Below are 101,202 nucleotides of genomic sequence, written 5' to 3' on the forward strand. Positions count from 1 at the left end.
ACTATAGTACTATAGTGTTGTGACCACGTGTATACTGTTTACTATACTACTATAGTGTTGTGACCACGTGTATACTGTTTGATACAGTACTATACTGTTGTAACCACGTGTATACTGTTTATTACCGTACTATAGTGTTGTGACCACGTGTATACTGTTTCCTACAGTACTATAGTGTTGTGACCACGTATATACTGTTTGATACAGTACTATAGTGTTGTAACCACGTGTGTACTGTTTACTACAGTAGTGTTGTGACCACGTGTGTGTGCGCGTAAAGCATTTTTATTGTGTCCAAGTGTAGTGACTGTTCTTTAGAAAAGCACCGCCCAAATAAGGCTGTAGCAGTGCGAGCGATGAATCTGTTTAACGACAATGCAATGTCACATTTCCGCGAAACCCTCAAAAGGAGGCAAAAGCGAGCGTCAATAAAATAGGTTCCTTGTTAAAGTCGCACAAAAAGAAAAAGATTCCAGTGAGCCAACAGATGGCAGTGATTCCGTTAGTGACAGTGAAAGTCGTCCTACACAAACAGGTCCCTGCAGGGTGGGCTGGTAGGAACATTGGAATTTTGCGTAATTTCATTTTTACACCCCAACAGCACGAGATTTCACTTCGTTAAAGTATTGAAAGGGGACGGACGGACACATTAATCTATTGCAGGCTGGTACACTCAGTTTACAACTTCGTTGCTACCAGTATAACCCTCCTCTCTCCTCCACACCAGCCACGATTCAATTTAATTAATACATTTGATTACTTCATATTAAATTTAAATACAAATATACAAAGGTACAGTATTTTCTATTAATCATTTTTTTAATATATATTTTTGGGTTGTGGAACCAATCATCCGAGTTTCCATTATTTCTTATGGGGAAATTCGCTTTGATATACGAGTGCTTTGGATTACGAGCACGTTTCCGGAACGAATTATGCTCGCAATCCAAGGTTCCACTGTAATTGTTATTTATCCGAACAGCCCAACGTTCCGAAACACCGGCTGAGGGCCCCCTTGGTGACGCCACTGGGACGGGACCACTGCCTCGCGCGATCGGCTCCAGGCTGGGCCCCACTCGTGCGGCACTCAGCGAGTGCCCTCAACAGCCAAGCCATCCGTGGGGCGCCACGGTGGCTAGATGTTAACTACCTCGCGCGATACGCAGGAGGTCGTGGGTTCGGTCCCGACCCTGACGCCCGCCGTATATTTGGAGTTTGCGTGCCTCCCTTAACCCGTGGTGGCGTGGATTTTTCCCCGGGTCCATCCGGGTTTTTCCCTCCACGTTGAGAAACGTGCGTTTAAGAGTATTTCGCTCATGTGCATTTCCACGCGATAAGCCACTTCGTTGAGCAATCATTTGTGGCCAGGTCGCTTCTGAAAACTAACTATACAGCTCAGTGGGCTTTACCTGGTAAAATATTTGTTTTTTACTCGACTGCAACTCGAGAAAGGCATTTTTTGACCGTTAATTTTACATAGGAACTGCAATTGTAACCTCACGCCGTGTTAAATGCCATTTTAATTGCCAAAGGCGTGTTCCACTCACGAGTGGCGTGCGCCTAATGTGGTTATTGTGGATTGCTGGCAAGATTCCCACTGCACAGCGTTCTGGCTGTGTATCCGCCATGCGTCGAGACAACGTCCTCGTGTGTGTTCCATGCCACTGCTGAGCCCACCCTCCCTTGCCAGGTCACTCGCTCCCCGCCGTGCCGGCCGCTTAGGCCACCACCACCACCACCGTACGTAGCCAACCGTGCTAATCGGAGGTGCGGGGGAAGGACAATGAACTAAACACAAAGAGCAGTTCTCACCCCAAACCAACCGGGCAGACGGAAGAAATGAACACGATAAACAACGCCCTCTTGCCACATTTACAAACGCAGTTTAACACGTAGGCTTTCGCGACCAATATTCATAATAAAGGTTTTTGGGTTAGATCGCGTTTATTTATAAATGTGTCGTAACCCTCCACCACCCGAGGCCGAGACCGCGAACGCTGTACGTGACACTTTTTTTGCTGATTGGCCGTGTCGGGTGGTGGAGGGTTACGACACATTTATAAATAAACGCGATCTAACCCAAAAACCTTTATTATTTACAAACGCGTTAACTTTTCTCACTAATCGAGCATCAAACTATTTCGACGTTTGCCCGAAATGTTCTATGAATTGGCCCATTACCCGAAAAGCCGCCGACTCTCCAGCGCTGCTACTGAGGAGCGCGCCGATTTATTTCTGTTGGTAGTGCTTGTGCACCGCCACGATTATTAACCACGCGGAGGGCGGCTCGCGTCCCACAGCCGAGCTAGGCGCACGCACACACACACACACACAACGGAGTTGTTGCTCGATTTTCTTTTTTATTAAAATTATTCCTGTCGTCATTCTTTTGACGTTTGTTTACCCGCGCCGCAGGGAGGTTCAAGAGAGTCTTCGTCGGCAGGGTCCTGTCACGTGTTTTTCACGGCAAATGGGTGCCCGCTTGCTGCCGCGTGCGACCCCCGATCGAGCCACTTTGCAGCTACATTCTCAGCATTGGGATTGTGTGGCCGAGACCGCGAATGCTGTACGTGCGTGGCTCTGTTAAAAGGAGAAATCCTCACGCGCGTTGCAAGTGGCAACAGGGAGCGGCCGCAACGCGGGAGCTGTGGAGACCGGCCCAGTGGGCGCCAGCTGTGCCTGCGACCGCGTCAAGCAGCGCTAACGCTTCTTCCACGTGAACTTGCGACGAGCGCCCTCCTGTCCCGGCTTCTTCCTCTCCTTCGTTCTCTGGTCCTTGGTCAACAGTCCGGCTGAGTGCGGAGAGACGGGGGGTCAGACCCAGGCTTGGAATGCAAAGAACATTGAACCAACAGACCCAGCGTTCAGCCTCTTGCAGGGGCTACACAGACGCGTAAGCGTGCACGCGTAGCCTTTAAAAGGCTGTTGGGGAAAGTGCTGTTAGTGAGCAGCACCTATAAAGGCCGGCACGGCAAAAAAGGGGGTATCTGGCCAGCACCACACATGGCTGCCTTTGTCTCTCCAGTGGCGAAGTTTACACATCGCACCAGGTGCTAATTTGAGGCCGAGTCCAGGAGCGGTTCAGATAATCGTCACTGGTGTTGGCCGTGAGCAGGAATCGAACTGGGGTCGCTGGGTTTGCAGCTCAGCGTGCGAACTGCTACACTACTGCTCCCCACACACACTCGCACACACTCACTCGCTCAAACAAAGATCCCCCGTATAGCCTTCGCAGACTGTTGCGGGGCAAGTGCTGTGAGCGAGCACCTATTAAGGCCGGCACGGCAGACACAAAGACGCACGCACTTACACACACTCGCACGCTCGCTCACACTCACCCCTGCGCATGCCCTCGATGAGGTGCGGCTCCAGGAAGGTGGTGAGCGCGAGGGCGAGGGCGTGGCGCACGGCACCGGCCTGCGCCGAGCTGCCCACGCCGCTCACCTCGCACTCCGCGTCGTGCGCGCCCAGACGCCCCGCAAATTGTAGCGGGAACATGAGCTGCATTCTGCGTCACGCACACAGAAAGACAAAGGTCCCCCGCGTAGCCTTCGCAACCGTCCGGGCGAGTGCTGTTAGAACGCAAGCCGGCATGGCACACGAGGCGTTTTTGTCTCCCCGGTGCTGATGCGTATTCATGTTCCCGTGTGAACTTTGCTCATCGATTCCTCCACCCGTGGACGAGGACTCAGTGTGCCTGGCTGTCTTATCTACACCATGTTCATTCACCACACTGCAGACCACAACAACACTCACCCACTCACTCATCCACTGACTGACCCAACCACCCACCACACTGCAGACCACAACAACACTCACCCACTCACTCATCCACTGACTGACCCAACCACTCACCACACTGCAGGTGACAACACTTCTCTGCTCCTTCTCTCCCACTGCTTCGCTTGGGAATTCCTTCCCCTCGTTCTCTTTTCCAAACTTCTCATTATAATATTGCTCACTTCAACAAACGCATTATGCCCTTATCGACTATAACTCGGCGAGTACTGTCTGTGCTGTTTGTTGCTGGCCACTTGGCACACTGGGGCTGTGGGCCGGTTGCAAGCAACCGCTCTTTTAAGTTCCCAAGCCGCGTGCCACGCGTGGAGACGTGGGTCGAGTCCCCACCTGTCCTGCAGCTGGGGGAAGTAGTCGACGTGTCCGAGTCCGTTGACCGTGATTTTCCCCGACCCGCTCTCCCACAGCGTCACCTTGGCCCGGGCCTTCTTCCGGAAGCCTGCGGAGGCCCGAAGACACTCGCGAGCTCAATCGCACGCGCGGCCAAGGCGGCGAGAGTCGACGGAACCAAGAGGCGGGTCCGGTCGCTCAACACCCGTGCCGAGCGCCGTGGCAGTTCGTTGTCCTTCCCCCCGCGCATGTGATGAGCACAGTTGCTTACGTGTGTAAACGCGTGCAAGTATGCGTGGCTACGTAGGTGCGTGGCTCGAATTGTCCGCACGTGCCGCCACGTGTACGTAGAGCGCGTGTACGTGCGGCGGTGTGCGCGCACAAGGTGACAAAGGAGGCGCGCCTTAATAGTGTGCTCGATGACGACACTTTCCCCATCAATCTATTAAAGGCTATGCGGGGGAACTTTGCCCGTGCGTGCGTGCGTGCATGCGGTTACCGTTGGCCTCGCTGTACGCGCGCCCCTCCTCGTCCACGCGTCGCTCCGGGATCTCCTGCTGCTGCGACTGCACCTGCAGCGCGACGCGGAAGCGCGACAGCTGCTCGCGCGCAGCCTCTGTGGGGAACGGCTGCGACGCGATTCGCTCGCCCAGCCGCACGAAGCGCGCGTACTGCACGCGCGCAACACAACACGGACAAAACTTCCGCGTGTGGCACTCGACGGACCGTTCAACACACCGGTGGGCCAAAGTAGTGAACCATTTGTCCTTTGTAAACGTGACACACTTGTTACTGTTTGGCCGTGTCGGGCGGTGGAGGGTTGCGACACATTTATAAATAACGCTATCTAACACAAAAACCTTTATTATGAATAATATTGGTCGCGAAAGCCTACGTGTTAAAACTCGACAGACCGTTGGGGCAAGTGCCGTTAGCGAGTAGCGCCTATGAAGGCCGGCATAGTGCACATGGGGGCGGTGCGAGTTATTCAGAAAAGCTCCTACGAGTCTCAAGACTTGTTTTCAGGAGAAACTCACAGTTTGGTGTTGGCCGATTCTATTATAATAAGCATTCTCCCACAAATTAAACAAACTCGCACAAAACTCGCACGTGGACAACACAAATGGCAAAGATCCCTTCGATAGCAGATACCTCGCCACCTTTGTCTTCCCAGTGCCGATTATCATACACCGAAGCAGGTACTCATTAAAGGTCGAGTAGACCTAGGGTAGGCCCCAGACCAGTTCAAATGTTAGCTGCCGGCCACAGCTAGCTGTGGCCGGCAACTAAACTCCGGTTGCCCGGTTCCCAACGCAGAGCGCGAAACATTATACCACCACTCCATGAGCACACACACACGCGCATATCCACACAAAGGCACACACACGCGCATATATGCAGAGGTATGTCCACACCAACCTCATTCTACAAGCTTGCCTACCCTGTACCCCACACCACCGCCCTCCAACTCAAGATCGCCGCTTCACCCAAACTTCCAGGCGTCTCACGAGAGGCGGCTGCCTCTGGGAGGGACTGTGACCCCACAATGCACGGCGAGAGAGCAAGGGGGAGGGACTGTGAACCCACAATGCACGGCGAGAGAGCAAGGGGGAGGGACTGTGAACCCACAATGCACGGCGAGAGCGCAAGGGGGAGGGACTGTGAACCCAGAATGCACGGCGAGAGAGCAAGGGGGAGGGACTGTGAACCCACAATGCACGGCGAGAGCGCAAGGGGGGGAGGGACTGTGAACCCACAATGCACGGCGAGAGAGCAAGGGGGAGGGACTGTGAACCCACAATGCACGGCGAGAGAGCAAGGAGGAGGGACTGTGAACCCACAATGCACGGCGAGAGAGCAAGGGGGGGAGGGGTAGGAACACGCACGTCGTGCTCGCTGAGCTGCTCGTTCAGCGACTGCTCCAGCTCCTCTTGCGTCACCCAGCGGCTGCTCGGCAGGGCCCTGCGCACGGCAGTAGGCAGACACGCGGTGAGACTCGCCGTGGTACGCAGCGTGCCGCGTATCACAGGGTACACAGAGTTCAACATACACGCACACAACAGGGGGACGATAACGTACAAACTCCACGCAGAACGGCGCCCGAGTCGGGAATCGAACCCAGGGACTTCTTGCTCTCGAGGTGCGAGCGTTACCACTGCGCCACCACCCAGCCTCTGCTGCTCTTGGTGTTGTTGTTGTTGTGGTGCGACTCTTACACAGGCTTAGCGTCACCGGACGTGTAACCTTTACTCCTCATCTTGTCTTCCTCAGCCTCAACCTGCAGCAGCTGGGAGTACAAGTCCTGCAAACAAAGACAAAGATCCCCCGTATAGCGTTAACAGGGTGTTGGGACAAGTGCTGTTTACGAGCACCTATGAATGCTGAAACGCCACACGAGTGGGTGGGTTTCCAACACCATGCCCGTCAGCCTTTATCTTGCCAGTGCTGGTGTCTACACGTGGTAACAGGTATTCATTTAAGGCTGAGTCGACCTAGGGGATGCCCAGAACCTGTTCAGATCACCATCAACGGTATTAACCGTGAGCGAGACTCGAAATCGGGTTGCCTGGTTCGTAGTGCAGCGTGCTATCCGCTGACACACGTACGTACGAGCACACACGTACGTACGTACGTGCATGAGGGAGTAGTAATTGGGCTTCCCCGTGTAGAAGAGGTAGTGGAATGGACGTCCATCTTCTCCCCACTGGATGACTGTGAACGCGCATGCAGACACACGCAGACACACGCACAACCGCACACGGACAGACACACACGCAGACACACGCAGACACACACGCACAACCGCACACGGACAGACACACATGAACAAAAAACACAAGTAACTTTTGACTTAAAACTTTCGTGACTGCAGAAATTAATATTCTTTGGTTCTTTCGGTCAAGTCACGTAGATAGAAAAATAATAATACAAAATAAAGTTAATAAAAATAAAAAAACACTCGTGCAGACTGTAGCCTGGTTATTAGCCATTGCTAGTCTACATTATAGACTGCCAGTACACTCACCAAACTTAATAACCAGGCTACAGTCTACATTATAGACTGCCAGTACACTCACCAAACTTAATAACCAGGCTACAGTCTACATTATAGACTGTCAGTACACTCACCGAACATAATAACCAGGCTACAGTCTACATTACAGACTGCCAGTACACTCACCAAACTTAATAACCAGGCTACAGTCTACATTACAGACTGCCAGTACACTCACTCGGTTAGGAAACAGGCTACAGTCTACATTAGTGGATTTTTGTTTTTTAGTATTTTTTTTTCACTTTATTTTGTATTACTATTTTTCTATCTACGCGACTTTACCGAAAGAACCAAAGAATATAAACACCAAAAACTCAGTCTTTCACAGTCAGGCCGAGTGATGTTAGTGAACACCTAGTCAAGCTTGCGTTGCACACAAGAGGATGCTGATGTTCACACAATAAAACCAGGTACTCATTTAAGGCAGACTCAACCTAGAGGATATCACTGACAACTGACGTTAACCAAGGCCACGAGTCTAACTCAAGTTGCCGTGTTCATAGCGCAGTGCTACAACCGCTAGGCAACCACTCACCACACACATGCACACTTGACACTCACATCCACACCAACGCAGTCATATCTCAAGAGCATTGATGATTATTGACTGGGGTTCGAACTCACAATTTGCTGATTGCGAGTCAAGTGCTCTAACCACTCGGCCGGATATACTTGGAGGTCCTGTCTAGACACGTGGACCCTGCTGCAGACTGAATAGCGAATTAGCGGAGGTGTTTAGCCTATTATCTGTATTTTACAAAACCCTTTTAATGACTTATTAACAATCTAACGGCTAACAGGGTGAGCTGCACGCATGGTGAACTTTTTTTGCACCGCACGTTGCCAACCGATTAGCTCATTGCTCAATATCTCTTTTTCCTTATCCACTAATAAAAAGACAATGGAAACAGCTTCCCTTTATTCATTCCTTCCTCCTATGAGCGTATAAATGCTCAACGCTCGTTAATCGATTGGCCTAAAATCTCAAGATAGGACCACAGAGCTTGGGGCAATTATTGGTTAGCGGCTGTTCCGTTGCCCGCTTTCTCGCTTGCCCGCGTGTGCGTGCGGAATCTGTGCGAGTCACAAATCCTACGGCTGCGATCCGACATGCAAATTGCATGATGAATGACACAGCTATCTAAAAACATAAAAACACTCTCATTATTATAACTGTGGGAGAAATAGCCTGCCAGTTGGAACAATTCACAGATCGGCCAAGCCCCCCGCAAGAAACAGGAATTGGGGAGAAGAGGGCTCTTGAGCGCATGAGGAGTGCTGCTGCGTTGTTGTTCAGGTGACTCCGCCTCTGTACCTTTTTGCTTGGGGAATATCTGCTCTGGATGCTGCAAAACAAATGGAACGTAAATGAGCGTAACATTCACTCGGATGCGATTATTCGTGTACAGGTTGTCCTCGCTTAACACGGTGGTAGATCCATGAGGTTTTTTTCGGGGTGAAATCGCGTAAATATAAACGTGTCGTTAAAGCCCGCCACCACCCGACACAGCCAATTAGTAAGGTTTGTCACGTAAACAAAACATGCCAATTCGTTACTCGTACAGCACACCACACCGGTGTATTGGAGAGTAAACCCACAACATTTACAATTCGAGTATGACGTTTCATCATCAGTGGTAGATGCGTTCCTGAAAAGTGCCGAGTTAAGCGAAATTAACGTTAAGCGAACACAATTTCCCCATGACTAAAGAAACTATAATATTTTCCGAGATTCACGTATGCCCGCATAGTAAGTTGGGGGGAAAATAACCGAGGGAACGCCGCCGCATAACTGTATCATTCTGCGTACTGTATCGTACCGCCCAGCCACGCAGCTAGTTCGTGGTCGACCGCTCAGAAATCGCGTTGCGATGCGCGTTCCGCGGTCTGTGAAAAGTGTTCCCCAACGGAATGCGCTATAGCAAAAATGCGTTGTGTGAACATGCATTAAGCGAGGACTAACCGTATTCCGATTCGTAATTTATTTTTTGGGTGAGGTGACGTAGTCTGGGCTCATAATGCCTCTCAGGCTCACCCAAGGGTTTTCCATTTCTCTCCTGGTGCCGCGTGTATAACAGAGACAACGATTCCTTGTACCGTGCTCACAGGCTATTCTGTTGGGTGCAAGTTAACGAGTGCCTATTAATGCCAGCACTCCAAACGAGGGGACGGTGTGGCTACCACCACCATACACGGCCACCTCTCTCTCCCCAGTGCTGATGACTACACATTGCACAAGGTACTCACTTTAAGGCTGAGTCGACCTAGGGGAGGCCCAGAACCGGTTCAGATATAAACCACTAGTGTTAGCTCTGGATGGGAATCGAACTAGGGATATCTACTTTTTAGTGTAGTGTGCCGACTGCTACGATACCACTCCTCATTGATACAATATAAACACAATACACATACAGAAACAGACCTCTGTAGCTATAAAAATCATTCGGGTCAGCTGAGAGTATAGCTCTTGCTTGTTTCTATGGAGAAGGCCCGTCTCTGCATGGGAAAGTCACCGATTTTCATTGCTGGAATAATTTGCTGAAATGGCCAAAAAAACCCATCTTGAGTTAACCTCTCTACACCAAACAGGTCACGACGCACCAGAGACCGTGCTTACAACCCAATAAGATATCCGTTCAGACCATCATCCCTCTGGGGTTGATAAAATAAGCATTAACTTGTGGGACGTAAACACAGGTATACCTATGAAGAGGCTGGGCAACACCACGGGAAGGTGGAATTTCCACTCCTGCCTCAGAACCACCAATAGAAATGAGCGCTGTTCCAGTTCATTTGAGCAGAAACACTTTTGACCTTTGACATCAACACACAGTTACTTATACGCATACACACACAGTGCGGAATAAAAAAACAACGAGATTTTTGATACACGTTACAATACCTTCATTATGGGACGGGCCCTCTTCTCGAACAGCCCCGAGGGGAAGAGATATTCAATCGCTTTCTGAAAGAGAAACAAACAGCATCAGTCTTTGTACTGTATCCCTCAAATGCACACATTGGCACTGCTCTGGGAGATCAGTTTGAAAGAGGTGGTTCATCACGGCCGTGTCAGTCACATGGACCATGAACTCACAAGACATGGGTTCAAACCCCGGGTTTGTGGGTACCTCTTTCACTGGCATCATAATGGCTGTCAGAACACTTGGCCGGCATAGCTCAGGTGCTTACACGGTGTATATGGGACGAGGGTGGGTGCGATGTATGCCTGTAGAGGTAGTGGATCAGACACATGCTGAGACTCCCAGACTCACTGTGTTGCAATTTGGCCCGGAGACGGCAGGAGAACGAGTGGGACCATAAAGCTGTCTCTAGGGACAATTTGTGTTTTACTCCTTTAAATTATCTTGTCCAAACATCCTCACGCAAGCACCTCCTTAAACCGAGTCTTGAGCATCAATGAGGTTTTTCTAAATAGATGTTATACCACGTGTTTTCCCGTTGGGAATATCCATCAGCTGTGGAGGGTGGGCACAATCCAGTCCCAGAACCTGAACAGTGACTCTCAGTGGCAACATCATCACCCCTGAGATATGAAGGACCAGGCCGAGGTATTGACACTAAATAGTCAACGGTGCATGCTCAGGAGAACTCTCAACGAAACCCCGCCCTGTGCTTGAACCGAGGATCGCCGGGGGTCCTCGCTCAGCGACGTTGACCCGGCCCGTATGAACCTCCCCGAGACGGGACTGAGACCGAGCGAGACTCCCGGCCCGGGCCCTCAGCAGTGCCGGCACGGCGTCTCGGCAGCAGAGCGGCGCTCATTGGGACTCGCAGCGTGGTGCGTGCGTTGTTCCTCACGTCGATGTGCTCCTGCGTGAAGGATTCCTCATCCTCGCCCATCATGTTGGCGAGGTGGCGCCGTCCCAGCTCGTAGTCTCGCAGCTGCTGGGCCAGGAACTCCTCCGAGAGGCGGTCGGCGGCGCCGCCACCGCCACTCACGGTGGAGCCGGGACGGGCAGCCACGTACGGGCGCCGGGAGCTCAGCCAGGCGCCTGTTCCGCGCGCGCACGCCTGCACGCTCACGCGCAGTAGCAGCAGCATTATCTTAATCGGCAGACGTCGTAAAATTACCATCAGCAGCAGCATCTTTTTTATTCCAAGTGGGGTGACAGTGACAGATGCAGAAACGGTGGCAATGTCACCAATATCATCAACACGGACTAAATTAATCATGAGTTACATAAAACAAAAGCAGGATCATCATCACTCGCACCATGAACACGAGCAGTGACATTTTTTACCAGCTTCGTCATCATTACCACCAGTGACTTCACCAATAGCAATAACATCATCTTCAAATGTAACAACATCCCACCAGCAGCAACATTACCGTCGGCATTATCTTCCCCAGCACCGTCACCAGCAAAAAAAAAACTTCATAAGCATCACCACCAGCAGCATCATCAACATGACAGCATCATCACCAGCAGCACCATCATCATGGCAGGATCACCACCAGCAGCAGCGTCATCAACATGACAGGTTCATCATCAGCACCATCATCATGGCAGGATCACCACCAGCAGCGTCATCAACAGTACAGCATCATCACCAGCAGCATCATCACCAGCAGCATCATCATCACCAGCATCATCATCAACATGACAGCATCATCACAGCAGCCATCATCATCAACATGACAGCATCATCGCCAGCAGGAGCATCACCTGCAGCATCATCAACAGAACAGCATCATCACCATAACGACGGCATCATCACCATAACGACAGCATCATCAACGGGAAAGCATCATCGCCAGCAGCATCAATACCAAGCACCGGCACCGCGAGCAACATCGCCCCCGCGCTGTGCGCTGAGGGGCACCGTGAGGTCACGGGGCAGGTGACAAGAGCCAGCGACGCGACCTTCTGAAATTATTTAAACAAAATGCTTGAGAGCTATAACTGGAAACTCCACCTTACGAGGGTGGGGATATGCCTGCTGTCTCCCTTCGTTGAACAAAATCCACAATTGACTCCACACACGCTTGTACCCGTTATACTGAGCCCGGGGCCGTGAATGATCATCGGGCTGAGTTAACCCGAACCCGGAATATTAACTCGCGACCTTCTATACCGATAGCGGGGGCGCATCAAACAGCAGCAGGGCCCCGTGAAACCCGCGCCACACCGCGCCACACCGCGTCTCCCCCGCTCAAGGCGAACACGGGGACGGCGCTTATCTCCCGCGGTGACAATTCCCCATTCCCGTGGCGGGACCAATGACATTCACGGCAACAGCAGCAGTGCGCCGCAACGAGAGGAGCGGACGGACGCTCTCTCACGGGTGCCATAAATACAAAACTCACGTCGACCAGGGAGCGGCCGCGTCTCCCCGAAGCGGGGATCGAACCGCGAACCCTGAGCAGAGAGGCCGAGGCGCGGAACCACGCCGCTGCGGGCGCGGACATCTTGCTACTCCCGCAGCGCCTGCACGGCGACCGCAGTGCGCATGCGCGCCGAGCCGCCATCTTACTTCCCGTGAGGCGCGAAAGCCGCCATCTTACTACTCCCCACAGTGCGCCTCAGCGCGCATGCGCGACGAGTTGCCATCTTGCTACTCCCATTAGGCGCGGGCAGCCATCTAGCTACTCCCTACAGTGGGCCGCCACGCGCATGCGCATCGTGCTGCCATCTTACTACTCCCATGCGGCGCGCGAGCCGCCATCTTACTACTCCCCCCACAGTGCGCCTCAACGCGCATGCGAGACGAACCGCCATCTTACTATTGCCTTGCAGCGCGCGAGCCGCCATCTTACTACTCCCCACAGTGCGCCTCAACGCGCATGCGCGCCGAGTCGCCATCACAATCGGAATCTGTATAACAATAGGGTTTAGCCTTGCTGGCGATGAAACAGGTGTGTTAAGATGCTAAATCCACACGTACTTGTGGTGAACATGCAAACAATAACATGCTCTGGTAGTATGCGACGCATTGTCTTTTAAACCAATTAGTTCCACACCAGAGACAGCTTTCTTGAGAGCCGCAGTCTCAAACAGGCGAACAGCACCAATACAATGGACTGTCAACATCTGATTCACACGGATTCAGATTGTAAATGTCGTGGCTTGGATCTCCAACACACGGCGGTGTTGCTCTATTAGTGACGAATTACGAGTTTGTCTGTGTCGGGTGGTGGCGGGTTTAACGACACAGCATTTATATATACACGATCTAACCCCAAAAACAACCCTGATTATGAATGAGAATCTGGGACTGCACAAGGCACCCACGGCCGTGTCAACAACCCGCTCGGTTTAGCCGCAGTCTTGTACAGGGACATTTGCCGTTTCAATACAAACAAATCTCACGTGTTTGTTTTTCCCTCTCGTGATGGGGCTTTGCAGAATGAACGTTGAGATGTTCAAGGGCACGGGGCAACCGATAAGGTCTCAATTGGCCTGCAATAAGCTAGGCACTGATAAATGGTTGACAGGTATGGGAATCCGATGAGCTATGAAGCTCTTTGATCACAGATATCCAGTGGCGGGCGCGTGTCAAGAAGGTTACATCAAACAATACGAAACACACAACAGGTTTATTAAAGTTCGGCTAAACACAGTTTTGGTTCACGGCACACAAACAAACACATGTTAACGAGTACACAAATCAATATGTATCGATCTGCGAGGGTGACCCGACCGGCTTTGTCATTGGACGACGGTGACGATGACCTTTTGACTTCGCTGCAGTTTCTCCTCCTCGGCTGCCGACAGCAGCAGCTCGATTTTTGCACGAGGTCTGGGCAGGGAGAATGATTAAATAATAACATGTGTTAACATGATAACTGTTAATATACTAAGTGTTAACATACTAAGTGTTAACATACTAAGTGTTAACATACTAAGTGTTAACATACTAAGTGTTAACATGATAAGTGTTTAACCAACACATACTTCACCTAGAATGGAACTTTCTACAAACTGAGGGCACCCCAATGGGCTCCCCCCTATCTCCGGTTGTAGCCAACGTTTTCACTGAGAAATTTCAGACTGACGCCATCCAGACTGCCACTCTACGCCCGACCTTATGGAAGAGGTACGTGGATGAGACTTTTGTCATCTGGCCACATGGCCGGCCTGCTCTAGACCAATTCCTCGACCACATCAATTCCATACACCCAGCCATCAGATTTACTATGGAAGTAGAAAAAGATGGCAAGCTACCCTTTTTGGATGTCCTAATTAAAAGGAGACCTGATGGTTCAATGAGCCACTCTGTCTACAGGAAAGCTACCCATACGGGTGCTTACTTAAAACCGGATTCCCACCACCATCCATCACAGAAGAATTCCCACAACAAGACTCTATACCATAGAGCCCAATGCATTTCCGACCAGGAACACATTGCCAGTGAACTCAAGCACGTACACCAAGCTCTCAAGGCTAATGGTTACTCCGACTACACAATCCACAAAGCCATCACTCCAACCATGAAGAAGGGTCCTCTTGAGGAGCCATTCAAAACCATCAACTGACCCTACATTGCGGGGGTCACAAAAAAGATCTTCAAAATCCTAAATAAACACAAGATCCAGGTCCGATTCAACACAGTACATAAAATCCGTGATCTGGTTCCGTCTGTAAAAGATGTGGTTCCAGACATACAGTACCTGGGCGTCTACAAACTAAGTTGCCTCTGTGGTAGCAGCTACATTGGAGAAACCAAACGTAATATCTCGGACCGCATCCGCGAACATAAAGCAGACTTGAAACACGGTAGGACGAACACCTCAGCCGTGGCAGATCACTGTTATAATTCAGTGGGCTCACATGACATTGACTTCTCCAAGACGGAGGTTCTCTGCAAGCCATCCGGCTACCATGAGAGATTCGTTCATGAGGCCATCCACATATACAAACACAGAGACAATTTCAACCGAGAAGATGGATTCTGGCTATACGCCTTTTGGCGTCATCTGCTCGAGCACCAATTGGGTCGAGGCTCAAAAGAAAGCCGTCCCTTGGTGTGGACCAATCAGTTTCAAGGACAATGCATATATCATAGTATGTTTTTTTTTGCATTTTGACTGCAAGTATTGTGGTTAATGCAGACATGAATCCTTGTAAAAAGGTTTAAGTTTTGTTGCCAGAAAAAAGGGGAAAAACCCTATTATTACATTTTGGAACTGGCAAAGGAGGTCTAATGACATTGGAAAGACGTTATAAACCATTTCGGTTCTTGATTGATTGTATTTTACGGTGACTTTCAGACCGCAGTCCATTCGCTGGCACTGCCTCTTAATACCTTTCACACGACGGTCAATGGTATGGTTTATAGCATGTTGTATAATAATAGTATAACAGTGTAATGTTTAACATAATTCATAAGGCAATATATAGTATCGTAATTGTATAGTGATTATACAGCAGTGTGGTATACAGTAGGGTTGATAGAATAATACATAATGTAATATTACAAGTCTAATATTTTATAGTCTTAAGTATAGGGTAGTGTATAGTGACGTATTGTATAATTCAAGGGTGGGGTTTGTCTATGGCAGTGTATATTACGGTGTATAGTCGTGTAATGTAGAAAAAAGTTTAGTTGGAGACATATCAATATAATGCATGTTAGAGCTTACATTGGGCTGTGTAAACGATATTATACAATGTAGTTTAGATTGGAAGGTATAACATTGTAATGTATAGTAGTCTAGTTTATAGCATAGTTGTAACGCAACACAGGACAGAGCAGCGCATCGTGGCTGCTTCTCTCTCTCCCCCCCTCCTCCGTTCCGAGCATAGATGGACTCGTCCGTCTGAACAAAGCTCGTCGCTTTCCGTGGTGCTAACGTTGAAAAGAAAAAAAAAACGAAACCGCCACTTTTTTCAACATAGAATTGTAATGTATAACAACTTATTGTTAGTAGCTCAGCTGATTGAAGAGCATATTGAGTTTATTGATAACATTGATGTAGTTTATATTTTAGTTGTTTATCAGTTTACTATATGGTATTCATTATATAGTTGTAGTATATACCCAGTTACTTTATGTTAATAGCTCAACTTATTGAAGAATATATTGAGTACATTTATTATATTGATGAAGTTTATACTTAGTTCTTTCACATCGGCTTATTGTATGATAGTTGGGTAGTTGCAGTTCTTTAGTGTCAATATACTAAATGCCTATGTTGATATGTCAACTCTGACTTTAACATAGCTACTTCCGTGACCAGTTACATGCTAATCCCTCACACTAACATCATGCTAATCTCCCAGTTACATGCTAATTTCTGACTTTAACACCCTGCTAATACAACACATTAACACAGCTACTTCAATGCTAAATTCTTCTATTGATATGTAAACTCCTTTGTCAAGGCGCTCTGCTCCTCCCACCCAGCTTAAAAGACGCTGCGAAGCTTAGCAGTGTTCATTGAAGCGCTGTCGTCCCGACAGTTCTGTTCCTTCACCTGAAGAAGGCTACTTGTGTTGTGGCCGAAACGTCGTGAGAATTTTATTTTATTATGTTTCATTTTTATTATTTTATTTCCATTCTACGTGACTTTACCAAAAGAACCAAGAAGATGAATCCCTGCAGTCACGAAAGCTTTAAATCGAAATTTAAGTGTTAACATACTAAGTGTTAACATGATAAGTGTTAACATGATAAGTGTTAACACAATAAGTGTTAACACAATAAGTGTTAACACAATAAGTATTAACAGTTTTCAGTTTATTTATTTGGTATAGCCCTGTGAGCCATTCGGCTCTTGAATCGGGTGCAACCACAACAAACAAAAAAACAAAAACAACAAAACATCTTAAAGTGACTGTGTGACTGTGCAAACAGAAAATCCATGAAAAGAACAGCAAAATATTCCTGAAAAAGCACCGTACACCAACGCTGTGTGCAAAAATCCCAGTGGAATGCAAGTCAAAACAACAACAACCACAAGACAACTTAGATTTAAGGCCATCAGTCTAACTCCGTACTACAACAAAACAAATATCTCCAAACCAAAAAAACTTTTCGAAATCACCAAAAAATAAAGCCATAATTGCAATGTAACAGTGATCATAGGGACTGTGACCGAATTTTTTACAATAAACTACATAAATAACATGTAACACCAAAACCTACAGCCATAGCTGGCTGCATGAGTTACTCCACAACAACAGAAGCATCAGTCGGAGTATCACATTTTTTAATGCACCTTTAAGATCAGCACTCCGGAGCAAAACATTTTATTTTCTTTTACGCCAATGAATGGCAGTGGCAGCTAGGGGTGTACAACTTCTCGAGAGCAGTTTTGAGAGAAGATCTCATTGGTAGCGATTCAAGTTGCAGTTTATTGGCAATAACATTCCAGACCCTGGGGGCATCAATAGCAAAGGCCCTTCCTCTAGTTTTCGTACGACAATAGGGAATGTGAAGCTGGTAAATGAGCGAAGACCTGAGGTCAAATTTGTTCTTTGAAACAGAGAGGAGATCCAGCAGGTAGTCTGCGGATTTTTTGTAAGTATATCGTGAATAAATAAGAACTGGTGCACAAGCCGTCGAACATTAAGATATGTTAAGTTTGACCCAATGTAGAGATCACAGTGGTGAGTCCTATATGGGCAGTTCAATGTAAATCTTAAGGCCGAGTGATAGATGGAATCAAGCTTCTTCAGTACAGTACTTGGGGCTGATTTATACACGATGTCAGAGTAGTCAAGTAGAGGCAGTATGGTAGATTTTATCAATTCCAAACGGAACATGGGGGGAAGCAGTGCTTGTGTCGATACAGAAAACCAATTTTTATTTTTGTCTTTTTACCAATATAATCAATGCCATCTTCAAAATTCAGTTTTGAATCCAGGATGACCCCAAGATACTTATAGATCTTGACTTGCTCTATTTGATAATTATTTAAGGAATGTAATTGGGGGAAAATAACTTCCTGCTTTAGTCCTGGTGAGAAGCATAGCACCTTTGTTTTGCAGGTATGCAGGACTAGTTTAAGAGCAACTAGATGATGTTGTAGTTTGTTGAAATCACCCTGTAGCTTAGCAATCACGTCATCCGGAGAGCGGCCAGCAGTAATCAGTATCGTGTCATCTGCAAAAAGATTTACCCTGGAATGATCCAGGTCAGTGCCCAAGTCATTGACATAAAGAGAGAACAAAAGAGGGCCGAGGATGGAACCCTGTGGAACCCCTTTTGTCATCTTAACACTGTTTGACCTCCAACCATCTGTGAATACAGTTTGGGTGCGAGAAAAGAGGTAATTTTGTAACCATTTTACTGCGTTTTCAGAAAAACCGAGGCAACTTAGTTTACTAAGCAGGGTGTTGTGGTCTACTGTATCAAAAGCTTTGGACAGGTCTAGAAAAAGACAGGCAGAGTACTGCTTATTATCAAAGCTACTGTAAATGTGATTCAGAGAGTCTAATGCAACATGATGTGTTAACATAAGTGTTAACACAATAAGTGTTAACATTATTGGCATTCGTGGACGTGGTTGGAACGTACAGACAATGCGAGAGAAACTGAACAGTTTAACCACAATTATCACAAGTGGGCTATGTACGCTGCGATTTTTTTTACGTTTCTATATAATTGCCATCAGGTATGCCTCACTTAGCTGAAGTATCTCTCTCTTCAGAAGTCACCTGCCTATCACAAATGACAAGCTCCACAAAGTGGCTTATCGTGCGCGAAATAAATAGCAGCCAAAGATTTCCCACGCGTGTTTTTTTGTATACGTGGAGTGAAAAAAACTGGATGAAAATGTAACCAAAAAAAACTCCATTGCGACCACGTGGGAGATTTATAAGAGACACGCAAGACTCCAAACATTCTACGGCAGGTTCCAGAGTCCGAATCGAACCCACGACCTCGTGCGTACCAGGGGGCGAGGGAGTTAACGTCTCAACGCCACCGCACAGCCCAACATAAGTTCAACATGCGTAGAACAAAGTGGCGGCGTTCGATTGCGGCGACGATCGTGGGGGGTAGCCTTACTCGGCTGCTTGTCTCTCGAGGAAGTCCCGCATGGAGTGGACCATGGCCAGGAGCAGCACGAAGACGAAGAACGCCACCAGCGCCGCCTCCAGCGCCGCCTCCGGCTGGGCGGAGGTCGCGCGCGGGGCTCTCACCACGGCGGCCGGGCTCTCAACAGCTGGGGCTGTGCACACAGCGCACATACAGTACACATACAGCACACATACAGCACACACACAACACATACACAACACTCACAGCACACACACAGCACACATACAGTACACACACACAGCACACACACACAGCACACACACAGCACATACACAACACACACAGCACACATACAGTACACACACACAGCACACACACAGCACATACACAACACATAAACAGCGCACATACAGCGCACACACAGCACACACACAGCACACATACAACACATACACAGCACACATACAGCACACACACAGCACACATACAGCACACATACAGTACACACACACAGCACACACACAGCATACACAGCACACACAGCACACACACAGCACATGCACACATACAACACACATACACAGCACACACAGCACACATACAGCACACATACAGCACACATACAGCACATACACAACACACACACAGCACACATACACAGTACACACAGCACACATACAGCACATACACAGTACACACACAGCACACATACAGCACAGGCACAGCACACATACAGCACATACACAGAACACACATACAACATACAGCACACATACAGCACACATACACAGCACATACACAGCACACACACAGCACACATACACAGTACACACACAGCACATACAGCACACATACACAGCACACACAGCACGCACACAGCGCACACACAGCACACATACAGCACATACACAGCACACATACAGCACATACACAGCACACACATACAACATACAGCACACATACAGCACACATACACAGCACATACACAGCACACACACAACACATACACAACACACACAGCACACATACAGCACACATACATAGCACATACACAGCACACACACAGCACACATACAGCACATACACAGCACACACACATACAGCACACATATAGCACACACATACAGCACACATACAACACATACACAGCACACACATACAACACACAGCACACGAATACAACACAGCACACATCACACACACAGCACACACAAACAGCACGCACACCACACAGTACACACACAGCGCACACACACACCACAGCGCACACACCACACACACATACAGCACACACACAACACATACACAGCACACACAGCGCACACAACACATACAACACACACAGCACACACACCACAGCACACACACCACAGCACACACACCACAGCACACACACAGCGCACACACACACACCACAGCGCAAACACAACACACACACAACACACACACCACATCACACACACCACAGCACTGTTACAGCAACAAACATCGTCACCTAACCTCCTGCGTGTTAAACACTGTTACACCAACAAACATCGTCACCTAACCTCCTGCGTGTTAAACACTGTTACACCAACAAACATCGTCACCTAACCTCCTACGTGTTAAACACTGTTACACCAACAAACACCGTCACCTAACCTCCTCCGTGTTAAACACTGTTACAACAACAAACATCGTCACCTAACCTCCTACGTGTTAAACACTGTTACAACCACAAACATCGTCACCTAACCTCCTACGTGTTAAACACTGTTACACCAACAAACATCGTCACCTAACCTCCTACGTGTTAAACACTGTTACACCAACAAACATCGTCACCTAACCTCCTCCGTGTTAAACACTGTTACACCAACAAACATCGTCACCTAACCTCCTACGTGTTAAACACTGTTACACCAACAAACATCGTCACCTAACCTCTTACGTGTTAAACACTGTTACACCAACAAACACCATCACCTAACCTCCTACGTGTTAAACACTGTTACAACAACAAACACCATCACCTAACCTCCTCCGTGTTAAACACTGTTACAACAACAAACATCGTCACCTAACCTCCTCCGTGTTAAACACACGCAGCACTGTTACACCAACAAACATCGTCACCTAACCTCTTACGTGTTAAACACTGTTACAACAACAAACATCGTCACCTAACCTCCTCCGTGTTAAACACACGCAGCACTGTTACACCAACAAACATCGTCACCTAACCTCCTCCGTGTTAAACACTGTTACACCAACAAACATCGTCACCTAACCTCCTACGTGTTAAACACTGTTACACCAACAAACATCGTCACCTAACCTCCTACGTGTTAAAACACTGTTACACCAACAAACATCGTCACCTAACCTCCTACGTGTTAAACACTGTTACAACAACAAACATCGTCACCTAACCTCCTACGTGTTAAACACTGTTACAACAACAAACATCGTCACCTAACCTCCTCCGTGTTAAACACTGTTACAGCAAACACCGTCACCTAACCTCCTCCGTGTTAAACACTATTACACCAACAAACATCGTCACCTAACCTCCTACGTGTTAAACACACGCAGTACTGTTACAACAACAAACATCGTCACCTAACCTCCTCCGTGTTAAACACACGCAGCACTGTTACACCAACAAACATCGTCACCTAACCTCCTGCGTGTTAAACACTGTTACACCAACAAACATCGTCACCTAACCTCCTCCGTGTTAAACACTGTTACAACAACAAACATCGTCACCTAACCTCCTACGTGTTAAACACTGTTACAACAACAAACATCGTCACCTAACCTCCTCCGTGTTAAACACACGCAGCACTGTTACACCAACAAACATCGTCACCTAACCTCCTGCGTGTTAAACACTGTTACACCAACAAACATCGTCACCTAACCTCCTACGTGTTAAACACTGTTACAACAACAAACATCGTCACCTAACCTCCTCCGTGTTAAACACTGTTACACCAACAAACATCGTCACCTAACCTCCTACGTGTTAAACACTGTTACAACAACAAACATCGTCACCTAACCTCCTACGTGTTAAACACTGTTACAACAACAAACATCGTCACCTAACCTCCTCCGTGTTAAACACTGTTACAGCAAACACCGTCACCTAACCTCCTCCGTGTTAAACACTATTACACCAACAAACATCGTCACCTAACCTCCTACGTGTTAAACACACGCAGTACTGTTACAACAACAAACATCGTCACCTAACCTCCTCCGTGTTAAACACACGCAGCACTGTTACACCAACAAACATCGTCACCTAACCTCCTGCGTGTTAAACACTGTTACACCAACAAACATCGTCACCTAACCTCCTCCGTGTTAAACACTGTTACAACAACAAACATCGTCACCTAACCTCCTACGTGTTAAACACTGTTACAACAACAAACATCGTCACCTAACCTCCTCCGTGTTAAACACACGCAGCACTGTTACACCAACAAACATCGTCACCTAACCTCCTGCGTGTTAAACACTGTTACACCAACAAACATCGTCACCTAACCTCCTACGTGTTAAACACTGTTACACCAACAAACACCGTCACCTAACCTCCTGCGTGTTAAACACTGTTACAACAACAAACATCGTCACCTAACCTCCTCCGTGTTAAACACTCGCAGTACTGTTACAACAACAAACATCGTCACCTAACCTCCCACATGTTAAACACTGTTACAACAACAAACATCGTCACCTAACCTCCTCCGTGTTAAACACTGTTACACCAACAAACATCGTCACCTAACCTCCTACGTGTTAAACACTGTTACAACAACAAACATCGTCACCTAACCTCCGTGTTAAACACACGCAGTACTGTTACAACAACAAACATCGTCACCTAACCTCCTACGTGTTAAACACTGTTACACCAACAAACATCGTCACCTAACCTCCTACGTGTTAAACACTGTTACACCAACAAACATCGTCACCTAACCTCTTACGTGTTAAACACTGTTACACCAACAAACACCATCACCTAACCTCCTACGTGTTAAACACTGTTACAACAACAAACACCATCACCTAACCTCCTCCGTGTTAAACACTGTTACAACAACAAACATCGTCACCTAACCTCCTCCGTGTTAAACACACGCAGCACTGTTACACCAACAGTCATCGTCACCTAACCTCTTACGTGTTAAACACTGTTACAACAACAAACATCGTCACCTAACCTCCTCCGTGTTAAACACACGCAGCACTGTTACACCAACAAACATCGTCACCTAACCTCCTCCGTGTTAAACACTGTTACACCAACAAACATCGTCACCTAACCTCCTACGTGTTAAACACTGTTACACCAACAAACATCGTCACCTAACCTCCTACGTGTTAAACACTGTTACACCAACAAACATCGTCACCTAACCTCCTACGTGTTAAACACTGTTACAACAACAAACATCGTCACCTAACCTCCTCCGTGTTAAACACACGCAGCACTGTTACACCAACAAACATCGTCACCTAACCTCCTGCGTGTTAAACACTGTTACACCAACAAACATCGTCACCTAACCTCCTCCGTGTTAAACACTGTTACAACAACAAACATCGTCACCTAACCTCCTACGTGTTAAACACTGTTACAACAACAAACATCGTCACCTAACCTCCTCCGTGTTAAACACACGCAGCACTGTTACACCAACAAACATCGTCACCTAACCTCCTGCGTGTTAAACACTGTTACACCAACAAACATCGTCACCTAACCTCCTACGTGTTAAACACTGTTACAACAACAAACATCGTCACCTAACCTCCTCCATGTTAAACACTCGCAGTACTGTTACAACAACAAACATCGTCACCTAACCTCCCACATGTTAAACACTGTTACAACAACAAACATCGTCACCTAACCTCCTCCGTGTTAAACACTGTTACAACAACAAACATCGTCACCTAACCTCCTACGTGTTAAACACTGTTACAACAACAAACATCGTCACCTAACCTCCGTGTTAAACACACGCAGTACTGTTACAACAAACATCGTCACCTAACCTCCTACGTGTTAAACACTGTTACAACAACAAACACCATCACCTAACCTCCTACGTGTTAAACACTGTTACAACAACAAACACCATCACCTAACCTCCTCCGTGTTAAACACTGTTACAACAACAAACATCGTCACCTAACCTCCTCCGTGTTAAACACACGCAGCACTGTTACAACAACAAACATCGTCACCTAACCTCCTCCGTGTTAAACACTGTTACACCAACAAACATCGTCACCTAACCTCTTACGTGTTAAACACTGTTACACCAACAAACACCGTCACCTAACCTTAGGTCAATTGTTATACTGGTAGGAACGAAGTTGTAAACTGAGTGTACCAGCCTGCAATAAATTAATGTGTCCGTCCGTCCACTTTCAATACTTTAACGAAGTGAAATCTCGTGCTGTTGGGTGTCAAATCAGCAATAGACAGCGCAGAGACTTGATATGTCTTATTGCACCCAACATTTGGAAGTCACATTGTCTCATTTGCGAACTTCTACCAGCCCACCTTGCAGGGACCTGTTTAGTTTTTTTCTCTCTCCCAATTTAATTCAATTTGCGCCATGAGCACCAAGTCTTGGGATGAAGCGTCACCATTGGAAGGAAAATATTGGCCGTGTGCTAGAACATTGGCCCCCAACGAGTAGATATCCTAGCCAAGGAGGAATGATCCTGGGTTTATGCAAACATCGATCTCCGCAGACAATTCAATACGGAGGTAATTAACACAGTCCCATATTAAACACACGCTATGATTCAAACTACATTTACACAATACTCTCATTGATTTGACGAAAAGAGATGAAGTTGACATTTCCCACCTGTCAGCCTGGCAGTATTGATCAGAGCTGATCAGTGGCGGATCGAAGAGGAGAGTGGTGATCGACAATTGCCTCCTTCCTGGTACCCAACAAATTGCTACATCGCATTCGTTACGCACGGTTGCACGTTTATTCTGTACGTTACAATCGACTTTGCTCAGTCTTTCCGCCGCCGAGGTCGTGACGGATTTCACATGCCGCAATGTGCAGTGATGTCTACTTTATTGAGGGCGCAAACTGGAGCTAAAATTAGGATTGATTAACGTAGAACTCTTTACTTTAAAAGCTTGGTTTTGTATATCCGTTAATGATGCCAATCTTGAAAAGCATATCCTAACCGTCTAGGTTGTCCAAATAAGCTTTCAGTTGTTTTTGACGTTTTATCGAACACTGATCTCTCGGCATACATTTAAATATTCACGACCACGCGGTCTCCCTACCGCCATTCACGAGCAGCGACGTCGCAAGCAGAAGCGCGACTCTCGGCAGCATCTCGTCTGCTCGTGTCGGGTGCTGCCCGGCGCAAGCGCCGCAGGAACGTCCCCGCCGCTTAGTGGCGAACGGCGGTCGATGTCGTTGAGCACGTGGCGGGTTCGCGCGCCGTGGCATCCGCGTGGCCGCCTTGTGAATGTTCTTGCGGCCCTCTGGACTTCCACCCCAAACAAAAATTTGGTACCGTTTTTATTTTTATCGACCCCGGATGGACCATGGGTCGAGGCAAGCCTCAGCCAGGATTTCAACTCGCAATTTTCCAATTAAGTCCAGTCCATCCGAAATGTAATTTCAAGTACTGTATTAATTCAAAGCGTCGGTGTTTTATTATATGGGTGTACGTGTCTGTGTGTGCGTGCGTGTCCTGGTGTAGGCTGTACATAGACACTTTCAAACCAAACTTATTTTTACCAGGTAAAGCCCACTGAGCTATGCTGCAATTTTTTTTAAGCGACCTGGCCACAAATGATAGCTCAATGAAGTGGCTTATCATGTGGACATTTATAGAAGCCAAATATTGTAAACGCATGTTTATAAATGTCAAGGGAAGAACTGGAGGCACCAGGAAAATAAATTCACACGACCACGGGGAGAGACATGTAAACTCCAAATATACAGGTGTCAGGGTCGGGATCGAACTCACAACCTCCTGTACACCAAGTGAAGTAGTTAACAGCTGGCCACGTTGGCGCTATTCAATGTCAACATGTTTTTAATAAAACATCACAAACATAGAAGAAAAAAAACACAAATCCAGGAAGCAACCGGGAATAGCAATAACCAGAAAATTTAATGGACAAATAAAACCATTAGTTCCAAGCACTTCTGGATGATACATGTGGTGTCTATGAAGGCAAATAACCTTGAATGAGACATCACTTTCAAACCCATACACAAACACGTCTGTACAAGTGACAACCGCACGCAATGAACACACGGGAAATGATTACATTACAAAGTACAAAAAGGTTTTTATCACGGCCTTTAAATGCGGGTTACTATCGTTAAGTGTCATTTAAAAAAAAACAGATTTCAAAACTCTGTTAACAACCTACAAAAAGCTGCTTACAAAATACAACAGAACTATTCTCAAAACTTTCAGTGTTTTAAAAAAACATGTTGGGCCGGTTACAATTGTGTTCCGTATAAAATAATGCTTCTCGTTACGCTGTCAAATAGACAGTCTGCAGAGTTTGTAAATGTACACAAAAAGAAAGCCTTAACTCGAACTTAGTCAGAATATTGTTGGCTGCAAAAAAATATATATTCTTTTTTTACACTCTAGTTTAATGTCTAAAACATAAACTTATTACCGGTAACTCACGAGTCTGAGCGGTCAACTGAATTGCGTACCACAAACAGTAAGAACAGTATCCGTTCAGTTAGTTGGGAGGGTACAAAGCGACAAATTAAAAGTCATCTCAGCAAATCTGCTTTTATCTGCACAAACAGCTGCCCCGCTATCCACCTGGGTTCGGGTAATGATTCTCACGTCTTCATTTTAACTTCAGGCTCAACGCACCAATTTTTTTTATATATATTGCTTGTTCATTGGTAATCATCGGTTCCAGTCTCAATTACCTACCTGCGTTTTACAAATTGACACACAGTGGAGTAGCATACACATTCTAAGTGATGTTACGATAAAACAAAGCTGCAACTTTTCTCAAATTCACTCTCATCACAAACGTGTTAACAGTGGACAAAGGATGAGCACTGCGCTGAACTTCCTCTGGAGCAACTGGGAAGGCCTAGGTGGGCTGATGGCAGATTGCACAACTGCCAAAGTCGGTGCCGCTGTGCAGATAAGAACACAATAAAATACAAGTGTTCACCGATACCTCGTACACACTAGGTGCTCACGTCAGCTGTTCAGTGGTTTTCGGTGATCTTACGCGATCTCAATGGAATATTCTCACATGCGCCCAGTGGCTCTGTGATTAGATCACACGACTCGGTGGGACGGACGGACGTTCGAATATCCAGGATGGGGGTCAACTCAGCCAAAACTACTTCCTCACGGGGGTTGGTTTCATGGAGAGGATGGTCGCGCACAGCAGGAATGTGCAATTATTCTGACAATGGCTTGTTGTCAGCAGAAGAGCACTGCCACGCATTATATTTCAGCAGGGAAATGCTTCATTATTTGACGTTCGACCCAGCTAAAATTAGTCTTCACATTTTTCATAGGGTCGAGCTGTGGGGTGACTTTAGCCAAATTTACCAGGGCCTAACGTTTGATCGAACTCACCAATACCAATTCACTTATGACGACCGACACTTCATTGGGCCACTTGTTATAACGTAGGGTAAGTAGAACATTTTACAGAACTCACTAAATCTGCAGTGCTTTAATTTTGGGCTTAATATTTATTAGAAACTAGTGTGTAAGAGGTAATAAACTTTTTTTTTTTACAGAACTTATGCACACTTAAATTAGAATACGAAATAATATCTCAAAAAAGCTTACGACATTTCGAAACGGAGAGCATATTTAGTAAAATAAGTCTTGCCTCTAAATGTTAAAGTAAATTTTAAAAAATGCTTGCAACATGTCATCCGAAAATGTTACAAATGATAATACACTGCAGTATTGTGATTAGAAAAAAGTCATAAATAAATACAAAAAATCTACAACAAAACAACAAACGTTTAAGATTTCCTATAGTTTTTAACTATTCTCATTATTTATTTCAAAACTGCTTGGCCAGACTGTCTCACAGACCGCGGATTTCCCAATATAAAAACACATTGTTGCTCACGTGGTCACAGGTTAGCTTCTTCTCAGTGACAATTGAACCACCACCTCAAAGGATTACACACACACACCTTCACTCAATCTCTATGTAACTTATACTGTGTTGCGACAGGGCACGCGTGTGACGATGTCCAAAAATGCCAATTATAAGACTGGTGATAATGGCCAGTACGCGGCAAGAATAGTATTACCATTAGCACGTCCTGGTGTTTCTGGGTACCTATTGACTTGCTATTGCCTATATCACATGGTATTTCTCACTTTAGGCAACAACATTTTACCAATGGGCAATACCTTTCTGAAGGATATAGTGATTTTATTATTTTTCCCATTGAAACAAATGGCTTATGAAATGCATTACACATTAATTGCCATTCGTTTCAATGTATGACACAGGCAATAGTCAAAACACATGTATTTCTTTCGCGATATCCTTCACCACCACATGCATGAGGCGTATTACAGTGACCCATCATTGACATTACAGATGTCGCTCATCACTCTTACTAGACCCCATGACAAGACCCAGCTGCAGAGACCAGCAATAACACCTAACAAGTGTGAGGCGCTGAAATAACAAACACAATCGAGCTCTTGTGGAAGTAAACAGTATTGTGTAGGATTGAACATCTGACCAAGTTTCTTGTTTATTCAACGATTGTTTTGGTTGGTGCACAGACCAAAAACATCCCATATCCACCACCAATCAAATGCCTAATTTGTAAGAGGGTGACTTCTGTGGAATTCCCACAAAAAGTTATAATTATATCGGCCCTGGAGAGATGATAGGACGAGTTGACCCCCGATTAAGATTTAAACTCGTGACCTTCCAACTGCGAGTGGGAAGTACTAACCATTTTGTAGGAAGTCATCAGTGTTTGTCACTGGCCTCCACCATGGGAATGTGGAATTTCAACCAGAGCCGCCAATGGAGATGAGCACTGCCACATTGCTTGTTTGAGCAAGACAGCGATGGACGGAGATGTATGCAGACTGGAAGAGGCAGGTCACCCAGACAGACATTTGAGCAGCCCCGAGGTCACAGACAAAATAGTAGACCTACAGCCAGATGGTGGCGACGATGACGAGACTCAGACCAGACCTTGCAGGACAGCCATTGACTTTGCAACAAAACTACGGGATCAGGTTTAATCACGACAGCGGAGGTGCTTTTTGTGCTTAACTACCAATGCCAAAGGAAATAATTTGCATCTTGTTCATGCCAAATTGACATTGGCAAAATGTGGCCTCAACGAGAATCGGAATTTAAGCTACGAACTTTTACCAAGACTTTAATGCAACACCTGTAGTGCATGCGTTGGCAGTGGGCTGCATCTACTGCGACCATTGTGGCTTGCTCGCTAACACTGAGAGAAAAAGATAATGAAAAAATTGCACCATCATTGAAATACTTGTGACGTATGACGTACTCGGATCCTCCGGAGTGCGATATACCAGTGTTGCTGCTGTTGCGTGTGTGAAGCTGTGTCCGTGTGTGTGGCTTTTGTAGGCAGTGCTGGGGGGGGGGGACGCATCACTGCACTTGGATCACTAAACGCAGGTGACCGTTCGTGACATATTACTCCATTTTTAGTGTACAATTTAATTACATTTAGCACATTCCAAATAATAACTTTTACGATTACATCCTAAATTATAAACATGTCAAAAAATCAAAGGGTAAAATAATCTCACTGGTAGCTTATGTTAATGTCAGGACAGCAACAATATTAGTTGAACGATTCTGTTAATTCCGAGGTTAAATCGTTCAAATGAAAGCTAAATCAAAGTGCTCACCTCTAAGTCATTAGCTTGTGAATTAAAAGTGCACACGCTGGCAAAAGGGGAAATGTTGTTTCATGCATCTAAACGAGTTCACTTTATCTCCTGGTTAAATAAGTTAATGAATGGGAGGGTTGACTCAGCTTGTAAGTATCTATTTCTTCTCATAAATTTAGCACCAATTTGCAGGTAAGTCAACTTTCGACGATTTATAGACACTGGCATTTCTTCGGGAATGTGGAATTCCCAACACCAGCCGCAGGGACATCAACAGTTCTAAATAAGTGGTGCCCGTTTGCGCCTTAGAGCAGCGAGATACCCTTTGAATTTGACTATGCAGATCATAAAAGCAATCAAACGGAATACAGTGCTCTAACAATAAAATAAATACATAACTAGTTCAAAATGTGAAGTAAGAAGTAATAAAGATGGATTTATTTTCAAAATACATCCTCCCAACACTGTCTATAGGCCACGGTGGTAGTATTGGCTAGCCGGAGCGTGCATTGAAGGAACTCCGAGCACGTCAAGATCTCTCTGTCAACACAAACACACAACCCCCCCCCCCCAATTAAGCGCTCACAATAAGAAGCGGCCGTTCTTCTGAATCTTCAGGATCTTCCCCAGCCTCTGCTTGGCAGTGGCCAGACCCTTCCGAGGCCTCTTCCCCGCTGGAAAAGAACCACATGAGCAGACATGGCAAAGCAGTCAGCTCCACCCCTCGTCCTAAAGATAATAAATACCCCGACTTGCTGTGATGCACGTGCTGCCCTCTAATTTTTTTTGACCATGGGCAAATACCCCACAATTTTAGCTACTGTGACAATTACCCTGTTCATCATTTAAAAGGCCTCTAGTAGCACTAAGTCATTACTAGCTCTTACGTAATTATCCTGCATAATTTACATCTGATACTACTTAAGCCTACAGTATCAATAAATCAGACAATGGACTATTCAACATATATTATCAATAAATCAGCCAATGGCCTATTTATTTAAAATTATGTCAGGGGGGATCTTTAACTGTGAAGCAGACGGCACATATTCATTGTTCACAGACCCGCAATAATAACCAGGACGGCCGGCCGGAATTGGACCGCTAATCTCTGCAACAAGCAGCGAACGCACTACTGCTGGGTCATGTCATCTGCAACACGGACTATGAATGCACAGACAGGCAAGCGGGGGGAAGGGGCACCGGGTGCTACCGTACCTTTGGGGGACCCCAGGTTGGCGGTGGGGGTGCTGGGCACGGGGGCGCTGGGTCTCCGTGATGACAGGAACACGCCGGGAGCCATGGGCGTGGCTCCCCGCGCCAGGCCGAAGGTGCCGCCCCCTGCCGACGTGTACTCGTGGTCGGCGAGGCTCCCCGTGAAGAACTCCTGCCGCCATCACGACACCGCACGCACGCCGCTTTTACAGCCGCCTCCTGGCCTGCAACGGTCATCTTAGAGGAGCCGGTCTATCAAGACTCTGCAGTCGCGCCTGCAGCGTTAACACTACAACAGGTGGTCCAAGGTGGTGAAGTCACCCACGGCAGCCAATCTAAACACGTTGATCATTCTCGAGCACTCCACAGGAAGTGTCAGTCGAAAGAAGAGTCTGTATGCAGTAGTCAGAGAAATGATTCTACAGTAGTGAGTCCACTAGATTGTAAATGTTGTGGCTTGGCTCTCCAACACACCAGTGTGCTGCACTCGTGAATAATTTTTGTTTACGTGACAACCCTTACTAGTTGGCTGTGTCGGGTGGCGGAGGGTTTTAACGACACGTATATATTTACGCGATCTAAACCAAAAAACCTCTATTATGGATATTAGTCGCGAAAGCCTATGTGTGAAACAGTAGTGAGTCTACAACTATTAGTCTAAAAGAGTCAGTGAGTTAGTCTGCAGCTTCAGCTTATGAGAGTCGGTCTCCAGCAGCGAGTCCGATTACACCAACGTGTCTACAGCAGCGAGCCCTTCTGCATCGGTCAGTGTCGAGCAGCAACGCGCTGTCGCTAAAGCACGACTGGAGTCACATGACGGCTACCCCCCCCCCCCATCCCTTGTTCGGCGGCGCGGTACCTGTGAGCGAGCGTCCGGGGAGCCCTGGGGTTCTTTGGGGGGTTCCTCCCCAAGAGGGTCGCTGCCCTCAGCGGTCGCGGAGATGGCGGCGGAGACGGCGGCGGCCCCTGCGGCGAGGGGGTCCACCTCTCCCACGCCCCCCGCCCCCGGCACGGTGGCGGCACGCTTGCGCAGGTACTTCCGCTTGGCCGGCTTGTGCTGTTCCTGCACGCACAGAGCGCGGGCGAGAGGGACGGGCACAGCAGCAGCAACACACGGCGGATGAGCGTTGCATTTCAAAAGCAAGCAGGGGTGCACTTGCCCAGTTGGGTCCTGCTTGTATGGAGGCCATGGAATTTGGAAGAGCATCACACCACCTTAGTGACGGAGAGGGCGGGGTGGTTTGTGTATGGTGTGTGTGAGCTGGCGCTGTGTGCATGGTGACAGATGGTGCTGTGTGTATGGTGACAGCCAGTGCCGTGTGCGCGGTGCATGACTGCTAGTGCTGTCTGTATCGTGACAGCTGGTGGTGTGTGCATTGCGTGCAACAGGCTGGTGCTATGCGTACCTGCTGTGAGAGTTTAGCGGCGGCAGCAGCGAGGCCGGTCTCGATGGAGGGGACGCGCGTACCCTCTCTCACCGGCCGCTCGGGACGTGGCACCGTAGGCACCACTTTGGCTGTGGTACAAGAGACGAGGAAGGGCTGTTAGCAAGCGCCTCTTAAGGTCAGCATGGCACAGAAGATCGCCTTTTCAAGTACACGCACCACAGCGGGTATTCCAACTGTCTCTGCAATTTAACTTCACGTTCAGTGATGAGGAAAGTCTCGTCCGGGATCAGTCGTGTGTCGTCCGTATTATCTGACGTCTTCACATTCCCGACACTGACCTTAACGAATTTTTTTTGCCTCCATCACTCTCAGTGCCAATTCTCCATCCAATCAATACATAGCCTAACCCAATCTGGCCCAGCGGTGCTATGATTAGAGAACAAGACGAAAGGTCGAAAGTTCAATTAACGGTCAAAAGTCGACTCACCCAATCATCCCACCAGGGTCAATACAATTAATTCCACTCTTCGTTTTCATGTCTCCCACGAGGCAGTATGGGAGTGAAAACAGTAGCTATCACAGCCACATTCATCTAAAGACAGAATTTAGAAGTGTAACAGTTCTAATTTTGGAGAAACTGGCCGTACCTAGGCTGACTTTGAAGTCTCATACCAAAATATCTGTAAGTCACTTGCAGGCGTTTCATTGGAGCGTGCTTCAGTAGCATCACCTCACTAGCATCGCATTCAAGTGTACGTGAGTTACAGCCGTGCTGTCACAACTACGACTACACGGCTGACCAGACATTTCAGTATTGATTCCTCGTTAACGAAGCTCGAAAGCCTGTATCAGATATCCCCTGGACAATCACGACCTGGGTACTTGTCCCAAAAAGGCGCGTTTGTGTTTTTGGCACTGGTGGTGTCGTGGCGACGAGAGGCTCAGCACCTCCAGGGTTCCAAGGTGCATCTCCCACGCCCTTCTTCTTCTTGGTGCGAGACTTGAAGACCGGCTCCTCGTCGTCCGACTCCAGGGAAGGGTAGACTGGAACACGAGAGACACCAACGCACACATTGAGCTTTAGTGACTGCGAGCGCTGTTAGTGAGTGCCTATTAAGCACAGCACGATGGGTTGGTGCAGCCGGCAACATTCCCAGCTGCATTTAACTAATGTTATTCGTGGTTGAAATTCAAAACCAGCTCATTGGGATTGCCATGGTGAGCAGACCACTGTACCATTGCCCCCCCCCCCACACAATGTGTTTATAAATAACGGCACCGATGCACCTGTTTTGCCTATGGTATATAGGTTTTTCAACCCAAACCCAACTAAGAGATATGTTAGCAAACTTATATTTATTTGACAAAAGTATATTCACTCATAAACTTCACTCACTTTCTGTCGGGATTGGCATACAAACGATTTAAAAAGTGTCTGAAAATTAGTGCTATTTCATATCTGACTTCATATGTGGATTCAGCACCCTTCAAAGCCTTCAAGCAACCCTGGGGGCAAGTGCCACCCAGCGCTGTCTCGATCCTGTGGAAACCTTGATCCACGTGCTTTTCCACCCACTCTAGGTGTTCCGTTAAACACGGAGCTGCCGTGCGTCCCCATCAGCGTGGCAGCATTTTCTCCTGCAGGCACCACGACAACGGCTCAGGCAGCCCCCTCCACAGGCGCGACAAGGCGGCCGTGGCGTGAGCTTCGCACCGTACTCCGAGTCCTTGAAGCACGGGTCCAGGTCGTCGTCCTCAGAATCCCCATCCCCCTCGCTCGTCGAGCGGCCGGGCCGCGCCTCGGGCCTCTGCCGCTGGGCCCCTCTCCTGGCATCGCCCGCCGCCGTTGTCGTCCCAGTGGCCGCGGCCGCGGCGGCAGCGGCCGCGGCCGCCGCGGCCATGGCCGCGGCGGCCGCCGCGTGCCTTCGCCCGCCCACCTGGGAGCCGGTTACGGGCCAGCCGAGCCGCGTGGCTGAGCCCGCCATCGAGAGCATGCCCTGAATAGCCTCGCGCGTGCTTGGAGATGCCGGCGGCTCACTGGGGGAAGGGGGGCACATGGCACGTAGGAATCGGGGTGAGCGGGCACGGGGGGTGGGGGGGAGCTCGAACGAGCAAAGGAGAAGTGGAGTGACTCTTCAAGAAGAAGACAACGAGTGTGGGCCACCCGCACCGCTCGAGACGTTCGCCCGTAGCTACGAGTTCACGGCTCGTTCCACTCTTTGTTGCCGTGCGCTGCAATCGTGTCTGAGCAATTTCTTTATTTTCCATTTGTGGAAAACGTGACTGCACCTGCAGGTGGTCAGTTGGGATACAATTTAAGGAAGCCCATTGCTTGAGTGGCGAGCGGTTGTGCGAGTACTGATTGAGTGTAACAGTGGTTGAGTATTTAAATGCATGCCGAATGACTTAATGGAAAGTTACTCGGCAGTTGAATCCATTTTGTAAGTTGTAGTGATTGTACTAATGAGTGGTTAAGATAATCATTTAGCCAGTGACTGAGTGAGTGGATGAGTGGTTGAGTAAGTGAGTGAGTGTCTGGGTGAATGCTGGATGCGTGAGTATCGAGTGCTCAGCGTGAGGTGAGCGAGTGCTTCTGCGAGTGAGCGATCACCTTCGCCTGCAAGCAGCAAGCTAATGCTTGCCGAGCGAGTAGCTCTGTGTCTGGGCGAGTAGCGATCAGAGTGAACGATTGCCAAGCGCATGCCCCACGTGACCAAACGTCATCGCGGGCACGTCCACTGACCCGTCGTTGCCAACCTGCCGGCTGGCCTTGAGCAGGTCGAGGATGGAGCCTCCGACGCCACGGGGCACGGCCCCCTCGGCCACTCCGCCCGCACCCCCGACGTCAATCTGCAGGGAATCCTCGTCCTCAGAGCCGGGCTCCACCACCTGCACGGGGCACGGTTAGCGTTAGACTCGAGTCCATCTGGGGTGCAGATGCGAGTGAAAAGTTTGGCAGCAGCATTTGGACGAAGTGGAATTGGGAGATGAGGTATATCGGAGAGGATGCAGAGGAGAAAGCGGTTGAACATGCGGGAGTGGAACCAGGAGGAAAGTGTGCCGAGATATTATGAACACGAGCGAGTGAACAACCGAGTGTGCGTGTCCAGGCATGGTGCTAGCCACCTACCTCCTCGTGTGCCATGTTGGCCTTCATAGGTGTTCACTAACAGCACTTCCCCCAAGAACATGTTCAGGCTATATGGGAGATCTTTGTCTTTGTATCACTCAGCCTTCATGAGTGCCTGGTGCAGTGGTATATACATCAACTACCGGGAGACAAAGGTGGCAGGCCACGCTTCTGGCAACACTACCTTCCTGTCAGTTTGCCGACCTTAATAGGTGCTCCCTAACAGCACTTGCCCTCAAGGTATATATGGCTACACAGGAAATCTTTGTTGAATAATGTGTGTGCATGTCGCTGAGTGTGTCTCTGTGCGTGAGCTCTGCACGCACTGGGCTGGCCTTGGTTTCCTTCTTTACAGCGGATGCAGGCACAGCCCAGCTTTTCTTCACCTCCACTTTAACTGGCCGCTCTGCAACAAAAAATGCAAAAGATAATTTGGAGACAGCTGATATTTGTAAATAACTAATATATAAACAATTGTTTTTATTATTTTGAATTCAGCAGTCTGCCGAGACCAAAATGACTTGAAAAAAGACGTCTACAGTAACATTCAAAGACCTCCGAAAGTTGGAAATGGGAGTGTGTGAGTGATGCCACCTGCTGTATTAGCGTGAAGACAGAGTGCGGGTGTAGGAGAAAGCTTAGTTCCACAAGTAGGGCGTTTCTCAAACGGGAAGGCCTCACACTGTGAACAGCGTCACGGCGTCACTGGGGGGGGGGTGGCGGTATTTGTATTATTCAGGGAGTCAGTGGCACGCGGCTACCTTTTCCTGTGTGCTTCCACGCCTCCTTGCGGCCCTTCTTGATGGGCGTCTCATCGATCGCCATGCGGTCCTCGTCCGAGTCATAGTCGTAGGCATCCCTCGCAGTCTTAGCCTCCTTCTTGAGACCTGCGGCCGCCCCAGTGCCCCCCACCACAACTGTGCCCCCCACGGGAGCGGCCACTACAACGCCTCCCGCGGCGCCTCCTCCCACGCCAAACATCGGCTCAAACTTCCCCACCTCCCCCTGCTTCAGATCCTTGGCGCTGCGGGAGCAAGGAAGAGGTGGTGGGTTAGATATACCAGGGGGGAGAGGGTGCAGTTTCATCCAAAGGTCAATAAACATTGAATTGCCAAATTATTGGGACTAATTAAGGTAGCTATCCTTTCTTGGTTCCTGTTTGGGATGTTAATGCACAGGCTAACTACAGCGATAGACGGAACCCTGTAGTTGCAAGATATCAATAATCAGTGAATTTGTGTGTGCATGCATTCCCATGCTCGCATATAGCTTTACGATGGAAATGCGTTTGTCCACTCCTTCAGCAAAAGTGGCCAAAATGATAACAATTTTACACAACAAACGAGTAATAAAAGTACAAGTGTGCAAGGCATGTTGTCAGTAACGTATAAAAAAATTGGCTAAATATCTAATTTTACAAAACATAAATATGCCCGGTAATTGAAATGTGCCGATACGCAACGGTATGCTATACTGGCACTTCTCAAAACACTGAACACGTGAACCGAGTAATTTTAGAATGCTTCTTATTCCTACAGCACGATGTTACTGCAGAGGGAAGTGGCAGTGCACAACAGCCTCTGCAGGAGGGCGGGTTTCATAGCGGCACTCAAATTTACGCTTCCACCACTGCACACACAATTTAAATTATGGGGGAAAATGCTGTTAGCAAGCGCCTATGAAGACAAGCATGGTGCAAGGGGGCAGTGGTGATATGGCCAGCACCATGCAAGGCCTACTTTAGCACCACAGTGCCAATATTCTTGACCAATATGCATCATTAATATGATGCTGAGTGAACCTCTGGTCAGATTCAGATGTTCAAATGTCACTGAAAATGTGCAGGGCGCAATTATTTGCATCACAGCCAAGAGTAGGATCGCTATTATGCTATTACATTAAACAATAACACACACATATGCACATGCATACACACTACTTACTGATGTTTAAATGGACTGCCAAGCTTTTTTTTGGTCTTCTTTTTGCTGTTACAAAATATGGGAAAAAATGTCAGATGCTGAACACAATGAATCAAACCAAAAAAGTCCTGAAATGACTTGGGATGCAAAGATGTATCGTGAAAATGAATATCAAAATTTACAGATAAAAAAAATAATCACACAATTGCATTTATATACACATAAAACCTATGCACCCACTCATCCCAGACAAATATACAAACTCAGAATTGTCAAAATATTGTAAGCAAATAAAATGTCTGCTGTGAGGTCACCCACAGCAAAACGACTGTGTAAAATGACACTGTAATTTTATACAAATATTCATAATCAAGGTTATTGGGTTATATCGCTTAAGTATAAATGTGTCGTAACCCTCCATAACCCGACACAGCCAGTAAGGTTTGTCACGTAAACAAGACGTGCCAATTAGTTACTACTTCAGCCCACTGGTGTGTTGGAGAGGAAACCAACAACATTTCCAATTTGAGTACGACGTTTCGCTGGCAATTACATCGGGCGATTTTCCAGAATAGTGAAGCAATCCATCTACTTCCGGTCTTAAATAGAGCAAGATTACATCATCACCATGAGCCAAACAGGTGCGGAGAGCAAAGGGGGGGGGGGGGTTACTGGAATTATATAACAATAATTTAAACATGCAACGAGCATAGTGGTTTAAATTTTTGCTATGTGGCCAATTACATTAGTTACGTGAAAACAATTTGAAACTAGTGGGTTACCAACCATTCACTTTTATTCGTCATGTAAATAAATCGGTATAACTAAAGCTACTTTAGGTGGTACCGATTTATGCTTTGGCCCACAGATAATGCTTGTCTCCATAACTTGTCTTCCTCCACCCTCCGTCTGTCCCAGCAACCACATCCTCCTCTTCCTGATTTACGTTCACTAAGCTCTCCAGCCACGCACACAAGTCACCATGTCCGACTATGACATTCCTCGCACCCTCTATGTGCAACTGCATTCTAAGGCCAGAGGTTTGTTTTCTCGTTGCTTTGTTAAATGTCCAACTCTCTGAGCCATGCAGTAACAATTACATTACTCATTCCTCAAATAGAATTGACCTCTACTCTTCCATACTTTAACCTAAAGCGCGTTCTTACAGTTGAGAAAGCGCTGCCCCATGTGGCCTCATGGCCTGGCTCTGTGGCTCACACCCACCTCAGCACCTTGCCGTTGGACAGCACGAGACGAACGTTCTCGCTGTCCAGGGTCTTCACGTCTGCGCCAGTGGGCACTATCTGCACACCCTTGCCCAGCCTGCCCTTCTGCGGTGAACGAGGAGTCGCCTTCTGAATGGGCAACACACAGACCATTACCGCCAGCACTCTTAATATTCATAGCACTATCAGCATTACCGTCATCACAAGCATTAGCAGTGCCAATCGCTACCACCAGCGGCAGCAAAATCTGCATCATCAGCACCGAAGCACAACAATAACCATCACTTCCACCCACAAAATCAGTCTCCAACTGTGACGTCATTCACTCTTGGTCATGCCCATCCACTATTATCACCACCACACACCAATCGCATGATAGTCTCCACCAACCACCCCCATTGTTGGCCATGCCCATGTTGGCCACCAAAGACAAAGATCCCCATGTAGCCTGTAGCAGACTGTTGTGGAAATCTGTTAGCGAGCACCTATGAAGGCCAGCACGGTGCACAATGTGGTAGCCAACACAACTCCTGACCACCTGTCTCCCCAGTGACGATGTATACACATCACAAACCAGGTACTCATTTGAGGCCGAGATGACCTAGCGGAGGCACAGGAACAGTTCAGATTGTCGTCACTGGTTGGCCAAGAGCGGCAATTGAACTCGGGTCGCCGGTGTTCGTAGCGCGGTGCACTAACCGCTGCGCCACTGTTGCCATATCCACACCCATACACACGCGCACCCACAGACAACCTCACCCATAACCACAGACACACACACACACACTCCGTGGTGTGCAATCTCCACGCACCGCGCCCTTCTTAGTCGTGCCCATCTTGTGCAGCCCCTCCACCGTGTGAATCTCCAGAGCGTCGAGCCCCATGTTGGCCTTCGCTGCGCGTCCTTTCCCTTTCTTCGAGCGCTTGCCCTTGGCGGTGCCGGGGCCCGCGACGGGGCCGGGGCCGGCGTCGGGGCCGAGGGCGCGCGGAGGCTTGTGGCGCACGCCGATGATCACCTCGCCCGGCTCCCCCTCGCTGTCCGACAGCGCCGTGTGACCGGGCACGAGCCGCACGGCACGAGGGCCCGGCTCCAGCAGCAGCGGCTCAGCCCCGCCCCAGGTGGTTCGTGCAACCCCGCGGCGGCCGCCCCCCACTCCCGCAGCTGCCCCCGTCACACCGCCGCCACCGCCACTTGGGGGATTCTGCAAGAAGGCGGTGAAATCTGCCAAGCTGAAGATCGGCGCGTGACTTTGCAGACTAATACATTACAATTGTATCTGGCAAGCATTGATTCACCAATAGGATTTTCCCCCTTTTTTCCGGCAACAAAACTGACCCCTTTTGCAAGGAATAATGTTTACATTAACCACAATACTTGCAGTCAAAATGCAAAAAAAAACCTCTGATAATTTATGCATTGTCCTTGAAACTCATTGGTCCACACCAGCGACAGCTTTTCTTAAAGCCTAGTCTATGGTGATCGACCAAATTACGCCAAAAGGCACACAGTTCAAAGACAACGCACTATCAGAGTAATGAGAGCTCGGGGTAAGCATCTACATCATGAGGCCTCCTTTGCCAATACCAAAATATACTAATAGGGTTTTTCCCCTTTTTTCTGGCAACAAAAGGTGAACGGCCGAGAGCTTGAAGAAGAAGTAAGGTTTTTTTGCTGTACTGGTCAGCAAGGAGAACTTCAGGATACAAACATTTTAAAAAGCTTCTGGCATTAGTTATGCAACTTAGAAGCTTTGGACAGCACATGACGGGAACATTGTGGATGTTACCAGAATAAGGTTGCGATGAGAGGAGCATGTGTGCAGGACGGAGCAGGACATGTTACCAAGCCAAACATTGGCGTGCCATCAAGATGTTGGTAACTAAGGGGAAGACCTAAAGCCGGATGGTAGGAGATCGTACGTGCAGACCCTGAGGGGCTGATATCGACTGTGCAAAGACTCGGATCTATCTGAAGGGAGTGATGTCAAGGTGTGGCAGCTTAAGCAACGCTGGCTGCGATGACCTCGCGGCCTTGGAAAGCGCAGCTTTAACTGTGCAGGATATTGTATCCAACACCACTGGCCGTAATGACCTCGTGCACTTGATCAAGATTTAATGGAAACTGATAAATGCACTTTGAGCCAAACTAAGGCAGTCGAGAGGGATGAGGCTTCTGGGCCACACGCACCTCCGCAATGCGGATCTCCTTCGCCAGATCCTTGGTGAGCTGCCCATAGTTGATGTCATCTGGGATATCTGGCTCATGGTCCCCCAGCACCTGCAGTCACAACAAAGTAAAACCATGACTTCCAGTAGCATTCAACACTATCAGAAAAAGATCATTAATGAAATTTCATAAATAAACAATATTACACATGAAAGATTTTAAAACTAACACATCTATGTGTGAAAATGCTGGATGTTTGCTAATAACGTGCTGATCAAATGGGTTATGGTTTTCACCCAATGACTGCTACCATAAACCTTCCTGTAGAACCATACTCCATCATTTGCACTTGAGATCATATACAGTGAGGGAAAAAAGTATTTGATCCCCTGCTGATTTTGTACGCGTGCTCACTGACAAAGAAATTATCAGCCTATAATTTGAATGGTAGGTTTATTTGAACAGTGAGAGACAGAATAACAACAAAAAATCCAGATAAACACATGTCAAAAATGTTATAAATTGATATGCATTTTAATGAGGGAAATAAGTATTTGACCCCCTCTCAATCAGAAAGATTTCTGGCTCCCAGGTGTCTTTTATACAGGTAACGAGCTGAGATTAGGAGCACACTCTTAAAGGGAGTGCTCCTAATCTCAGCTTGTTACCTGTATAAAAGACACTTGTCCACAGAAGCAATCAATCAATCAGATTCCAAACTCTCCACCATGGCCAAGACCAAAGAGCTCTCCAAGGATGTCAGGGACAAGATTGTAGGCACAAGGCTGAAATGGGCTACAAGACCATTGCCAAGCAGCTTGGTGGGAAGGTGACAACAGTTGGAGCGATTATTCGCAAATGGAAGAAACACAAAATAACTGTCAATCTCCCTCGGCCTGGGGCTCCATGCAAGATCTCACCTCGTGGAGTTGCAATGATCATGAGAACGGTGAGGAATCAGCCCAGAACTACACGGGAGGATCTTGTCAATGATCTCAAGGCAGCTGGGACCATAGTCACCAAGAAAACAATTGGTAACACACTATGCCGTGTAGGACTGAAATCCTGCAGCGCCCGCAAGGTCCCCCTGCTCAAGAAAGCACATATATATGCCCGTCTGAAGTTTGCCAATGAACATCTGAATGATTCAGAGGATAACTGGGTGAAAGTGTTGTGGTCAGATGGGACCAAAATGGAGCTCTTTGGCATCAACTCAACTCGTCGTGTTTGGAGGAGGAGGAATGGTGCCTATGACCCCAAGAACACCATCCCCCACCGTCAAACATGGAGGTGGAAACATTATGCTTTGGGGGTGTTTTTCTGCTAAGGGGACAAGACAGCTTCACCGCATCAAAGGGACGATGGACGGGGCCATGTTCCGTCAAATCTTGGGTGAGAACCTCCTTCCCTCAGCCAGGGCATTGAAAATGGGTCGTGGATGGGTATTCCAGCATGACAATGACCCAAAACACACGGCCAAGGCAACAAAGGAGTGGCTCAAGAAGAAGCACATTAAGGTCCTGGAGTGGCTTAGCCAGTCTCCAGACCTTAATCCCATATAAAATATGTGGAGGGAGCTGAAGGTTCGAGTTGCCAAACGTCAGCCTCAAAACCTTAATCCTTTGGAGAAGATCTGCAAAGAGGAGTGGGACAAAATCCCTCCTGAGATGTGTGCAAACCTGGTGGCCAATTACAAGAAACGTCTGACCTCTGTGATTGCCAACAAGGGTTTTGCCACCAAGTATTAAGTTATATTTTGCAGGGGGGTCAAATACTTATTTCCCTCATTAAAATGCACATCAATTTATAACATTTTTGATATGCGTTTTTCTGGATTTTGTTGTTGTTATTCTGTCTCTCACTGTTCAAATAAACCTACCATTAAAATTATAGACTGATAATTTCTTTGTCAGTGGGCAAACGTACAAAATCAGCAGGGGATCAAATACTTTTTTCCCTCACTGTATCTGATGTGTCATCCACTCTCCTTGCTTGGTCCAAACCATCTCTCAAGTCACTGGCTTCTCTTTTTTATCGTTTCCCCCACACCGACCCTGCTCGATCTGATCCTTTGCCTACTCTCTCCCAACTTTGTGTGTGATCTCTCATACACTCTGTATTAGTCCGGTCTCTCCACCTTCCACAACTTTGTCCTGCCCATTTTGGATTCACATACTATTTGGATAACATAGCACCTGCATTCTCTGCTCAAGGCTCTGTGTGTGTGTGTACGAGAGATAATGGCCAATGCAGGACGAGAGCGGGCATCGAACCTCCTTGCGCATCCACGAGCGAAGGGTGGAGTTGAGGGCCTTGGCTCCTTGCGTCAGGTAGGCGGGCGGCTGGTTCCCGCGTGCTCGCAGCTCTGCAAATGCAGTCGTGATGGGGGCACAGAAGAGACACAAGGGGGGTGGGGGGCACACGGGGACACACGGGGTCACATGGGGTCACACGGGCAGCTCGCTACAGTCAAGGCTGCAATGAGCTTTGGGCACTGTTTGGAGGTAAACCATGCACCCTGATGAACGTGAACTTAATCACGACCCCTAGGTTCTGCTGCAGTTGTGTGGCCACACACTCCTGAAATCCACCAGTTTGGAAGAAGTGTTGATTTGACTCCTAAACCCACTGGCAGCACAACAAGTCGGTTATTTAACTGTTAGTGCGTACCTCATGTCACGAGAGGCTATTGATGTGGTTCTAGAAGTAGTTCTGTAGTGTCATCTTGAGTCGTTCCCTGACATGACGTTATGCTCTGCCAACTCTAAGGGTAATGAATGATGTTCTTCACCTCATGGACACAACTGATACAAACGATTCGGCAGAAAATCGGCGATTATAAGGAAGTATTGATTGGTGATTTACTTGCTGGGTAACTATTTTATTTTGAGCACATTACAATATCAAAGTTGAAGATGCAAAATCCGGTATTAAAATCAACTCAATCCTTAGTTCTCCAAGACCACTTCAAGGGGAAGCCAACAGTAATGTCTTCTGGGGCGAACGTCCCCCACCACGTGTGGCATGTTCACCACTATCCCAGGGGCGAGTTGTTCCAACAGAGGCATCTCTATAACCGATGATACCGAGGGCGTGATTGGGGTGCAACCCATGGCTAGGCACAATAAAGCACAATTTGTAGAGCTTTCGGATGCGTACCCATACACGCGCGCACGCACCCAAGCACATGCACCCACACACGTACACATGCACCCACACACACGCTTACCACGGAAGGTCTCAAGGAGGCTCCGGCCGGTGTACCACAGCAGCGTCTCGAAGTTGGGGAAGGAGAAGAGGTCAGCCGTCTTGAGGCGCTTTTCCATTTCAGACACCCTGCACAATGACCGTGCACTGCACAATCACGCTCTGCGAAACCTCCACTGGAGGCGTAGACCATCAACCCTGAGCGAGTTGACGAGTCCTCACAATTTCTATTCTTATTGTTTCCCTTCAACGTGACTTTACCGAAAGAGCTAAGAATATGAATTACTGCAGTCACGAAAGCTTTAAATCAAAATCCTGACAATGTATTTGTTTATACCAATTCATGTACGGTGTCTGCACGGTTTCATTCGGTTTTTTTTTTTGCATTAATTCGGACCGTGAGCATTCATTAAAAAATACGTAAACTAAACAATGCAACCTTTGGACGGAGATTTAGTACAAATTTGCAATGGTTTCATTTTGAGCACTTCCAGAATATCCCCTTCTGGGTTTGTCATAAATGCTCAATCCATCAATAATAATAATTGTTTACACCAATGTTTCAGATGACAAGAGGGGGACTCACCGAGACATAATGAATACATTCATTCATGTATTTCATGTCCTTTGTTTCCCCTGCAAATGTAGGAACTTAATCACCACTTGCTACTCTAGTTGATCCATCTTCAATGAATCCTCAACTTAATTGTAAACTAATTACTGCAACTTCACGTTAGAAGTAGAGACGTACTTTTATTTTAACATGAATACCTCTGAAAACTATGCGACACAAGTGCAAAGCTTCTCACCATCATATGATAATTTCTTAGGTTAGAGAAAATATCTGACTCTTTCTCATGAGTGGCGGACATTCTTAAATTACCTACAGATAGTGTGCGTTGCAAGGCAATGCAAGCAACACGTGCAATGCTGGAGCTAGAAAATGTTTAATTTAGTGCAAAAAACACATGTCATATAATGGTTTTACTGGGTCATTACCATTAACTTGCTAAACTTGAAAAACCAGTTGAATGGGGGAGGGGGTGACTGAACCCAAATTTGAATCCGGGATCCTCGACAGTGTCAGCTCTGCAAGTCCCTTGGGCCACGATGTTCGCAGCTCACCTCAGCTGCATGCCGATGTTGAGGTTGTGAAGGAAGTTTCCACCAAAGGCGATGCAGTCGACGGGGGTGAGCACGCCGTGGATCCAGCCTGAATAGGACGTGGGGAATTCCACAGGCAGCTTCTATCTCCGTCTCCATACAACAAAGAACTTGCAACTCGCCACTAAATCGTGAACTCGAAATGATGCAGCTCAGGGTTCCTAAGATCCGGTAATAAAACATTTCTGTAAGAGTGGTCATTCCAACAAAATACTCGTGTACAAGCCAAGTGTTATCCAGGCTCAACAGTGCTTAACCTCGGATATACGACCGGATCTGGCGCATTCCAGGTAATTTGGTCATAGACGAGTTTTATAACATTTTAACCTATACGCCGGCATGTATGCCTAACTGCATGTCCTCAGGATTTCCATTGTAAACGAGATAAAACGTTACAATGTCTCAATGTGCTCTCATCTCACTTGTCTACAGACACAATAGTAAATAAGCAAATCTAGACAGGTAGCACTGTCGGTCAGGATGCTCAACTCACAACTAGATGATTGCAAGTTCAAACCGTAGTCACGTTTCATAACAACTATCAACTTTATTTCATTAAATAAGAACCCAGCCAATATTGTCGAGTCAATAAAATCATTACCACTTTCCACCAATGGGAATGAGTGCCAACATATTGATCTCTTAGATGGAGAGAATTTACTTTTATTAATTCCATTACAATGCAATTAACTTATTCAGAAAAGCCTCACACAGGTTCGGAAGACTTTTATGAGGGTCCTTCGTTGACATTTTAGCTAATTCCATTTTGAGGAGTGTTTGGCATGCAAGAAGAAATTGCAATATCTGGAGAAACCCCACAATTAAAAAGAGATACCACTTCAAAGTTCACAGATGGATCCTCGAACCCACTTTCTGTAGTGTCAGCTCATGGTCCCCTGACACTGATCACAGAATTTGAGTTTCACAAATATATGCGATCCACCGTTTGTCAAAAAAGCACAGGTGTGTGTGCGCCACTGCAACCACAACTTCCCAGGTTCACTCCGACGCGGCCAAGGGCAGCAGGTGGTGCACTGCAATGAGCTGCAGCAGAGCAGCCTCACCTGACCACGGTCTCACCTGTGGGAATGAGCAGCGTTTGGCCCTGCTTCACCGTGCAGCGGTAGCACTTGTCCACCTGGTCCCCGAAGAACATCTCGTTCTGGTTGGAAGAGAGGCTCCAGCGCTCGTACAGGGCCAGGTTGGCGTTGGTTGGCTTGATCAGATAGAAGATCTTCTCGCCCTGGCAGCGCAAACACGGCACTCTGCTTTTAGTTTGAAGCAATGTAAGTATATGTACGTTAACAGCGGCGATTGTGGTCCTGGACTCGTGAGTCCACAATGTGTACTTAAAACAATGATAGAATAACTTAGAGCTGTAAAATGTAGGCTCAAGTTAAATATGGTACAGATGCAGCCTTAAAAAATGCACCTCCAATTATCACAGTTGGCTATGTACAGTGCGAAAAAAGATCAACATACACACATGCTCAAGAAAGAGCCTCTACTAAAGGGAGCTCTACAAAGCCTCTCTAGAGCAGTGTTCTTCATTGCAAGGCCCAGAGACCAGTGGCGGCCCCTGGTGGCCTTTAGTGCGGTCCCTGACGTGCGGCCCCCAACAATACACAAATGTGAAAGGGGCCCCCCTCTGAACGTTAGTGAATAACACTGCTGTAGAGGGCATTTGTCCTACCTAAATGCTGGGCAGATGTCTTGGAAGACCTGTGGGTAACCAGTTTACCCCACCACTCACAAACTGGGAACTAACTGTGGTATACCCATTCATGCTCATAGGTGAAGGCAGGGGGAATTTGGTGACACTCAGCAAACTGCAGAAATCCCAAACATTAATGGTGGGGCCAGCCTCTCCACAACACAGCCGCTGCTGTACCACAAGTGGTGGTCATTACACTACCCATGGTGGGATCACGTGCTGTGTGAACTATCACCCCCCTCCCCCAGTCTTGGATATAAACTCACAATCTTACAACTGTGGCTCGGGCAGCCTATGAACATCACTACTTAGTAAGAAGTCTCTGTAACCTGCATTAAATTGCACATTAGACAGCCGACGTGAATGACTAGCAGGTGAGCCGACTGACCTTGAGTACGTGGTACCACACGGAGGTGCCACCAAAGTCGATGTGGAAGTCAGTGTAGCTGTCCTTGACGCCCATCAGGCAGTACTTATCCACGTGTGGGGTGGGGAACTGCGAGTCCAGGGGCCAGTAGTTCTCCACCCACGACAGGTTGCGCACCACCTCAGGTGGCTCCACAAGCGCGGACAAGCTGCACCAACCGCAACAGGCATGGCTCTCAGTACAAATTCCACATGGCAGGGCCCGGTCTCTCCAGTGTGCGGTTGTCACACCAATTTCTCATTTAAAAGAAAACATAAACGGGAGTTCACCGCACTTAAAATACCACACAACCGAAGAAATCACTGTAGCTGGAAGTCTTTGGTGAAAAGGGTCGAATCCACATTTTAGTCTTATGATAAAAATATTTGTAGTGGTGAGGTAAAAACTTAATTGTGCACATCACCCGGAATTATCAAATTATTAATAAATAAGTCGCAAGCCCGAGCCTGAACATGACATCATTATCAGTCCCTAACAGCAATAGGAACGGTTAGGACATCCTACGCGTGGACGGTACCCGCCTTGTGACAATGAGCAAGTGCAAGGCAGAGGAGATCCTCAAGCTAGATGGCCAAACACGGCTCTTGAAGGCACTGCAGTCAATCTGAAATCAGCGGCTTTGCGGACACACAATTGTGAAACGGAGTAGTTAGACAAACGACCCTTGGGTCAACACATATAACAAGACGGGTATTCCATCCTACCACAGGCTTTCCCCCCTCTGTGTGCTCACCGGGTGTTGGAGAACTCCAGGCTGATGACGTTCATCACCTGGCCATGATTGGGGCTGTTGTAGTACTGTACAAACTCGCCCAGCGTCATCTTCACGCTCGCTTGGCGGGGCACGTCAATCACATCGATGAGACGTTCACTGCCTGCAGTGTGCGAGACGGGAACATTTCCCTTTACGATGGGATATTGCGGAATCCGTCACGCAACAATGAAAGCAATCACTAAATTTGATGAAATAATGTTATTTCTGTACATGGTCCCATTTTAAGTGATGTGTACTGCATTCCTTGATGCTCCAAGGCTTTCAAGAGCCTATGGGTAGAGTAGATCAGGGTTTTAACTCCTCTTGTTCTGCTTACGAGTCCTCTACCGCCAGCAAGAAGAAGAGTGACTGAAGTAAACCACCCCACACACACACGATGAGAATGCGCTCTACAATCTGTGCCAATCAGTCAGCAACTCGCTGACTACACTCCCTGCTCTGAACCGTGGCCCACCCCCCACCACCCGCCGAGTGGCTTGGCAGGGATGCACCCAGAGAAGCACGTACCCACGTATTGCTCCACGTCGCTCACGGTGAAGGAGGTGGGTGGCACCATCATGCCCAGACCATCCTTCTTGGCGACGAGGATGGGCGTCTCAAAGCCGGCCTGCTCCAGGTACTGCAGTGTCAGCTGACTGCCGTGCGGCTTCAGCAGAACATCGTCCGCACTGTTGATGCACAACGCCGCCAGGGTGCGGACACAAAGACAAAGGTTAGATGAGCCTTAAATCCTGACAAAGTACAGGGGGCAAGTGCTGCGAGTGAGGACCTTATTATGCCAGTATGCAGAGATGAGTATAGTGGGGTTAAGACAGCAGCAGCTATAACCGCAGCACCAGTAGCAACCCCCAAAGCAACAACAGCATTCTCCACCACAACTGGCAAAAGCAGCCATAAGCAGCCATGGCAGCAGCCACATCCCTCAGAGCAACAGCAACCACCAGAGCAGCATTAGACGCAAAAGCAGCAGGAGAAACATCAGCAGCAATAACAGCGGCTTCAGCAGCATGAGTAACTGCAGCAGCAACAGCTCACCTGGGAAACATGCGACTGCGCAGCTCCTTGATGAAGATGGAGGAGCCAGTCTGCACGGGTTTGCTCCCGCCCAAGCCCGCCCCTGCCAACATGGCGCCCCCTCCAGTAACGCCTTTCCCCCCAGCCGTTCCCGAAACCTTGTCAAGCACCACTCCTGCCTCCTGCTGCTTTGAGCTCTGGTTCCTCCGCCTGCGCACTGCACGGGGGTAAGGAGCTTCTACAAACTCTTATAAGCAGCAACTGCAAGCGGCGAAGAAAATCCAAAAGACACATTCCAATTTGTATGCATGCATGTTGAACTTCTTTCGCGCCGTACGTAGCCAACAGTGCTCATCGGAGATTTACGCTCCAGCATTTTCACAGGTAACCGACGTTGGCTTGTAATGTATGACTGCCTACTCTCAATCTCCCCTTTCCCCTGCCCCTCACCCTCATCAGTACTGTCTGATGTGTATTGTCATGATTTCTCCATGAGCGTAAAAGGTAACATGCATACGTAATACCATGTATTCACAATCGACTGGAACTGAAGCATTGTTCAATCTACTGTTCAATGTCAAGCTCACCTATGCATTCCCATCTATGCAATCCCTAGGCATAGTAGATAGCATAAAATCCAGGGTTATCATTGTGGTAAACCATCTTCATCAAATAGACTTGGAAACGTAGATGATGCAGGGGTGATGTCACCGGTCTGACAGCTCTATTTTACCAAACTAAGATGTGCCAGTTAGTACAAGTGCATGACATCTGGGATTTAATGGCAGGATAGGGTAAGCAACTTGTAAGTAAAAAAAAGGTACGATTTGGCTTTACAAGCACTGTAGGTTTTAATCAGGGGAGAGAAAGTTATGATGAGTGGGACACACAATGCGTCACCATAGGCACAAATGGGAGGTAAATGAGATACTTACTGACAGAGGGACCATGATGCTTCACACAGTTGGGGCAGTGATACAGGTCAATGCTGGCTGCTGCACTCTCCTCAACATCAACACAGCTGTGGACACAAGAGGCAAATATTTCACATTTAGTTGTATAGGCTATCAGGGGAAAATGTGTGTTTACCTGCTCAATTTACAAATGTTGACAACCATGACTCACGATTTAAATTTCATATTCTCAGGAAGGAGCCAGTCTTTCCATACGACATCCACTGTTCACGGATTATTTTGTTTTTGCTTTATCCACACTGGTTGTGTCAATTGCTGATTAAGATATGAATGGATACAGGCTTAGTACTGTTAACGAAAAACTTGATGGCGGTACAACAGTTTGTACACCAGTTAGGTGGGACTCAGACAAAACATGTCTTCTTGGGTGTCCATAATACGAGTTCCACTTTGTGAGAAGTCAGTAGTAGCTTTCCCATGATACTACACCCTGCCTTGGATATACAGTATGCTATTTTATTTATTTTCTTAAGGCCACCAATAAGACAAGCACTGTCCAATTGCCTTTGTAAACAACAACTGCAGTCTGACTTTACTATTACATATATTGCTCAACACGCAAAAGTTTGACAACTGGATAATACACCCATACGAAGTGTTTCTGTGGGAAAAACCTGCCACCACAGCACGTAATAGAGTTGGGGTGGATATGAGTAAACGTTTAAATCCTACAAGTGCAATAATCACACGCATATATAGGCCACCCGAGCACACATTCGTAAAGTCCATTAGTTGCCATAATATATAGAGATGTACATATATACAAGATTAAAAATGGCATATATCGTGAAATGCAATAACAAGTATTGCAGTCAACGATAACCATTGAACAGGAAATAATGCCCACATAAAATCTACAACAATTTACAAATGCACTGGTGGATAAAGGCCTGTACCGTTTAACCATGTACAGTATTTCACCACGCTGGTTGAAGGGAATGCCAAGAGCCGGTTCAGATATCACTCGCAACTGATGTTAGCGGTGGCTGGGAATCGAACTCATAGATTCATCGGGCAGTGCACCATCAATACGCCACCGCCATCACAACATAGCGGGGTACTAAATACAGCAAGATGTAACGAAACAAAGAACATGGACCCCAAACGTTTCCATATACCAAGCATGATCTATTTTACAAGGTACATCGGGATATTACTATGGCAGGTGCAAGTACAATTACAAGTACTGTACATTCAACATTAAAACAAAGTCTATCGCCGATCATATGAAGAAGAATGGAGCTTAACTCCACATTCACTTCACCGTGGAATTGGCCAAACAATCCAATGATGCAGGACCCTCCTGACATCGTCCTTGAGATTATAAGTATTCCTGATGCACGTTATCACGATTCCCATATTCGCCGGATTTAAAGACGCTTCGGAAAATAGGCCGCACCAAACCTTGGGCCCTGTATCAAAGTAATACAATTGTGCCCACACGCAGATCCTGGATTATAAGACGCGCCCCCTAACATTTTCCTTAAAATACATTGTTTACAAGCACGTTGTTACTACCGACTTGAAAAGCGACTCGTAAAAAATTCCGCAAAAGTAGTGAAAGTGACTCCGACAGCCGAGCAGTGACGCAAGAGCCCGTTCGCGGTACTCGCACTGTTCTCAGCGCCAAAGGTTTCGCGTCTTAGCCCGAATGATCTTTTTCTCTTGCACAAGCGCCCCCACTGTTGACAGAACACGCGAGGTAGAATCGGTGAAAGCAACAAGCGGAGCTCAACCCGCGGAGCTGGAACAGCAGGCCCAACGCGATCACTGCGCGAGCTACGGGCCTAACCCCCAGTCCCCTTCTTACCTCCCCGGCTGACCCGTGCCGACCACGCCGCAGCGTTACGAATCGCGCCAGGCCGTGGTCACCCTCGTCGCTGACTCCAGAGACAGTGGGAGCCGCGGCTTTTGTTTTGTAACTCAACTCAGCGGTGCGCCAACTGCGCACGGGGCTCGCCTGGCGCAGGCCCAGGCTGCACGACGGCTACTTTATTTACGTTCCGCGCGTCCGCACCGAAAAACGTGCAACCCAGGCGTGACGGCCGTCGCCTCGAAGCCTCGCCCTACCCCGTCTCGCCGCCCTCGTCTCGGCCGCAGCCGACGCGTGCTCGGTCTCTTGCGCCGCCGCGAGCGACGCGGGCCGAGCGCCTCCCCGCGCTAAACGCCACCGCCCAGGCGAGCCGCGGGCTCCATTGATTACGAAAAATCGACCAGGCCCCAGCGCGGCCGTGCGTTCGCGGAGCGCGGGGAGGACGGCGGCGGGCGGGGGGGGGGACGCGGAGCATCGCTCACACAGCGCGGCTCGGGGCTGCGCGGCGCTCCTCACCTGCCGTGGAACCAGTCCTTGCAGACGTCGCACTCGATCATGAAGCGAGTGACATCGTAAGGGAGGCGGCAAACGCAATACACGGGCTCGCCCGCCATCTTGCGACGACCACCGCGAGCACCAACCGCGCGTCTGCGATCCGCACATTCGCCACCGCGGCGTCCTTATGCCAGCCCAGAGGTTTAGCTTTAATATCTTTGTGTAAAAAAAAAACAACACATATATGTTTACGTCAACATTTTACACAATGTTCATGTTAAATCTAAACGGGGGGAGGCGAATCGTTGCACTGCAAATTTTTTTTTTGCTCCGAAATGCGAATATTTGTACGGTCGCACGTGAGAATGTTGTCGGATCTGCACGCGGTGAGCTGAACGTTGGCGCCCGGGCGCGATTGCGCAATCGGTCGCCTTCACAAAGACAAAGGTCCCCCGTGTAGCCTTGACAGACTTGCTTGGGCAAGTGCTGCTAGCGAGCACCTGTGAAGGCCGGAAACGGCACGCGATGGGGTGGGGTGGCCAACACCACGCCCGGCCGCCTTTGTCTCCCCAGTGGCGATGTTTACACATTCGCGCCAGGTACTCATTTGAGGCCGAGTCGACCTAGGGGCCGTCCATAAATGACGTCACGCGATTTTGGACGATTCTTGACCCCCCCCCCCTCGTCACACGGCGTCACAAAAAGTCAGACCCCCACCCTCAAATATGACGTCACAAAGCTCTGCACCCCCCAAACCATATTTCCATTTTGGAAAAAAAACATGTTTCAAATCGCTTTAAACTATTGTCATTGTAGTGCGTATTTAATGTGGCGCTGCACTCTGATGTTGTAGGAGAAAACATTGATTAAAAAGTATATTTAATTAAGTAGAACGTGTTGTCTATATTTATTTAAAGTTGCGCATTTTGACGTGACGTCACATTTCTCAAATCCCCCCCCTCGTCACACATCGTCACAAATGTCTGACCCCCCCCCCCGCCCTAGGTGCGTGACGTCATTTATGGACGGCCCCGAAGGCATTGCGGGCTGTCTACTGCGCGTGTTTAATGCTGCTCCCATTACCTTTACATACACGGGGGGCGTTCATCATCTCTAGACCACGCCCCTTATTGATCAGACACCGCCCATTATTGATCAGGCCCCGCCCCTTATTGCTCAGGTAGATATCGTGGCTCCGGCTTGACAGCTGTCAACCCAGACGGTTTACCCCGTAGCCTTGTACAGGGGAATTGGGTGTTCAGGTCCACACGGCGCGCAGCCGTTTCAATACGGGCAAGAAAAAAATGTCTTTTAATTTGTGTTTCTCCCTTTGTGGGATGAACGTTGAGATTTATAAGGGGCACGTGGTGACCACTAATGTCAGAGTTGGTCTGTAGTAATCAGGTAGGGCACTGATAATGGGTTGACAGGTGTGCCACTTGTCTGTTGTCACTCGCTCGTCTGGACGATCGGGAATCATCAACCCACACACACACAAGGGTATCGGGACATGTCCTGCCCGAGCCCACCGTTCACAAGTTGTATATTTAGATTTAAAGATTTCGTGACTGCAGGGATTCATGTTCTTGGTTCTTTCGATAAAATCACCACGTAGAAGGGAAATAATAAAATACAACAATTGCTGGTGTTGCAATCGAAACGTCGTGAGAATTTGTATCGTTTTCTTTTTTATTTTATTATTTCTCTTCTACGTACCGAAAGAACCAATAATAAGTTGTGTATTTACAAGTTGTAAATTTACAAGTTGTATATTTACAAGTTGTATCTTTACACTGCAACAACATCACAGCTCGCTACCCGCTTGCTCCCCCCCCCCCCCCCCCATATCTGTCCCTCCGCATTAAAAATATTTAAAAAAACATTTTTTGTGTGTTACGCTGGGAAGTGTCAAATAAATATCTGTGGGAAGAAAAAGAAACAGATATGGGTAGGCGGCGAAATCAATATTTGTTTTGTCTGCTCAGACTTTTCTCGCTCGTAATCTCATCTCCCACGGGGACGCGAAGGCAACCTCAGCGATGTTGTAGGACGCAGATAAGGGGCAGTCCATAAATGACGTCATGCACCTGGGGGGGGGGGTCAGACATTTGTGACGATGTGTGACGAGGCTTTGGGGGGGTTTGAGAAATGTGACGTCACATCAAAATGCACAACTTTAAATTTAGACAACACGTTCTACTTACTCTTTGGTTCTATTGGGTAAAGTCACGTAGGTAAAAAATAAAATAACAAAAATCACGACGTTTCGGCCACAACACAAGCGGCCTTCATCAGGTGAAGGGACGAGACTGTCTGGAGGACAGAGCTGGAGTGAAAAAGCCACGCTCAGATCACGACCTTTAAGCTGTGTGAGAAGAAACAAAGCGCCTTGACAAAGGAATTAGCATTGAATTTAGCATTGAAATGGCTGAGTGATTAGCTTGTGACTGGTCACAGAAATAGCTATGTTAAAGTTAAAGCATACACATCCGCAGAGGCACCCCTTGACAAAGGAATTAGCATAGAATTTAGCATTGAAATAGCTTAGTTAAAGCATACACATCCGCAGAGGCACACCTTGACAAAGGAATTAGCATAGAATTTAGCATTGAAATAGCTGAGTGATTAGCTTGTAACTGGTCACAGAAATAGCTACGTTAAAGTCAGACCATACAAATTCACAGAGGCACCTAGTACAAATCAAACAGGAGAATTTAGCATTGAAATAACTGAGTGATTAGCTTGTGACTGGTCACAGAAATGGCTATGTTGAAGTCAAGGCCTACACATCTGAGCTATTCACAGTGACTGGGTATACACTACAATATATAATGAATACTACATAGTGAACCAATAAAAAACCAATAAAAAACTAAAATATAAACTACCTCAATGTTATCAATAAACTCTATATATTCTCCAATCAGCCAAGCTACCAACAATAAGTCGCCACACATCGCAATGCTATATGGCGAAAAAATGGGTGGACTCCCACCCTCAACTTCAGCAACACGGACAGCCACTTTTTAATAAATGTTTTCTCCTACAACATCAGAGTGCAGCGCCACATTAAACACGCACTACAATGGCAATAGTTGAAAGCGATTTGAAGCATGTTTTATTTTTTTGGGGGGGGGGGCGGGGGGGCAGAGCTTTGTGACGTCATATTTGAGGGGGGGGGGGGGTCTGACTTTTTGTGACGCCGCGTGACGATGAGGGGGGGGGGGTCAAAAATCGCCCAAAATCGCGTGACGTCATTTATTGACGGCCCAACCAAACAAAAAAACATTTGTTGTTCCCTGGCAAAAACTCAGGGCCAATGCTGCGCGTGCGTGAAACCCTTGGCCACCAGCAGGTGGCAATCTCCCGTGCAATCTCTCGTCTGCAATCTCGTCAATGCTATCGCAAAGATGGGCGGTTGGTGGCGTGAGGCTGGTCACCGATGACTCCATCGGTGACCCTCAAATATGACGTCACAAAGCTCTGCCCCCCCCCCCCCCAGAAAACCATATTTCCATTTAAAGCTTTCGTGACTGCAATGATTCATCTTCTTTGTTTTTTTCGGTAAAGTCACGTAGAATGAGAATAAAATAATAAATTGATAAAATAAAATAACGTAATAATATTCTCACGACGTTTCGGCCACAACACAAGCGGCCTTCATCAGGTGTCCTAGCAGACAGTCTCACCTGATGAAGGCCGCTTGTGTTGTGGCCGAAACGTCGTGAGAATATTAGTGTTATTTTATTTTATCAATTTATTATTTTATTCTCATTCTACGTGACTTTACCGAAAAAACCAAAGAAGATATTTCCATTTTCAAAATAAAAAAATGCTTCAAATCGCTTTAAACTATTATCATCGTAGTGCGTTTTTAATGTGGCGCTGCACTCTGATGTTGTAGGAGAAAACATTTTTTTAGAAAGTCTTTAATTAAGTAGAACGTGTTGTCTATATTTATTTAAATTTGCGCATTTTGATGTGACGTCACATTTCTCAAACTCCCCCCCCCCTCGTCACACATCGTCACAAATGTCTGACCCCGCCCCCCCCCCCCCTAGGTGCGTGACGTCATTTATGGACGGACCTTTGGTCACAATTTGGCTACGCACACCTTGGGAAGATTCAACATTTGCCGGTCGACGTGCGGCAAAACGGAACGTTGTAAAGTGTGCCCCGGGTGTGCATGCGAGGCTTCGAATTCACTTCGGAAGTATTCCCGTGACGCCATTATCCGAAGCCGGACTCGAGCACAGCGGTCCCACAACTTTATTGGCACCAGGGACCGCTTTCGTGGAATATTTTTTTTCACAGGCCGGGTGGTGGGGTGGTGGGGGAGGGGGGTTTCATCATTTTGGTCTTTCCCCCTTTTCAAAGAAGCTCACCCCAGCGACGTTTGTTTTTTTGCTCAGTTTGGCTACTAGGGGGGTTAGCGCTTGTGGGCTTATCAACACTGTGACCGAGACTGAGTGCGCAGTGCGGGAAAGAGGCGCAGACGGAAGTGGTAAATGATCAAATAATGTGGGCGGGCCACGCGTGGACTCACCGCCCTCACCTCCTGCTAAGCGGCCCGGTTCCCCTGCTCAAGCACCACAGAATTGGTGCCATGCTCGGAGCACGGTTCTGAATAAAATGTCATCTCACACGCTGGCAACAGCACACATCTGGGGTCACAGTTCGCGTGTGTTCCCAGGTCTCGGCTCCGGTCTGCAGGAACCCGAGCCGGGTCGCGTGTAGCCCCCAACACTCTCAGGAGCTCCCTGCCTCCCTCCCTCTCCCACGAGATCTCAGGATCTCTCAAGAGTCTGCGGGAACGTTTAAAGAGCGTCTCAAATCTTACCTGTGCACTTCCGACTATTCCACTTTGAGGCAATTCCGCAAATTATTTTTAGTATTTTATTATTCTACTGGCGTCTAAGTGATTAGTTGCACGAGTTTTTTTTTTCCACGCCGACTTGTACAGCACGTTGGGATCTCTGATGAACGGTGCTTGACAAATATAATCCTCATTTTTACTCATTGGAATAAAGAAACACTTTAAACATTAAAAAATATTGAATATATAAAGCTTGATTCTAATTCATGAATTGGCAGAAAACAAAGTTGTGCTAATATTTTTATGAAAATTGTCTTAAATCTGGTAATACAGTAGTTTCTGCCTAAATAATGAATCAGGGAGGTTCCGCCTTGTGGTCTATGGGTGCAAGTGCATGTGGTGTCGTTGTAAATGATGTCAAGACAAACACAACCTTGACAAGGCGGTGAGCGGTTTATTGGGTTAGAGACGGCGGAGGATCACTGTTGCATGGAACATGTTGGAATAAATGACAATCACGTGGTTTCTGCCCTCAAGGGGACCCATCAAACGGAACACATTAAATATAGTTATTGGCTTCCAATCACCTGGACATGTATAATCGTGAAGAGGATATTTTAACTGTAATTGGTTTACAAAACTCGCATTATTGATACATCCCATACCCGATCGGTTCTCTCACTGCAGATACCATCTTCACAGTGCAACCTTTGCAACCTAACAAACCCTTCTAATAATTTTCATTTTCTCAAATACCACTTGCGAAACTCCACACTGAAACCATTGTCAAACGTTCAACCTTCGAGTTATCACGCGTCACGGTGTATTATTCAATACGTGACAAAACGAATATAAGATCCTCCAGCTTGAGGATTGGGTGGCGCTCATATCCATCAGCAACAGCCCCACACTAATGCCAGAAAGATGTGGTAGTCCCCACACTTTCCCCCCTCCACCACACACGACCTGCCAATGGCCAAATGCGGTGAGGAAATACGAAACTTTCCCTTCTTTAACTTGCCAAGACCAAGAGATTGAGCTTAACCGGCGACCTGTGGGCTTGCAAGTCCAGTGCGCTCACCGATAGACCACGGCAAGATCTTGGGGTGTTATCACGACGGGGTATCAATGCAGATTCCAGCCTCTTTCTGCACCAAGTTAAACGTGTATGGTTCACACAGCTAGTACGGGACAAGCATAGATCCAAATGCTCTACAGAGTATGCATGCAACCTTTCGGATTTTTCTTAGATCAAGCTAAGGTGACTACTGTGATGACACTTAATTACCCTACTCTCAAGCATGCAAAGAGCAGATTACAATGAAATGCATTGCAAGGTGATGTGTGGATGGCATGTCTAATAAAGTATTTGCTTGACCTTGAAATTGATCTGACAAGTAGCATCTGCTGAGATGATTTTCCTATATCTTGAAAATTGTGACGCCTTGTATTTTGCAAGGTCTGATTAAGGGGGATGTATGGATGATAAAAATTTACCTTGAATCATATTTGTGATATGTGCCAGACAGTAACATAACCGATCGTATTGATGGCTATGCATAGCAGCCACAATGACACCAATCTCTCTCTAATTGTGCTGCAAAAAGATGAACACAAAGATCCCATACCACGCCATGTGCACTTTGCCAGATGGGTCGAGAAGCTTCAGGGTTGTGAATGATAGCGGGTGACTTTTGCAGAGGGCGCCAGCTATTTCATGGAAAGATAGGGTAAACGACGCACAAGTTCTGAATAAACATCGCAGGAAAACCCTGAAGCCTCAATCGGGAAGGGGAAGACCAGCAGGTAAGGCGCGAGTGCAGGATGGAGGCGGGGAGGGTTGGAGCGGCACCCGGCGGCGGTGGCGGTGACATCGGGGAAACCCTGGAGACAGATGTTGTGAGACCATTCGAGCGAGCGGCCCTCGCTGGTTCGGGTACCGCTCGCCTGTGCAACAACCGGGATGCGTGCGACGGAGGCGGCGGGTGAGGGGTCACGGTTTCAGCAGCGTGAGCTGCGATGACCTCTTGACCTTGGCGTGCACATCGCTAACAAAATATTAAACCTCCGACGTTTTACGACAACGGGGACGTTGAAAACGGCACGAAATGTTAAGGGTGCCGTGTAAAATACACGTGACAATAGAACCGGGAGAGTTTGTTAAGTGAAGCTTGACCGGATATGTTTTATAGAAGGCCGTGTGGTCTCATATTTATCAGGATACAAGCGTTGCTTTTCAGGATATGCGTCGAGCTATAAATTTTGCGGCAAAGCAAATAAAAATGTAGCTACAGCGTTGTGTACATGGCTACCAAAATGTTCACACGCTCTTCACGGCTTAGCAAAACACACACAGTAAACTGTTTAAAATGCTTACGTACTTTTTTTGTGGTATAAGTTTCGAAGAAAGTTGCTTAACTAAAATTAGGGGGTGGTTGCAACGTAAATGATGAGTTTTCACAGATTTAGGAAAAATTAAGCGCAGTCATTCGTAACACGATCATCAGCCTCTCGTTCAAAGTGGCTCCGTCACACGAGTGCAATGTGGCACTCATCTTTGTTGATGGCCCCAAGCAAGTGGTGAAAATTCGACATTCCTATGGCAGGGCCAGTTGGTGGACAATCTCCATACGGGCCCCATAGTACGCACACCATCAAATTCACGTAAGTTGCACTACTTGTTTCATCCACCATGATAATAACTTTAACTTAAATTTTGATTTAAAGCTTTCGTGACTGCAGGGATTCATATTCTTGGTTCTTTCGGTAAAGTCACCAACGCAGAAGGGAAACAATAAAATAATAAAAATATTAAACAATAACATTTAAATTTGTATTATTTTATTGTTTCCCTTCTATGTGACTTTACCGAAAGAACCAAAGAATATGACTTTAACTTAATTACGTTAAACTTCAACAGCAACAAATTCAGCCGAGTGGCACTGTGGCTCAAGCGTTTAACGCATGATTGGAGAGTCGCCGGTTAAATTCTGCCAGAGTCGAGCTGACTCATCGTCTCTCCAGCACGGATATAAAAACGAGCACCACTGTCCAAGGAGGTTAACAGTTAGTCGATCAACCTCCAGACCGAGCGGTCCCCCCGCCTTTGGGATGTGGCATTTTCACCCACTGTTCAGGTCGTGGGCGAGCATCGCCGCACGCTCGTTCGCACCGAAAGACGCTGCGCATCCTGAACGTCACGAGCCGGATGTAGGGGGGGGGGGGGGTTGGTGGAGCGCGCGGGGATGGGAGACACGACGGTCCACGTGGGGGGGGGGGCACTCCCCTGTTGATAAACAAGGTGGTGCGCCAGCGGTGAGCAGTACAGCAAGCGGGCTTGTCATGTCCTACCTTGTGCCATGTGCGTGGCAAGGCAAGGGTTTGTCCTCCTTCTCGTATGCTTTGTAGGAAACAAGACTTGAATTGGGCAAATACGTTGGGCAGGGCTCTTCTGAAAAATCGCCTCGAGATTTTCACGGGGAAAGATTTCAAATTCAATAATGATCTCTATGAATGTACACAGATTAGAAAATAGGGTAGCAACTTTTTTTTTGTCTATTTAGGGAAAATGTATGTACATAACGCGTTTGGTAGGAAGTCTTATAAATATATTGCATCCAAACGTGACTCGTTTTCTTCTGTTCAGGGGTCAAGGCTTAGAAGCCATAGGAAAGGTGATCGAAAACGATGGATTAACACTGCACAGCGATTGATCAAATAGACCACACACTATCCCTCCAACGCGTCTCTACACCACACATTGTACTCATGGACCTACCTATACGTCGCGAATGGATTGCTATCGGATCACTACAGGATGTTAGGTTTCTGGTTGATGCTGTTGGAGGAGGTGAGATGGGTGTAATTCTCCCATGGTTTGCTGAGAGAGAAGTCACGTGGTTGACGTGCGATGGTGAGGGAGCACGGTCGAGCGTCTCAACTGCAGGGAACCTCAACGCAGGCTTGGGTGTCTCACATGCCTGCACTGTCAGGTTCCACCTTGGAATCTGTTGAATATGCGCAGACACACACACACAATATCACCTGTTTAATCACATGCACACCCTTCACTGGAACAAAACACTGCACAAACAGACAAAGGACCCTCGAGTAACCTTTAATAGATCAGAGGGATAAGTGCTGTACGTGCGGTGTCATGATCAATTGGTGCTCGCAAACAACACGTGCTCCAAAAGTCTTCCGATGGCTGTATTGTTTGGGCCTGTGCATACATACACAGGTAAATCCGTATTCCATAAATGACACAGTGCACCTCAGATTAGCACGGTTGGCTACACACACGGTGCAAAAGAAGTTCAACATCATGGGCAGACTCCATCATTAGACCTCCTTTGCCAGTACCAAAATATAATAATAGGGTTTTTCTCCTTTTATCTGGCAAAAAAATTGGTGCTCGGCCAGATGACGCCTTTTGGCGTCATCTGGTCGAGCACCAATTGGGTCGAGGCTCAAAAGAAAGCCGTCCCTTGGTGTGGACCAATCAGTTTCAAGGACAATGCATATATTATTATAGTGTGTTTTTTGTTTGCAATTTGACTGCAGATATTGTGGTTAATGCAGACATGAATCCTTGTAAGAAGGTTTCAGTTTTGTTGCCAGAAAAAAAGGGGAAAAAACCTATTATTATATCATGAGCAGAGTTTGACTTCTATATCTGGCGGGGAGGGCAGGGATTCACTTTGTCCCTCCGATTGGGCATCGCCGATGCATATAATAAATGTATTTCTAATCTTAATTGTAAACTACTGAAAATAAATTAATGAAGGTGTACACAGTTTGGGCAGGGCGTTGCCCTCCCGTGCTCCCCCCTCCGCCAAACTCCGTTCAACATGCACACCGTGCATTGACACGCAGCCACGTGTACCGTGAGGGTGGTCTTCATCATGCGAGGCGAAGAAGCGTCGACACGCGACGAGACCCAGGAAGACCAGCAGCCCCAGCACACAGATGATCAGCCCGGCGGGCAGGAAGATCCCATAACCTTGCTGGTCAATGATCTGTGCCGGCAAAGGGTTTGACAGTAATTCCCCTGCAACCCGTTCGATCGTTACGCTCGCGAGCTCAATCGCATCCCTGTTCAAACGCCCGCAGGGTGCCACTCGTTCCTGCTGGCAACCCTGAACCCATCGTGTGAAATTCCACATTGCTATGGCCGGAGCTACAGCCCTCCACGACCAATGTTGACTTTTTTTAAAGTGCTACCCATTTTGTCTACCACAGGTTGAGTGAGATGGTGACGATGGTGACGATGGCGACGATGATAGTGATGGGTTGGACTCAACCTCCAACAGGGATTTTAACTTTTGCAACATTCAGATTTCCAGTCAGGCGATCACAATCGTGGGATTGTCGAGAGCGGAAAGTTCCATCGTGGGATGGGCTCCTGCCATGGGAACGTGGAGTGTGTTTTACCACTGGCTCAGAGCCACACACAGTGATGAGCGAGTGGTGGCCGATCGCTCGATTGAACGGGGGGTGGGGGGGGGGGTGAGAGCTCGCGTTTATAAAAACACGTGAATACACAAATACGGCACAGAATTATTCTTATCTCGGCCTGTTTGTTATCTAGCCCTGGTTGTTATTTAGGCGCGACGGGACAATCGCCTATTCTCTCGAGAACAAAATCACAATTATTTCACGGCCATCAGATATGCCCCCCCCCCCAACCACCGCACAGCCGAACGTAAGTAATGAATTTGCCTCCGTGCATTATTATCGTCTCCGTCAAGTTTTTTTTTCCAGTACTGGCCAAACAATAGCGTACAGAACGGAGAGGTTGAAAATAAGTTTTTCAGAGGCGACTCGGAATCTGCGTTGCGAGATATTGTGGTACAGACGCCAATAGCGTCTGTTGGTTTACTGGCATCACCACCACCGCACAGCCGAATACACAGGAAGGTGAACCGGGCACACGGTGGTGGGGGGGGGGGGTGGGGGAGACTTGGAATAACGACACGTATTTGGTTCTCAAGTTAAAAGCAAAAAGAACAAAAACCAACAAGTTACATATGGGAAAAGAACCTACCGTATTTCAATACGCCAACAGCCGCCGTATCGTAATGATTTGAACAACACTCAAACACGCGGCCACCCGTCGCGAGGCGTGTGTGGCGAGGAGCCACAGAGTGGCCCCACAGCGCACGATTCACCGGTTCCCCTTCGCCAGGCCGGGTGACGTCCGCGCCACGGCTCTCGTTGAGCAGAATTGCGGTGAACTGCCTGGTGCTGCTGCTGCTGCTGCCCACGCTTGCATGCGTTTTGGTTTCGCAGATTAAATGTGGCCCCAAGAAGTCTTTCAATAAAGCGATCACGTTACAATCTTCAGACATTGCCGCGGTTCCGCTTTAACGTTGCCGTTTTTAAAGTTTTTACGCTTCTGCCTGCGGTGCACTGTGGTTGTTAAAGCAGCACTCGGCTCACAACTGGGAAAGTCAAGAGGTCAAATTTTGGTTCAGCGCAAGCTCAGCCTATCACGTTTCACAGGGCCGATAAAATCAGAACCACTTCATAGGAAGTCGATTTTGATCGTCTTAGGAGCATACTGGCTCTGCCATATGAATGTGCAATTTCCACCACTTTTTTTACGAAGTACGAACAGCCCATGCGCCCTGTGATTCAGCATAGTGCCAGAAGATTGTTTAACTTTTTGTGCGCCAAAAAATGTAAAACCGAGAATTTAAGCGTGCATTTCGTTCAAGCTATTGACACTTAAAATCCAACGTTGACTCCTCTTCATAGTGGCACTCTTTGTATTGAAGCCAGAGGGATGATGGGCAGAGATGACCTCCCCCCGCCCGCGTCCCCCCTAACCAGGATTGGAGCCGAAATCTCACAGCTGTGCCACGAGCACTCTGCCCGCCGCAGTTCGACCCTCCCTCGAACGTCACCAGCTTGGGCAAAATCGTGGGAGGAGGAGGGGGGGGGGGGAAACGTATGGCCTTTTCGTTGTTGAACCGAGCTCCACAGCAGCTGTATAGAGGTGTGGACGATTGCAGAAAAATTGAATGACGACATCAGGTTTTAGGAAAGGGCTTCATTTGTTTAAACGCGTTTGTGTCGAAACCCAAGCGCACGGCGGCTGCCTCCGCAGGTCGTGAAGGATGCCGAACACGAACCGCACATTGTTGACAACCCCCACCCCCCCCCCCCCGTCTCTTGGGTTACGTTGTCGAGTGCGAGGCTCCAGCCGCGAGTGAGCAGCTGGGGGGGGACCTCGCCGCCAGCGCCTGGTCGCGTAGCGCTGGCGCGCCTCGCTCAAGCGAGACGCGTGGCCCGTGGCGTGCGCTGCGCCTCCCCCGCAGCCGCGTGGGCACGCAACGGGCACGGGCCACGCCGGCTCGGAACAATCTCCGCGCCTCGCTACGATGGGAACCACGAGAGTGCGACTTTCCCGAGCATCCAATTGTTCTTCCGACCGCGGCCACAAAACCAGGAAGCAGCGACGCTATGGGCGGGAAGGAAGCCCTAGTGGAATAATAAAGCAAGCGGGCGTTGTTTTTGTTACGGAGCGCCAGACCAGCGTTGCCAGTTCTGGGGAATAAAATCCTCGAGCAGCACGTGGGGGGGGGGGGGGGGGGAGAGCTTCAGAGTCGGTGCAAACACGTACAGCGTAGACCGTGTGTGGGGGGGGGGGGGACCCCCTTTAGATTTGTAGATGAGTTGTGCGTGAAGGACAAAGGGTCGATTAAATCTGCTGACATTTGCGGCGGTTGGAGCACTCAACTCCCAATTCGGTTTCAAGTCGACTCGGCTCAACATCGCACCGGGGTAGATACAATAAGGAATGCATTGTGAGAAGTCAAGTGGTCATCCTATAGACACGAGCCTTTTCCACAGGAATGTGGAATTTCCACCACTTGCTCAGGGCCACCACTAGAGACGAGTCCCACCGCACGCTTATTTGGGAAGACAATCGCCGACGCTCGCGACAGACTCGGCTTTAACACCAGAGATTGCATCGTGAGAGTTTGGATCCACATCCTGACCAAGTCACCAGGAACGTGCCCCGATCTCATCACACCTCGGGTCGCCAAGCAGGGTTCAGCCCGGACAGTGCTTGGATGGGTGACGCGCCGTGCACCGCAAGTTACTACTACAGGCGGCTGCTGCTGCTACTGCTGCTGCGCTACATTGTGGACAGCAGGGGGCGGTGCAGCCAAGTCCATTGTGTTGCAGGTCAATGCTCCCAATGGCTTTGCTCCCACCAAACGCAGGCTGACCAGCGGGTAAAAAATAAGGTTTCACCAAGGCGTGAGAAGTGGGCCTCATCCAGCAGTGGAGGAGGGACACAACGGGCGGCGTGGGAGTTCCACGGAGCGACTACGTCCCAGACAACGCATCCCCAGGAGGGACCCCCCCCCCACCCCGCCTTGATCTGGAAGCACTGGGCCAGCCGGGCAGTAGCCCGGCACAAGCGTGGGCGGAGAGGGCCGGGCAAGAGGCGCAAGTGGGGAGCGCTCACTCACCGTTCCCACGATCACGGGAAGGAACATCTCTCCCGCGCTCGCTCCCGTGACCAGCAGAGTGGTGGCGCAACCTGGGGGAGACATTCGCGGGTCGTCGTTACGCTTTGTGTTCAGTGCTCGCACGCGCACACACGGACGTACACACACGCGTACACGCGCGCGCACACACACACCCACACACACACGTCCGCACGCACATGCACACGTACACACGCACAGGCGCACACACACACACGCAGACACACAAACGTACAAACGCACGTCAGTAGTGGAAGCACCGGCCGTTGGACATTTAAGTGGCGCTCCCCTTCATCAACCCACACTGACCTGCCTGGTGAAGTATGGTCAATAATTACTGTCAGTGCTGCAAGTGCCAGGCCAGGTTCACCATTAGCCGAACACGCACACACAGATGCGATGGTGCTGCTTGCAAGGGGCTGTGAAGGCCCGAATGGCGCACACGATCATCGATGGCATGGCCTGAACTTTGCCTGGCCACCGCTGCCTCCTCACTGCTTGTGTGTACACACCACACCAGGTACTCATTTGAGGCTGAGTTAACCTAGATGGGGGGTGTGGGTGGGGAGGCAGGTCAAGTTTTATATGGCTTCCCACTGATAGAATAAGTAACACTTTGTAAGACTATGCACTGATCATCCTACGGGTACAACCATCACTCGCCACAGGCATGTGGAATTTCCGCTTTGGGCGTTCTGCAGCCGCCAGCTCACGAAGACGAGGGGGGCGGGTTCGAAAAGGGGTCGGGGAAGTCAGCCTGGACGGACTCGTCCCGGCACCGTGGAGTGGGCGCACGAGAGCGAGCGCACCGCGGTAGTTGAGGCTGTCCTCGGTGAGGGCGAGGCCGCTGGGGAAGACGCTGCTGAGGAAGAGGCCGAAGGCGGCCGTGCCGAAGTAGAGCGACGTGGGGTGTCGCGAGAAGATGAGCATCACGGCGAAGGAGGCCACGCAGCCCATCTACACGCACGCACATGCACAGTCAGTCTAGACACAACAACTACACGCACAGTCTACAACAACAAACCGCCATTCGCCACTAAGTGGCGGTGGCCTCACCACGACGCTTGTGCCAGGCTATGTGCACCTTGAGGCCACGTGAAGTGTCGAACGCCCGCTGGCAGGAGGTCACGGGGCAGACCCAGGTGCCACGGGTCGACTGACTGACATGACTGGCTGATGCACCACCTGTGCCCCCTACTGTGCCAACCTGCTGTGCTTTAGCCACCCGGCTCTTTGCTCGTTGTTGTGAGCGTCGCTCCTCCGCCCTCCGTTGTTGTTGGAGGGCGACTGCCTCCATTGCCCGGTAGCAGCGTCCTTCACGAGCCTCCTCCACAGAGGCCGATCTTGACACTGCTGGTACCAGTCATCGGCAAGTCCACTCAGCTCCACGTCCTCCTGTACCACATCACTCCATCTCTTCTCTAGCCCGTGCCACGGCCGTTTAGCCCCCTCGATCCGGCCGAACAAAAGCTGTTTAGGCATGCGGTGGCTGGGCATGCGGGCTACATTTCCCAGCAAACGCAGCCTTGCCTGCCGGAGGAGCTCACCGATGGGACCTTGTCCAGAACTTTCAAGGATTTGTGAGCTCCTCACACAATCCAGCCTGGTTAAACTCAGGATGGATCGTAGGTAGGCCAGCATAAATGTTTCCAACCGGCGAAGATGCTCCATTAGGGGGGTCCACGTTTCGCAAGCGTAGAGAAGGGAGGGAATGACTGTGGCCGAGAAGACCTGAAGCTTCGTGCGGAGCGAGAGACCAGGTAGCTTCCACACAGCGTTACGTAACTAATTAAAAGATAATGCCGCTCGACTGATTCGGAGTAAGACCTCTGCTGTTAAACCGGAGCCGGTCATGAGCACACTGCCCAGGTATGGAAAACTCTCCACTCTTTCCACAACTGCCCCATCACCAATTGGGAGTTGTGGGGGTGGGGCACAAAACACCCGGGCAGGTGCTTAAATTTGGTGGGGCCGATGGTAAGGCCCCACCTCTTAGTGGCAAGCTCCAAGTTCAGCAGCAGCGCCTCCAACTCCTTCTCTGAGTGAGCAGCGATTACCAGATCATTGGCATACATAACATGGTTGAGCAATAGGGAGCAATAGGGAGCAATCCCTTGACCGCCCCCGGGCATCGATCAGCCTTCCATTATATCTGTACCAGATGGAAATTTCTCAGGTACAGCTATTGAAGGCTTCACGAACTACATGGTCAAAATAAATGTTAAATAATGTGTGGAGCCAGAGGACATCCCTGTCGCACCCCAAGGTGTACAGGGAATGGCTCTGACTCCCGGCCACGTAGTTTTACCCGGGCCCGCTCACCATCATGAAGGTCCTTAATGATCGTGAGCAGAGGGTCAGGGACTATCATAGGCCTTGACCGGGTCAATAAAGCAGAGATGTAGGTCTTGTTTGAATTCCCTACACTTCTGCTGTAGCAGACGGACAGGAAATATGGCATCTGTGCAGGACCACTTTTTCCTGAAACTGCATTGGGGCTCCGCAAGCCTCTCCTCAGCGTGCCTGGCAAGGCGATGGTGAATTATCCTTGCCAGGACCTTTCCCGGCACACTGAGTGAGATGCCCCTGTAGTTGTACAGTCTGTGCGGTCCCCCTTCTTAAAGAGGGGGACTACCAGGGCATCCTTCCAATCCTGCGGAACCCATCCAGTGGTCCAGACCGTCTACACACACACATGCACAGTCAGTCTAGACACAGACACACAGAGTACGAGCATGATACACACGCACACACACAGTGTGCATACAAAGACCCCCCCCCGTGTAGCCTGTAACAGACTGTAGGGGCAAGTGCTGTTAGCGAGCACCTATGAAGGCCAGAACGGTACATGAGGGGGTGGGTGACCAGCACCACGCGCGAACGCCTTTGTCTCCCCAGTGGCGATGCTTAAACACCGCGCCAGGTACTCATTTAAGCCCGAGTCGACCTAGGAGAGGCCCAGGACCGGTTCAGATAATCGTCACTGGTGTTGGCCGTGAGCGGGAATCGAACCCGGGCCGCCGGATTCATAGCGCAGCGTAGCGCTAACCGCTGCACTATCACTCATACGAGCATGATGACACACACACAGCAATTCCATATTCCTCTGTTGAGGGCAAGCTTATGTATGAATGTTCAACTTCTTTCACACCACACGTAGCCAACCGTGATCATCGGAGTTGTCTATCGATAGCACAATGGCTCTTGACTTCGCCACAAAGTGGTATGCATTATATCGATCCCAAAGAGACGATTGGGCCAAGTCAGCCTCCCCGCACTCCCAACGAGAATCCGAGCCGCTCGCTCTGCCGCAGAGCCGCGCGATGGAACCAACGCGGACGGGACAATGGCAACACACCCACGAGGAGCGGTAATCATCATCATTCACGGCCACGCTCGTATCACCGCATCAACTGCAGTAGCTGCCGCTGGAGGCAAAGCGCTGCGACACAGCCACTGACAATGAGCGCCGTCGGCTCACGCTGCGGTGGCTCCAGACGGCTTGGTGTGAGTCGGTAAGTAGTGGCGGCTCTCGGTTTGAGTCAGTAAGTAGTGGCGGCTCTTGGTTTGAGCCGGTAAGTAGTGGCCGCTCTTGGTTTGAGCTGGTAAGTAGTGGCCGCTCTTGGTTTGAGTCGGTAAGTAGTGGCCGCTCTTGGTTTGAGCTGGTAAGTAGTGGCCGCTCTTGGTTTGAGTCGGTAAGTAGTGGCCGCTCTTGGTTTGAGTCGGTAAGTAGTGGCCGCTCTTGGTTTGAGTCGGTAAGTAGTGGCCGCTCTTGGTTTGAGTCGGTAAGTAGTGGCCGCTCTTGGTTTGAGTCGGTAAGTAGTGGCCGCTCTTGGTTTGAGTCGGTAAGTAGTGGCTGCTCTTGGACCAAACCCACAGCCCTGAGCGAGCGAGCAAGCGGGCGGGCGGGAGCGCAGAGCTTGGGGGCACTCCGCCTGGCGCTCCGGCCTCCACTGGAGCCAAGCCGCAGCCTTCCTCACACAACGCGAGGCCTTCTTGCTTTGGCATGGACAACCCCCCCATTGAGTCGCTTCACTGGTCAACTGCACATGCTCGCTGTGGCAGGCAGAATTCTCACTCTCACCTCCAACTGGGATCGTATCGACCAATCCGCAGATCCCCCTTGTCTGGCTTTATTCTTATCGTCACTGATGTGATTCTTTAACCCAGTCTCAAGACTACACTTCAGGGGGGTCCTGTCAAAGTTTTCCTGTTGGAGGCGATGTTGCCTCTGCGTGATCCAAATCGAGTGACTTGCAGGTCATTTTTCAGCATCCGAATACAGCACTGGGATAAACCCGTGCACACACACAGGGACACAGACACGAACAAAAGGACACAAAGACACATATCCCCCGTATAGCCTTAACAGACTGTTGGGGCAAGTGCTGGTAGCGAGCACCTATGAAGGCCAGCACGGCACACGAGGCGGTGGGTGGCCAGCACCACGCCCGGCCGCTTTTGTCTCCCTAGGGGAGGCCCAGGACCGGTTCAGACAATCGTCACCGGCGTTGGCCGTGAGCGGGAATCGAACTCGGGTCGCCGGGTTCGTAGCGCAGCGTAGCGTTAACCGCTGCGCCGCCGCTCCCCACACACGGACACGCCGAGCCCCCCGGCGGGGAGACGAATGCGCCGGACCCAGTTGATGGAGAGCAGGATGCTGAGCGGCACGCGCGTCGAAAGGGGGATGGAGACGAGGCGGCCCAGCGTGATGAAGCCCCAGAAGAGGCTGTTGAGGAAGGCCGCCTCGCTGGGCAGCATGCGCATCGAGCTGTGCGTCGAGTAGCTGTGCACAAAGCCGGCAAACTCGGACTGCACCCGCACAGACAAAGACAAAGAACCCCCGTGTAGCCTTAACAGACTGGAGGGGCAAGTGCTGTTAGCGAGCACCTATGAAGGCCGGAACGGTACACGAGGGGGTGGGTGGCCAGCACCACGCCCGACCGCCTTTGTCTCCCCAGTGGCGATGCTTAAACACCGCGCCAGGTACTCATTTAAGGCCGATTCGACCTAGGGGAGGCCCAGGACCGGTTCAGATAATCGTCACTGGTGTTGCCCGTGAGCGGGAATCGAACCCAGGTCACCGGGTTCGTAGCGCAGCGTAGCGCTAACCGCTACACTATCGCTCCCCACGCACACACACATTTACATAAACGTGCCCAACCACACACACAGACACACACACACAGACGCGCAAATACAGAGACAGGCACAAAGATTAAACAAAGACAGACAGACAGGCACACACAGATACACGCAGAGACATGCACAGAGGCACACAAAAAGACACGAGGACACAGAGACAGGCACACGCACCAGATGACGCCTTTTGGCGTCTTCTGGTCCAACACCAGTGAAGACTAGGCTCTAAGAAAAGCCGTCTCTCGGGTGTGGACCAATCAAATTCAAGGACAGTGCCAATATCATTATCAGAGTTGTCTCTTTTTGTTTGCCTTTTGACTGCTTGTGTTGTAGCTATTGCAAACATGATGCCTTGAATAAAGATGTCAGTTTTGGTGCCAGATAAAAGGGTCAAAACCTATTACTAAGAAGTCTTCTTGGCTGTCGCCAGGCGAGTCAACAGCGGCTTCTGTCAGCAGCAGGCAATGGAGCCCCCCCCCCCCCCCCCTCCCTCAATGCTAACGTCTTGGCTAACACACCGTGGTGCAGACTCCGGCGCACGCGTCAGGGATCGCGTGAACACTCCTCCTGACGCGCACGGTGCCTGTGGTGGGGGTGACCATGTTGACGATATATTTGAGGACGATTGTGATGAGGGTGATGATGATGATGATAAGATTGATGACCACAAATTGATGACAGTGACGATAATAACGATGATGTTGTCTTACCAAGACTCCTTCAGAGAACAGCAGAATGAGCATTCCCAATATATGGATGAACAGCATCTTCGCCGACAAGTTCTGCCCAGTGAAACAGTTGAGAAAGCCATGTTGTGAAGACCCTACGACAAACGATAAAAAAAACGCAGAACAAAAACACAACGGCAACATAAGGACGCTGATGAACGCTGATGAACCACACACGAGTTTGGTGCTCGGGGCCTATGACGCCAGATCACAATGGGCTGCCCCCTTGAGAAACTTCTGGCTGAGAATCGCACCACCACCTCAATGAAGAGTGCCCTGGCTAAGAAACCTCGCAGCCTCTGGGCAGCAGCGTCGGGCACTGCCCCACCCTCCCTTCCCATTCCTACCCCTGGGCAGCAGAGATGGGCACTGCCCCCCTCCCCCCCCCCTTCCCATTCCTACCCCTGGGCAGCAGAGATGGGCACTGCCCCCTTCCGAGCCGTGCGGAGAGACCTTCGCCTGCGATAACCCACACGGATGGGGGCGCCCCGCATACGGGCGTGCGGAATCCGCGTGCGATCCGCCAACCCCCCGCGGGATCCCCCACGCGGGCGTGGTGACGCGGGGGCGGTGGGGGGGCAGGGGGGGGGGGGTCACCTCGTTGGTCGTGGTGGGGCCCCGAGTCGCCGCCATCGTCGTCCATGGAGATGTCCTCCCCGAGCAGCGGGGCCTTCTCCTGGTTGCAGCACTGGCTGCAGCGGCTCCGCACCATGAGGAAGAGCACCGCCAGCGGCACGGGCAGCTGCACACGAGCGCGGCACGCGGGCGGCACGCGGAGGACACGCTCGGCACACGCTCGGCACACGCTCGGCACACGCTCGGCACACGCTCGGCACACGCTCGGCACACGCTCGGCACACGCAGCGCGTGCGGTGCGGGCGAGTACTCACTTCACGCGACGCGATTTCTCTACAACGCGTTCTTCCATGAGAGAACACTTATCGTACAACGTGGGGGGGGTCAGGGTGGGGGGGGGTCGGGGTGGGTGGGAGGGGTCTGGATGGGAGAGGGTCTGAGTGGGTGGGAGGGGGTCTGAGTGGGTGGGGGTCTGGGTGGGTGGGGGTCTGGGTGGGTGGGTGGGTAGGGGGGGTCTGGGTGGGTGGGTGGGGGGGGTCTGGGTGGGGGGGGTCTGGGTGGGTGGGGGGGGTCTGGGTGGGTGGGTGGGGGGGGGTCTGAGTGGGTGGGGGGTCAGGGTGGGGGGGGGTCAGGGTGGGGGTGTCGGGGTGGGGGGGCGGTGTCTGAGTGGGTAGGAGGGGGCCTGGGTGGGGGTGGAGGTCCGGGGCTCACGTTGATGAAGGCCATGATCCAGAAGGCGTACTGCACGTTGGTGACGGCGCGCCCGCTCAGCGGCAGCACGACGGCGTCGTGCCGCGCTGCCACGTGGTGTGGCACCAGCTCGCTGCGCAGCGACTCCAGCTTGGAGAAGTTCTGCACCGTGGCGTTGCCCGTCATGAGGCAGTGGTCGTCCGACAGGAAGGGCTCGGCGATCAGAGGGCTCAGGAGGCCGCCCAGGCCCGCCCAGAAATGCAGAGCCTGGACGGAAGAGTTGGGGGGGGGCAAGGGGGGGGGGTGGGGGTGGGGGTGAGAGAGGGAGGGAGCGGTCGCCAGGGTTATTGTTGTTGGTCTCGTCACGGACAGCACTGCTCCCGTCATCATCGTCATCCCAAACGTCGTCACCGTCAATGCTCTTTGCACCGTCACGTCTCGCCTGCACGGGGCGTCTCCCTCTCGTGCAGGGCAGCCCTCTCTCCCAACTGCAGGGTGTCCCACCGTCTCTCTATCCCCTGCAGGGCGCCGGTGCCGCACCTGCAGGAAGGGCGAGGCGTTGCGCTGGAAGAGGCGCAGGATCTGCGTGTTGGCGATGGTGTCGATGCAGCCCATGGAGAGTCCCACGAGCGCCAGCACGAGTGCCAGCAGCACGACGTGCGAGCAGAGCGGCACCACCACGAAGAGCAGCGACACGGAGAGCGTCGCCACGAAGAGCAGCGGCGCCGCCGACACTCTGAACAACAACAACCACAACCACAATCACAACAACCACAACAACTATTATACCACAACCACGATTACACTGCAAGCAACAACTGCGAATTCGAACACCACCGCAAATGACCGCGGTGAATTATAACGATACAAGAGCAGCAAGGGCCATCAAAATGAAACAGGAACGGCGAAGTGACAGGTACAACACAAACAACAACACAAACAACAACAACAACAACAACGCCAAGTGACACGTGGACGAGCGCCGTAACAAAGGAACACAAATGACCTCGAGCTCACCGACAACCGCCACAGACCAGCGTCTCTACCACTGCTGGATGAAAATCAACGAATCCATCATTTGTATAAATCCACTTCTTGAAGCGTTCCTGGTCACGCGTTCCTGTTTTAGTTCCATTTCCTCGGCCCGTGTCTACGTTACCGACACGCGCGTCATCAGAGATACTCCGCACCGGTTGGACGCTTACACGATTTGACACATTGACACGTGGACTTGCACGGTCATCATGACACGTGGCTTTACACGGTCATTTCACAATGAGAACAGATAAAAAAGCCTTTTACATTCTTAAATTGGACCTTTATAGTTGAGATGTTTTGCCATCAGAAACGTACTTTCTCCACTGTTCATTACAAGTGGCAACTTGATTCCTAGCAGCAACGTGTCTCCTATTCTCATCGTAGCTCCCATCTTTCTGCGATCTCCCAACCCTGTTCCCAAGATTGTTAGATTATGGGTGTCCACTACAACCCCTCCCCAACCGTCGTTCGTCGCTATGTAGCGGTGACGACACCATGACGCCTGTGGCAGGCTAGGTGCACCTTGAGGCCACGTGTCAAATGCTCGCTAGCAGGAGGTAACGGGACACAGACCCCAGCAGATGCCATGGGTCGACTGACCGAGATGACGGACAGATGCACCAGCAGTACTCCCCCCCCACTGTGCCAACTCGCGATTTAGCCACCCGGCGTTTCACTCGTCGCGAGTGTCACTCCCGCAACCTCCGCTGTCGTTGGAGGGCGACTGCCTCCGACTGCCCAGCAGCAGCGTCCTTCATGAGCCTCCTCCACAGAGGCCGATCTTGACACCACTGGTACCGGTCATCGGCAAGTCCACTCAGATCCACGTCCTCCTGTGCCACATCGCTCCATCTCTCCAACAATCTACTACAATCTGAGTTCCGGAAAAAATACAGCACCACATCTGCTGCATTAGACTCTCTGAATCACATTTACAGCAGCTTTGATAATAATAAGCAGTACTGTGCCTGTCTTTTTCTTGACCTGTCCAAAGCTTTTGATACAGTAGACCACAACACCCTGCTTAGTAAACTAAGTTGCCTCGGTTTTTCTGAAAACGCCGTAAAATGGTTACAAAATTACCTCTTTTCTCGCACCCAAACTGTATTCACAGATGGTTGGAGGTCAAACAGTGTTAAGATAACAAAAGGGGTTCCACAGGGTTCCATCCTCGGCCCCCACTTGTTCTCTCTTTATGTCAATGACTTGGGCACTGACCTGGATCATTCCAGGGTAAATCTTTTTGCAGATGACACGATACTGATTACTGCTGGCCGCTCTCCGGATGACGTGATTGCTAAGCTACAGGGTGATTTCAACAAACTACAACATCATCTAGTTGCTCTTACACTAGTCCTGAGTACCTCCAAAACCAAGGTGCTATGCTTCTCACCAGGACTAAAGCAGGAAGTTATTTTTCCCCAATTACATTCCTTAAATAATTATCAAATAGAGCAAGTCAAGATCTATAAGTATCTAGGGGTCAACCTGGATTAAAAACTGAATTTTGAACATCACATTGATTATTTTGGTAAAAAGACACAAATAAAAATTGGTTTTCTGTATCGACACAAGCACTGCTTCCCCCCAATGTTCCGTTTGGAATTGATAAAAGCTACCATACTGCCTCTACTTGACTACTGGGACATCGTGTATAAATCAGCCCCAAGTACTGTACTGAAGAAGCTTGATTCCATCTATCACTCGGCCTTAAGATTTACATTGAACTGTCCATATAGCACTCACCACTGTGATGTCTACATTGGGTCAAACTTAACATCTCTTAATGTTTGACGGCTTGTGCACCAGATCTTATCTATTCACGATGTACTTACAAAATAATCCGCAGACAACCTGCTGGATCTCCTCTCTGTTTCAAAGAACAAATTTGACCTCAGGTCTTCGCTCATTTACCAGCTTCACATTCCCTATTGCCGCACAAAAACTGGAGGAAGGGCCTTTGCTATTGATGCCCCCAGGGTCTGGAATGCTATTGCCAATAAACTGCAACTTGAATCGCTACCAATGAGATCTTCTCTCAAAACTGCTCTCGAGAAGTTGTACACCCCTAGCTGCCACTGCTATTCATTGGCGTAAAATAAAATGTTTCGCTCCGGGTGATGCTGCAAAGTATTATCTGTATTTTGATTTAGCGTGCTGATCTTAAAGGTGCATTGAAAAATTTGATACTCCGACTGATGCTTCTGTTGTTTTGGAGTAACTCATGCAGCCAGCTATGGCTCTAGGATTTGGTGCTACATGTCATTTATGTAGTTTATTGTAAAAATTCGGTCACAGTCCCTATGATCACTGTTACGTTGCAATTATGGCTTTATTTTTTAGTGATTTCCAAAACTTTTTTGGTTTGTACATGTTTGTTTTGTTGTAGTACGGAGTTAGACTGATGGCCTTAATCTAAGTTGTCTTGTGGTTGTTGTTGTTTGACTTGCATCCCACTGGGATTTTTTGCACACAGCGTTGGTGTACGGTGATTTTTTCAGGAATATTTTGCTGTTTTTTTTCATGGATTTTCTGTTTGCACAGTCATGTAGGCACTTTAAGATGTTTTCTTGTTCGTGTTTTTGCTTTTTTTGTTTGTTGTGGTTGCACCCGTTTAAAGAGCCGAATGGCTCGCAGGGCTATACCAAAATAAAGAAACTGAAATTGAAACTCTTCTCTAGCCCGTGTTGTGCCCGTCTAGCTCCCTCTATCTGGCTGAACAAAAGCTGTTTTAGGCATGCGGTGGGCTAGGCATAGGGTGGGCTGGGCATGAGGGCGATCCAGCCACCCACCACCACACCCAACGACCGGACCGTTTCGCAACGAAGCAACAATAACGATCATCCATGTAACGCTGTCCGTCTTGTGACCCTCCGAACCCTCCCCGTGCGATTGGCCGCCCATGTCTTAGCTCACTACCCCCCCTACGGCATGACCTCGTCGAAATGCGTCGACTCGGCACTTCATGCAAATACCGTGGCATTTTCCGATTCTTCAAATTTTTACACCGTAAGCCTCACCCCCCGCGCATGCCACAAGCTCGCAACCTTCCCTCCGATGTGCGAACCACTCGCTCTAGCCCGGAGCCACCTTGCCGAAGTTAAAGAGCATCGTGCACGTTACGAATCGCATTATTATCACTGTTACTGTTGTTTTTGTGTCGTCGTCGTTACCCGCTTGCTACGGTGCAATGGTCTTGACACGGCGAGCCAGGCCGCAGGCTTCTCTATGATCCCGACACGCCGAGCCCTTCGTCTTATCGTTGTCCAGCAGAGCCACGCGGGGTCCAAGGCCGCTTCTTCAGGAGGATCCTTCATTGGGTTTTTATTTTAAGATGTTTTTTTTTTCCTCCAACGTACGAGTGTTTGTACAGGTAGGAAGAAACCGGAGAAAATCCACGAGACGCAAGGGGGCAACATTCGATCCCCGTACAGATGGAAAGAAAAGGAGATTAGTCCACTTCCTGTCCCGCCTTCTACTGGCGAGCCAGGGTATGGCACCTCCTCGTCAGCCACGGGAAGGGACTTTCGAAACATCTGTGCGTGATCCACAGGCCCCCTTCGCTGCTGCTGCTGCCTCCACATCGTGGGATCACTACAGGCTGCCACATGCAGCAGCAGCAGCGTTGCCACCACCACCAACACCGCCGCCGCCACCGCCACCACGACAACCGCCACCGCCGCTGTCTGGCTTCTCTCGCTCTGCGTCATTTGCTGGCGACCACCTGTGGCTGTGAGCCTCACGCCGCCTGTGGCTGTGAGCCTCACGCCGCCTGTGAGCCTCACGCCGCCTGTGAGCCTCGCACCGCCTGTGATCCTCACGCCACCTGTGGCTGTGAGCCTCACGCCGCCTGTGGCTGCGAGCCTCGCGCCGCCTGTGACTGAGAGGCTCACACCGCCCGTGACTGTGATCCTCACGCCTCCTGTGACTGTGATCCTCACACCGCCTGTGGCTGTGAGCCTCGCACCGCCTGTGACTGAGAGGCTCACGCCTCCTGTGACTGAGATCCTCACACCGCCTGTGACTGAGAGGCTCATGCCTCCTGTGACTGTGATCCTCACACCCGCCTATGGCTGTGAGCCTCACACCGCCGCTCACCCCGCCACGCACTCCGACACGTGGCTGAACTTGAGAAAACCAGTCCTGCGCCTTGCCCGGCCGGTCCAATGGCTTACACTGCCAAGGAGGAAACATTAAAGGGCGTTTCAAACTCTAACAAACAACCTCTGCTGCGTCTGCATCTCGAAGCGTTGGCGATTGGGCGCCCAAGTGCCGCCCCAGGTGCCGCCCCAGGTGCCGCTCGTTTTTCTGATCGCACCATCGAGCCACGCGCGTTCGGGGGTTTCACCCCCACCCCCCACCCCCCTCCCCCCCCTTCGCCGAAGGAACGCCCAACCACTAACCGCCCTACGCAGCCGTGGGGGCTGTTTGGCCATTCTTCACCACGCTGGTCAGTGCGGTGTGAGCCGAGACACGGGCGAGCAACACACGTCCCAACGAGTCAATCCACTGCTGGATGAAGGCCTCCCCACGTTGTGGCGGTTGTTAAACCAAACTTCACCAGTGAGGGCTGGCAAAGGGTGCGGGAGGGGGGGGGGACGGTGGACAGGATCGGTTCAGGTCGCTGAGGGGGTCAGGGCACGGCGTCCGACCCACAGCACCGCCGCTCCGCTCCCCGAGTCCACGCGACCCCTCCGTGAGTCGTTGGGGTCACCCTCGCAGTGCGCTCGCACAGATTCCACCCCCCCCCACGCGCTCGCATTTGTCTCAATCCCGGATGCGGGGCTCGACTCAAAGTCCAAAGTCGACAAAACTCGCACAGCCCGGCCCAGGGTTCTCTCCACCCATCGTCACTCCGGGCTGGCGGTTGCCACCTGTCCGGGATTTCTCAGGGGCGAGGACATTGAGAGTCTCTGCTTGCGCGAGGTGAGCGACGCGCCTCGTGTTGGGGCTCGCCGCTCTGCCGCTCGTCACGGCGCGTTCTTGGCAGGGTTTTTGTGCTTAGCGGGTGGCAACCCTCCTCCAGCATCGTGCAAACAAGTACCAGCATATTTGGAGACTAGGCTCTAAAGAAAGCTGTCTCGGGTGTGGACCAATCAAATTCAAGGACTGTGCATATTATTATGAGAGTTGTCTTTTTTGTTTGCATTTTGACTGCTTGTGTTGTGGTTATTGCAAACATGACGCCTTGAATAAAGGTGTCAGTTTTTGTGCCAGTTAAAAGGGTAAAACCTATTCCTATATCTTTGGAGGAGTTGCTGTTCGTTGCTTGTACGCGTTACATCATCGCAAGTTGAGACGAACCCATCGAGACAGCAAGGATCGACCCTGGGCTCCGTGGAGCCGACAGCGATTCCTGTGGAGCGACAGACTCCGGGCCAGAGCAACGTGGAACTGACACCGCCGGCTCGGGGCTTGCTCACGGAGATGAGCAGAGCCCCATCGCGATCGGAGCGCGAACAGGGAAGTTAGTTTGCCAATGTAAACCGCGCCGGTGTCGGTGCAACGCGTTAACGGCGCGTCAAGGGGTGGTGGTTCCAGGCGGTGCGCCGCAGCAGGCAAAGTGCAAACGTTGCCGAGAGACTCGCGAGGCAACTCGCGGAGCGGCAACGCAGCGTGGGGTGGGTGGGTCTCCCCCCCCCCCTCCCCTCCTCGACGAGGCGCCAAAGCAGTGGCTCGTCCGCCTCTTCATCTATCGAGTTGCTCACCGCTCGGTCGAACCTCGCGCCGAGGGTGCCCGTGGGAGAACGCCCCCGCGGGGAGACGTCAAGGGGTCGCGCCGTGATGACGGTACCCCCCTCCACTGTTCTTGTCGCTGTGTTGCACGTCTGTAATGTCGCGTGTTCGTGTCGCTGGAACTCCCGTCTGTACCGCCGTGCGTTTGGCGCTCTGCTGCCCTTCCGAGGGTGAATGGACCTTTTGCTGAAAAGTTCTTCTTCGGCTGGAGCTCAACAGAGCCTGCAACACGACGAGAAAACTCGCATCACCTCAAAGGGGCTGCGGACGCGCAGGCCCCCAAGACATCGAGCGTCAAACAGCAGCAACGGAGGGACGTGCAGAAACGCACGCGGCTTCTGCGCATTCACCAAAACCCACCAGCGGTTCCTGGGCAACTGCACTGCAATCCTCTCGTCCTAGGTCACTCCAACACGGAGTGCGGTTCGCCACGAGCGGGCCTGCCGTGAGCCTTCGCAGCGTCGCATTCCTTGACGCTCGTAGTGCACGCGCCGGCGTCCGCTGGCACAGGAGCAGGCTCCACAATAAGGCACCCAGCGGAGCGCCAACCCAGCGGGCAGCAGCTATCGTCCGTGGCTCGGAAGCTCCGCGGCTCATTGTCGAACTCACCGCAGGGGAGGGCGCCGTTAGCGAGCGCCCGTTAAGGTGGCAGGGCACACGTAACACGAGCTACCGCTATTTGTAAAAAAAAAATCCCAAAATCCGGTCCACTCGCGGAAGATTTCGTACGAGAATTAATGCGGTGACGTAGGATCAACGTGGTCAATGTGACTTCCACGCTTTTCTCAACAAGAGTGATGTCATAAAAATAAGAGCGATGTCACATGACACGGGGTGACGTCACAATTGTTAAATAACCCAAAAATCCACAACCCCAACCACCCCCCCCCCCCCCCCCAAATAATCAAAAATTGACCTGAAACTGTGATAATCCGAACGAATACGATGGTGCGAAGGCTCCGAGCGAAATCATATTAATCTGAATTATGATCAAATTATCATATTTGCTGCTTAAAGCCTTCATGTTTACATTGGCAGGGAAATGCAATCAGAGCCGCGGCTGGGAGTGGCTTCATTAAATAACCAAACGCAGCCACGTCGGCGCCGGCAACGCGAACCCGCACACGTGCGAGACGAAGATTCTTGGCATGGCGGAGGGCGGGGGGGCTGGGGAGAAGTTCAATTGTGACAGCCAGAAACAATCCGGGTCAGAGTCCGGGGTCTGCTGCCTCACGCAGCAAGGCCCTGCTGAAAGCGCGGAAACTCCGAAACGTTTTCTTGAATCGTAAACATAACTCGCGGTCCTTTTTCAATCTACTGCTGCGTGAAATCCTCCCCACGCCGTGTCAGTCGTTGGGATTGTTTCTGACCGGTCAGTGCGGCTCAGCGAAGGGATGGGGGGGGGGGGGCCACTACCGGATCAGCTGTCGCTCGCCACTCACGTTAAGCTGTGGCCGAGAACCCAATTCGGGTTCGCCGGATTCACAATGCAGAGCACCACGCCCAGCCCTTCGCGTCCAAGCGTACGAGGCCCGAGAGAGCCTGAGCTGGGCCCCGAGGTCGTCTGAGGCACCCCCCCAAGGGTCGCGAAGGTTTGGGGGGCCGCGTGGCCCCAGGTGATGCGGTGCGCGGGACCGCGGTGGGGGAGGTCACGCCGGCCGGCGCACACAAGACGCTGCTTGGATGTTTCACTTCAAATCGGCAGCAGCCAAAATAATAATAATAATAATAACAAAAATGCTACTGCAAATTGTTTACCCACGAAAGGCTCAGCAAGTCTGAAGAGAGAAGACCAAACGACCCCTGCCCTGGGGCGTTTTGGTTCATTTCTCTCGCGTTTCGGAATCGTGGCGAAGTCACCGTACGCTTACGAAAGTACGACGCTTGGAGTCAGACGCCGCATCGCCGGCAATCGGCAGCGTGCGACCTACTGCACACGATAAAGCAACCCAGCGATGCGAAGAAGGTGATCATGCGGAGACGAACACCCACCGCCAATAACATTTACTTTAAAACCCTTCGCGGTACCCAATGCAGCCTCGGACGCGGCGTGCGTTCAAGTCACGGGCGCGGAAAGTCACCGGCGGCGGCGTGCGTTCGCCCCACGATCGACGCCCGCACGCTCAACAAAAGCCAGGATGTGTGCCAACAGAGCCGTGCACTCGCAGTGAAAGCCCCGGCGGCAGCGGTGGCGGAGGCGAGGAAATGAAAGCCGCGCTGTGCACACTCCGCTCTTGCTCGCTCGCTCGGCGATCCGTGCAGCCGCACGCGCGCAAACAGCTTTGTGTGCGGGCGCACCGTCCGCCTTTCGCGAGCAGCAGGTGCGGGGAGACGGACGCACATGGACACACGGACACACGGACACACGGACCAGCGCCGGTGGCGGGCGAGCGGATGCGCAAGCAATTTGGAAACTCTCGCTGGGAGACGCGACCGCCATCGGGGCGCACCGCTCACCACGCACCGCTCACCACTCAACACTCACCACTCAACACGCACCACTCACCACTCAACACGCACCACTCACCACTCAACACGCACCGTCCATCTCTCTCTCTCTCACGTCCAGCCAGCGCGCGGCACCACAGTCAGATCGCGTAACCCGCGGGGGTCCTGAGTTCAAATCCCAGCCAAGGGGTCACCTCGCGCCATTATCTCTATAGGAGTCATTGGATGAGTACTGCTCTGTGGGAAGTCTGGAGCAGCTGGCCTCTGCCATAAGAACGTGGAATTTCAACCACTGGCTGCAGAGACTTTTCTACGGCAGGGGCCAGCCTCTTGATACGGCAGGGCAACCGCGCGGCGAGCGATCCGTCACCGATCTCGGCGCGGGCGACGCCAAAACGGAAGTTCACCGTGCCTCGTCCGGCCTACCGGGAAATAAATAATCATCAGCAACGCTTAAAATAAATTTCGATTTAAAGCTGTCGTGACTGCAAGGATTCATCTTCTTTGGTTCTTTCGGTAAGGTCACGTAGAATGAGAATAAAATAATAAAATAACACAATAAAAGTCTCACGACGTTTCGGCCACAACGCAAGCGGCCGGCTTCAGGTGAAAGGTACAGACCTGTCGGGACGACAGAGCTTCAAAGCTCTGTCGTCCCGACAGAGCTTTGTCGTCCCGACAGAGCTTTCACCTGAAGACGGCCGCTTGCATTGTGGCCGAAACGTCGTGAGAATTTATTGTGTTATTTTATTATTTTATTCTCATTCTACGTGACTTTACCGAAAGAACCTAAGAAAACGCTTAAAATAGTTCGGAATGAAAGCGCTCTTGAAAAGGAGGGGTGGGGGGGGGGACACCAAGCTCCTGGTGGAGAACACGGAACGTGGTGTGGAGTGGAGTACGGTCACAAGCGACAGCGTTCCCTGCCACGCTATTCAGTCCCATCTAGAAACCTTTTTGTTTAATTCGGCCTTTAGTTGACTTGACCTTGGTCTGGGTGCGCTATTTGTCTTGCGAGGGGCAAAATATATATATATTTTTTTCCTTTTGTATGGTCCTGCTGTTGTCTTGTGCAGCAGTGTGAGATGCAGTTTTGCATGAAGGACACTCGATTAAAATTAATTAACCGGGAGCCCCTGTCTCCAGCTGCTGTCGGGCAATGCGGCACAGAATCTCAACAAAGCGCGAACACACTGTTGTCTCAACAGCCTTGCGTAGTATGTTCCTGGTTCTTTCGGTAAAATAATAAAACAGATATTTTATTTTTTGATTTAAAGCTTTCGTGACTGCAGTAATTCATATTCTTAGTTTTTTCGGTAAAGTCACGTTGAAGAGAAACAACAAAATAATAAAATATATATAAAACAATAAAAAATTCTCACGACGTTTATACCATAACTCTCAAACGGTCGTCTTCAGGTGTGTTGGTTCGCATACATTTATTTTTAAACGGCGCATTTCTTTATTTATAAATTTATGCGAACCAACACACCTGAAGACGACCGTTTGAGTTATGGTCGAAACGTCGTGAGAATTTTTTTATTGATTTATATATATTATTATTTTGTTGTTTCTCTTCAACGTGACTTTACCGAAAAAACTAAGAATATAAGATATTTTATTATAAATATATTTTTTATTATTTTTTATTTTCCCTTCAACGTCACTTTACCAAAAGAACCAAGAACATGAATCACTGCAGTCACGAAAGCTTTCAATCAAAAAGCCTTGCGTAGGTTTACCAACACACACGCGCGCACACAGGTGTGTAGCATTGCACGTACAAAAGCGCTCAGCATTGTCCAGACCACCAACTCAACAGAACTGAATGCGAGGCCATTTTATCCTTGAGACCACCAGCTCAGAGAGCGTCATTTACAGATTAGAATTGTTTATTTTCTTTCGGCATTTGCTCGGGGCGTCCCTATAACGTACAGGTACGAGGCTTCTCCATATATGGGGCTCTCAGAGCCACATGGCAGCAGTGAACAATGATGACTGTACCACACTGATGAGTCCCTATGAGCATGAAACCAGCCTCCGGCTGTGTCGGCCTCACTGCTGCCCGATGGGTTGGCAACGCACAACAGGCCACTTGGGCCTGGAATGTTGCTTTCACCGACACTGGGAATGCTGGCGAGGTTGATCGATGATTTTAAAGCGTCGTTTACATTTCTTGAGCGAGCGATCGACTCCAGTGTGTGGCTCATAAAGTGGAGCACATCCGTAACCCGGCGCTTTGGAGACCGGGTCTTTTGAACTCCCAACTGGTCGTGGCTGCGAGGCAGCCAGGGTGTGTGGCAGCACAGAAAGTGGGTTCCCGAATTGTCTACGCGGCTGTTTGAGCAGTAACCATCCCCCCCCCCCCCCCCGCGTGCGTGGGGGGGGGGGGTTCGAGCCAACTGCTGAGAACCGCGGTTCACCGTTTTGGTTGCAGCGGGCAGCATTCACCGGTGACCGGGCCATAAAATCGACGAAGTCCGGGTTTCATTTCACAACCCCTCCACCTGATTTGACCCCAGCCGAGCCGTCTCCCTTCGAGACCCCGGATACCGTTCGGAAAGTTATCCGAGTGCGGCCATTTCCGCCTCATTTCGCAATCACGGCAATTATTTCAACAAATTCTGCTGCGCGAGTGACTTTTCCATCTGTCATTTTGTTCCACTCCGTCGGCTGTCATCGGCCTACCCAAGTCTCCCTTCGTAAGGGCGTTTCTCCACCTGGTAACAGACAGTCCCGCCCATCGGTTATGCAATCTAAAAGGCATAGAATGCGGCCATTCGTTGGGCGGTGGCGGCCGTGATAACCCTCCTGCGTCACAGCAAGAAGAGCCTGGGTTCAATTCCTGACCCTGGCGGCTGTCTGTGTGGAGGTTGCACGTTCTCTCTACCCCTGGTCTGCGTGGGTCTCCTCTTGGTGCTCCAGTGTTCTCCCATAGCTAAACTAAAGCCACGCAATGTCATGAGTGCTGGCCAAAACATCCCAATGCCTGAAAATTACTCATATTGGGATATACAGCAGCAGCAGACGCAACATGGACCCCTTACTGCGAAAAACTTGGCAGGACCCTCCTGAAAATGAGCCCCGAGACTCGGCGAGGCCTTTCCTGGGTAAACGAGCGGAATCGCGAAACTAAAACTAAACATCATGCGACTGACAAACGGTGAGCCACCAGCAAGACGATGAAGCTGCCCCTTCGTCGTCTCTGAGCCGCGGCGTTTCGCTCACCGGTACCACGAGAGGCGGAACAACGTTACCGCTCCCAATCCCTCGGTGTGGCCGAACACGCAGAATGACAGCTGCGGACGAGCGAGTTCCTCAAACGCTTCACACTCTCATTGGTCGCACAAAACTCGCGTCTGTGCGACGAGAGTTTTGCTACCGCCGGTGGTTACAGCGCTCTGCTTGGCCCAAGCGGGGGTGGGGGGTCGGGGGCGGGGGGGGCGGGGGGGTTCTGCGGCAAAATCTTCGAGGCTGTTCCCTGGAAGGACTGGAAGCTTCGCTCGCCGAGGGGCATCCCAGGAGGAGGGCGGCGTTTGTTCGCCCCCTCTCCCACCCCCCCCCCCCGCCCCCCACCCCCCGTGACACGGCTGCAATTACGACGCAAACGCGAAATACCCGCGGCAGGTCCGGCACGGCCGCTGGCGGCGGCCGCGAGGACGGGCGGCCAAGCGCAGTTGTGCTTCGTCCGCCGAGAGTTGACGCGAAACCGTCGCGACGATTTTGATTTAAAGCTCTCGTGACCGCAGGGATTCGTATTCTTGGTTCTTTCGGTAAAGTCAGCACCACGTAGAAGGGAAACAATAAAATAATAAAAATATTAAACAATACAATTCTCACGATGTTTCGACTGCAACACAAGCAATCATCATCAGGTGTGAAAACCGCAGCTTACGGTGGCTTTCAGACCGCATCCATTATTTTCGTCTCCCCCTCCTCTTCTCCGAACATAGATGGACTCGTCCATCTGAACAAACTGTCAAATCGCTCTCCGTGGTGCTAACGTTAAAAATAACCGACACAAATAACCGACACAAATTTTCTTGCGGTTAACATCGTCACGACGATGTTAACCGCCGCGCGGCAATTAACGCCGAGATATTTTAAGCTCCCCCGAAGTTCCGCCGGCGAGGAGGCTCCACGCCGCCGCCGCCGCCGCCACCGCACGGACACGAGGAGGAGCACGATCGACGGGGACGTGCGAACAACTCGGGGGGCAGTGGCGCTCCCCCCCCCCCCCACCCCCCGCCCACACGAGCTGGCGGGCTCCCTGCAGGGCCAGAGGAGCCAGAGGAGCCAGACTCACCGCAGAGACACAGAAAGCGGTTTCTGGGAGTCTCTGCGGTGAGCCTGGCCGGGTGCCGCCGCTACGCGACCGCCCCCCCCACCCCCCGTGGTCATCATCACCATCACTGCCCTTGTCAGTCTCTCTGGGAGCGCACTGGGCGGGCGGGCGGACTTCATGCGCCAACAGCGACCACCGCAGGCGTTTATCCCAGTTTATTGTCGCCGCTGGTCTGCGTAAATCGTAACCCCCCCCCCTTCTTCTTCTTCTTCTTCTTTAAGGCACCGAACCGAGGGCCGGGGGGGGGGGGGGGCAGGGACCTCAGGCGTGACGGCTCGGAGTCTCCGACGTGGTCGTTGCGAGTCGCCCCTCGCAACAACCATCACACGGGATCCGAGCCGTGCCGGCGCGGCTCCATTCTCGCCCTGACACCCTCCCTCCCCCTCCTCCCCTCCCTCCCCCTGCTCCTCTCCCCCCCCCCCCCACTCTTTCCCTCCCTCCCAGCCCCTCCTCCCTTCCCTCCCGCTCCACGGCCCCTGCTACCAGACGCAGAGAAATAAAATCGTTCACTGTGAACGTCAAAAGTGCCGTTTCTACACTTGAAGTGCAAATGCCCAGGTCGCTGGCCACCTTCGGGTTCATCAAGTTCGGTTACCAACGAAGCCAGGCATTTCACAATGCACACGTCATCTAGAAATCTACGATAAACATTTGCATTAAAAAAAAATAGAGAATTGTAGACCGGTTTCGGCCTCATAATGACTCGGCGCACCAAGTCTTTCTGCCCTGTCAATAATCGAGGTCCTCGGAGGACGACCAACGTTCACTCTGCACAGAGCGGTGCGAAGGGTCCGAGTCGACCCGTGACTGGCATTTTAAACTTCAGCGGTCAAATGGCGAGTCGATCCGTCTGCTCACAGCACGACACGACGGGACCCCGAGCTGGCCGCCTGATTCACTCCCTCCGGCCAGCCCCGGGTTACTCGGCCAGGAGACGAAATAAAATCGCCGAGACGCACCCAGCAACGGATAAACTCACGCTCCCCGACACAAACTGAACCCAACTCACACGACTGGGAATCCCCCAGCGGCACGCGCGTATCCCATCACCACGGCCGACGGCCCGACAGATCCACTGCTGGAGAGAGAGAGAGCAAGAGAGAGAGAGAGCAAGAGAGAGAGAGAGCAAGAGAGAGAGCAAGAGAGAGAGCGAGCAAGAGAGAGAGCGAGAGAGAGCGAGAGAGAGCAAGAGAGAGAGCAAGAGAGAGAGCAAGAGAGAGAGCGAGAGAGAGAGCAAGAGAGAGAGAGAGCAAGAGAGAGAGAGAGCGAGCAAGAGAGTAAGGAGAGCAGAAAAAAATAAGAAAAAAATATTTTGTCGGGTCTTTCATTTAAAGGGGGGGGGGGCGGGGGTTTACATAAAGCAAAGCATAAAATAAACGAAATGATGAACGGAGCAAAGTGCCGACTACACCGAGCATCTTCTTGTTTCCTCTGATCGTAAAAAAGAGAGAGAGAGACCCATAGACTTTTATAGGGACCCATAAACTTGCATTTGAGACTCACAGAGATGCATAAACTCACATAGAGACTCATTGACTCGCACATAAACCCATAGCCTTACATGAAGACCCTTAGGCTCACATAGACCCATAAACTCACTTTAGAATCTTTGGGTTTCTATACGAGTATGTAACCTTGAGTAATTGAAGGAATTTGTCAGTTACCTAATTAAACATTTTACAGTGCTGTTTTTTTTGCTGGCGGCTGAACGTTTGAGGAATTTGTTCCTGTGCTCAACTGTCATTAAAAATAAATTAACGCCAATCACGAAAAAGAGAGAGAGAGCAAGAGAGCGAACGAACGAGCGAGAGAGCGACAGGCAACGTACCTTCTTTGGTTCTTTCGGTAAAGTCACGTAGAATGAGAATAAAATAATAAATTGATAAAATAAAATAACACAATAATATTCTCACGGCGTTTCGGCCACAACACAAGGCCGCTTGTGACTTTACCGAAAGAACCAAAGAAGACGAATCCTTGCAGTCACGAAAGCTTTAAATCGAAATTTAAGGCAACGTACCGTTTGAGCAGCATTCCGGCCAGAACGCTGCCCAGCAGCGTGCAGAGGGCCTGCGAGAAGAACACCCACGTCAGGGCCTCCAGGGAGCTGTGCGTCTGGCATCGCAGGTCCAGCAGCGTGGGACCCAGGAAGGAGGCGCACAGGCCGAAGGTGAAGAAGACGCTGCAGTAGGTGAGCGTGGCCTGCAGGTTCCTCGTGAAGAGGACCCATGCATCGGGATCCCTGGCCATGCCTGCCGAGCAGTAACCGGAGCCTCTGGGGCACCGGGGGAGGAGGAGGGAGGAGGTGGAGGAGACATTGGGGAGTTATAGTCTGGAGGGAGATCAGACTTCACTTCATGTATTCAGTTTGTCGTGCCAAGTGGCCAGGATTGGGGCAAACCCTCGCCCACGTTTCGCCCAGGTAACGGGAGCGCGAGCACAGACTGAGTGTTACCCGCCCCGAATGGACGTCTGTGGAGGAAAAAAAAAGAGCTTGATAGCTCATCGGATTCCTCCAGGATAAATACAAACTCGGACACCAACCTAACATTCACAACAGTTGCGTATTTAAGAGTCACAGTTAAGGGGCAAGCAACGCTGTGTACCGTCACAAATAATTAAAACAACAAAACACTTCAAACTAAACGTCTCGCGAACGCAGCAGAGATGTAGGAAGAGGAGTAACAAGAGGTGGAAATGACGACGCCGATGCCCGATGATGGGCAAGAACAGCTGCGATATTAAAAGCGAGATCCTACTGCTGCTGCTACCCAATGAGCCGGTACACGTGTAGAGTTACCGCGGGGTGGTTCGCGATCCTTCTTAGTGGGGTAAACACATCGCGGATTAGAGGGAGCGTCTAAGGAAGCCTACGGCTGGGCAATGCGAGTCGTGGGCCAGCGGAGTTCTTAGAACCACGTGGAGAGCGACTCCGTGTGACTGCAGTCCACCAAGGCCGTAGTCATGGAGTCAACATTGGGGGGGACCAAATCTAAATTTGAAACGAATTTCCTGCCTAAAATATAACAAAATTCACTAACGCATGGGATGGACTTTTTATTCATTTTTTACAATAATGTCTAACAGTGTATTGTATTACATTGCTCTGTTTTTACTTTGTAACTTTTTCTTGTTATATTGGGGGGGGGGGGGGCATTTTGAGCATCTTTGAATATTGGGGGGAGGGTATGTCCCTCCCCCCCCCCCCGTACTAACAGACGGTACTACTGCAGTACTAACAGACAGTACTACTGCAGTACTAACAAACAGCACTACTGCAGTACTAACAAACAGCACTATTGCAGTACTAACAGACAGTACTACTGCAGTACTGACAGACGGTACTACTGCAGTACTGACACAGCACTACTGCAGTACTAACAGACAGTACTACTGCAGTACTGACAGACAGTACTACTGCAGTACTAACAGGTAGTACTAGTGCAGTACTAACAGACAGTACTAGTGCAGTACTAACAGACAGTACTACTGCAGTACTGACAGACAGTACTACTGCAGTACTAACAGGCAGTACTAGTGCAGTACTAACAGACAGTACTACTGCAGTACTAACAGACAGTACTAGTGCAGTACTAACAGACAGCACTACTGCAGTACTAACAGAGAGTACTACCGCAGTACTAACAGACAGTACTACTGCAGTACTAACAGACAGTACTACTGCAGTACTACCAGGCAGTGCTACTGCAGTACTAACAGACAGTACTAGTGCAGTACTAACAGACGGTACTACTGCAGTACTACTGCAGTACTAACAGGCGGTACTACTGCAGTACTACTGCAGTACTAACAGGCGGTACTACTGCAGTACTAACAGACGGTACTACTGCAGTACTAACAGACGGTACCACTGCAGTCCTAACAGACAGTACTTATGCAGTACTAACAGACAGTACTTATGCAGTACTAACAGACAGTGCTACTGCAGTACTAACAGGCGGTACTACTGCAGTACTACTGCAGTACTAACAGGCGGTACTACTGCAGTACTAACAGACAGTACTTATGCAGTACTAACAGACAGTGCTACTGCAGTACTAACAGGCGGTACTACTGCAGTACTAACAGGCGGTACTACTGCAGTACTAACAGACAGTACTACTGCAGTAATAACAGACAGTACTACTGCAGTACTAACAGACAGTACTAGTGCAGTACTAACAGGCAGTACTAATGCAGTACTAACAGACGGTACTAATGCAGTACTAACAGACGGTACTAGTGCAGTACTAACAGGCGGTACTAGTGCAGTACTAACAGACGGTACTAGTGCAGTATTAACAGGCGGTACTAGTGCAGTACTAACAGGCAGTACTACTGCAGTAGTAACAGACGGTACTACTGCAGTACTACCAGACGGTACTAGTGCAGTACTACCAGACGGTACTAGTACAGTACTACCAGACGGTACTAGTGCAGTACTAACAGACGGTACTACTGCAGTACTACCAGACGGTACTACTGCAGTACTAACAGACAGTACTACTGCAGTACTAACAGACAGTACTACTGCAGTACTAACAGACGGTACTACTGCAGTACTAACAGATGGTACTACTGCAGTACTAACAGACGGTACTAGTGCAATACTAACAGACGGTACTAGTGCAGTACGAACACAGTACTAGTGCAGTACTAACAGACAGTACTACTGCAGTATTAACACAGTACTAGTGCAGTACTAACAGACAGTACTACTGCAGTACTAACAGACAGTACTACTGCAGTACTAACAGACAGTACTACTGCAGTACTAACAGACAGTACTACTGCAGTACTAACAGTGCTTCATAGGCCATCATACACCAACTATAGAACGAACATCAACTGCAGGAGGAATACTGCTCCAGCAAAACCTTGGATTGCGAGTAACTTGGTCTGCGAGTGTTTTGCAAGACGAACAAAAATGGTAAAAAATATTAATTTGATAAACGAGCGAGGGTCTTACAATACGAGTAGTACGTACAGTACACGCTTTGTACTGCCGAGCGTCACGTGATCACGCCTGATATACGAGTGCTTTGTATTACAAACACGTTTCCGGAACGAATATTATGCTCGCAATCCAAGGTGTGACTGGCAAAAGAACACGGCGCAGAGTTCTGCAGCATAAACTAGTGTTCAAGTGGATGGGACCAGCACCATCGGGACTAAACGGCAGACGAACGAGATTCCCAACTCACTAACAACTCGTGGTAGGCAGTGGAACGAGATTCCCAACTCACTAACAACTCGTGGTGAACAGAGAAACGAGATTCCCAACTCACTAACAACTCGTGGTAGGCAGTGGAACGAGATTCCCAACTCGCTAACAACTCGTGGTAGGCAGTGGAACGAGATTCCCAACTCACTAACAACTCGTGGTAGACAGAGAAACGAGATTCCCAACTCGCTAACAACTCGTGGTAGGCAGTGGAACGAGATTCCCAACTCGCTAACAACTCGTGGTAGACAGACAAACGAGATTCCCAACTCACTAATAACTCGTGGTAGACAGAGGAACGAGATCCCAACTCGCTAACAACTCGTGGTAGACAGAGAAACGAGATTCCCAACTCACTAATAACTCGTGGTAGACAGAGGAACGAGATCCCAACTCGCTAACAACTCGTGGTAGACAGAGAAACGAGATTCCCAACTCGCTAACAACTCGTGGTAGACAGAGAAACGAGATTCCCAACTCGCTAACTCGTGGTAGACAGAGGAACGAGATTCCCAACTCACTAACAACTCGTGGTAGGCAGAGGAACGAGATTCCCAACTCGCTAACAACTCGTGGTAGACAGAGGAACGAGATTCCCAACTCGCTAACAACTCGTGATAGACAGATAAACGAGATTCCCAACTCGCTAACAACTCGTGGTAGACAGAGAAACGAGATTCCCAACTCACTAACAACTCGTGGTAGACAGAGGAACGAGATCCCAACTCGCTAACAACTCGTGGTAGACAGAGAAACGAGATTCCCAACTCGCTAACAACTCGTGGTAGACAGAGAAACGAGATTCCCAACTCGCTAACTCGTGGTAGACAGAGGAACGAGATTCCCAACTCACTAACAACTCGTGGTAGGCAGAGGAACGAGATTCCCAACTCGCTAACAACTCGTGGTAGACAGAGGAACGAGATTCCCAACTCGCTAACAACTCGTGATAGACAGATAAACGAGATTCCCAACTCGCTAACAACTCGTGGTAGACAGACAAACGAGATTCCCAACTCACTAACAACTCGTGGTAGGCAGTGGAACGAGATTCCCAACTCACTAACAACTCGTGGTGAACAGAGAAACGAGATTCCCAACTCACTAACAACTCGTGGTAGGCAGTGGAACGAGATTCCCAACTCGCTAACAACTCGTGGTAGGCAGTGGAACGAGATTCCCAACTCGCTAACAACTCGTGGTAGACAGACAAACGAGATTCCCAACTCACTAACAACTCGTGGTAGACAGAGGAACGAGATCCCAACTCGCTAACAATTCGTGGTAGACAGAGAAACGAGATTCCCAACTCGCTAACAACTCGTGGTAGACAGAGAAACGAGATTCCCAACTCACTAACAACTCGTGGTAGACAGAGGAACGAGATCCCAACTCGCTAACAACTCGTGGTAGACAGAGAAACGAGATTCCCAACTCGCTAACAACTCGTGGTAGACAGAGGAACGAGATTCCCAACTCACTAACAACTCGTGGTAGACAGAGAAACGAGATTCCCAACTCACTAACAACTCGTGGTAGACAGAGGAACGAGATCCCAACTCGCTAACAACTCGTGGTAGACAGAGAAACGAGATTCCCAACTCGCTAACTCGTGGTAGACAGAGGAACGAGATTCCCAACTCACTAACAACTCGTGGTAGGCAGAGGAACGAGATTCCCAACTCGCTAACAACTCGTGGTAGACAGAGAAACGAGATTCCCAACTCACTAACAACTCGTGGTAGACAGAGGAACGAGATTCCCAACTCGCTAACTCGTGGTAGACAGAGAAACGAGATTCCCAACTCACTAACAACTCGTGGTAGACAGAGAAACGAGATTCCCAACTCACTAACAACTCGTGGTAGACAGAGAAACGAGATTCCCAACTCGCTAACAACTCGTGGTAGACAGAGAAACGAGATTCCCAACTCGCAAACAACTCGTGGTAGACAGAGAAACGAGATTCCCAACTCACTAACAACTCGTGGTAGACAGAGAAACGAGATTCCCAACTCGCTAACAACTCGTGGTAGACAGAGAAACGAGATTCCCAACTCGCTAACAACTCGTGGTAGACAGAGAAACGAGATTCCCAACTCGCTAACAACTCGTGGTAGACAGAGAAACGAGATTCCCAACTCACTAACAACTCGTGGTAGACAGAGGAACGAGATTCCCAACTCGTTAACAACTCGTGGTAGACAGAGAAACGAGATTCCCAACTCACTAACAACGGGTGGTAGACAGAGAAACGAGATTCCCAACTCGCTAACAACTCGTGGTAGACAGAGAAACGAGATTCCCAACTCACTAACAACTTGTGTTAGGCAGAGGAACAAGATTCCCAACTCACTAACAACTCGTGGTAGGCAGAGGAACGAGATTCCCAACTCACTAACAACTCGTGGTAGGCAGAGAAACGAGATTCCCAACTCGCTAACAACTCGTGGTAGGCAGTGGAACGAGATTCCCAACTCACTAACAACTTGTGGTAGGCAGAGGAACGAGATTCCCAACTCACTAACAACTCGTGGTAGACAGAGAAACGAGATTCCCAACTCACTAATAACTCGTGGTAGGCAGAGGAACGAGATTCCCAACTCACTAACAACTCGTGGTAGGCAGAGAAACGAGATTCCCAACTCACTAACAACTCGTGGTAGACAGAGGAACGAGATTCCCAACTCACTAACAACTCGTGGTAGACAGAGGAACGAGATTCCCAACTCGCTAACAACTCGTGGTAGACAGAGAAACGAGATTCCCAACTCACTAACAACTCGTGGTAGGCAGAGGAACGAGATTCCCAACTCGCTAACAACTCGTGGTAGGCAGACGAACGAGATTCCCAACTCAGCGGCAACTCGCTAGAGACCCAGGCGAGGCCACCACGTCTCCTCCACCCGGCACCACGAGTAAACAGCAGCAGGAGGAGTAGGAGCAGGAGCAGTAGAGGCAGTAGGAGAAGTAGGAGGAGAAGGAGCAGTAGGAGCATCAGTAGGAGTAGGAGAAGGAGGAGTAGAGGCAGTAGAAGCAGCAGCAGGAGTAGGAGCAGCAGCAGGAGGAGTAGGAGCAGTAGGAGTAGGAGCAGCAGTATGAGTACCTGTGCCAGTTAGCGACTTGCGGTAGCAGCGGCGAGGAGGGGTGCGAGGGGGAGCCCCGCAGCTGGGAGAGGAGGAGGAGGGAGCCGTCACCACCACAGGAGCCCTCTTCGCTCTAAGCGCCCCTAGCTGGCGGGCTGCTGCTGCTGCTGCCCATGGCCTTGCCCGCTGCCGCTGCTCTGCACTGCTGCGTGGCTGCTGCTGCTGCTGCTGCCTCCTCTTCCTCCACTCGCTCGGGGCAGGGCGAAGAGGAAGCAGAGGGGGGGAGGGGGGAGCTGGGCGGGGGAGCGGAGAGCTCCACCTCATTGCTCCGAGTCTTGTGGCCGGCATCAGACATTGCACCTTGCGCACGCAATGAGTGCGTGCCAGCGGGGAGCGGTGGGGTTAGTGGTGAGCGCGCTGTTGCATTTCCCGCTCAACGGCGTCAACCAGTGGCGATTATCCGAAACGGTCTTGGGCCTCCCCAAGGTCGACTCAGCCTTAAATGTGTGGCCGCTGCGGTGTGTAAACATCGCCACTGGGGAGACAAAGGCGGTCGGGCGCGGTGTTGGCCACCCACCCCCTCGTGCGCCACAGTGCCGACCTCCATAGGTGCTCGCTAACAGCACTTGCCCCAACAGTCCGTTCAGGCTACACGGGGGATCTTTGTCTTTGTCCTGCCCAAACCCCCTTCACTTTCTTCACGGTGAACAAGTCGCTGGCTGCGTCTCTGTTCTCTATTCCGCGTCTTCGTCCTGGGAGTCAGGGCCGGTGGTGCAGTCACAACACTCGAGCATCTCAGCGAAACGACCTCGGCGTTCGATTCCCGATTCGGGCGCCTTTCTGCGTGGAAACCGAGCTAATTAGCAGCTGGGTCGGGTGGTTGGTGGGTTTAACGACACATTCAGGTGTCCTGCCCAAAGCTAACAAAAACACAAAACACAAACCTACAAGGCAACTGCGGTATTGGCCAAACATCGCAATGCTGGAAAATTCCCTACACATTACCCCGTGAGGATTACAGCAGCAGCAGTAGCAACATCGCCAACGACCGCGACAAATTGGCAGGACCCTCCTGAAAACAGCGTCGAGAGACTCGGGGTTATATCGACGATGTCTGAGATGGTTATTCCAAATATTATCCTTATGGAGTGAAACTAAAATTCACCACTCCTCTAAATTCCACGAAGAATCCGCGATCTTTCACCTCGGATTTGTCGATGAGTTTAATCCGCGGTGCAAAAAGGCTCGCTCCATGCACAGAGGCGCCTGTCTGGCTTCTGTTTATGCGATGTTCAGGATAAAAGCCGCGTGGTGCCACATGAGAGCTGTGGTGACAGCCGCTTTCCCTGCACGACGCTCTCTTTGCGAGCGGTTTTTAATTTGTATTAATATTCTGCTTCTTAGATAGATAGATCCTTTATTGTCATTGTCACCAGTACAACGAAATTTAAAGTGCTCACCAGTCAGTACATCATTCAAAAATTTTAATAAAACAAGAAATGAAAATAAAATAACATGATAATCAATACATTTTATATATAAAAACTACTCAAGTATACCCACATACCCACATAAAAGTACATTTTATCATTGCACATCCTCATTTTACAGTCAATTGTATACAGTATTACTTAGTAAATAATTAGCAGTATTCAGTGTGGTAATTGCTGTAGGATAAAAGCTGTGTTTGAATCTGTTTGTCCTTGTTTTGACTGATCTGAATCGTCTGCCTGATGGCAACAGCTCAAACAGAGAGTATCCAGGGTGAGAAGAGTCCTTTATAATGTTCTTCGCTTTTTCGATGCAACAGGAATTGTGTAGTTCTTCCAATGTGGGGAGAGAGCACCCGGGGGGGTCTTTGTTTGCGAGAGCATGGATGACTGCATTACTTTACACCGATGGGAAGATCTCGTCTCGTCTACAAGGGCCAGGCATCACGGTTTTTTCATCATCATCATGATCTTTGTTCCCGGAATCTGGTTCATAAAACTGTCCGTGGTGATGGTATAGAACGACTATTCATAAACCCAGCTCGTTCATGTGATCGAGCAGCCTTGGAATTCTCCGCGAATCTATTCACAAAAATCTTCGCGAATTTCGTTTGTCCGCGTGCGGGAAGAATTCGGCTTTAGTTTAGCTCGCTATTATCTCCAATTTGTAACAGAAGAATGATGGATGCGTCATTGCACAAGCGAGGTATTTAAATGTCAAATGTAATCATCTCGCGTAACAAGTGCGCCCTCTTTGTTTCACCAACTGGTCCCGCTACTTTCATTATCAGTTTAACACGTTGTTAGGCTTTCGCGACCAATATTATTCATAATAAAGGTTTTTGGGTTAGATCGCGTTATTTATAAATGTGTCGTAACCCTCTACCACCCGACCACGGCCAAACAGTAAAAAAAGTGTCACGTTTACAAAGGACAAATAGTTCACTACTTTAGCCCACCGGTGTGTTGAAGAGTGAATCAACATCATTTAAAATTTGCGTACGACGTTTCGCTGGTAATTACATCCACCATCATCGGGCAATTCGCCAGAATGGTAAAGCCCTCACTTGCTCCCGGTCTTAAATAGAGCAGCAGGGTGACGTCATCATTTAACTCATTCAGGTGCAGTGATTTGAGGCAGAGCGGGGGGGGGGGGTGTAATTATATAATCGATTGGTAATCATGATGTCCGCAGAGACACCATCTCATCCAGGGTCGTTCTCTTTCTCCCCCACTCCGCAGGGCAGCGGCCTACTTCTGATTGAAGTGTGGCACCCGGAATGGCCTTTTTATCTGAGAAATTGTTTAATGCCCGAGATGCATGATTTTACCTATCTGCAGAAATCTATAAGTATAACAACAAACCCACTTCCTCCGTTCTCGCACGAGTTTGTTGGGACGTGGGAACGTCCAGCCATCGAGGCCGTACCAGCATCGCAGAAGCTTCGTGGATGTGCGAGATTTACCGCTGCAAACACGGCAAGCCTCGACTTATCCTCGCTTACCACCAAACGCGTTCACAAATAGTGAAGGAATCCTGCCTGTGTTGGCTTCAGGCGCAGGCCCTGACGCCACGCACAGCACGCGACCACCCTGCACCTGGGGCTACGGAGTCGGGAATTCAGATGGAGTTGTAGCTGCTGCTGCTTAAGAGAGCTCGTGATTTGAATTAAGTCGCCGTGGGCCGATGAACCCATCCGTACGTGGCATTTGATTTATATATAAAAATAAATAATAGCTTTTACCCTTTTTGGCAATAAAACAGGTGGTGTTAAGATGTTCAAACAACGAATAGAAAACTTTTTCATTAACCACACACGGTTACTTGTGGCAACACGTGCAAACTTGCTCTGATAATTATAATACATGCATATATGATAATATATGATAATTACAATATATAATAATATATGGCATTGTCTTTGAAATCAATCGGCCAACACCAGACAGCCTTCTTGATGGCCTCGTCTCACCAGTGTCAGACCAAAGAACGCCCAAAGGGTGAACAACACGAAGACAACGCCACACGCATCAGAGCACGGATAGCCGGATTGAGCGAGTGCTATCTATGGAGCCTGTTTTGCGAGTATCAAAGTACATATAAAAAAATAACAATGTGTTTTTGGTCTTCGCCTCTCGACGAGTCGGGTTGGAGGTGCGTGCACAATTCGATGGAACTCTCTCGCCGCCTGCGGGTCACCGACGGCGAGGAGGGAGCCGTGTCGCTCCCCGGGCGTCGTCCACTCGAAGTTTGGACCGAGAGATTTTTTTTTTTTGCCACAAACCACCTCGAAATAAACCACGAATTCGATCTCATTGGACATCTGTGAAAAGAAGAGCTTCGTCGCTCATCGGATTTCTCCTCCAGTCTACGTAAAGATTCCCAAAGCGCGAGAGTTGTGGGGGTTTTTTTTGGCAGCGCAGACAGTCGGAGGAGGAGCCGATCGTTGAGACCGATCCCATGTTTGTTGAAGACTTCAAAGGCGCTTAAAGTTTTTATGACCTCGACATTTTTCGCGAGCAGCAGCCCGTGTAAATTATTTTCCGCGTAGGTGTTGTGTATGCGCGCATTAACTCACGCATTTGTTTGCACCACGTGCTGTGAATTAAGCGCGCGGCTGCATTTCCACGGTAACGACGCTAGCGGCACTACCGCAGATGCACGAATCATTTGCTGTGCAGTCGTGTTATCCAGGGATTGATCGATGGTACAGGTGACACGGTGATGCCATGTGGTGTCAAGCCTGGCGGTGGTGGCCATGCACGTGGCCTGCTATGCTGCAACTGTGGAGACAGCAGCGGAGGGTTGATGGATCTCACGTTACTGTTTGCGGAACTCCCCAAGGGCGTCGAGGAGGCGCTCACGACCTGTGAATAATAATAATAATCCGTTGCGAGTCTCACCACGAGGCCGGGTTTGTTGAGACTCGGGTCTCACCTGGGTGCACCTCGTCCCAGCGTGCGCGCTCATTGCAACGTCACGCGCCGCTCCACCGACTCACAAAAAAAAACCCCACCCTGGGATAATCGTCCTTTGCGGGGCATTCAGAATTAAGCGTGCCGCGTGCTAAAACAATTCATGCAGACGAACGGTCTTGTTGTGTGCAGGCGCAGACGTTGGGTGCTCTGGGTAATTAAAGCCCGAGGCGTTAATGCACACCCACGGCGCGAAGCCTCTGCAGAGAAACTAGGCTCAGAGTTTTACGCACGTGATGACTTTCTGATTATGATTCGGAAGAATTGGAGCAGTTTAAAAGTACCGATGGCTCCCCGCCACGTGAATGTGGAATTTCCGACAACTGGCTCGGGGTCAACAATGGAGATTGACACCGCCTCACTCTTGGTCTCGGCAGGAAACCCATTTCGCATGGCTTCTGACCCGGCCAATCAAGCGGCGGAGGGACGACGGTCAAAACGAGGCCTCAACCAGGATTTGCGCTCACGACCTTCCCAGTGGCGTGGCTATCGAGTGTGCAGGCGGTGCAGTTGCACCGGGGCTCATCAGCCGGAGGGGGCTTAGGCACCGGGTTACAAAGAGGGGCTAATTTAATTCCTTCCACGAGGGCCCAAGGCGAGCTCGCTACAGCATGGACCCCCTTCGGGCAGCACAGTCGCAACACCCCCCGTGGTCCAGGCACTCACAGGTGACGCCGCGTGTGCGCCGCGTGTGTCGTGGCTGAACCACTCACTGCCTCTTGAATGTGGAAGCGTTTGTACAGCGACGATGACAAATCTACATTTCGCTTGTGCGTCCACGAGATGACTTCTGGGGGGGGGGGGGGGGTGCCGCACGATGAACTCTATTCGCCTCCGCCGGAAGATCCGAGGGAGAATCGCAGTCCGCAGTCGCGGTAGTCACCGATGATCACCAACAGTGGCGAAGCCGGCCCCCGTGGCTCGACCCGTGCTGGCGTGCGGGCTGGGCCCTCATCACGGGGCCACGCAGGCAGTAAAAAAGTTTCCAATAACAGATGGGAGGGCAGGGACATTGAGGCCGCCGCTGGTGTTTAAACAGCAGACGCGGGGCCGAGCGGTGAAACACAAAAGCCACGGTTTGCATCTGCGTGCACCACGAGTTGTTGTTTTTATTTTAACCACACTTGGCACCCGGCCTGGCGCAGATTTTCCAAGCAGAGCGCGTTGAGTGTCAAAGTGCCTGCATCGACTCGGCAGGGTGGAGTCAGCCCAGTCCGTCGGCTGGTCCAGTAAGCGCCTCTCGGCTGCCCGGGTAATTGATCACTGCAACGGTGAGGGCTGATGGGCCCCACATTGCGCGCCTTGTAATGCGGTGGGAGCAGTGGCGAGGTTGGTGGATCACACTGAGATGGCGTTAAGACCGTGTGTGTGTGTGTGCGACAAGACACGAATAAATGAGGCAGTGCATTCACAAGGCAGAGGAGCAAGTAGGTTTAGTTGCGTGCAGTTTGAGGTTCCTCTCAAATTGGTGGCTTTCCTCTGCACTCTCCGATATCACGCTGCCAAAACATCCCAACCAAGAACCTCAAAAAGCTTTAGTACCCATTATTTATACGGCTAACGAGAGTTAATTACTTGATAATCCATCGATTTAAAATGGTTACCACATAATACACTTGCCACAGAGAAATTGGAACAACTGATGCTGTGCTACCTGACGTAGTCCCGACAGGCGAAATATTTGGTCTGGACTCATGTGACTCACAAGGAGGTGACCAGG

General features: G+C 49.8%; 3 protein-coding genes across 8 annotated transcripts; all 3 read right to left on the reverse strand.

Annotated features, from left to right (window-relative positions):
• Positions 1-425: 425 nt before the first annotated feature.
• Positions 426-25,854, reverse strand: MRPS9 (mitochondrial ribosomal protein S9). 2 transcript variants are annotated; one of them, XM_076074522.1, is made up of 13 exons: positions 25,024-25,854; positions 19,163-19,325; positions 13,850-13,948; positions 11,006-11,218; positions 10,086-10,148; positions 8,499-8,529; positions 6,761-6,840; positions 6,345-6,430; positions 6,015-6,090; positions 4,628-4,799; positions 4,129-4,237; positions 3,339-3,508; positions 426-2,792 (listed from the first exon to the last, which is right to left on the reverse strand). In XM_076074522.1, exons 3-13 carry the CDS (start codon positions 13,859-13,861, stop codon positions 2,701-2,703), a joined length of 1,104 nt encoding a protein of 367 aa, XP_075930637.1. In that variant the 5' UTR covers positions 13,862-13,948; positions 19,163-19,325; positions 25,024-25,854; the 3' UTR covers positions 426-2,700. The 2 variants fall into 2 exon arrangements, with proteins under 2 accessions (XP_075930637.1, XP_032828214.1); XM_032972323.2 differs by lacking the exons at positions 13,850-13,948; positions 19,163-19,325; positions 25,024-25,854 and adding an exon at positions 12,516-12,692.
• Positions 25,855-26,286: 432 nt separating this feature from the next.
• Positions 26,287-52,935, reverse strand: LOC116952796 (histone lysine demethylase PHF8-like). Of its 4 annotated transcripts, none has more exons than XM_032972450.2 (23): positions 52,705-52,934; positions 50,337-50,422; positions 49,423-49,636; positions 48,895-49,055; positions 48,346-48,487; positions 47,574-47,760; positions 46,552-46,714; positions 45,433-45,520; positions 44,330-44,436; positions 43,374-43,465; positions 41,122-41,211; positions 39,746-40,135; positions 38,932-39,062; positions 37,729-37,773; positions 36,547-36,809; positions 36,112-36,191; positions 35,399-35,544; positions 34,370-34,692; positions 33,604-33,699; positions 32,674-32,783; positions 32,127-32,330; positions 31,271-31,439; positions 26,287-30,726 (listed from the first exon to the last, which is right to left on the reverse strand). In XM_032972450.2, exons 1-23 carry the CDS (start codon positions 52,800-52,802, stop codon positions 30,635-30,637), a joined length of 3,477 nt encoding a protein of 1,158 aa, XP_032828341.2. In that variant the 5' UTR covers positions 52,803-52,934; the 3' UTR covers positions 26,287-30,634. The 4 variants fall into 4 exon arrangements, with proteins under 4 accessions (XP_032828341.2, XP_032828342.2, XP_032828340.2 ...); XM_032972451.2 differs by having other exon boundaries at positions 49,423-49,618; positions 52,705-52,933; XM_032972449.2 differs by having other exon boundaries at positions 49,423-49,639; positions 52,705-52,933.
• A 4,998-nt stretch (positions 52,936-57,933) lies between these two features.
• Positions 57,934-95,342, reverse strand: SLC60A1 (solute carrier family 60 member 1). Of its 2 annotated transcripts, none has more exons than XM_032972287.2 (11): positions 95,037-95,342; positions 88,727-88,981; positions 73,680-73,875; positions 73,161-73,406; positions 72,471-72,615; positions 71,856-71,968; positions 70,642-70,815; positions 66,813-66,960; positions 65,986-66,056; positions 62,385-62,517; positions 57,934-61,506 (listed from the first exon to the last, which is right to left on the reverse strand). In XM_032972287.2, the coding sequence occupies exons 2-11, from the start codon at positions 88,954-88,956 to the stop codon at positions 61,472-61,474; spliced, it is 1,491 nt and encodes a 496-aa protein (XP_032828178.2). In that variant the 5' UTR covers positions 88,957-88,981; positions 95,037-95,342; the 3' UTR covers positions 57,934-61,471. The 2 variants fall into 2 exon arrangements, with proteins under 2 accessions (XP_032828178.2, XP_075930640.1); XM_076074525.1 differs by lacking the exon at positions 95,037-95,342 and adding an exon at positions 92,452-92,470.
• Positions 95,343-101,202: the final 5,860 nt, after the last annotated feature.

The sequence above is a fragment of the Petromyzon marinus genome, chromosome 48 (assembly GCF_048934315.1).
Source record: "Petromyzon marinus isolate PM22_M1 ecotype Great Lakes invasive population chromosome 48, UKy_Petmar_22M1.pri1.0, whole genome shotgun sequence".
NCBI classification, from domain to species: Eukaryota; Metazoa; Chordata; class Hyperoartia; order Petromyzontiformes; family Petromyzontidae; genus Petromyzon; species Petromyzon marinus.

Excerpts from the sequence above, each read along its gene's own strand:
- MRPS9 (XM_032972323.2), bottom strand. The coding sequence starts at position 12,677 with ATGGCGGCTCGGCGCGCATGCGCACTGCGGTCGCCGTGCAGGCGCTGC. Across the intron at positions 6,841-8,498 it reads GATATTCCCCAAGCAAAAAG|TCATCCAGTGGGGAGAAGAT; the intron begins GTACAGAGGCGG and ends GCGCGTTCACAG. Across the intron at positions 4,238-4,627 it reads CGCGTACAGCGAGGCCAACG|GCTTCCGGAAGAAGGCCCGG; the intron begins GTAACCGCATGC and ends GGGCCTCCGCAG.
- LOC116952796 (XM_032972449.2), bottom strand. The coding sequence starts at position 52,802 with ATGGCGGGCGAGCCCGTGTATTGCGTTTGCCGCCTCCCTTACGATGTC. Across the intron at positions 47,761-48,345 it reads CTGGAGTTCTCCAACACCCG|CTTGTCCGCGCTTGTGGAGC; the intron begins GTGAGCACACAG and ends CGGTTGGTGCAG. Across the intron at positions 30,727-31,270 it reads CAACCTGGGGTCCCCCAAAG|CGGGGAAGAGGCCTCGGAAG; the intron begins GTACGGTAGCAC and ends GTTCTTTTCCAG.
- SLC60A1 (XM_032972287.2), bottom strand. The coding sequence starts at position 88,956 with ATGGCCAGGGATCCCGATGCATGGGTCCTCTTCACGAGGAACCTGCAG. Across the intron at positions 73,407-73,679 it reads ACGCCTCGCCCTTCCTGCAG|GCTCTGCATTTCTGGGCGGG; the intron begins GTGCGGCACCGG and ends TCTTCCGTCCAG. Across the intron at positions 61,507-62,384 it reads TGATGAAGACCACCCTCACG|ATTCCAAGGTGGAACCTGAC; the intron begins GTACACGTGGCT and ends CATATTCAACAG.